The sequence below is a fragment of the Chiloscyllium plagiosum genome, chromosome 17 (genome assembly GCF_004010195.1).
Source record: "Chiloscyllium plagiosum isolate BGI_BamShark_2017 chromosome 17, ASM401019v2, whole genome shotgun sequence".
NCBI lineage: Eukaryota > Metazoa > Chordata > Chondrichthyes > Orectolobiformes > Hemiscylliidae > Chiloscyllium > Chiloscyllium plagiosum.
The window spans coordinates 61,834,335-61,966,175 of record NC_057726.1 but is presented as its reverse complement, the minus strand read 5'-3'; the positions used below and the strand labels follow the sequence as shown (position 1 = coordinate 61,966,175).

Below are 131,841 nucleotides of genomic sequence, written 5' to 3'. Positions count from 1 at the left end.
CCTGGGCACTATGGGTAATTTAGCATGACCAGCTATCCTTAGTAGCCACACACGCAGACAACAAGCAACATGAATTCGACTGGGACAACACTACTATCATAGGGCAAGGCAGACAGAGAACAGCCAGGGAATTCCTAGAGGCATGGCATTCATCCACAAACTCCATCAACAAACACATCGACCTGGACCCAATATACCAACCACTACAGCGGACAGCTGAAACTGACAACCGGAAGCGGCAGGGACAGACCACTATAAACACCGGAGGAAACATCAAAGAAGCGCTTCGCAGGAGGCTCCCAAACACTGATGATGTCGCCTAGCCAGGGGACGAAACGTTTGCAACAAAAACTTCCAGCTCGGCGAACAGAACCACAGCAACGAGCACCCGAGCTACAAATCTTCGCACAAACTTTGAACTACTTAAGTAACATAATCTGGTTTTATGTTTTTTTCTTAGGCCAGTGAAAATTCAAAACAGCCATTCTGTATTCTTCTCTCGAAGCTACATGGCCTTGTCCCACTGCGTGGACAAAATATGTAACTTTTGCTCTGCAAAAATTCATTAATAGCCAGATTTATAAGTTTTTGTTTTAACTTTCAAGCAGTTCAATTAAGTGCTGTAAATATCCTTCCCGGGGGGTTTGATGGGAGAAAATGAAAACATCAGTCTACATAATGCAGTTGCATATTACTTTAACGACTTCATTGGCTAATCATTGGAAGGTTGCTGGTAGATTTTTCATTCTGACTGGGATGTTTTTACGTTGTTAGAATCCAGCCGGTGTTACAAAACCCAATATTGCTTTTCTTTATCGCTCAATGAAGCATGGTACTATGCCTTTAGGAATTCAATTAATAAGTGTGTCCAAAATGTTCATTGCAGAGTTCCAATCTTTGAATAAGATACGAGTCTACTTTCAGTAATGTGCTAACTTTGCGCTAGTACAGAATGATTGTGATCCATTCATTTCAGCACAGTCAGGTCAGGTGAGCTCCGTAGTATCATTATCTATCATGACCTTTAATCTCTTCCCTCACTTGACTTAACCTCTCTGGATTGAGTCTGTGATGGTGTTGCTTGATAGGTAGCACAACACTTATATTAACATAGTGAACAAACAAAAATGTTTCCGGACTTAGTCCCAAAAAATGATTTATTATTTTGTATGAGCTGTCAAAAAATATTTTAATAATTCTTTAGAAGGTAACACATGATGCTATTAACATTTTAAACGCCTGCATATTATTCAACCTGATTCTTGGAAGGTCAATCTTAGAATGTTCGGCATCAGGGGAAGCGATGACCTAGCGGTATTATGGCTGGACTATTGACACAGAGACCTAGGTACTGTTCTGGAGACCCAGGCTTGAATCCCACCATAGCAACTGGTGGTATTCGGATTCAATGAAAATCTGAAATTTAGGTAACCGTTGTCAATTAGCAGGGGAAATCTCAACGAATACATGGATTACATTTGCATTACGTAGTACACCTGCAGGTGCACGGACAGTAAGGGTTTAAAGAGATATGAACCAAACGCAGGTAAACGGGATTAGTTCAGTTTGGGAAGGGTAACTGTCATGGACGAGTTCGACTGGAGGACCCTGTTCTGTGCTCCATGATTCTATGACTCTAATTAAATTATCCTTACCTCAACATTTTTTTCATATTAATTTAATTACTTGTTCTGGTTTAAGTTAATTATGTTAAAATGAAATTTCGTATTACCTATAGACTTGCTGTGGCCAATACTCCTTGTACCACAATTCCGGTTTGTGTGCTTTATTCTCTCGTGTAGTTGATTTCTCTCCTCTGCTGCTCCGTCACTCTTTGATTCAATGTTTCCCATCATTAGTCCTCACTGGTCGACTTGGTTCAGCTCGTGTTACACAAAACGTTGAACTTCAGCAAAGAATATGAACCTTCACAAACCTTGCAAAATGAAGCAGGTTCTGGGAATTGGGGTGGGGGGGTGAGGGCAACGTTGGTGACAAACATTTACTTGTGTAAATGTGGGGGCAGCTCATAGAGTGATTGTTATGAATTAATTAGGAACCTTTTGATAACATCCCAAATGAGAAGGGAGCGTTAACCTCGAAAAGTTATCCATGCCCAACAGAATGGCACAACAGAATATCAACGGCATCAGCATACAAAAGATAAAATGTCAACAGTTAAGTACGTATTTGACTAGAAATAAAGACGAGGGATGTTCTGTTTTCCAGTGAAAGGAACTCTAGATTTTTGGCATCCTCTGTACGAAGAAATTCCTTCTTATGTCACTCCTAAACGACGTGTCTCTTATTCTGAGGGGGTGTTCCTGGTTCCAGCCACATCCTTGCAACAAGTACCCTTTCACGCTCAGAAAGAATTTTGTATACTTCATTTAGATCACTCATAATTATTCAAAGCTCTTGAGAATATATTACGAGTCTCCTCAATCTCTGTCTCACAGGGCAAACTTACCACCTCGGGTACAGTCTGGTGAACTTTCATTGTACTCCTTCTATGACAACTATATCCTTCTTCAGTAGGGAGGCCAAAACTGTACGCAATACTATATGTGCGGTCTGACAAAGGTTCTACGCATTTGCAGCAATACTTCTTTAGTTCCTGTTTGAAGACAGGTATCTCACAAGGTTTAGTGAAGCATTGAGCCTTGAAGCATAAGTGCTTGTGCAGGCAAGGGTAGAAGGTAATTGAAGGCGGATCAAATGTCTTGCCATGAGGTTGTTGATGGTGGTGTAGATCATCATGTAATCATTTATTCCGAGTTGATCTTGAAAAGGTGAACAGGAAACTTCGTTATAAACTCTGCAGTTGAAATGATTAAATGGCTCCCAGAATGCTGTTAAGTCAAGATTTTTGGGGCATTTTAGTTTCGAAAACAAATCAGGAAAAGGACGGGAGCAAAGTCAGGGAGCTTCAGTTGACCAGACAATACTGACACAGTTTGATTTATGGCATCCTGCAAATACAAAAAATAAACTAAGAATTGACTGAATTGTTTTTACAGGAATTTCGTTTAAAGTTTCCACTCATCATTGTTTTGGTAATGACAGCTCAAAGTCGTTGTTTTATTTTTAAACACGACTAATTTCCTATAAAGCGAGTTTCAAGTCCTTCAGGAAAGATCAGCACTCACAGAAAGGACGAAATTGGTAAGTAAATAGATATTGCAAATGAATTAATAAACATTATTTTTGTCACTAACGGAAGTTTAAAGTAACTTGATGAAACACATGGATTTTCTATTAGCATCTGCAAAAGTCTTAATCATGTTTTACATGAAAATTTAATTCATTGAGCTATATCAAAAATAAAATGCTCGGTTTTGAATCCTGCGGAATCCCATTGGAAACAATCTTTCAGACAGAAAAATTCCTGGTCACTGAGCCAATTTGACCTTTAATTGTTATGGCACTTTCTTCATTCCAACTTGACGAGTATTGCAGAAAATATACAAGTGGAAGACTATGTCAGCCCCTCCGAATTAATTGTTCATTCAAGTGGTTTTATAATAAGTTGCTGTCAGAAAGTGCATTTCAAGTTTGTTAAATTGTCTGATCTAAAACATGGAGAAGAAAGCGGGCAAGATGCAATAAAAGGAATAAGAAAACCAATTGAAATAGCGTGATAAAAACGAAATGTGCAAGGTTTAAGGAACTTTGCTGGCCCCCGACTCTTTCCCACATGCATTTCGATATAATATAAACACACTACTCTGAAAATGACGCTTCGCAAAGATATATAAACGCATGCATCTCAACGCCATTCTGACCAAAAAACTTCAAGAAATCACCAAGCTGCTGGAGACTCGTCTGCCGAATTCGTACACGTTCTAGAATGTCATTTTTTAAAAATGCATGATAGCAGGTTTCCTGTCACAATAATAATATCAGATTCCATGTAGTTTTAAACAGCAATCTTGGAAATATATTGACTCGAAGTTTGCGAAAAGATTTGTAGCTCGGGTGCTCGTTGTTGTGGTTCTGTTCGCCGAGCTGGGAATTTGTGTTGGGAATTTGTGTTGCAGACGTTTCGTCCCCTGTCTAGGTGACATCCTCAGTGTTTGGGAGCCTCCACTACAAATGCCGGAGGAAAGATCACAGAAGCGCTTCACAGGAGACTCCCAAGCACTGAGGATGTCACCTAGACAGGGGACGAAACGTCTGCATCACAAATTCCCAGCTCGGCGAACAGAATCACAACAATATATTGACTAATAACAAATGTATTCCACATATCTGTTCCATAGTTTGACTTTAGCTTGCGAGTACTCAATACAAATTCTAATATGAGATTGAAGCTGAGTAGGCTTGTAATTTCCTTGGATCACTATTGGTTAAAATTGTGAAGGACATTCCCTCAAAAGCTCAACTTCAACTTCCACTTGGTTATCTTCGCCTAAAAATTGTTTTTACTGTGGAGCTCCTACCGAGATATTTATTTGAACTTTATTCTCTGATCTGCAGTCTGTAAATACCCAAATCAAATGACTTTGCAGGTTACATAATTCTGATGCAACATGCAGTATATCCGTAACTTATGGCTCCGTTTATTATATTCGCACAGAAACGAAAACATCGCCTTCTCTCCTGGGTTGGAATCCTGACAGTGTAGAAACATGCCATTTGGCCCATCAAATCCACATCAATCCTCCAAAACGCATCCCACCCAGACTCACCCCATGCAACCCTGCTCGTTCCTGAACGATGTGGGCAATTTAACATGGTCAATCTACCTAACCGGCACATCTTCCGACTGTGGGAGGTAACTGGAGCACCTACTGGAAACTCACACGAATATCTGCAAATCCTAAACAGTCAGTCGCCCAAGGCTAGAATCGGACCCAAGTCCCTGGGACTGTGAGGCAGCCGTGCTGACCACCGAGCCACTGTGCCACCCTCAATCCTGCCAGTAAATGCCCCATTGACCTTATGCTTTTTTTTTCATTCTTGTCCTGAAATAATTGCGGTAAGTGATTATTAGCTTTGTGAGCAAATTTGGAGGGATAGAGTGAGAATCTACTTGGTCGTCAGTGTTAGCGACATTCTGAATATAGCACATAAATTTATAACACTCCACACTGCTAATGAGATGCTAAACATTTTACAAAATACTCGAAAATATGAGAGGGGATGTTGAGGAGGGGCACAGTCTGCCAATCCGACAATGGCCTGGTTATGTTTATTGTCTTAATCAGTCGGCTATTTTTATTAGCAATTGGCACATTTACAATCTGGTGTAATTTTGGTTCCCAACCTCTTGTATGGGAGCTTATCGAAGGCTTTCTGAAAATCTTTATACACCTCATCCCCTTTGCCCACTCTGTGATATTGTCTAATAGGTTTGTCAAACCATGTAATCACTCGTATCATTACACTCTAAGTGCCAAATTTCATATCTTCCATGTTAGCTTCTCGAATTTTCCATACTACTGGCATCAGGCTAACAGAGTTGCAGTTTCCCACTTCTTCTTTCCTCCTTTCCTAAACAGTAGAGTTTTATTTGCAACCATCTAATCTGGAAGAGTTATTCCAGAATCAACGGGACCTTAAACATTACAAGTGTGACGATGCTATCACTTTAAAAAGGTTATTCTGTCCTGGGCTTTTTTGAAGAGAGGTTGTAAAGGCAGAGATGCCAACAAGTCTCTTGAGCTAGGAATTTAGAAGTGTTTAACAATGGAAAGTGTTGTCCAGTTTTCCCAGTTCAGTGTTTTCTATTTCTTTTAGCTGTGGCAGTCACAAGATGTTTTGACTACCAAAGGGGTACTCAAAGCTTCAGTAAAGGATTCTTAACTGACTTTCTCTAAAATCTCTCTGATGTTATTCCCTCCAGTCTGTAAGAATCTGGATCTAAATTTAACTTTTTGCCAAGACGCGTGTTTATAGGGTGTTAGAATATAAGAACAGTTAATTAGTAAAGTTGCTGCATCGGGTAGGTTAAGTTTTCCAATAGTTAAGTTATTTTAAATTCCACTTTCTTTTGTTCATGTTTCAACTATAATTTTTTTTAATCCGTTTTGCTTAAAGCAGCGTGGTTTGACCAGTTGCATCACATCTGGAGCATTCATTTCACATCTACCTTCAAAATAAGAAAAAGTCAGGGTCGAGGTTAACTTCTTAAAGTATTTTGAGGAGATCTGGTCTGATGTATAACACAAGGAATGCATCCTCTATCAATAAAACGACCTATTTAAACACTCCAGAAGTACATAATTGGGTCTCTGGGACTTACCAAATTTCAGTCTCATTCTTTTTTCCAATGCCACGTCCTTACCAAGATTAATTTATTTCAGTAACGCATTGCCATCAATCTCTTCGATTTCTATTATACTTGGGACATTTCTTGCATTTTCCTCCATAAAGATAGTCACAAGGTTTCTCCATCTATTCCTAATTTGCTATTACATTTTGTCTGATTTCTGTCTGCAAGCGCACCCAGTTCTCTTTGCGAATCATATATTTGTCCTTTTTAGCTATCTATAGAATATTGTACTATTTGATTTTATGTTCCTTATTAATTTATAATTACTTTACTGAAAACAAATTTGTACACTTTCAACAACATAACTAGACTCCCTGAAGAATTTTTCCCCACAGCACAACAGGTACATGCCCTGCACTGAACGGGGGTGGTGGAGGTGAGGTGGGGTAGGGTTACTTTTAATTTGAATGAAAATTGATCAGGTACTATGCTGCAATTTGATTGTGTCTAGATTGGATTACAATATAAACGACTGCAGCACCCCATCTTTTGTCACTTCTCTTCAAAAAACAATAGGTTCGTGGTCTGCTTCTCTCAGGCTCTGAGCACATGTTCTCTTAATGAGTGCAACATTGCACATCAAACACAATTCACATATTTTCAGTACAGAAAGATGTGATTATAAGCAGCATATTTTGTTTTGTGTTTTGCTGAGGGTTTCAATATTAGCATCTGCACTAATGCAACTGAAGCTTCCTGAACAAAAATAACTTCCGCATCTGTCTGAAGGGACTGTGAAATATCACATCGCCAGCACGTAGTCATTTTATTCACATTGCGAAACATTGGTCATGTCATTGCAAAAAATTAAGACAAATTTAGCATTCTAGTGTGCAAAATTGGTAGTTTATTTAAGAGTATCCACTTTTAAAAAAGGTTGTCCAAAAATGTTAGTCAAACATTATTCTGCTTTGGCAAAGAATTATCATCGATATTATCTTGCGTGTTATTAACACCCTTTGCTCATTTTATTAAAGTAGGTCTTTTTTTTACCACTAGGTGCAAAGTTCAATTTTACAGGAACACACTGACTTTGAAAATGTTAACATGGAGACCAAAACGAAATGAAAACAAGGGTTAGCTCTCAGTCTCGATATCTTAAAACTAGTTCAATGAATAAACATTGAATTTTACGTCAGGTTTCTGGACAGTAATGCCGTTTGACTAAATCCTTGCTTATGCTGTTCATGCAAGCATTTGCTTTCATTTTCAACAATTTATCAATTTGAAGATTTCATTAATAGTTCCAACAACGTGATTCAATACAATCCTTTTCATTGAATGCTGTTGTGCCAGCTAGCATTACTACACCAGAGAAGATTGTATGGATGTAGGCAAGAAATTGAGAAATCAAGTGTCAGCTTAACAGAGCAAAGGGATACAGATGCTTAAGAATTGGGTGATAGGCTTAGACAGTGGATTTGAATCGGCTCAGGCTTAGAGGGCCGAAGGGTCTGTTCCTGGGCTGTAAATTTTCTTTACTCTTTTTCTTTGTAAACCTTAATAAAACAACATTTGCGTGTAGAACTAATGTGCCAATGATCATGTTCTCTGCTTGGTATCTTTATTTAATTGCAACTTAACGGGCATTACACGTGATGCAGGATTATGTGCTCTGCGTGCCACATTCTGGGTTGCTGCAGAATAGAGCCCAAAAAGAAAAGGAGTGGGGATGAATAGGATATTTTGTGCCTATTTTGACAATGATAACACAAATACAGAATTGGGCGATGGAGGTTGGCTAATATCACAGTATTTCAGGTTACTACAAAGGGTGAACCAAATGTGGATCGCTCAACATTTAAACAGCTGCAACAATTGTGGACATATACCTTTCTCATTTGTCTTTTCAGTGATGCCCACATGAAACACGGAATTGCAGGAATACGGGTGAGCTCGGGATGCCAGTAAAGGACTTCCGCCTATGGCGGAAAACCAGAGGGGATCAACACCAGTGCAACCATTCAGGGGAGGAGGCTGTGAATGCTGCATCGCATCTGTCCAGCACACTGTTATGGACCAGAACAAGCCTCCTTAAAAGATATTAAGATGATAGCCTTGATCCCAACCTTTTATTATTTTTGAAGGCAAATGTAAGGCATTGTGTTCTGGACGCATTTTATTTGATCAAATTTGATCAAACACATTTATTCAAACCCTATATTTAAAATATAAACGAAATAAAAAGAATTAGAATCACTTAACTCCATTGAAAAGCTTAACAGAATAATGGATCATTTAATTACTAAACAGCAACTGTTCATCATACTAACATTTCATAGTAACATTTCATAATCACACCCTTTGCAAAGAGAGAGAGAGAGAGACAGAAAGAGAGAGCGAAAGAGAGAGAGAGAGAAAGAGAGAGAGAGAAAGAGAGAGAAAGAGAGAGAAAGAGAGAGAGAGCGAAAGAGAGTGAGATAGAGAGAATCCAATAATTTTGCATGGAGAGACATATGGCATTTTGTTCAACAAATACTGATTTCCATCTGTTTTATATAGGGGTCCTATGCAATTAATTTACTGATGTTGAATTTATCACTCCCTGAGGTTTATCAATTGCTAGATACATATGACATGTTCAGCAAAAGTCAGCCACATCCTTATGCACTTCAGGCTAACAAAAATGTTTTTATATTTTGGTTTAAGTTTTTTTGACCTCTAAATGACCTCCTGCCAGTAATTCATCTGAGACCTGCAACACCTCCTTTCTATCACCCACCAGTAACACAACTTGAAGAACATCTGCCCATTTTTCATCTAGCTCATTAAGACTTCATTTTTTAAAAATAGTAACATTCTGGAATACAATCAGATTCTTCTTCGGTGTATGTTTTTTGATACAACTACTTTAGTTTTCTTTTTTTTCTGTTGTAATTCAGCTAATTTCTCTGAAATAAAAATATCCACTTTGTAATCTCCCCATTCATGTTTATTTCTCAACCATTTGATCAAACAAGGTTTCAGATAATTGAACTTCAACTTCCTTATCTTTATTCTTGTTTTCACCTCCTGTTTCCATCTATAGCTTTGTGACCTTGTTACTATATAGTCAGGAAAACTCCTGGGATTTCCTTCCTGTAATATCTTAGTTTTCTTGATTTTCCACTGGCTTTTCAACCACAGTAGGCAACTTCTCCAATTGTGACGCAGTTATATTATGATATTATGATATAAGCTGTATTTGCAGAACAGAGAATTTCTTACTACCACTTCACCACTTTTCAGCGGACTCTGCAACTTGATTTTACATAATGGAAACCGTTCTGCTCACCATGAATGCCATATATTACCACTTTTTCTGGCAAAACTTATTCTATATTACATATCTCTTCTCTCTCACTATCAAAGATTGCATCACAGTGTATCTCTTAAAATCTTAATTTCTTTACCTGCTCTTCCTGGCGCAAATGAATAAACCTTACCCACGTTAGTAACTTTGTTAAAGAGACCTGCAGCTATCGTTTCAACCAATTCCTGATCCGATTGTACTTTTTGCAGCATTTTAGCTTCCACTATACTTTCATTTACCACTTCAACAAAACTAATTGGCTTGCCTGGTTTTCCTACATCTGTCTTCCCAACACTTTTCCTAAACCACCAGCACTGCAACTTCATGTGGCCTACCTTTTTTTTAAAGTGACCTTCGCTTTTTTACTTCTCTTTTCCTATCATGGGCTTCCTTTTTAACCCAATGATAAACTATCTTCAATGAAATCCACGTCCAACATCGAACACAGAACATTATTGTGCAGTACAGGCCCTTCTGCCCTCGATGTTGTGCAGACCTATGAAACCAATCTGAAGCTTACTATCCTACACTATTCCATTTTCATACATATGTTTATCCAATGACCATTTAAAGGCCCTTAAAGTCGGCGAGTCTTGCGTTCCATGCCTCCACTATTCTCTGAATAAAGAAACTACCTCTGACATCTGTCCTATATCTGTCCACCTCTCAATTTATAGCTGTGTCCCCTCATGCTAGCCATCACCATCCAACGATAAGGGCTCCCACTGTCCACCTATCTAAACTTCTGATGATTGTATATGTCTCAATTATGTCACCTCTCACCCTTCGTCTTGTGAAAGAAAACAGCCTCAAGTTCCTCAGTCTTTCCTCATAAGACCTTCCCTCCATGCAAGGCAACGTCCTATTATATCTCCTCTGAACCTTTTCCAAAGCTTCCACATTCTTCCTACAATGTGGTGACCAGAAATGTATGCAAAACTCCAAGTGTGGCCACATCAGAGTTTCGTACAGATGCAGCATGACCGCGTGGCTCTGAAATGCAGTCCCTCTACCAATAAAGGCTAATACACCATCTGCCTTCTCAACAACCCTATCAACATGGGTGGCAACTTACAAGGATCTATTCACATGGACACCAAGATCTGTCTGTTCTTCAACACTACCAAGAATCTTTCTATTAGCCCAGTACTCTTTATTCCTGTTGCTAATTCCAAAGTGAATCTCCTCACACTTTCCTTCATTAAACTCCATTTGCCACCTCTCAGCCCAGCTTTGCAGCTTAGTTATGTACCTATCTAACCTGCAACATCCTTCAGCAACATGCACAACTCCACCAATCTTAGTGTTATCCGCAAATTTACCAAACTTTATCCATCTGTCAAAGTTATGTTGTTTGAACCTTTCAAACTCTATATACATCTGACGAGGTTCCTTCCTCAGATTCCTAAAACGTTGTGTGTAGGTTGCTGGCGCTAGCTCATATGCACTTAAGATGGCTTTTTTTTCACCTCGTCATACTCCCAGATATGTCCGCCGATATTGTTGCAAACACCTCACTGGCTCTGCCTGCCAACCTTGCTTGGATCAACAATACCCCTCTGGTCACCAGCTATTTTATTTGTTTAGCCACTTTCTCAAATGAAATGGAAAATACTTCTATATCCTCTTGACACACTTCAGCAATACTTGGCTATGTTCGAACATATTTAAACAGACCTTTGCCTACAGTGGGATTGCTGTCCATTACTGTCAGCATAATTGGTCCTCAATTTCACCACTGCCTTCATCATTTTAAGCGGACTTTGAGTTTTCAGTTCCAACCTCCAAAGTTCAAAAACTCTCATTCTCCATTTGTTATAATAGAGTTTTCCTTGCATTTTCTTCTCCCTCTATTAGAGCTATTTTGTCTTTCTGATTTGCTTCTACTCTACATCATAGTTCATTTTTTTCATATCCCTTTCCCTTTCCTTTTCTTTTACCTCTAATTGAAACTGTTTCATTTCCAATTGAATTTTAGCCATTTCCAAAGATTCTCACAGCATTTTCAGCAATCATAAATGTCGAGCTATTGCTGCAATTACCTCCACTTATTGCACAAATGCAACCTCAACTCCAGCTTGTCTGCCAATTCCAAAAGCTTTTACCTTGCTCACTTTCTGTAAACCTCCCAAAGTGATTACTTCCACCCCCACGATACTCATGGTGACTGAAAGAGCAATTTATGTACAAGTCTTGCCCTGCTTAAACCAACTGAATGCAACACCCGAAAAGAAAACACCAACACTCACTGTCTTTGAGTCCAATATACTAAACCCAAACTGGAATTAAAGATTTTGATCCCGTACAAAACTCCCCAATTTGTTAGGTAACAGCCCAAATCACCTCAAAAAATATTAAGAAGATAGTTTAGATCCCATTTTTTTTAATTTTTAAAAGCAAATATAAGGTGTTGTGCATTGGATGCAATTTGATTGGTCCAAAAACCCGGCTGGAAGCAAAACATATTTTATTCTTCTGTTCTGGTTAAAACTAAAACAAAATAAAGAAGAATTATAATAACTGAATGCTAATTGGAAACTCCGCAGAATAATAGATTATTTAATTACCAAACAGCAATGTTTCCAATACAGTAGCATCTCATAAATACGCCCTTGGTAAAGGCAAATTCAGTAAAACAGATTGTATCACATGCAATTCTGAAGTCCATGAGGAAAGAACAAGAGAAACCCCTGAAAGACAGAAAGAATTCAAATGTTTTGCTTTAGCAGGGAGAGATGTTGGTAGTTTCTAAATGCCAACAGCTACTGAAAGTTAAAGTAAAATCCTGGTTCTATTTGAGCTTGACCCCACACCTTCATGTTGCTTCTATTATTTCAACTTAAAAAAATAAGACCTCACAAGTTGTTTACTTTATTGGCTTGGAACAGATCGCTCTTCACCTCTGCTTCAAACGTTTTGCTCCCCACAGAAGCTGAGCTTCAGCAGCCATCAGTGATTAGGTGCTTGGAGAAAGACCATAAAGTATGTCAACATCTTTTGAATTTTCTGAAGGCAATTCACTCCAATGAGGTACCTAACCATGACAGGATTGTCACCACGTCTCCAGCTCATGAACGTATAACCTCCTGTTTTGCTACCGTGGTGACCTTGTACGTGTAGCAGCTCACTGTTTACATGCAGAATGTCCTCATTACAGGTCATCGCATGACACGAACCTTGAGCAGCATTGAATACTAATTTGGCAGAATTGCTCAAAGACGAATAACCTGCTGCAAGGTAGTAATTTATTCCATTTCAACTGGGTGCACAGTTAGCCATGAAGCAACCAAGAATTCAATGTCTGAAGGCACTGGGGCTCTGCTCGTGGCATATCCAGGGTTGGTGGCAACCCTCAGCCTTCTTAATGTGAAACACTCAATGATTCCTGCAATTATTACCAAGACGGCATCATAAACAGATGCAGGTGATACAGCCTATGCCATTTTCCTCACATGTTGTGTAACAAGCTTAATCCATTATGGGAACATAGTGCTCTGGAGCAAAACCAGTGACTTGTATCCACATCACTCCAGTTTCAATGAAGTGCAACGTAGGAGCAGCCAGAAGTGAAGAGCTAAACACAGCCAGTGTCTCACAGTTTGCCTCTATTTCATCTGTGGCATTGCATGTTTTTATTTGTTCACCTCAACATGCTTTCTTTTTGCCATCATGAATGCCTTGAGTGATATTTACTCCCTCAACGCGCTGATCAGGTGTAGCAGCATGAAGATCGAGACCACGTAATGGCATGGTGATATTATTGATCGATTGATTGATGATAAATATGGATGTTCTATTTGTGGGAGTCATAATTTTGTGGACCACTCATCGATGCTTCTATGCATTCTTCTGATTACACAACTTAAAATAATCCTCCAGTACCAGTTCAAATCCTTTTTATAGAGCCAGATTTGTGCCAGGTTAAGCAGAGCAATGAACACTATCATGAAGCATAAGGATACAGGATTTTGAAGCAAGGTTATCTCGTTTCTCTACTCCAAAATGCTCTAACATTCAAAAAGAGCATGGTTGATCTGTTTTTGTCCTTAGCTCCACATCCCTGCATGTCAATCAACCCGTATCCCACACTCTGCCATAGCAATAATTGCTATAACTTTTCGCAGATGACCAGAAGGGTGACATATAATTATGTGTATGGACTGTCCATCAGAATAGTGGCACTGGAAAAAGTACAGTAGGTCAGGCACCGTGCGAGGAGCAAGAGAATCGACTTTTCGAGCCGGACCTCTCAAGAGTTCTGCTGTCTAACCTGTTTTGATCTTTTCAGAGCGACACTTTATTAACTTCGACTCGACAGCATCTGGAGTCCTCATTATCTTGAAGCTCTGCACAAGACACCACACAACGCCCCACACCTGCACACTTTTTTTGAGTATCATTGGATGCATCGCCTTCATTACTGGTGCCTATAAACCGCAGGTATTGGCATCCTATCCAATATCTTCTTCTTTTCGATGTTAAACCATTCACGAATCGAAAACACTTGCTTTCTCGCAATGGACTGCACAGTATCTTACTTCCTTGGTACAGGAGGAAAGAAAGTGTCCATGCAATTACTCAGGCATGCCCCCTTTCTCCATGTATCAATTCACCCTTTCACCCTTAATCAGCCTCACTCCTCTTTTTAGCAGTATTTCACTATCTCATTTATGTTAGCTACAATTTTCTTCTCACACCCATCCTTTTACATCTGGTATTTGATTTTTTACTTCCAATTCTCCTCTAAGGTTTCTATGCTGTGTCTGGGTGTTCTCAGTTAATTCATCCACACCACTTCTTTCATAAATACGGATTTTCTTCGTTTGATCTCTACATATTTTATCACTCAGGGAGCTCTGGAATTGCTTTTCCTACTTTCCCATTGTCTCATAATGTACCATGAATATGCCTGACTTCGTTTCTCTTCAAAAACATCTCAGTGTTCAGTTATAGTTCTGTCTGCCAATCTCTGATTCCAAGTTATCTGGGTCACACGTATTCTATTCCTATTGAATTTGTTGTGCCCAGTTAATTAATCTTACTCCTCAGAGATTTTGTTAATTTCAAACAGAACAAGTTTCAGATAAAGGTTATTTATATTTGGTGTACTCTATCTGATTGTAGTTGCATCTTGTAAGTATCTGACGTAATTTGTGTGCTTAATATCTAATTACCAGTACCATGTGTGCCAGCAAATCACTAAATAAGAGATTTGATGTCAGCATTACATGGTATCATTTGTATTAACTAGTGTTTTTGTAGTTCTAATATAATCATTTGTGAAAAAGGCTAAGCCCTTCACTTTTTCAAGTAGTTTAAACTTAGACAAATGTAAATTTTGGCCCCATCTAAAATCAGCAAACTGTTGCATAAACTTTGATGCGTCACTGACCTGTGTCTAATTATTTCTGATCATGTGAGCCATATCTGAGAATGATAAAGAAACACGACTGCGTTAGGGAACTGGAGCGGGAGCTGGATAAACTTCGGATTATTCGGGAGGCAGAGGCTGTGAGTTACAGGGAATCAATTACTCCTAGGCATGAAGAAAGCTGGGTAACTATTTGAAAGAGGAAAAACAGTCAGTGGAGGGATCCCCTGTGGTCATTCCCCTGAAAAATAAGCATACCATTTTGGATACTGTTGGAGTGGATGACTTACCAAGGGCATGTAGTGGGTGCAGATCTCTGGCACAGAATCTGTCCCTGTTGCACAGAAGGGAATGAGGGAAAAGAGGAGAGCGCTAGTTATTGGGCACTCAATAGTTAGAAAGTCAGATAGAAGGTTTGTTGGGAACAAATGAGACTCGCGGCAGATGTGTTGCCTCCCAGGTGCCAGGCCTGTAATGTCTTAGGTTGTGTCTTTGAGGTCCTGAAGGGAGAGGGTGACCAGCCCGAGTCGTGGTCCACGCATAGGTAGAAAGAGAGATAGGAATGTAAGGCAGGATTTCAGCGAGTTAGGGTGGAAGCTGAGAGCTAGAACAAACAGAGTTGGTATCTTTGATTTGTTTCCCGGGCCACGTGATAACCAGGTAATGAATAGGGAGAGATATCTCCTGCACACGTGGCTGCAGGGATAGTGCAGGAGGGAGGGTTTCAGGTACATTGATAATTGATACATTGATATTCTGGAGAAGGTAGGACCTCTACAAACAGGACAGTCTTCACTTGAACCAGAGGGATACTAATATCCTTGGTTGGAAATTTGTTGCTGCTATTTGGGTTGGTTTAAACTAGCTCAGCAGAGGGTTGGAAACCTGAGGTGTAGTTCCAGTGCACAGGAGCATGAGAGTAGGGAGGACATGAGCAGGATTTCACAGCCACAGGAATGTTCTGGCAGACAGCAAGCTGGTTTGAAGTGTTTCTACTTCAACGCCAGAGGTTTCCAAAATAAGGTAGGTGAGCTTGCAGCATGGATAGGTACCTGATACTTCGATATTGTGGCCATTTTGGAGACATGGATAGAGCAGGGTCAGGAATGAATGTTGCTGCTTCCAGGGTTTAGATCTTTCATTCAGAACAGAGAAGACTGGATAAAAGGGGGAGGTGTGGCCTTGTTGGTCAAGGACAGAATAACGTTTGCTGAAATAACTTTTGATGAGGACTCGTCTACTGAGGTAGTATGGCCTGAGGGTAGAAACGAGAGAGGAGAGGTGGAATTTTGGGAATAGGCCTCCACAGAGTTCCAGGGATGTGGAGGAGAGGATCAGCAAAACGATTCTGAGTTGGAGTGGAAGGAACTGGGTTGTCATTATGGGGGATTTTAACTTCCACAAATTGGCTGGAAATGCTATAACTCTAGTACATCGGATATATCAGTTTTTGTCCAATGTGTGCAGGAGGTTTCCTGACAAAGTATGTCAAAGGGCCAACAAGACAGACGCCACACTGGATCTGGTGCTTGGTAATGAACCAGGTCATGTGTTGATTTAGTGGTAGGTGAGCACTTTGGAGAAAGTGAGCATAATTCAGTTACGTTTGGTTTAGCAATGGAAAGGGATAGGTACTTGCCACAGGGCAAGAGTTATCAGTGGGGGAAGGGCAATTACAATGCGATTAGGCAAGATGTAGGATGCATAGAATAGGGTAGCAAAATGCAGGAGATGGGGACAATCGAAATGTGGAGCTGGTTTAAGGAATAGATATTGCATGTCCTTCATCGGTATGTCCCTGTCAAACAAAGACGAAGTGATCAGTTAAGGGAAACGTGATTTACTACAGAAATTACATCTCTTGTTAAGGGGAAGAATGATGCTTATGTGACAATGAGACGAGATGGTTCAGATGAGGCGATGGAGAGGAAGGATTTAAAGAGAGAGTTAAGAAGACCAGAGAGAGGACATGAGCTGCCTTTAGCAGGTAGAATAAAGGAGAACCAAAAAGCTTTCTATAGGTTTGTGAGGAATAAAAGGATGACTAGGGTAGGAAAAGGGCCAGTCAAATACAGAAGGGAGAAGTTGTGTTGGACCCTGTGGAGATCGGAGAGGTGCTAAACAAGTATTTCTCATTGGTTTTCACTCAGGAAAAGGAGAATATTGTAGAGGAGACGAATGAGATATGACATATTAGACAAGAAAGGATCAAGGTTAGTAAGGAAGTGTTATCAATTCTGGAAGGAGTGAAAGTAGACAAGTCCCTTGGGCCAGATGGGATTTATCCAAGGAGTCTCCGGGAAGATAGGGAGATGTTGGAGCCTTTGGCTTTGATCTTTGAGTCATCATTGTCTACATGTTTAGTACCAGAGGACTGGAGGATTAAAAATGTTGTGCCCTTGTTCAAGAAGGTCAGTGGAAATGACCCAGGTAATTATAGACCAGTGAGCCTTACGTCTGTTGTAGGAAACGTTTTGGAAAGGATTATAAGAGATGGAATTTCTTCATCATATAATCATTGAGCAAGCAAAATTTGATTGCAGATAGTCAACATGGTTTCGTCAATGGCAGGTCATGTCGCACAAACCTCATTGAGTTTTTTGAGAAGGTGACCAAACATGTGAATGAGGGTAGAGCAGTTAACGTGGTGCACATGGACTTCAGTAAGGCCTTTGATAAAATTCCACATGATAGGCTGTTGGAGAAAATGCAGAGGCATGGGATTAAGGGTGATTTAGCAGCTTGGATTAGAAACTTGCTTTTTGTACAAAGGCAGTGAGTGATGGTTGATGGAAAATATTCATCCTGGAGTCCGGTTACTAGTGGTGTGCCACAAGGATCTGTTTTGGGATCACTGTTGCTTGTCATTTTTACAAATGACTTAGACGCAGGCATCGGTGGATGGGTTCATAAGTTTGCAGATGACACTAAAGTCAGTGGAAGAATGTTGCAGGTTGCAAGGGACTTGGATAAACTACAAAATTGGGCTGAGAGGTGGCAAATGGAGTTCAATGCACCTAAATGCGAGGTGATTCGCTTTGGGAAGAATGACAGGAAGGCAGAGTACTGGGTCAATGGAAACATTCTTGGTCATCTGGATTTGCTGAGTGGTCTTGGAATCCATGTACATATATCACTGAAACACCCAGGTTGAGAGTGCTGTTAAGAAGACATATGGTGTGTTAGGTTTTATTGGTAGAGGGATTGAGTTCTGGATATGTAAATTCATGCTGCCATTATACAAAGTGCTAGTGTGGCCACACTTGGAATATTATGTACAGTTCTGGACACCCCATTACCGGAAGGATGTGGAAACATTGGAAAAAGTGCAGAGAATATTTACCAGGATGTTCCTGGTCTGGAGGGAAGGTCTTATGAGGAAAGGCTGAGAGACTTGGGTCTGTTTTCATTGGAATGAAGAAGGCTAAGAGGGGATTTGGTAAAGACATACAAGATGACCAGAGGATAAGATGGGGCAGACAGTGGAAGTCTCTTTCGTAGGATGATGACGTCAGCTTGTACGAGGAGGCATAGCTATAAATTGAGGGGTGATAGATTTAAGATAGCTGTCAGAGGCAGGTTCTTTACTCAGGGACTGGTAAGGGCGTGGAAAGTCCTGCCTTCCAATGTAGTTAACTCAGCCACATTAGGAAGATTTAAACAATCCTTGGTTAAGCACATGGATGATGATGGGTTAGTGTAGGGGAATGGCTTAGGTTAGTTCACTAGTCGGCGCAACAAAAAGGGCTGAAGGGCCTGTTCTGCGCTGTATTGTTCTATGTTCTATCAGAGCTACACCACCTCCCTTATCTTCCTGTCTGTCCTTCCAAATAGTCTGATTCCCCTGGATATTTTACCCCCAGTCGTGGCTGTCCTGTATCCTGTTTTGTTCTATGTTTTATTCTTTAAGACGTTTGATTAAAAAAAATCACTTGCAAAACTAGGTAATAAAGTCTTTCCAGATAAATAACAGGAAATGCAACCACGTAAGTAAAAAGAAACTTGGCTGCTTCCCAATATTGTTCGTTCAAACCATAGTTTTTTTTTAACTTAATAACAACTTAGAGAAACAAAGAATGGTATTCTATGGTAATGCATAGGACAGGTTCAAAGGTTAAATATTACCAAAGATTAAAGAAGTTTGGGTGAAGACCAACAAAAAAAAACAACAAATGGTGCTTGATTTGTGCCTGATACTGTATATACATGAAGTCACATTCCTGACAGCAAAGCTAGTGCTGGGTAAAACTTAAGGAGTTTTGGCTTTATGCTGTTCGACTACAATTAGAATAAACTCAACCTACAGGACACTCAGACTTCATATTTAACTTTCTAATTTCGTAATTGTACTAGAGAAGTTATTGAGCTAACTGTTTGTAGCTGGACAGGAAACAGAATTCTGACATTCAGTTAAGACACCCTTTGCCCACTTGAGCTTGATGTGGAATCAAAAGAATAATTCTTAAGTTCCGCATGACTGATATCCTCAAATGCTTAAAAATATCCAGCTGATTTCCAAAATTTTAATGAGACGTGCACAATTATATCTTCTAAATAAAAACGTTAAAACTTAAAGGAAAAAAGTAACTTTTTTTGCAAATTTAAAACAGAAAATTCCTGGAGAAACTCCATATATTTGTGGCAACATCTGAAGAAGAGTTATAGTAGATTCGAAACGTTAACTGTTTCTCTCAACAAAACTTATATTAAGTCAGATTTCCAGCATTCGCAGTATTTTGCATATGTTTCCCTTTTCTAAACTGTTTAATTCGAACTATCCAGTTAAAACAGCGACTCTTACCTTTACCTCTCCACAATATGAAATCATCAGCCAGGATAAGCAACAATATTATGATTGCCAGAGAACCCACGACAATATCAAAGATTCAGTAACTGCAGGAGGCAATGCTTGTACCTGCAATATAGATGAAATACAACAAAACTCCAATACTAGAATGAGCACCATTCAGACCATCTCAATTTTACTGTAATAGATGTCAATCATAAAAATGAATTGATCTATTTAGGAAACGTCGGAATTATTGGACAAAAAAGATAAAAATTGTAAGATCTATCTAACCAACAGTTGTTGGATGATACAGTGATTCTGATGTTGATTAGTTATGACAGTCGGTCTCTGTAACTCAGTCCATCAGTTCCTGACCCAGTCGAAACTAATCTACTGCTCTCAATCATGTGGCACCTATCACGTCATGTCTCAAATTGCCCATGTACTGTATCTCAAAAAGTTGTTTCCTGAAATGAATTCAGTTTGCATTTGAATGAATGTAAATGATTTACAGCTGAAATACATATATCGTCATTTCACATTGGAAACATGGCTTTCCAGTATGGCTCCGTCGAATGTCTTTGCTTATCATATTGGTTTGAATGTTTTTGTCTCTGTCGTTACTTTGTGACCATGTCATTACATTTAAACCAAATTACAAAATGGATCTGAGAAAATGTGACAAAGGCAATACCAGAGCAACATCTGGTGTGCTTGTATGAATCACGTGGCTATTTTTTATTGCTGAAACAATTTGCAGTTTTCCAAATGGAAACATGAAAAACTAAATAATCATTTCTACATCAGATTGTCTTTAATTGTCATACATCACTTCGTACTTAGTTAAGAATTTCACGGCGAGTTCAGACTCATTAAGCGTAGCAGCATGTTTCCCAATCCGGGTACACTCCTGCTAGGAAGAAAAAGAATATTTTTGCTGCATTGATGTAATTGGTTAAAAATTACACGACACCAGGTTATAGTCTAACAGGTTTAATTGGAAGCACTAGCTTTCGGAGCGCCGCTCCTTCACCGGTGGTTGATGTAATTGAGAAGTCATAGATCACTTCCAATCTTGAAGAGAATGCAGTGCCATCTAGTGGAGAAAGGGAAAGACGCACGTGATATTTTCTAATCAATCGGTTCAGCGATATTATTTCAAATCTCCGGAGCAGGTACACTTGAACACGGGCCTCTTGGCTCAGAGTTAGGAACATTCCTCCTGCCCAAAGCGTAAGGATTATCATTACTTCCGTAACACTACTCATTGATTTCAATAAACTGTCAGTTTTGTCGTCTTAGCAAAGCGGTAAAAGACTATAACATAAAGAATTCGTCAAACTCCCGGGACTTTGCACGAGTCACAAATAATGATGATTGTCAAATTTGCTTTTGCTATATTTCATGTTGCTATTTGTCTCTGACTCTGCTTTTGCTTCACTTTCCAATTTCTTATTTGTTTTTGCACCCCTTTGCTTCCCCGTCTGGAGGATAAACGGCGTGTGAAAAGCTGAGGTGGGCAATTCTTAAAATATATTCAGATGTCAAACGACACCAGGTTATAGGCCAAGAGGTTTATTTGAAATTACAAGCTTTCGGAGCGCTCATCCTTCCCCACTTCACCTGAGGAAGGAGGAGGGCTCCAAAAGCTTTTGATTTCAAATAAACCTGTTGGACTATAACCTGATGTCGCGTGACATCGGACTTTGTCCAACCCGAGCCAACAACAGCACCTCCATATCCTAAAATATATTCGAGAGAGCATTGAAGGCAACATTCGAAAGTCTAATGAAGGAAGTTTGGAATGCCGGGAGGTGGGGTGTAGGGGTTTACGACGCGATGCTGGAACAAACTTCAGAGAAAGAAGCCGGAGAATTAGCACGTGTCAGTTGAGGCGCATTTCGGTGATGGCGGCCATAATTCAGTAGGATTAAACGTAATTATAGATTAGTGCAACGATAGACTTAAAAGGGAAGGCGCTGAATTGGAGGGATGCCAATTTCAACATGACAATACATGATCTGGCCAAAGTTGGCTGGGATCAACTACTCGCAGGAAAATCCACATCAGAGTAGTAGAGGTCATTTAAAAGGACAATAGTGAGAGTACATGTCAAACATGTTCTTGGAAAAGTGAAGGGTGGGATGAACCATTTCAGAGAACCCTGGATGGTGTGGGATATCAGAATAAGGACAATGGAGACAGAAGGAATTGTGGCTCTGCAGAGGCTGCAAAGCAATGAATGCCTTAGAGGAGTGTTTTAAGTTCAGGGGATTACTTAAATAAATAATTTCGGAGATAGGAGAGTGACATGAAACAAAATCATTGGCAGGTAACATTGTGGAATATCTATAAATGTTTGTGAGTAAATCATTTGCATGGGAATATCCAGGGAAAGAGTAGGCCCCATTAAGAATGCCAGCGGCAATGAGGACATAGCTGTGATTTAAAATGTCTTCTTTGCATCTGTATTCGTGATAAGAGATAGACAACATGAGTATAGAAATCACAGGCCACATCTGTGATGTAAATAAAAAGTAGCATTGGGACAGAGTAGGTATTAGCAATTGTAGCAGGCTCATAAGTAGAGAAAGCCACAGGGCCATTTGAGACACATCCAGGCTACTATGGCGGGCAAGGGTTCTGGTGATAACTTTCAAATGTTCTCTCACATAGGAGGAGTGCCAGAGAACTGAAGAACAGCTAATGTGATGTCATTATTCAAGAAGGGTGCCAGGAATAGATTAAAGGCCAGTGAGTATAACACAATGTTAGGGAAATCATTACAAAAGATTCTGATGTTCAGAATTAATTTCCACAAAGAGTAACAATAATTAATCAAATATAGTCACAGCTTTGTCAGTGGGAGATCATGTCTAAAGCATTTGATTGAAGCTTTTGCGATGAAGTCTAAGTGTGTATGTAGGGATAACTTAATAGATGCACACGATATGAATTTCAGTACAGCTTTGGACAAGATCTAACATGACAGATTGACTATGAAGCTAACAGTCAGGTGATCCTAGGCAAATTAGATCCAAATTTGACTTTGTGGCAGGGAGCAGAAAGGGATGGTTCAATTATGTTTTTGTGACTGCCAACGTGTCCAGCGGTGTAATATATAGGCAGTGCTGGTGTTTTGCTGTTTGTAGTGTAAGAAATTTTGAGATGAAAATGTGAGATGCCATAGCATTCCAGGCTGTGGACTGAGTGATGATGAATGTGATTTGAATACATGCTTGATAACCCATGTGGATACGTTGGGGAGATGACTTTTTCCGTGCCGTAAAATCTCTATGATTCTATGACTTCTGTTAACATTACTTCTTTTTGAAGACATCTCTTTGAAGGTGTGAGGTTCTGATGAAATAAACTCCTGATCATTAAATTTAATTGAGAGACTATACAAACAAGGAATAATATCTGTGTACATTCCTACTTCACCCTGTAGAAATTAATCTTTGTGTTTCATATCACGTTTATCTGAAGTTTTGCAGCATATCTAGGTTTCTTTCAAAAACAATAAAGTAGCAAGTCAACTCCTTTATTGAAACAAAAGCTACAGACATTCTTGAGAGCTCAATGTTGTCACTGAAGTGTTAAGAACATAAAACAAAAATGATCCATACATGTCAAAACAATGTGTTACAATTTTCTCCCTTTATGTATTGCCCACTGAGAATCTGAGAATATTCTTTTAGTGCAATTAATTGCATTAAATATTATCTAAATAAAGCTTTTGCTATTTAGCTTCTAGATTTCCTTTTAAATATGTGTGATAAACAATTTAAAAGGAATTTACTCAGGGCTAATTAAATAGGCTCCACCAATATTCTGTTGGTCAACTGAGATACCAAATGCATTTGTAGAACTGAAATTGGTGTTTTGCTGTGATAGTTTGTATATTTGGCTTACAAATTAAAATGCAGAAAATGAAAGCTAATAATTACTCGGTCCTAAGCTATGTGCCAATAGAACTTGAATAAAAAAAAAAGCTTAGAGAATTAAATGTAAGCCTCAAAGAATGTCGGAGGAAATAAAGGCTTCCATTCTGGGGAACTGGAATCAGTGCTGAGGAGTAAGGGAGCTCATCAGTTTGAAGGGCTGCACTTCAACCAAATCAAGATCAGTATCCTAGTGAATTGAATAGATAGGGGTGTTGATAGGCTTTTGATGAATAAAGAATGGGGGTACTGTTGAATGGATATTTAGAAATAAAATGTGACATGTTGAGGCAGAATCAGAGTGCAGAATATTTGCAATCAAATGGATAAAGGAGCGGTACAAATAGAGAAAACATTATTGATTATAACATACAGAGATGGTTACAATCTGATTAAACACATCTGTGATAAACTCGGGATTAGATCAAACTTTTTTGTATGCGGAATTCAGTGAAGCAAGTGAACAATTTGCAATCAAGCTAGCATATAAGCACAATACAGTTTCTGTAATGTAAAGGCCACGGTTACTCATTCACTACTGACAGTCACCTTCCACGCGAGACAACCTATCCATGCTATCCTTATACTTCATCTCACCTCTTTTTCTTGTTTCATTCACATAATCACCAGTCTAACCCTGCATGTCACCATAGCTTGTTGGTTTAACAAATTACCCTGAAAAGTAACCCCACAGCATCTCAAGTCTCTCTGAAAAGATATCTATCTTGACTTTGTTCTAAACCACTTGCATTTATTATCGAAACTTAGATTCTGTCTCATTCGAGGTTGTATTATTACTGAGGGAAATACTTTGGTTATAACTACTCTGTCCCACCATTTCATAATGTTAAATATTTGTGCCCTGATACTCTGTGATTTGGTTACAGTGAAATGAAAAACTGGACCATTTTCCATTTTCTTCTTCATGTTTGTATGCCCTCTTAAATGGATACATCTTTAGAAAATGTGGCAATATGGAAGCATTATCAGGTTTCCTATAGAGTGGACGCCCATGTTCTCCAAATAAATTAACGGGATTTTTCTGCGTCTGTTTTTACCACTTGACTTGTACATTTTAAAAAGCTATTTTCAATATATACCATTACTTTTGTACAGCTAAAAATCAGCAACAATTTTCATGAAAACACTTCAAATCCCAATATATTGCAGGCTCTGAATCACATTAAGTAATTGTGTGATTAAGTAGCAAATAACATTAGGTAAAGTGAAAGATTAATAATATTACAAAGCTGAGAAAATAACACAAACATCTTATTATCCATAAAAATATAACTGTGTTGTCCACCAACATGGTTTGGACATACAAAATGTTTCAGTGTTCATCGGATATAAAGAATGCATGAATGTGAAACAAAATAGTATGCAAGAATGAAACAAATGTCAAAGAAAGGAGAAACCATCTAATCTAACTGTATGCAGCCTCTACCAAATAGAGTTTTGAGTTTCTTTGTAAAGGGTGCAGGTTCTCCAAATAAAACATATAGTTCTAATCATATCATTAAAATTAATGGGTGAATATGGACCGAAGTAGTGTCAAAAATATTCCAAAATAGACAAGAGTGAGAAAAGTGAATCCACTCTTTCGTGATTCCAATTGATCTAAGCTTTTGTTCACTCGCATATAACCCTGCAAACTCTCTAAAGCTTTATCATTGTTGGCTAATTTTTAATTTAAATTTTACCCATTTAATCCAATAGTCCACTGGTTGGAATCAACGCTGAATGTGTCTTATCAATATCACATATTTACCCTTCTCTTCAAATTTACAGCCTAATCTGAATGTTCTAACGTGTCCTTAATACTTGGATTCACCCAGTCCAGCACAAGTGTCTTTATCTTTTGAGAAATGAAGACCATAGTTGTACATTATGGTCTTACCAGATAATTACAAAATGTTGGAAAATCTCTGTCCTTATATAGAAATAATGACCTGGCTGTATGTATACTTGGTCAGGCAGCATCCAAGGAGCAGGGAAATCAATGTTTCGGGCAAAAGCCCTTCATCAGGATTCCTGATGAAGGGCTTTTGCCTGAAACGTCGATTTTCCTGCTCCTCGGGTGCTGTCTGACCTGCTGTGCTTTTCCAGCATCACTCTGATCTAATCTCTGGTTCCCAGCATCTGCAGTCCTCATTTTTGCCCTGTATGTATACTTGGTTTATCAATAATTCCCTCTTGTTGGGAAGAGGTTGCTCTTATGTCAATTCCAAGTCATTATTCCGAGCATTCCACAAAACTTGTATTTAATCCAATGTTTAGTTAATGTAAATATTTTCACTGATTGCACATTTTCAGTATTAAATATCATTTGTCAGTTATCTTCCCAATTACATAAATGTTGCTATATATAGAACATAGAAAATATATTGCTAACATTTCTCTATATTGTGGTTGCATCATTTCCAAGCAATTGGAAATTTGATCCATCAAGAATACAGTTTGCAACTATGAGCTAAAGAATTAAATTAATTTCCCCTATTTTCTCTGGGTAAAATTCAGCTGTGTTATACATGAGCAACAGAGAAGTAGACGAACCATCTCCTGGTGCTGAAGAGATTATCTTTAGTGGAGTTGGGAGTACTGAAGGAGATTTAAAATAATATTATGCCACATATATTCAACTCCTTCCTGTACTCAAGTGTATTTTCAGGAGAGTTTTCAACACAATGTATTGGAAGAATTTTAATTTGCCTTCTTTTTGTTTGATTTTATTAATTTGTTGCTGTCAAGATACTGTCTTGCATACCTTATCCTGATACATGAAAACTTGTCTGTAGCTTAAATGCATGCCTTACATGCTAGGAAGAAATGGGTGGATGCAATGGAAGTGTCCCTCTCAGCAGGTCACAAATCCTCTGCTTTGTCATGAGTAGGAAAACCATCTGCATTTGTGCACCCTACCCACCTACCCTACTCTGCAAACCGTCTTCATTTGGTACAGGTGTATTTTTAATCTGTATGATGTGTAATGGTGTATTTTTTTTTAAAAGAAACATTTCAGGAGCTTTACGCTGTCAGGAACTTTAAAACTGGAAAAGTTAACTGCTAAATACGTCTGTGGAAAAACTTCGTTCTGTCAAATTTTAAAATTTTATAACACAGCAAAAGGGTGTTTTGGCCCTTTAGGTGCTCACTGTCTCTCTGCAAGAGATATTCTTCTACTCTTCAGTTCATTTCCATTTTCATCTGTATTTCTAATTTCTATCGCGAGTAGTTTCTATTTTCAGAAGGCTTTTGATGAAATCTCCTATCAGAAACTTACAACTAAGATCAAAGCAAATTGGATGGAAAACTGTTTGGCTGATAGGACACAAATATTGTAACAAATGGATCTTCCAAATGGCAGCCACTGACTAGTTGAGTGAAGCAAGTATCAATGTTTGGACCCACCGTTTCACTTATAAAGCTGGGTGGGAGGGTGAACTGTGATAATGACGCAGAGGTGATTCAGTGTGTTTTGAGGAAGTTGAATGAGTGAGCAAATGCATGGCAGATGAAGTATAATGTGGATAAATGTGAGGTTACCCACTTTGATAGCAAAAACAGGAAACTAGGTTATTATCTGAGTGGCTATAGATTGGGAAAGTGGGGAGTGCACTGAGACTGGGGTGTCTTAGTACACTAGTCACTGAAAATAAGGTTACAGGTGCAGTAGGCAGTAAAAAAAGCAAATGATATGTTTACCTTCACAGCAAGAGGATATGAACACAGGAACAGGATGCCTTCATATAATTGTACAAGGACTTGGAGAAGCCATAACTAGTGAGTTATGTGCAGTTCTGAGTCTCTTTATCAGAGGAACAATCTTCTCTTTTGTGGGAAGGGTAGGGGAAAGGGGTGTCTGCAGTACAGCTATCCCTAAGATAGCAAGGCTAATGTTTGATGACAGATTTGATTGGTGAGGACTATTTACACCAACATTTAGAAACACGAGGAAGGGGTCTCTCATAGAAATCTATAACATGCTAATAGGACTAGACAGAATATATGCAGGAAGTACATTCCCCATGACTAGGGAGTTCAGAACCAGGATCACAGCTGAAAGATATGGGCAGACTGTATAGGACTGAGATGGAAATTTATTCACCCAAGGAGTGATGAGCTTGTGAAATTCTGTGCCACAGGAAGCAGTTGAGACTAAAACCTTGAATGTTTTCCAAAAAAGAGTTAAATACAGCTCTCAGGTTAAAGGGATGAAAGGCTATGGGGAGAGAGCACAAAATAGTGTTCTGGTGAAGCCAGAACGTTAGCTTGCTCTCTCTTCAAAGATTCTGTCTGACCTGCTGTGGCCTGCAGCATTTGTTGTTTTGAACTTAGACATTGCACCTTAATCTAATCAGTGCAGTACCAGTCATACCACAAAGAGACAGTAGAAGGTTGTAAGTGCTGCATGAATACTGATCTCTTCTCCCCAGATCCATATCATCCACAAAAGAAAACATTGCATATAAGAGCATGTCGCATACTTACAGTTTAAGTTGAGCAGGAAACAGTTCTGTGATATTGTGCAGCTTTCACACTGACCACTCTCCATACACCTCCCCAGCTGACAATCTCCTGCTTCCACTGTACCTGGACTGCAGTGAGAGGAACGTCCTGAGTCCCTGACTGCAAGTGATCTTGACAGACTGTACCAGGACTCTTGACTGACAGCAGCCCTCCGTCACTTAACTGAGGATTACACATCTTTGGCTCAGAGTCATTGCTGAAGCAGCTGAAAATTTCTGGGCCCAGGACACTGAAAAGAATGTGCCTTTTGGTCCAACTCATCCATGCTGACTAGATATCCTAAATTAATCTGTTCCCATTTGCCAGCATTTGCCCCATATCCCTCTAAACCCTTCCTATGTATATACCCATCCAGATGCCTTTTAAATATTGTAATTATACCAGCCTCACCACTTCCTATAGCAGCTCCTTCCATACATGCACCGCCTTCTGCATGAAAAAGTTGCCCCGTAGGTCTCTTCAAAATCTTTCCCCTCTACATTATAATCAGTCCAATTTATAATGGACAGAATCCATTAATAAGCTGATGACACTTCCCCATCACCTCCCCCGAACTCATGACTACATGTACACTCTCAATATGCATGATGAACATCACAATGCTTGCAATATTTTCTCTCGTTGAACAGGAAAACTCAAACCTAATGAAGAAGTAACAATAATTGTCACATATTAGCTGCTCCCTTGGCAAAAATTCAGGTCAAACAAAATCTGCAAAAATTTAATATTTTATTTGATGCAGATACAGCTCCAACTGTGATATTACCAAGAATTTTGACTTCTCCCACAGGAGCTAATATCTCTCCTGCCCCACTACTCCCAGAATCAATTGTATTAAAATCACAACCATCTTTCTCAGCAGCGTCCTCCTTTCATTATGCCATAAACTCTCCATTGTTAAAACTCAGCTACTTTTCCATATTCTACACTAAGCCCTGTTCATCCTTCCCTCCTAACCTCTCTACTCCCCATTCTCATTGGGAAATGAAATAAGAAAGTTGGGGCAAAAGGCACCAACTGTTGTTCTCAAAACACTGATATTAAACCCTTGCCGTAATGTTCAAACTGCTCAATAAAATCATTCTCTGTACATTTCCAAGCTCCTCCAACCTTATATCACTTCCCATACCCAACAGTCTTCTGATCAACTGAGTTTTTTGAAGAAGTGATGAAGAAGATTGATGAAGGCAGAACATTGAGCACAAGGCATGTGACAAGGTTCTACATGGTAGACTTCCACATGGCTCAATCGCATGGAATCCAGGGAGAGCCAATTGGATACAAAATTGGCTTGAAGGTAGGAGAAAGAGAATGGTGGTGGAGAGTTGTCTTTTGGATTAGAGGCTTGTTACCACTGGCATACCACAAAGAACAGTGCTGTGTCAACTGTTTTTTGTCATTCGTGTAAATGATTTGTAGGCGGTATGGTTAATAAGTTTGCAGATGACACAAAAATTAGTGGTTTCTTGGACAGTGAAGAATGTTACCTCAGAATACAGCAGAACTTTGATCAGATGGGCAAATGGGCTGAGGAGTGGCAAATGGTATATAATTTAGATAAACGTGAGGTGCTGCATTTTGGACAGACAAATCAGGACAGGACTTCTATACTTGATGGTAGGATCCAAGGGAGTATTGCTGAACAAAGAGGCCATGGGTGCAGGTTCGTAGCTCCTTGACAATGGAGTCACAGGTAGACAGGATAGTGAAGGAGGAGTTTTGTATATTTGCCTTTATTGGTAAGTTCATTGAGAATAGGATTAGGGAGGTCATTTTGTGGTTGTACAGACATTGGTTAGGCCACTTTTGGAATATTGTATTCAGTTCAGGTCTCTCTGATATGGGAAATAAGTTTTGAAACTTGAAAGGGTTCAGAAAAGATTTACAAGGATGTTGTTAGCATTGGAGGGTTTGAGCTATGGGGAAAGGCTGAATAGGCTGGGACTGTTTTTGCTGGAACATCCAATACTAAGGGATAACCTTATAGAGGTTTATAAAATCATGAGGGGCATGGATAGGGTGAATTGCCAAGGTCTTTTCCCCAGAGTAGGGAAGTCAAAACCTAGGGGCATAGGTTTAAGGTGAGAGGGGAATGTTCTAAAAGGGATCCAAGGAGCAACCTTTTCATGCAAAGGTTGTTCCTTGTATAGAATGAGCTGCCAGAGGAAATGGTGGAGGCTGGTGCAAATATGACCGGTACATGAATAGAAAGGGTTTAGAGGGATCTGGGACAAAAAGCTGGCAAATGGAATTAGATTAGTTGATGATATCTGATCAATATGGATGAGTTGCACGGAAGCATCCATTTCCATACTGTACATCTCTATGACTCTATGACAGACTGGTGTATATGCCTGGCCTCCATGCCAAGACTTGGTGGCAAAGTGGCAGCACTTCAGTTGCTTCAATCCTGCTGTCCAATTATACAGGGATCAGAAGCTGTACTGCAACAGCTATCATGGCTCTGACCACTAGAGCACATCAGAAGCTGAGTTATTTGTAACAATAAGCTCATCTCATAACACCTCCAAGCTCCTGAACAACTGACAAGATATAGACGAGGCGTTTCATAGAAAATGCATTTTATCTCTGAAAAGGAGCAACTGCAACAATTACTTAAAAACCAGGAACTGTCCAAGAGACAACTATTTTCTTGAAATTGAACATATTCATGACATACTTATGTTTCTGCATTGTGTGTTCTAAGGTACATATTGCCTTAGAACTCGTAGCAGCAATGCTCCAAAGATTCTTCAACAAAGTCCAGAAACTGAAACGTCACAGTCTAAAAAGAAATAATGTGACATCCAAGTTTCTATCAAAGTCACATACTATGTCTGAGCTGGACATATAACAAATTGCCTTCATCAACTATGAATCAAAATCCTGGAACTCCTGGCAAAGTGACATTGAAGAGATAGAGTCATGTCCGAGATCTAACCCTTATCAGATACTTGATAAATAACTTTTCCTCCATCATAAGGTTGGAAGTCTGAATGTTCATTGATTGTGCAGTGTTCAGCACCATTCGCATCTCCTCAGATACTGAAGCAGCCCATGACTCAAATGCAGCATGACCTGCAGTTTGTGATGAGATTTGGTAAGTGATGTTGGTGTCACAAATGTGCCAAGCTTAGAGGAGAATCTAAGCATCGTACCTTGATATTCAATGGTATTGCTATCAAAAAATCCCGGTCAACAAAACCCCAACCATCACCATCCTGGTTATCAATGACCAGAAACTGAACTCTACAAGCCATATGAATATCTTGGCTATCAAAGCAGGTTAAAACTGAGGAACCCTGCACTATGTTTCTTGCTTCTTGACTCAAATACTATTCACCAATTACTAGTCCAATGTCAGGAGCAACATTCCCTATAATTTTCCTTAAAGCTGCACAAGCCTCCAAGACGTGTGCACAGCAACAAATTCCAGAACCAGAATTCAATGCCATGATCAACGTGCTGATGACAATAGCCATGGGTGGAACATTGGAGCAGCTGTGCATATGCACAGGAGGGACCACTGGCCAGGAATGTGATGGAATACTCCATTCTTGCCTGGGTGAGTGCAGCTCCAACAGCACTCAAGAAGCTTGATGCCATGTGGACCAAAGTTGTTTCATTGATTGGCATCAAATCCACAAACATTTTTTCCCTCCAGTATGATGTTCAGTCACAGCAGTGTATACCATCTGTAACATTAATTGCAGAAATCCACCAAGGCTCCATAGAAAACACCTTCCAAATCCATGACCACTATCATGTAAAAAAGATAAACATGGCAAATTAATGTGAACACCATCACCTTCCTTCCAAACCACTCACCATCCGGACTTGGAAAGAATCATTGCTCATCGGTCAAGATGCTGGAAATTCTTCCTGAATGCCACTGAGGCCTACCTACATCAAATGGATTGGACACCTCAAGAAAGAAGCTCATTACCACCTTCCAAGGGTGACTAGGGATTAGCAATAAATCTTTGCCCTAGACAGCCATGCCTACATTGCATGAGCGATTATAAAACACACAAATATGATTGTTCTGATGGAACTAGCTCTGCATAATGGATGATTTAGTGATTGTAGCAAGGTCAGCCAGGTAGATGCTAGAAAATATGAATTGCCTGATTGGGTCTGTTAATCTGGTTGGTAATCTGGTCCAATCTAGAACCCCTGACTGACAGATACAAACTTGAGTGTCAGAGATTCTGTTCACTCTGACAGATGGCTCTGAGGGAGCTGGATCAGTGTCAAGACCTGTCCATATGCAAATAAAGGATGACTTCGTGACAGGATACCAGCCTCTGAGGAAATATTTCAGATGCCACTAGCCATGCACTTGCATTCCAGAGCCACAATATTAGGCACAATTTGGGAAGATTATTTTGCACACTTTGGAACTCTGCCTGACATTCCCCTGAAGGTCTGTGATCTCCATCAGTTCTTTTATGGCTGTGTCCAGAGACCTATTAATACACTGAGCTCAGCCAGGACTGAGTCACTATCAATCTTCAAATGTCCTTTGTCTTTGAGTGCGAGTCTGCTTCAGTAGTGTGTTCAATGCAACGTGAACCGGAGCTTACTGTAAATAGACTGTCCACTAAGATTAAAGGTTTTAACCTGTTGGAGGTAGTGGTGGTGGGAGTGGGGTGGGGGGTGGTGTGGTGAGGGCGGCTGAGGATGCGGCATGTGGAGTGGCAGTTGTTTGTGGAAGGCCTTAATGAATCTCACATTCCTTGTCAGGGGTGCTGGTAGAGATCAGCCTGGAGGCTGGACATTTTTTTGTTAAGGTCCTGACTTAGGAATTGGATTTGGAGGCTGCATAGAAAAATATAAATATTTGTTAGCATCAGGATCCACCAACTTCCTCCGAGGTTTCCTTGAGACTTTGTTGCACAACGTGCTGCTGGGAGCAGCTGTTTTGAGCTTTTCTCATTGGATGGCTGTAGATGTCTAATCTCATCATCAATGGTCACATTCCCCTTGTTCTCCTGCCAGTTCTGTGGTCTGCTTTTCCAGAGGGTGAGGGCCCTTATGTGAGGGATTCAGACCACCATCCCAAAAATCTGTGCTTGTTTGCTGTGGCTTATTCATGATCTCCTTCTTTGCAGAAGGAAAAAAGCATCAATAGACTTCAGTATTCGTACATGATCACCATACTTAGCTGCAATGGTAGGGCGATTTATAAAATTTTTCACAGTATTTTTCATGTAAAAGTACATGTGACAATAAATTTCTATTCTATTCTATTCTGTATCTGCACCAATAGATAGATAGAAATGCCAATCACCAGAGCTGTATGTGTCACTCGTAAGGTCAGTAGAGTGAGGGGAAGTTGAGAAATTAAAGACTTCTAACTGAAGGATGATTAAACATAATCAAGGAGCTAGTGGTGTTGCGCATCATAGGATGATAGGATGTGTACGCCTGACATACCTGTGAAATATTCATCTTGAAGCCACATTCTGTGATAGTGTCCTTATCCCATGCATGCCTGTGGTGAAAAGCTATCTGATATACACATGCTCTTATATGTAATGAAAGGTCAGTGAGTTAGTGTGTGTATGTGTAAGCTGCTGAATGTTGTGCTTAGCTCCATTTATGTATGAAGTCTGAACTGACAGGCAAGCAGCACTGCAATGCAAGTAGTATCACATTAGTAGCTGCAATGAAGAGACAGACATTGATTACATGTGAGGCACCAGTGTTATGAATGACAACAATGCTAGCTCACTCGAAAGGGTGAGAAGAATTAGTCTGGAGCAGCAGATCATTCATACTCTTGTGGCAGTGGAGCAATGTTCTCCTAAGCCACACCTGGCTGCCAAGCTCTGCAGCCACCTCTGTTCAGGCTGTCTTTGTCAGTAAGGATGACCTCTCATTGCTATCCCTAAGGAAAAAGACTTCCACTGACTTCTCGACAGCCCTGAGGAAGCAGAGCTGAACTATGGCACTCCTTATTGCAAGGTTTCTGACATTTTCAAGGGTGGGTAAGTGTGATGAGCTGTAACTGAATGATGCACTTGAGCTGAAGAAAGTGTATTGCTGTCTGCATGCCTTTTAAATATAGCACCAACAATTTAATATCTGATAGGTCCCAGTGGTGGACAGAAACACCTGTCTTCCTACCGGCTCATTAAAATTAATTGTTTCACATGCAAACACATATGCATAAAGCTGAGAAAAATATAATCACATAATAAAACACTACTCTCCTCAACGTGGAAATACCTCTTGCTTTTAGGCTCACCTGCACACTTAGTATCAAATCAAAACAAGGTTCCACCTTTTGTGTGTTCAAGTCCTTAGCAATGCTATGACTTCTGTTTCCTGTATTTAAATTATAGGCTACACAAACATGGGAATCCTCATCCACTGGGTTGAAACGTCATGCCATATATTCACTAGTTCAGTGTTTGCTTGACCATTCCTTGCTTATGTCAGACATTAAGAGGAAAATACTGCAAATTTGAGGCAGACTAAAAATGAAAACATGTAGCAAGTCAATCATTGATGAAGAGACACATACAGTCAAATCAAGATTTTAAAACCACATTCTCAAAATGAATGTTGAACTCTTCATGACTGAAAGTTAAGGCACAGAAAAGTTTATAAATGGGAGTCAGGGAAAGGAGAAAATGTATAAATATATGTCAACTAGTCTGAACTGGTACATAAGTATTTGAAGCATAGAACCATATTAGATTATTAGAGAATGTAAGAAACAAGACCATTCGACACTGTTTCGATATTCAACACGAATATAACTGACCATCTCCCTTAACTTCACTTTCCTGAATTTTACCCATAATCCCTCAATCTCCTAATTTCCTTAATAACCAAAAGTCTATCCATCCCTCTTATGAATACTTGCCAATTGAGTGTCCACAGGCCATTGAGGTCAAAAAACGTAAAGATTCTGAATCCTTTAAATAAAAGAAGCCCTGCTTTGCTTTGTCTTTAATTACTAACTTCTTTCTCTATGTCTATGGTGTCATTCTAGCCAGAGAAAGCATTTTCACTACTGTTCCTCTATCAGACCCATTTATGTTTCAATAAGATTACATCCTATTCTTCTAAATTCTTGGGACTATAGGCTAAATCTGCTCAAGCTGTTGTCCTAATAAACAGAGAGATGAAGAATGATTGCACTCAATCTGAATAACATAGCTGAGGGTTTGAGCCCTGGATATTGACATGCAGACAATGTAGATCTGGAATTGGAATTTGGTACATAGGCAAGGTTATTTGGTTAACCTGACATTAGGTTTCTACTTAGACTTAAGATGGCACTGGAAACTGTTGAAGAGATTTTGAATGTGCTAGAATTTTCCCTGGTTCAGTTGCAAGGTATGACCAAAGCCAAAGTTGGCCAGAAAGGTTGACCAATAGATAAAGTTGCCACAGCAAGCTAAGAAGGCAGACAATTTATTTAATCATGAAACTGTTGGGTTTAATGGAAATAGAGGGGCTAATTTGCACAGGCAATATTTCAGATGTATGGGTGAACCTTGACTTACAGTTCAGGCAATTGGAAATGAGAAAATTGGAAATTGAATCTTTTACAATTTCCTCCATTTAATTACTCCCACATATTCCAATTCTTTTTCAAGCTTATTGATCTTCTCAGTCAGCACTGCAATTACTTTAATCAGTTCAGTTGTCTTTGTTTCATAACACCATAGAAGTTAACAGATGGGAACAGATGTAAGTTATTCAGCCCACCAATGAATGGCTCCACCATTCAAAGAGATTATCTGATCATCCTCAATTTCATTTTCCTACCTTTTTGCCATAACACTTGATTCTTTTACTGATTTGAAATCCAGCATCTGCACTCCTCTCCTGTAAACAATTCCATGGATCCACTATCCTCTGAGAGAAAGAAAAAACTCTCCTCATCTCTACCTTAAATGGGCAACCCATTACTCTGAGGTAAGAGTAGATTGTGATCTTACACTCTCTTGTAATTGGAGACAACTTTTCTGCAAATGTCCTGTCAACTTGCAAAGAATCTTATATGTTTCAATAAGATGCCTCTCATTCTATTAAACGCCAATGATTACAACCCAACCTACTCAACCTCTCTTCGTAAGACAATACCTCTATACTCAGGATTCCAACCTACAGAACATTCACTGGTCTGCCTCCAATGCTAGTGTATCATTTTCAGATAAGTTTATTCAGGCAAATCTGTTCACACTATTCTAGGTTTGGTGCAACTGGTGCCATGTATAGTTATAGTGAGCTGTCCCTATTTTTATGCTCCATTCCCATTAGAAGGAAGTCCATCAACCCATTTGCCTTCCCTGTCATCTACTGAATGTGTATGCTAGCTTATTGTGATTTATGCACAATCGTTTGGACATCCTTCAATGCTATACCTTTATGCAATTTTTTTTCATTTAAATAATATTCAGCCCTATAGTTCTTCCTTCCAAAATGCATAAACTCACATTTTCCCACATTATAAACCAGCAGGCCAAAGTCTAGGAATCTTGCAGCGAATAAATCACCTCCTCACTGCCAAGCAGTAGTGGTGCCACTGAGTCAACCTTGGTGGTCAATATTGAAGTCCGAGGAGAAAGTGAGGTCTGCAGATGCTGGAGATCAAAGTTGAAACTTTATTGCTGGAACAGCACAGCAGGTCAGGCAGCATCCAGGGAACAGGAGATTCGACGTTTCGGGCACAGGCCCTTCTTCAGGAAGTCCCCCAAGCTGAGTAAACTCTTGCGTTATTATCACAGTCATTGCTTCCTCCAACTGCTGTTCAACTTTAAGAGGCAGAGATAGCCAAGCAGTAGTGGTGCCACTGAGTCAACCTTGGTGGTCAATGTTGAAGTCCCCCAAGCTGAGTAAACTCTTGCGTTATTATCACAGTCATTGCTTCCTCCAACTGCTGTTCAACTTTAAGAGGCAGAGATATATCAGCCAAAGAAGTGGGAATGAGGATGGGGATATAAGCAGGGGATATGAGTGAAGTGGTTTCTTTGCCCTTGTTTTATCTGAAGGTTTGATTTGATTTTATTCATTACTGAATAATGAATAAGTATTATTCATTACTTATTGAATGAATAAGTGTTGTTTATGCACTTTACAGGCACATCATACTATACAAGAGCATTAGGGTTACAGAACAGAATGCAGGACACAACATTACAGTTGCCAGTAAGGTGAAAAGAGAGAGATAAATGTTAACATTAAAGAAGTCCACTCAAAAGTCTGATAACAGCAGGGAAGAAGCTGTTCGTAAATCTGTTTGTACATGTACACAAAGTTTACATAAACTTTTGTATCTTCTGCTTGATGGAAGAGGGTGGAACAGTGTATAACTAGAATAGGCGGAGTTTTTGATTATGTTGGTTACTTTCCTGGTGCAGCACCAAGTATAGATGAAGTCATTCGATGGGAGGCAGGTTTGCATGATGGACTGGGCTATGTTCACAACTTCTCATAGTTTCTATCGGTCTTGCAAAGAGCAGTTGCCATACCATGCTGTGATCATCCAGATAACAGGTACTATTAGGTACTTTGTATGGTGCACCTAAAAAAAAGTAAGAGTTTTTTGGACATGCCAAATGTTCTTAGCCCCTGGAGGAAGTAGAGGCAATTCTGTGTTTTCTTGACCACAGTGTCACCATGGGTGGACCAGGACAGATTGTTGGTGATCGTCACTCCCAGGAACTTGATGCTGTCGATCATCTCCACCTTAGCACCATTGACACAGACAGGAGTGTAGCCTCCATTCCACTTCCTGAAGTCAATAACCAGGCCCTTTGTTTTGCTGACATTGGTGGGAGATTGTTGTCTTTGCACCATGCCGTTGAGCATTCTATCTCCTTCCTGTACTTTGTCTCTGCTGGGGCAGCCCGTGGTGAGGAGGAGCACAAAATAGCCATTCATTGGCATAAAAATGGCTGCAATAACAGAAATAATTGCCTGGCCCAGCATTAGGGTGAGGTCATAAGTTAAGCAGAATGGTAGCTTTGAGAAAGAGGGAACCCAAGGTAATAGGGTCTATTTTAAATAAAGAATCATCCAAATGAATGTGCAGGAAGTTCTGTACAAACAATAGCTGCAGGTGTGTGTAAGAATCTGTCTGATAAGAGATTTCTGAGAATAGACAGCCCAAAGTTGTAATTCATCAAGAATTAGAAAAAAAGCATAATCACACAATAACAGAGACAAATGATAAATCAAAAGAATGACAAGATTATGTCTTATAAAAACCTATGAGTTTGAACAAGTTAATTAAACTGTGAAAAGTTATTGAGTTTGTCTTAATAATGGAATAGATGTTGTCTTATTATGCAAAACAGTTCGTGTAGAACATACAGAATCAATAAATTGCACCTTAAAAGATTGCATGCGACTAGAATGAGTTACAGTGCATCTGCAAGATAGAAGGGCAGTGTTTACCCAACTTTCCAAGGTCAGGTGGGACAAAAGCTGCTGAAAACTTGTTAGTTAAACAATTCTAAAAATAGATGTGACAATACAACTTTATATATAACTAACTTCATATTAGAACATTAATTCATTGGAATTAGTAGGAATTAATATCCTTTTGTATCTCCTGTGATTAGGACAGTTGGAAATATAAAATGAGTAACAGATTTTCATAGGGATAGCAATGAATCCAACAAATAACAGAATTTCAGCATTCCTTAGAAATAAGCAAGTCTAGGAAATGTCTGAAAAAGAGTATAACCATCAACTTTGGAAGGTGAATTCGTGGGGTATTTTGTAAGATCTGAAGGCCTGGTGATAACAATGTCTGGTAAACATCTTGGATCACAGATAACCTAGAGTTGTCCATTGGGTATTGACCATTGATCAGATATTTCACAGGATTGGATGTATAGATTAAAGGAGAAGGAACAATGAGAATATTGCATGTAATTATTGTAACATGAAATGGATTAAACATGTTGTATCCCACTGGAGAAGTCAGATTATCATTGACCTCTCCTCTGACTTGATCTGGAATTGTGAAAGCCAGATTTGAAGCAGTCTCTGACCCCTCTGGCACATGTGGTAACGAGTTGAAATAATGATCAATTGGACCACTGAACACAGAACTTGAGGCTCCTCTTTGACACTTCTCCTCAACAGTCTTGTCGTTGTTTGAAATCTGACCAACAACAGTGGTATCATTAGTAAACTTGTAAGTGTGGTTGGTGCAGAATTTGGCCACACAGTTGTGTGTGTATAAGGAGCATAGAAGAGTCTGGGTATGCAGCATTTTGAGGTACCAATGTTGAGGACTATCCTATTGACTGATGTCATTTGGTGAGAAAGTCAAGAATCTGGTAACAGAGGGGGTAAGCAAAGACCTAGTTCCCGGATTTTGGAGATGAGTTTGTTTGAAATTGTTGATGGAGGAACTGTAATCAATAAGTAGGAGTCTGACATGGGTATCCTTGTTATCCAGATGTTCCAGGGATGCATGTATTAACAGGGAGATGGTGTGATGCCATGGAACTTTGGTTCTGTCTTCACAAAAAAGAGCACAAATAACACACCAGAATTCTTAAGTCACCAAGGGTTTAGTGAGAGGGCAGAATTGAAGAAATTCAGCATGAGTAAAACAATGTGCTGGGGAAATTAATGGGGTTAAACACTGACAAATTACAAGGGCCGAAAGGTGTGGTGCTGGAAAAGTATAGCAGGTCAGGCAGCATCCAAGGAGCAAGAGAGTCGATGTTTTGAAAGTATGCCATTCATCAGGAAGAGCCTGATGAAGGGTTGATGCCTGATGAAGAGCTTATGCTCGAAACTTCGACTCTCCTGCTCCCTGGCTTTTCCAGTACAACATTTTTCGACTCTGATCACCAGCATCTGCAGTCCTCACTTTCTCCAAATTACCAGGGCCTGATATATTACCAGAGTATGAAAGAAAGTTGCCTTGGAAATATTGGACGCATTGGTAGACATCTTCCAAAATTCTGCGGATGTGGAACAATTCCAAATTGGAAGTTGGAAATGTAACCCCACTATTTAAAAAAGGAAGAAGAGAGAGAAAAAAAGAGATTTACAGACCCATTAGCTTAAAATCAGTAGTGGAAAAAAATCCTCAAATTCATTAGAAAGGATGAGATAACAGAACATTTGGAAATTGTTAAGGATTAGAGAAAGACAGCATGAGTTTACAAAAGGCAAATCTTGCTAAACAAATTTTGAGGATGTAACCAGTAAAATAAATAAAGGACCAATGGCTGAAGCTGATGTTAAAGTTCATAGAAGTGAGGGAAGATTGAATGCTTTGGATCTGATACTTTAAAAAAGATTTTTGTATTGAGATTTCTTTATGAGATTGCGTCTTGTTTGAATTAGGAGTTTGACTTTCTGTGTGGTGGAGGTTCTGATTTCTATGAATGTGATCTTAGAACTTTTGTCTGTGTGGCTTGAATTTTCTGTGTGATCAGGATTTACTTTATTCCATTTGATAGAGACAGTTTGTCTCCAGCTCCAAATGGTTGGACATCCTTATTTCAAGTTCAACACTAAACTGTGTGTTATGAATATATTGAGGGAACATGACACTAAGAAAGGAAAAGGGTGCATATTTTGCTTCCTGTGTTGCAACGAAGTGACCTCAATATTTGACCATTTCCTTAAAGCTAAAAAGCACAAGATAAATATCTCTAAACAATAGGCAAAAACAAGTTAGAAGGCCTCTGAACTATAACTCAAACCGCACAAGTTGAAACTGCAGCTGCTTCCTTTTTTTGGCAAATGACAGCATTTTAAAACAGTAATGGGAAACATATTATGACAGTTAACTCATTTGTCACTATAGAGTCATTGCGATGAACAGCACGGAAACAGACCCTTCGGTCCAACTCGTCCATGCCGACCAGCCCAATCTAGTTCCACCTGCCAGCATCTTGGCCATATCCCTCCAAACCCTTCCTATTCATGTACCAGATGCCTTTTAAATGTTGCAATTATACTAGCCTCCACCAAGAGAAGTTAAAAAAATGCAAGTTTAGTTTATAACCTCTACTTGAAACATATGTTTTACCATAAACCTTTCAAGCATAAGCATTCCTGGAGGTAGACTTCTCAAGTAAAGCAAGAATGTATTCCACATAAATCACTCTGACAATATGATTGTGTGCTTTTTTTTTGAACTATTGGAATTTGTTGTAGCGGATTGATATGACTGAATACTTGCCACATTATTTTGGAGTGCAGTTATGAACTAACCACAATAATATAGAGATTGTGTCATACTTGGCTGAAAATAGATATGAGCATTTGGACAATCCATTAGCTTCACTGTTACTAGCATCAGCTCAGATTCTATTCATTCACCCCTCCATGGTTTAGTTTATAAACAAACATAAAAATTAAATCATGCAGAACAAGAAGTCTCAAGTTCAATGCTTAGTTTTAGCATATCTGAACTTATCACAAGCATAGTAGGTTTTATAGCTGACCTCATGGCTCTTGGACTTAGACATCGCACTATCATCTCACCAAATCTAGGGCAATGATACAAGGGGGAAATGCACAATTTGGTTTTGATGTAATACATGTTTCGAAACATTAATCATAGCAGAAAATGATTCCATCTGTGTCAAGTTAGAACTAGATTAGAGTGATTTTCCATCTGCAATTCAACAGTGCGTTGCTATTCACAGTTTATATTATTTTAAACTGACCATCCAGTAAAGCTAGTTGAAAATGGTCAATGCTGAAAAAAAAAATCCTTTGGTATATTGACTCTTAAAGGAGAGAAAATGGGAAAGGTATTCTAAGAGTGAAATGGAACAATGCACTCTGGTTCCATTTATGATTCAGAATTTGTTATGAAAGGAGAAGGAAGGAGAAGTACTCACTATTTTCTATCCTTAATGTTATACACAGATTATTTTGCTGGCTTTTGAGGGTATGTTGCTTTCACATTTGTCTGATCCAGCATAGCAGCTTCTATACAAAATCTATAGCATGCATTAGCAAGGAAGGTAACAACATGACTCTTCAACAAACTGCATTGAAGAATCCACATGACAAATTTGATAAGAGCAAATAGAGATATAGCAGCAGAAATGGATTTGATTAGACTGCTCTCTAGAGAGCAAGCGCACATTCAAGAATATAAATTGATTCCATCTGTGCCACAAATGAAATCTGGCACAGTTTGTGGAAGGGCTTGCTTCAGCAATTTCTGGATTTCCATTTAGTTGTGCATGTGTAAGGGTCAGAAACTGTTGTTCAATTTCCTCCACAATAGGAACCACTTCTGTTCACTTCATTATTAATCTTCATTTAAAAGTAAGACTAGTATCTGTGGTAAATTTATAATACATTGAAATTGGTTAACTAATATCTTGGAAAATATAGTCCAGTTTGCGACAATGAAAGGAAGACATAAGTGCCAACTGGAATGATTATCAATGACAAATGGTAGTAATACCTCTGACAAATGTGTACTTTGATTTTTCGGGGGCTGAGTTATTCTTCAAACAATTTGTCTGTATTTCAAAGAAACTAAGATATACTTGTAGCTATTAGGCTCTAATATTTAATCAATTCATCCAAGCTTCAGTATTATTACAATGAAATCCAATTCAGTGAAAGTGAAGGCACATTCCACGTAGAGTAACTAATGTTTAATTTTAGACTCGAGAATTGAGTTTTTTTTATTTTAGCTGTAGAAAATTGTCTTAAGGATGGCTGAAAATTTGATATTCAATTGTAGCTTATTTTGTGTCTGTATAAACTTGGATCTAAAAATGAACATAACTACAAAATATCTGATACTATTTTGTCAGTTGTTCAGATGTGTTTTTGAGTTCATCAATGAGATTGGGTGCACACTTTGGGTATCCTGTACTACATATAACACATAGTCTGATTAATCAAGTTAGATTGATAATCTTGAAGCAGATAATATTATTCATATTGTGCTCAAGTTAAGCCAGGACATAACAAATGTCTCCATTAAAATGATAAGCAAAGTATTATTGCACACTCTTCTAGGTTAGAAACATACTTTATTGAGTTTATATCGCTCAATCTTTGGGGCAGAGTGGCAGGAAACAGTAGCTTCATAGCTGACCTACAATTGTTCAATTGCACAACCTCTCTACTGATTAGAATTGCACAATCTGTTATTCTGCCAAATGTAGAAAAAAGCAGTGAAAGAATTCAAGTGGTTTCATTTATTTACAGCACCAAAATGTTTGAACCTATCCAACACAACAAAATATTTTCCATTCAGTTAAAACGTTTAAATGAAAACAAGGTCAGAATTGAACATGATGGCACCCAAGATGAAGATACTATTTGGTGTCAATGCCAACATTGAGTTAAGAACAATGCCCAGCTAGCTAAGTTAATGGTGTAAAATCTTATTCTTACATACTACCTTCCCCTGTCAAGAAGGGAAGAGACATTCAATGAATCTTGATGTTCCTTGTGGGAAAGGAGTTCTTAGCCCAGTTCTTAGCCCAGTTATTGCAAATGGTTTAGTATGCATGTTGAGAAAGGATTTAATTCACGAGCATTATAACATGCATATATATCGAGCTGCATCTAAGATTATGGTATCTTGATCTCCTGATATCCAAATGATAATGTATATATGGCTAAAACATCTTCTTCTCCAAAACCTGTGAGTGCAGGTCATGTGATTCAGGATTGCTCACACCCATTCCCTTGGAGCTTCTCATTACTATGCTTACAGCATGGGATTGAATGATCTTCCCAATACTGTTTGTTGCCTCTGGATTGTACTGATGTTATGCGGTGCAGAAAGCATTTTTGTTTTTAAAGGGCAACTTCATTGAATAACAGTAGATTAAATCAAATGATCGAAAATGGAACAAGACAGGTAGGATTCAAAATTGATGAATGTATTTCTAGTAGTGGAGATAAGCAGGAGGAGAGTACCATGATGTCACAAGATACCAGGCCCTCAACAGTCATCCTAAGAACGGACTGAGAGCAAGTGGCCAGGAAGAGCAATTTCTGATGTCATAAGACCACAATGTCATAAGACTTCACACAAATGCTAAAGGTCAATGAATGCATTTTTACATGATATCTATCCACATACTAACAACAGCAACAGTCATTCAAGGTGCTCAGTCACCACATCCTCATCACTCACCAGCTATACTTCCTGAAATTCACAGTTTTATACCTAATATTCAGAAACACCACTATTATCATACAGCTATTCATGTTGCCAGCATCACACCATGTTTGCATACCCTCAGCCATTTGTTCAGAGCATACACATTACACAGTGTTGTACAATCGCTTTGAACATTATAGAAGACATCATGTAAAATTGGATCTGTCACCTTGTAATGGTGCAGACACAGAAGCAATTCCACAGCTGTTGACCGATCTCATGTAAAATGTTCATTTATTATTCCTCCTCCAACCAACAGCAATCTAAGAACTCACAACACATCCAAAATAATTCTGGATTAGTCCACATACGTTATAATAGCAGAAGGCCTTCGAAAATACCTTAGCCACAATTTAGTTCACTAGTTACTTAAGTAATGCCAATGCAAAGCACATTCCTATATCTTGACATTTGTGAGCTTGCAAAGAAATGCAAGAGTTCATTGCCTGAACCCATGCGATTCACTTGAGCAGTTGGGCCAGCCATCCAGTGTCACCTGAGATCGTCAAAGTGGATATCTTTTTCAAAAGTGTGTATCACATCAAAAGTGGCTTGAAGTGCAGATCACTTCAGCAAACTGGCTTTGGTCTACTTGTTCTCAGCCAACTTCAGCCAATTGTTGTTCGCACAGTTTAGGTCCAAAGTATATTATCAAGTGATCAACTGGTGTTGGACTGGGGTATACAATGTTAAAAAGCACGCAACACCAGGCTGTTATGGTGACCCATCATCTAGAATTCTGAGAATATTAAGGATGATTGTATGTTTCTGCCTTACTCCTGTTACCAATGCGCAGACGTCCATATCCTGCTAACTAATATGATAAGCAAACTACCAATTGAGTGACTATTGCTTCCCACTCTACTACCCTTCCTTCACAACAACTTTCCTTCTCTCAATTATTGCTTTCAGGTACCCAAGGGCTGCCACCTACACACTCACAGAGCCCAAATAGAAAGAGAGGAACAGCACAGCACTAATGAGATTCCCAATCCTTTGAGATGACAGTCAAAGCCACGAGCACAGTTATTAACACTGCACATAACCTGAAGATAAGTATGCATTGAATATCAGCTTATGCTGAATCATCTGACCATGGATGGGGATGAATTGCAGCCAGGTTAGGTGAAGGATGATTTATTTGCCAGCTCACTGGAGATGATTTCTGATATAGAAGACTCCATACCACCTTTAAGGATTGGAGTGCGAATGGAGACATATGCTTTTTGCATTGGCTGGCCTGCCAGTTCCAGGCACTGGAAGGAGCATGGCAAAGTCTGCTCTGAACATGATAGAGGGCATCAAGTAAAACTGGATCTATTGCCTTGTAATGATGCAGACACAGAAGCACTTTCACAGCTGTTGACCGATCTCATGTAAAATGTTCACTTATTATTCCTCCTCTAACCAACGGCGATGAAAGAACACTCACTGGCAATCTAAGAACTCACAACACATCCAAAATAATTCTGGATTAGTCCACACACATTATAAAAGCAGAAGACTTTCGAAAATACCTTATCTACAATTTAGTTCTCTAGTTACTTAAGGAATGCCAATGCAGGGCACAAACCTATATCTTGATGTTTGCTGGCTTGCAAAGCAATGCAAGAGTTCGTTGCCAGAATCCACGCAATCACTTGAGCAGTTGGGCTTCATAATGCCAGTCACCCGGTGTCAATTGAGATTGCCAAAGTGGATATTCTTCTCAAAAGTGTGTATTACATTAAAAGTGGTTGAAGGGCAGATCACTTCAGCGAACTGGTTTGGCCTGCTGGTTCTCAGCCAAGTTCAGCCAATTGTTGTTTGCACAATTTAAGTCCAATGTATATTTTCAAGCATGCATGCCATTACTTTAATGATTTATGCTGCTCAAAAACTTGACAATATCCTGGGATACCTGAGATTGATATTGATTAAAGTTTTCCCAACCTATGATTGGGAAACCTGGCATGGGATTGCAAATAATCAGTGTAAAATAGAAATAACATCAGCAGTTGGCAGGCTGTTGAAGTGAGAAAACTAGCCACCAGAAATACAATAGGGACAATCTTCAACTTTCACTCAAAATAAAAGCAAAGATCTTTAGGCCTAGACCTTTAGTTAGATGACAATGAAGGGATACAAATGGTATTGCTCACCAGTTACACAAGGGTAGAAAATACATTGGTTCCTGTGTTGAGCATTTGCAGCATAGGAAGAGGTGGAACAACTGCTGGGCACCAGCTAATGGTATACACTTAGCCATCCAAGTGACTTTAGACACAGGAAGGGCAGAATCACTCTTCACAGCTTCACAAAAACAAAGGATTCAAAGTTTCTTTCACCACATATTCAGTGACATCCAACAATTGATTAAAAGCTGTTCATGGATATTATTAACATATGGAATGTAGCCAACAATGTTCATTCAATGGCATCTTAAAATTATTATTGGGATTCTCAGATCAACATAGGAATTATTTTGCAAGTTTAAGAAACTTCGAAATGAAAATAGAAAGGATGTTAATCCATTTGCAAACTCCTTATATTCACTCATTTACAAAGAACTTTTACACAAACACAAGTAGCATTAATGTTAGAATTTGGAACATGTGCAAGTAACAACTGAGAACTTTCAAGAAGTCAGTTGAAGAGAAACCATCGGTCCAAGTTTACAGCTCCCCCTCAGTGGGTTTGCGGGCTGGAGTGCACCTAGAATTCCATGGATAGCTCACCACACTCTGTCAATAATATTAGAGATGGGTGAGGCCTACGCTAGTCTACCTGCCCTTTCCACAATTGAGGCCCTTAAGTTGTCAATCGATGACCACTTCAGGCCGTTTCTCCCTAACCTCAATTTTGAGACTGGCAGGTGGCGTTTGAGGGGATGGGAATGCACACCAAGTCATTCTGTTCAGTTCTCAGATGAGACATGTCTCCCTCAACGGCCCCTTTTCCACGGTAGGTGTTCACCTCCGAAACAAGGTACATCCAGTGTGGCTGTTTCTTCCAAATCCCCACATTTCTCCATCAAGACCTGCAACCATCTCTCTCCAACCCTAAGTAAATCTAGGTGACCAACATCCTGGGTTTTAAGGAAGTATCCTTGATTTCACATTCCTCACAAATGGCTTCTTCCCATTTATTTCATGGCAGTCGGTGGGAGTCTGTCTCTGTGATTCTCCTCTTATCTTTGTTTCTTCTATTTACACTCACCATAGAAACCCCACCCACAGTGCTCTCACAGTTACCAGAAATTCCCAATCCCATGCCCATGGTCAAACAGTGCTTTACTTTCTTTCATAAGAGTTGGTTACCATAACACCACTCACATTTATCTGGTCTCACTTGTAGTCCCAGTCCTGGCCACTACTTCTGACGGCGTTGCTGGATCTGTAGTGTTGGCAGTCACAGAATTCTTTGCAAGTGAGGTGTGGAAATTCCTCACCAATGAATTAAAGCTCTTTGGAGCAATAAATGTCTGTAGGGCAGCCCATTTCAGCAAATGCATTCCCTGCAGACACTTCAGGAGGCAAGTCATGAAAATTGCGACCATCCCAAAAATCCTGCCCTATGGTCTTTGCATGTAACAATATATCAACATTTTGAAATCAGACAGTGAGATGGGACCTCGGTAGAAAAGGAAACTTGCAGATTCAAAAACAGATTTCAGCTCTATGATCTATAATCACATCAAATTTGACGGGGCATGTTCTGTCTCCAAATGACAAAAAGGTGGGATTCTGCTGCTAATTGCAGTAGGTTGATCAAATTTGAGAAAGTGCACAGCTATTTACATCTGCCTTGATGCCACTCTTGAAATGATAGGCTCCGAGAGGAAAATTTCACCACTTAGGTAAGAGAGTGATCACTGTAATCCAATGCATACTTTCGTTTGTGTGGAATGAGTTGGAACAAATAGTAATGGATTAAAAACTTGCATTGAAAGTAGGCTTTTATGATGCATGTTTCACAGATGACAGTAGCTTTCTTTTTTTTGCATAAATTATAGGTTGATAAATTGCTCATTGGTCTTTAATCTTGGGTCAACATCCCAAAATCAGAAATAGTGAAAGCTTCTGAGGGACTACTTACTGCAAACAAAAAACTTGGTGTGAATTCTTGTAAGTAAAAGCAAATCATTTCAAATATTGCGAATCCAAAATACAAACAAAGTGCTGGAGAAATTCAGCAGGTTCAGCAGCATGTGTGTGTGGAGAGAAGCAGAGTTAACACTGAGTCCTAAATGACCGTTCTTCTTAACAAAAATTACACTGAGGTTGAAATGTTAACTCTGTTTTGCCTCACAGATGATTACTAGACCTGCTGAGTTTCTCCAACATGTTGTTTTAAAAATGTGTAAGTGATGAAATATGGTATAAGAATTCACAAATAAAAATAAAGTTGATTATATCTTTATTATATTTTAATTCAATTACCATAACAGTATCAAACAAAGAATGTAATTGGAATACAACTGATGATAACAAATGATGTTTGGTACAAGAAAGCAGTATAAATAACTTACTAATGATACAAGTACCAGAAAATGAAAATAATATACATAGCATCATAGAACATTTATGACACAGAAGAACATTTGACCTATCTTGACTGTGCCAATCATGAGAAGCCATTCAGCCTCATCCCATCTTCCTGTACATGTTCCCTAGGCTTACAGGTCACACCTCTTATAGGAGGTGTCCAAATAAGTTCATAAGATCATAAAATATAGGAGAAGAATTAGGCCATTCAGCCCATCAAGTCTGCTCTGTGATTCAATCATAGCTGATATGTTCCTCACCCCCATTTTGCTGCCTTCTCTCCATATCCCTTCAATCGATGGTCACTACTCCCAAGAGGATCCTCAACTGTGATGCCATCAATAATGCCTCCTCATTACACAATACCACATCCAGAGTAGCCTTCTCCCTGATTGGGGCAGCACAGTGGCTCAGTGGTTAACACTGCTGCCTCACAGCTCCAGGGACCCAGGTTCAATTCCCGCCTCGGGCAGCTGTCTGTGTGGTGTTTGCACATTCTCCCTGTGCCTGTGTGGGTTTCCTCTGGGAATCATCCAAAGATGTGCAGGTTTGGTGAATTGACCATGCCAAATTGCCTGTAATGTTAGGTGCAGGGGTAAATGTAAGGGAATGGGAATGGGTCTGGGTGGGTTGCTCTTCGGAGGGTCGGTATGGACTTGTTGGGCTGAAGGGCCTGTTTCCACACTGTAGGAAATCTAAGAAGAACATGCTGTTCCAAGAAACAATCTCTAATACATTCAATGAACTCTGCCCCTAGGCTACTGTTGCCAATTTGATTCTTCCAATCTATGTGCATGTTAAAATCACCCATGATTATTGTCATACCTTTCTTGCAATCCTCTCATATTTCATGGTTTATACTGTGCCCCACTGCAGAACCACTGTTTGGGGACCTTTGGATTACTCCTACCAAATACTTCTTCCCTTTGCTATTTTTTGTTTCTACCCAGACTAAATCTATATTGTGATCTCCCATTCTTATGTCAGCATGAGCATTGATCCATTCCTTCACCAGCAAGGTTACACCTCCTCCTTTCCCTTTGAATCTATCTTTCTGAAGTGCTGAGTACCCCTTGATATTCAATTCCCAGATTTGGTCTCCTTGTAACTATGTCTCGGTAATCATTAACAAATCATCCCCGTTTGTTTGTATTTGTGCAATTAAATCAATAATCTTGTTTTGAATGCTTTGTGCATTTATATATAAAGCTTTAAAATTTGTTCCACAGTTAAATTTCCGTACTTTTATATAATTCCTTGGTGCATATAAATATTCACCTGTTCCATCCCTCACCTTTATTGTCTGATAACATTTGCCACATCACTAACCTGCACTTAAATTGGGTTTCTAATTGCCCTGATAACTGAATTCTCTCCCTCCCCACCTCATTTAGTTTAAAGCCCTGTCTACAGACCTCATTATGCAATTCACTATGACTCTGGTCCCAGCACAATTCAGATGAAGACCGTCCCATCGGAACAGGTCCCTTCTTCCCCAGTACTGGAGCTAATGCACATGAATTCAAACCCATTTCTCCCACACCAATATTTGAGCCATACATTTACCTGCATAATCCTATTGACATTGTGCCAATTACCGGCTCAGATGGTAATCCAGAGATCATTGCCTTTTTGGTTCTGCTTTTTAATTTAGCTCCCAGCTGTTCATAGTACCTTAGCAGAATGTCTGCCCTAGTTTTAACTAGTCTTTGGTATCTATGTGGTACATGAGCCTGAATCTGCAGCCCAGATTAGATATCTCAAACCCAAGCACCAGGTAGGCAACACAAATTTTGAGACTCTCGATCCTGGTCACAGAGAACAGTATCCAATGCCCTAACTATACTATCTCCAATTACAACATTTCTCTTCTATCCCCCCACCTGAATAGCTCCCTGAACCATGATGCTGCTGTCAGTTAGCTCATCCTTCCTCCCGTCTCCAATCCTGTCCATACAGGGAGCAAGATTCTTGAACCTGTCAGACAAGGACAGGGGCTGAGGCTCCTGCAACTCTACCTCCTGGATCCCTCTACCTGCCTCACTCACAGCTACACACTCCTGTCCCTGACCACTGGCCAAATGTGAGTTAGTAAGTTAGTCTAAGTGGTGTAACTGTCTCCTGAAACACAACGTACAGGTAACTCTCTCCCTCCCTGATGTGTCACAATATTTGAAAATAGTTTTCAAATGTATAATTTGCTGTCTCAAATTACAGACAGTGACTTCCAGATTCCTACCATCCTCTGGGTGAAACCGTTTTCTTATTTCCTTTCCAGTTCTTCTACGAGGTTAAATTCGCGCAGTCTGCATGTTGACCCTTTGCTAAGGTGAACAGATTGTAAAAGAGTCTTTTTCATCTGTGCTCTTTATAATTATAAACATTACTTAGTATGTTATCCCTGACAATGATTACAATTTTTAAGTTAGTATAATTGTATAATGTGATTTAACATAAAAATGTAAGGTTTTGAACCACGAGTGTTTAGAACGCAATAAAATGTGTATATTTGGTGACAAATTAATAGTTGAATGGGATAAAAATTGAGCACTAGATCCTGCTCGCTGAAAATAAAAAGTAAAGAATTCTGGACAGTGATGTGAATGGGTATTAGAATTCTGTGCACATGGTACTAATAAGGTAAAATAATTATTCTATTGAATATAAAATGGAAACTGAAACTCTACAAAGTGTACACGGCCATGGCACTGAATACCTAGTATCTAATAACCAGTTGAATTCTGAGCACTGCATGTGAAAGAGCAAATAAAACTCCAAATGGGTGAAACTAAGAACATATATATGCACAAAATTGTAGGAGAAGCCTATTCAGCCCTTCAAAGCTGCTGCACCACTCAATAAGTTAACGGCCAGTTTGTTTGTTTCAAATTCTATACTCCCGTTTATCCTCAACAGTATTGGATTTCTTTGGCTAACAACAATCTACCTAAGAGGTAAAAACAATGACTGCAGATGCTGGAAACCAGATTCTGGATTAGTGGTGCTGGAAGAACACAGCAATTCAGGCAGCACCTGAATTGCTGTGCTCTTCCAGCACCACTAATCCAACAATCTACCTAACTCCACCTTAAAAATACCCAATGGCCCTGCTTTAATTACTTTTTGAGGCCAAGATTATAAAAGTTGCAGAACCAAACCCCCGCCGCCCAAAGAAAAATAAATGATCTTCAATCAAGTGAGCCTCACTCTTCCGAAGTCCTGTGGATACAAGCCCAGCCTGCCCAACATAACCTCAAAAGACAACATGGTCATTGAAGGCATCAATCTAGTGAATCTCCTCTGAACCACTTCAAGTGCATTTATATTTTTACACCCCTACATCCTTATATAAAGAGATCAAAACTACCTATTGTGTTTAAAACGTGGTCTCACAAATGCCCTGTGTAACTGAAGCATAAATTCTTATTTTAGGAGTTATATTTTTAAGGATAGCATTCCATTGGCTTAATTACCTGCTATACCTGTGCACTAACATTTTTGACTGGTATTAGAGCACCGAGATCCCTCCCCACCTTGGAATTCACCAGTCATTCTCCATTTAAATAGTACTCAGCTTTTTTTTTATTCTACCTACCAAAGTGAACAACTTCACATTTTTCCACATTATATTTCTTCTGTCAGATTGTTGGCCACTCAATCAATCCACGAATACCTGATTGAAAGTTCCTTATATCTTCTTCATGACATACTTTTCTGACTATCTTTATGTAACATGCAAACATAACTAGAAGACCTTCCCTTCCCTCATCCAAGTCATTGATATGAACTATAAAAAGAGGAAGTACCAGCATAAACTGCTACAGAACCCCAAACATCACATCCAACTATTCAGAAAAAGATGCATGAAAGCATTCCCTACTTTCCACTTGCCAGCCAGCTAATCTTCTATCCATGTTAGCCATCTATGTGTTATGGCATGGTGGTGAACCCTTTTATTAATTAAACCAAACACCTAGAAAAATCTCACCTCACCTCGTAATCTGTTAAAATACGAGTCAGAAAACTCATTCTTTAACTCTAAAAGTGAACATTAATCAATAACTATTCACAATTCTTCGTCCCCTTTCTCTTAACTGTTTATTATCTACCTCCAACTCTACAACAATATACTGTTCTAATGCAAACATGTTAAAATTACATCGACTTAATTTCAAAACCATACTGCAGCTGTCATCCAAAGTGTCTGTCTTCTTCCGGCTGAATATCTCTCTGGGTCAGCTTCTTTCGTTTTACTGTGAAGATGTTTCATGTGAAATGTAACTTTGGTAAAGAGTGTTTCAGTCTTTTGGGTCTCTCTCTCTCTCTCTCCCTCTCTCTCAATGGCAGTTACTCTGTCTGATTTTCAAACTGCCTGCTTTTGTTATACCTGAAAATGTGTTGCTGGAAAAGCGCAGCAGGTCAGGCAGCATCCAAGAAACAGGAGAATTGACGTTTCGGGCATAAACCCTTCTTCAGTCCTCACATTCTCCTCCTGCTTTTGTTATACCCCTAACATTGGATTGTATCATGGTTTGATGTTAGCAAAACAATAAATTCAAACTCAATTGGTTTTAGTATCATGAGCATAATTTAAGCTGTTTGGTTAAATTCAATTTTTTGTCAAAACAGCAACAAGCTCAAGTATCCATTTCACAGCCAAATGTTACATATATTAAATTTTCCATCATCAGTACTCGTCAGGTCTCAGTTCAGAATTGCATTCACTCACTGTTCAAGGTATAGTACACACCTTCAACTTCATCACAGATGTAATCACTATACAATTTATTCCTACTTTACACAACAATCTTTTTATGTGGCACATTGTCAAACTTCTTCTGGAAATCAAACTACAGAACATCAGTAGGTAGATTTTTTTTATCCACAGTAATGTTGCTTGTTCAAAGAACTACAATAACTTAATTAAACATAATCACATTTTACACAATATCCTGTGTTTTCCTAAATTCCAAGCTATTATATCTTTGATGAAGTACACTTAACACATGCCCCCATGATGGATGTCAAGCTGCCTGGCCTACAGTTTTGAGTTCTCTGCCTCTCTCCCTTCTTGAGGATAGAAGCTTTGTTTGCTACTTTCCAATCTGATGAAATTTTCCAGAATCTTGAGAATTCTAAAAAAATCACACAATCATGCCAATTTCCACATTAGCTGCTGCTTTTCATACGCTAGGGTGAAATTCAAGGCCTTATGAACCAACAGCTCTAACAGTTTTTTTTCTGCACTGCTTCCTCTGTGATTGTAATTTTACCAAGTTCCCCTCTTCTCTTCACCTTCTGATGAAGAGCCATTACTGCAATACTTTCTACATCCTCTATTGTGAAGTTAGAAGTAAGGTATTTGTTAATTTTGATTGCCATTTCTTTATTATCAACTTTTAACTCCCAATTCTCATTCTCTGGAGGACATATGCTTCACTGACTTTCCTTTCCTTTATCAACATCTGTAGGAGCTCTTGCTTGTATTTTCTACAGTCTGGGTAAATACAAATTCAGACGTGCAAAATGGACTGTCAATTTCCTCCCACCCATTTTAGGTTATCACATAATTCCCAAATTACCCAAAGTGGGGGTGAATATGTGGTTGAATTCCACAGAAGGAGAAATGATTAAAGACTGAAATTGCATATACTGTCTATGAATGGTGGATTCAAACTCTGTATCCTAGATATGGATGAGGCATTTATTCTCGAACCTCTTGGTGAACGGACACAGAAAATACACAGAATGAGTCTGGCTGAAGAACAGGCATTAAGTTAGATTTGTGTTCATTGTACTTTCCCATGCATGGGTTTTTGTTTTCAAAAATTAATACACTAACAATCATTACAGAAAAATGTGAACACTCAATCAAGATGTTTGCCTAATTATCAAAACTGATCAGAGATAAGGGTATTATCAATTTGTAGAGATTAATTCATTGAAGAAAAGTAATGTTTAGTGAGTTAACAAATACAGTTAAAAACAGTAATTTTATAACTTTGCAACTCTCTGGATTATCTCATAAACTCACTTGTGAACATATGCTGCCCAAAATAATATAGGTGTTCTCCAAAGAGAACCTACAGTTGTTATAAAATATAGTTCGCATTACTTCTCCAATCATCAAGGACACTTAGGATCCCTCTCCTTCTTACGGTGCTTCTTGCTTTTTGGTGCAATTTCATTAATATTTGGTCCTGCACTTGGGTTCACAGCTGGCATTGGAGTATTACTTTTTCTTAATCCTTGTTCTTTGCCTTTGGGATTCATTGGTATTGGCTCAGAGCATCGAACACATTGCCTTGTTCGCATATTGTCTTTAGGAGCTGTAAGAAAAACAATATTAAATAAATAGAGCTTTATTAGTGGAACACATTTGATGTGCTGAAAACTTTATTACCTGGGATGGTATTGGACAATGTTGGCCAAGATGTGATGTTTGTTTTGTCAAATTAATGAATGGACCCATTTTCTAAAAATAAGTCATCATAGTTATACAGTAACTTTCACAATATTCCAAAATACTCCACATCCTATGAATTACTTTTGGGAATGCTGTCACCATTGGTAGCTTACACACAGTCAATTTGCCAACACATTTGCCTATTGAACCAGCAATAAGATGGTAATTGATTAATCTTCTGCAACATTACTTCATTTTGATATACTGCAGCATTATCTTTCACGGCAAAGGGTAATTCCCGTAATTATGACTTTATAACAAATTTCTTTTTACATGTTGTATCACCGTTAATTAGAAAGATTCTGGGTGCTAATCAAGACTGAAATGTTATTGTGAGCAAGTGCTGCAATGTCTTGTGTACCATCATTGGGTCATGTGTTTAAAAACAAAAGCTCTATCTACTCTGTAATATGCATGTAAAAGATCCCAAAACACAATTTCAAGAGAAGAGATGCTTATACTTGGCATATTACAAAACAGAAAATGTAGCCAATGCATAGCTTCAAACAAAAGCAAAACACTATGGACGCTGGTAAACCTGAAGTGTAAACAAAATGTGCTGAAGAAACTCAAAAGATCTGGTAGCATCTGTGGAGAGAAAAACAGAGTTAATGTTTTAAGTCTGACATGACTGGCATCAGAACTTCTGAAGAGTCATACTGGGATTAAAGCATTTAACTTTTTCTCTCCCCACAGAAGCTGTCAGACCTGCTGAGTTTCAACAGCATTTTGTTTTTATGCATAGTTATGAATGCATACATTAACCTACAAACCATATAGCAATATGTTTAATCTGCCGAAGGAAGGAACATTTCCATTTTAACAGATGTAACATTCAGACTTGGACTAGTAAGTGGCAAGTAATAGTCAGATTACACAAATGCCAATCAATGACTATCTCCAATAATGTAGAGGTGCCAGTGTTGGACTGGAATGGACAAGGTCAGTAATCACAAGACACCAGTTATGATACAACAGGTTTATTTGAAATCACAAGCTTTTGGAGTGCTGCCCCTTCATAAAGTGAAGTCTCCACCTGACAAAGAAGCAGCACTGTGAAAACTTGTAATTTCAAATTAATCTGTTGGACTATAATGTGATGTTGTGTGACTTCTGATCATTTTCAATAAGACAGCATCTAACCATCCCCCTTTGAAATACAAAGGCATTAGCATTAGATAATGTCCTGCTACCAACAATCTAAAAGTTAATATTGACCAGAAATTGAGTTGCACCATTCATGTAAATACTGTAGTTAGAAGAGCAGGTCAGAGGCTTAGAAGTCTGCAGGAAGGAGCTCCTCTCCTAACTCCCCAAAGCCTGTCTCACTGCCTGTGTATCACAATTCAGGAAAGTGATAGAATATTATCTACTTATTTGAATGTGGGTTGCCACATTGTCACTCATGAAACGTACCACAATCCAGGACAAATAAGCCAGTTCATTAGCCCAGTCACCAAACTGAACCTTCACTCCCCGTATCATCAATAATGTGTGCACCATAAACTGGAAACAGCAGTGTGTACAATATGAAGATACGTTCAGCAACTCAACAGCACCATCCAAACCTGCAACTTTTACAATCAATAAGGACAAGGTAAAATATCTTTAAGAACATTACCTGGAAGTATCCCTCCACAACATCCTGTCTTGGAATTATATCATTGTTCCTTCACTGTTACTAGATCAAGATCCTGGAACTCCGTTCTAAAAAGCAGTAGTATGCCTATATATAATAGACTGCAGCAGTTCAAAAATGTAGTATGCTACCAGTTTATCATGAGCAAAAAGGGACGGGCCTCAAATGCTGGCCTTATTAGTCATGTTACATCCATGAAAAAATAAAAAGCTAACATCTACATGAAAAGAACCAATTATTTAAAAACCTCATCTACGCTACTAAAGTATCTTTTAAGCATTAAAATTTCTCCAAACATGAATCAAGGACATGGTGGCCAATATCCTTAAAGTTCCCCATACAGCTGCTATTATTACATAATGGGACAAACCTGTATAGTGATATCTGGCTTGGCTATCCATTCAAGGGTCTCCAGAAATGCCAGATAGTAAACAGAACTTAGTGAGCGGGCTGATGTAATGTGTTCCATGGTTCAGAATGCATGGCCACAACCAACACTTCAGGACATTATTCAAAATGCAGCCATCAATTAGAAGGACTGTCGATGCACAATGCAGATTTGCTCATGCCATATGTGGGAGATGAAGGGTACCTTTGCGTGATCATCTACACATGGTCTCCCTGTGTTTGCAGGTTCTTTTGGAGTTTGCCAGCTAATGTCATCACTCAAACCTTTGATTCCCTCATTGATTTAAAATCTGTCTCTCATTCCCTTGAATATACTTAATGACCAACTCTAAACAGTCCTCTGCACTAGACTAAAACTAAAAATCAGACTAGATTAATTATAATTAATTAATCTATGATTAATTGAGACATTTTGAGCTATGAGCCAATGTTAAATGGAGCAATGGATATTTTTGATTCAACAGATTTTGACTGAAAAATGAATTAACAGCTGAAATAAATCATCTGTAATTTCAAACAAACCTATGGCATACAGTTTCCAATTTTACTCACTCATAGGATTTTTATTTCATAAACTGAAGGAATGCAAAATAGAATTTAAGAATTATATTGTGACCGAAGACAGAACACTTTATAAATTGGTGAAAGAAACTTACACATTAAGACTTGGTGTAGGATACAACTAATGTTGGGGTCAGTAAAAGTGAATCAATCCAGTTTAAGGAAGTAGCAATTAGTCAATGTGAAGCTTGACTGTCAAGTGCTTCTGTTTTTTAAGAGGAAGCAAAGACTAATCAGAGGTAGTGAGTTCCACCAGTTTCAGTTATTAGAATGAATCAGTTAACAACTAAGGAAATGTTTCGAGTGTGTATTTCAACAAAATGATGTTTAACGAAGGGGTTTTAGTGTGAATGTTCACTTATCTGGAAATTAGGTAAAACATAGATGCAAATTCAGTAGGTAAATAACTACTGGAGTACCTTATAAGGACAGTCAAATCAGTAAAGATAGAAAACGGTTGGAGACAAGAGGGAGAAAACAATACCCTAAGAGATAGAACTGTATGCTTAGACTGAAAGGAGCCTATTTTAAAATAGCAACAGGATTGAATCCAAGATAATATTTACAATAAGGAATTGCTCAAGATAGCATACATATTCAGTCTGAAATTGGATGTAACCTTCTTGAATGCAACATTTTGTGCTGAAGTCTTAAAGATTCAGTGAATAATGAAGATGAATACAGTAATTCAGTGCTTGAAGGTTGAATCAACAAACAAGAGGCTAGAGTTGGTTTAATTGCAAGCAACATAAGTAAACCAGTTTTCTGAAGAATGAAGAACCAATTTTTTAAATTGCACTGGAAGTCCTGTCATGAATTCATCTGCATAATTATTTACAAGAAATTGTGGAGTCAAACAGGTGGAAAAGGCTGGTAATGGTGGGAGAGGAAAATATATGTAACTTAGACGGAAAAAAAGAATTAAGGACAATGTCACTATCGGCAACAAATATTTTAAAAAGTTCAAAAGCAGTTTCAAACACTTAGAATTCTTTGGTAAGACTTTGAGCAAAAGGATTAAAAACTGTTTGAAAAATAACTGGAAAGGGAACCCTAGGTGTAGCATGAGGTTGCAGACAGATGGTGGGGATACAAACACCCACCCCTTCATTACAACAATGTTCAGTATCTCAAGCCTGTTGCACCATTCAGAAAAATCAAGGTTAATCTGACTAAGATTTTGAACTACATTTCTTGATTACAAATCATTATCCTCCACACTCCTGACGACCATGGACACTAACCTTTGACTGCCTCATAGATCAAACATCTGTCTCCCTCAATCTTAAAAATCAATGATCCAACTTCCACAACTCCCTAAGCAAAGAATTCCAAAGATTAGACAACCGTCTGACAGATAATCAAAACTTACTTAATCTCCATCTGAAGTGGGAGATCCATTACTCATAAAACTGCATCCCTTGTTCTTGATTCTCCTGTGGGGTAATATCCTTTCAACATCTACTTTGTAAGCTTCCCTCAGAATCGTGCATGATTTATTAACATTTCATTCTTCTAAAATTTCATTCTTCTAAAATCCAGTGACGAAGGTTCAACCTGTTCAACATTCTATCATAAAACAACACTTCAATACCAAGATTAAAGCACAAAAATATTCTCTCTACTTCATCTATTGCAAATATATCCTGTGTTGCGGCTGTTCATAATTAAAGTTAACAAGATGGCAGCCTAGGGCGTTTTAACTAATACAAGATGGCCAAAAGTGGTTGACAGTTGCACACTGCAGATATTTACAGCGAGACTTGTGGCTTCCATACAGGGCCATTGGATAAGATAAGGAAATACCTCAGTGAGAGAAGACAGGGAAATATCATCAGTCTGGCATCCCTGAGAGAGGTACAGATGAAAACCTTTTTAGCAAACTGATATAAAAGTTCCACTTAACATAGAGTAGAAGAGGGTAACTGAACCCAAAGAGTTAAAAGTTGTTCAGGTAGTTGTAAATTACACAAAGTACATTGACACATATATATTCGTACAATAATTGTAGTGGTTTTAGTTTTACTACATCAGACATTGGAGGATTTAATTAGATTTCTGTAAACAGGCAGTTCTAAGCACACAAGCATTTTTGACATGAAAACATCCTTGAAAAATCTAGGTAAGAGATGTCCAGTAACAACCAGCCCGAAGTTTGTAGTTTAGCAAGAATCAAAAACAAAGCATAATCCCAAAATAATCTAGACTGTTTGGATAATTGTCATTACATATTAAACATATGAGTAGTGTGAAATTGGAAGTGTAAACCTGCAAGCATCCATGTAGAGATTTAATTGAATTCTTCTGAGTAGCCAAAGAAAGGCAGTAAAAAGAGGCTCCTTCATTAGCAGGGAAGATGGAGCAACAAATGGTATAAACAAACAAACTCAGATAACAAAAGAGGTTATAAAATGGAAACTGAACAATTGTAGCTTCACAGCTTTGCATGCAGAATTCTGTGAAAGTAAATGAATTTCATCTTATCAGTGGAGTTTGAATATGTGCTAGTTGGTGGTGAAACATTTGTGAAAGGAATTTGAAATAAAGATGGTGAGGGAAGAGGGCTTGGGGACCCACCCAAGAATGAAACTTCTGCCTTGAACCAACTCGCAACTGCAAAATAGAAAAGTTCTGTCGGTTTGATGTCCCCAATTTGTTGGTCTTGTTAAAGAACAACATTAGGTGTAACTAAGTAACTTTATATATAAAACTAACTTTATATTGAAACTGCAATGATAATTTTCATTATAATTGGTAGAAATTAGTATCTTTTATAATGACAGCAGTAAAAAGAATAGATTGCATAGCAGAATCCAAAAGGTCCTTCATGATAAGTTATTGTTAATTAATGTGATAGAGCTGGGAAGTACCTGAGAATGAGTGTGGTTATCAGTATATTGGAATTTAGTTAAATACAGCATCCATTGTAAGGACTACAGATCAAGATGTCTGGTAACATCGGAAATCATGGTAAGACTTAGGGCTGTCTGTAGAGATGTCCATGATTGATTGTGTGTTTACAGAATTTGATGTATAAACAGGGGGGTTGGGGAGAAGTGGGGGGGGGGGGTTGTGGGTAGTGGGGGGCACATGGCTGACAGTGATATTACTCTTACTACCCACAGAACATCCTACTCCAACAACCAGCTGAAGTAATGAAGCCAAATTGTACAAGTGTCTCACTAGTGCTCTGCACTGCTACATCAAGGCTGCCCTATTTTTCTACTCCACACCACTTGTGACAAGATCTAAATTCTATTTGCCTTTCTAATTATCTGTCATATCCATGTATTAACTATTTTTGATTTGTAGACACAAAAACTCAGATCCCTGTGTACCACAAACATTCTGAAGCTTCTCTCCATGGAAATAATATTCTGCTTTACAATGGCTGCCTAACTTGTGGTGATGTTGCATGCATTTTTAGGAGATGACTGCCCTCTACATTACATTATCATCTTTCCATAGACCAGCATTGTAAGCAGGTTGTTAAAGCCATCCAGCCTAGCATTAGGACACAACTGACTGTTACTATCCCTGCACATGTGTTTTAGATAAAATCTATTTGTAAGTAATGGCAGAAATCTGCACCTACCTTTCTGTTGGTCAAAACCTTAAACTGTGTCGCATAGTCTTTATTTAGTATGGGTTGTGAATCTTGGAAACTTTTTTCCCCAAAGAGTTGGGGAAGCTATATCATTAAAAACATGTAAGGCTGCGATAGATAGATTTTTGATCTCTCAGGGAATCAAGCAATAAGGCAAGCTGTCAGAAAGATACAGTTCAAGGCCAAGATCATCCATGGTTCTACTGAACAGCAGAGCAGGCTCAACAAGCCCGATGGCCTATATCTGCCACTAGTTCTTGTGTTATTAACTGAAGGGCTGCAGTTTGCCAGATCCTCCAACCCTGCCCTCACTTTAAAAATTGCAATGCAGTCTAGTCGCAGTGTAACGTTGACCGGTCATTCGTGTATACCATTTTCAAAGCACCATTTTCTCCAGCTGAAGTTGCCCCACAGGCACCTGAAAATCTAACCCTTTGAGTTGTATTATATCCATGTGGCAGAACTTTACTCTGCCTTTAAATGTGGTCATCTAACCTGGATGTCCTTGGTGCTTACAACAATGTTGTGATCACTCAGCCCACTCTCCCATTTGATCAAATCCTTTTGTAAGCTTAGAAAATCTTCTTCGCTGTCGACAACGACACCAATTTTGGTGTTGTCCACAATCATGTCTTCTAAATTCTCATGCAAATCATTTATATGAATGACAAACAAAAGGGAACCCAAAACCGATCCCTATGGAACACTACCGGTGACAGTCCTCCTAAAAACAACTTTCTGCCACTACTGTCTGTCTCCTGCCATTAAGCCAATTATGTATCCAACTGGCAAGCTCACCCCAAATCCTATGTGAGCTAACTTTGCTTGTTAGTCTACCATGTGGGACCTGGTTGAAGGCTTTACTAATGTCTTCGTAATCAACATCTACTACTTTGCCCTCATCAATCTTTTTGGTAACTTTCTCTAAAAGCTTATTCAAAGTTTGTAAGAGACGATTTTCCTCACTTCGAACCATACTGATTGTCCTGAATCAACATTTGCCTCTTTAAATGTCCATAAATCCTATCTTTTAAAATGACCTCTAACAGCTTACCCACAACTCAAATCTATAGTCCCCCAGTTTCTCCTTACAACCCCTCTTAAACTAAGGTACAACATTAGCCACCCTCCAGTCATTAAGCACCTTACCCATAGTTATAGGTGCTGCAAATATTTCTGCAAAGTGTCTCGCAAGTTCCTCCCTTACTTCTCACAATATTTTGGGATACATTAGACGAGGTCTTGGAAATTTATCACCTTTATATCCTCTAAGACCTCCAGACATTTCTCTTCAGTTCTATGAACTGTTTCTCAAAACATTGAAATTTAATGCTCTATATTCTCTAGTTTCCATTTCTTTCTCCACAATAAAACCTTTGAACTTATTGTCATTTGTGTATTTTCATTACTCATTAATATTAAATCTAGAAGTTACAGTTGTAATATAACTAAATGACTGCCTTACCTTTACGTTTACAGCATTTACAACAAATGACGAGTACAATAATAATTAGAAGCAGTGAAAATATTGCTATACAGATGTAGATCCACCAAGGAAAATAATTGCTGAAACTAGAACCTGCAAGAAACACACAAATCTTTTTTAAAAATTAATTTTAGAAGAAAAACAACAGTTTATTACTTAATTCTAAGATGCTAGGTTATTCTGATGGCAATATACAGATGATATTGAGAACTAGCTGCCTGCACAGTAACAGCACAGCCGGCTTCACATCCAAAGTTTCAATGTGGACCATAACAGCACTTCAAACATATAAAGTTACTCCTGAAGTACCTCAGGTGTGGGTTTGAACATTTGAATCCAGGTTGTGGTTGGTGCAGGCCAAGTCTGTCCACAGTTTGGTTCAGAACAGCAATAGATTGATTATATCAATTACGCAATCCATAAGAATAAAAGTGAAAAGTTGTTTTAATAATGGTGCTCTTCTAAAGATGGCGTAAGAATTTTACACACTGTATCTTATCCATGCCATATTTGACTTGGATATATTTGATGCTCAAACAAAGAAAATGTCCTTCTCCAGAGCATTTATCTTTGTTCAGCTACAATAAAATATCCCCAAATATGAAAAATGCAAAAATAATGATCCTGCTGGAAAACTGCATTTACTGCAATGTAGCAAAAAAATTTAGAATTTGTTTGTAAACACTTTTACTCCTACTTCCAAAAAAATTGTAAGGATGTCTGTGCAGAACACAAGTATAACTTCAGTAGAAGTTCTGAACAGAATAGATCTTGAAAATTTGATTTGTCACTTGAAATGTAACTAGAGTGTGCTTCAGTCCAACAATACATTTTCTTAACACAGGCTAGAATAGTCAAATATTGACTCATTAATTATTTAAATGGAAAATGCATGATCAATTTGGATTCTTGATAAACTTTATATCCTTGATATATTCTTGATAATTCTTGATAATCTTTTTTTCCATCTATCTTACTTCATGAAAGAACTTACATTTTTATACAGTATCTGTTGCAACCTTGGGATTTTGACTGTGCTTTACAACCAGTTAAGAACATTTAAACATGCAGCCAGTTTGTGTACAGCAACGAGCATAGTGGACAACTAAGCTCAGGCTAATAATATAGAAATAGGAATTTAAATTCCACCACAGCTCTTGAGAATTTACTTTCAATTAATTAAATGTAAAATCAAAAAAAGCAATGTGTAACTGCTGGATTGTCATGAAACCCCTACTGGTTCACCAATGTCTTTCAGAAAAGGAAATTTTCTGTCCTTTCCCAGTCTGGCCAATACATAGACCTAGATTAATGTAGCTTATTCTTCTCCTTCTCGGTAATTTGAAATAAATATTGTGAGTGATATCCACGTACTGTGAATGAACAGCATAGTGAGACTTTGGTTCATTGTGTTCACCTCTCCATTTGTAATTTGATCACATTTATTATCAGATCTGCCTAGACTGCAGACCTATCAGCTTTACATCAGTAGTCAGGGAAATGTAGAATCATAAATAAAAATTATCTGTTTGATCACAGTCAGCATGGACAAATTTGTTGATTTTTTTTGAGGATCTTAGAAGCAAAATTGGTAAAGGGGAGTCAATATTTGTAGTACATTAGGATTTTCAGAAGACTGTTGGTAAGGTCCCACACAGGCATTAACTTAGAAGAATTAAAGCACATGGTAAAGAAGGTAATGCGTTGTCATGGATTTAAGATTATTTTCTGTGTTAGTCAGTGTAGAAAGAAGTGGGTTATCAAGGTTTGTATAAAGATGTGTAGCTCGGGTGCCCATTGTCATAGTTATGGGTATGTTTGTCGAGCTGGGAATTTAATTTGCAGATATCTTGTCCCCATTCTAGGTGACATCCTCAGTGCTTTCAAGCCTCCTGTGAAGTGCTGCTCTACTGTGTCACAGTAAATAAATCAATAAATCCGCTGTCAATAAATCCACTGAAGGTTAACATGCAAATAAGCTTGTAGGAAGGCAAAAAGAACATTAGTCTTTATTGCAAGAGGATTTGTGCAGTAGGGTAGTCAATCTTTGCTTTAATTATGTAAGAATGTAGTTCAAATTAGGGATGAGTACTAAATGCTGATCCAGCTAGTAACACCCTCATCCCATGAATTAATTAATTATAAACAAACCACATCTGAAGTACCATGTGCAGCTTTGGTCTCCTTTTTTTAAGAATTAGACTTAGAATCCCTACGATGTGGAAACAGGCCCTTCGTCCTCACAACTCCACACCAACACTCTGAAGAGTAACCCACCCAGACCTATTCCCCTACCCTATATTTACCCCTCACTAATGCACTTAACCTACACATCCCTGAACATTCTGGCAATTTAGCATGGCCAATTCACCTAACGCACACATCTTTGTGATGGTGGCAGGAAACCGGAGCACTTAGAGGAAACCCACGCAGACACAGGGAGAATTTGCAAACTCCACACAGACAGTCGCCCAAGGCTGAAATCGAACCTGGGTCCCTGGCACTGTGAGGCAACAGTGCTAACCACTGAGCTACCGTGCCACTCCTTATCTCAGCAAAGATAATATTTCCAAAGTGGGAATACAAACAAGGGTCACCAGACTTGTTCCCAGGATAGCTGAACTGTCTTATGAAGAGAGATTGGGCAAACTGGGCATATATTCCACAGAGTTTCACATAAGGACAGGTGATATAATTGAAACCTACAAAATACTTAAAAAGATAGTCAGGGTAGAGAAGGATAAAATGATTCTCCTGGCTGGGGAGTCTAGAATCAGGAGGCACAATTTAAAAATAAGGGGGAATGCCACTTGGCTGTGAGATGAAGATAAACTTTATTTTACTCAGAAGTTGATTATCCATGGAATTCTCTGTCAAGGAGGGTTGTGGAAGCTTGGTCTTTGAGTACATAGAGAGTGATAAATTTCTGATTACCCATAGAGAGTTATGGAGATGGGGTAGGGAGCTGATTAGGAAAGTTAGTATGCATCTTGTTCAGGTTGGACAAACAAACTTGTTGGTCTTTTTGATGTATTATCTTCACTTTAAATAACCAGAATTACATCAAATGTTGGTAAGATCATAATAAAGGAGTGGATCAAATGTTCTAGACGTCAGAAGGAGGAATATAATAGAATAGAGGCCATGGGTTTAGTTTGTAATGGGGCCGCATATGTATGGTGCTGCATGTATGAATAGCAGTACATTATTACATTGCTTTTTGTCATTTATGTAAATGATTTGGATGCGAGGACAAGAGGTACAGTTAGTAAGTTTGTGAATGACACCAAAATTGGAGGTGTAGTGGACAGCAAAGAGGGTTACCTCAGATTACAACAGGATCTGGACCAGATGGGCCAAAGGGCTGAGAAGTGGAAGATGGAATTTAATTCAGATAAATGCAAGGTGCTGCATTTTGGGAAAGCAAATCTTAGCAGGACTTATACACTTAATGGTAAGGTCCTAGGGAGTGTTGCTGAACAAAGAGACCTTGGAGTGCAGGTTCATAGCTCCTTGAAAGTGGAGTCACAGGTAGATAGGATAGTGAAGAAGGTGTTTGGCATGTTTTCTTTTATTGGTCAGAGTAATGATTACAGGAGTTGGGAGGTCATGTTACGGCTGTACAGGACATTGGTTAGGCCACTGTTGGAATATTGCTTGCAATTCTGGTCTCTTTCCTATCAGAAAGATGTTGTGAAACTTGAAAGGGTTCAGAAAAGATTTACAAGGATGTTGCCAGGGTTGGAAGATTTGAGCTACAGGGAGAGGCTGAACAGGCTGGGGATGTTTTCCCTGGAGCGTCGGAGGCTGAGGGGTGACCTTATAGAGGTTTACAAAATTATGAGGGGCATGGATAGGATAAATAGACAAAATCTTTTCCCTGGGGTTGGGGAGTCCAGAACTAGAGGGCATAGGTTTAGGGTGAGAGGGGAAAGATATAAAAGAGACCTAAGGGGCAACTTTTTCATGCAGAGGGTGGTACGTGTATGGAATGAGCTGCCAGAGGATGTGGTGGAGGCTGGAACAATTGCAACATTTAAGAGGCAGTTGGATGGGTAGATGAATAGGAAGGGTTTGGAGGGATATGGGCCAGGTGCTGGCAGGTGGGACTAGATTGGGCTGGGATATCTGGTCGGCATGGACAGGTTGGACCGAAGGGTCTGTTTCCATTTTGTATATCTCTCTGACTCTATGAAATGTCCCAACAATGTCCCAAGGGAATCTTTGAAATGATGAAGTGCCTTTTGAAATGATCTGAGGGTACTCTCCCCAAAATGCATTTTTGTAATCAATAAACTGCTGTTTAATTTACATTGCAGTTCACTTTTGATGATTCTACAACAGAGATATAGTGAGTAAAATTAAGCTTTAAAATGGGTGGAAAAACATATCAGTGAGGGCAGTAGTTGTAGTTGACACACTAGCTCATCAGGCTCAATCAATTCCACCAAATATTTCAAAATCAGCAGCCCTGCACTCACTGCCTTTCAGACATTTATGGTGAAAATGCTTCCTACCAAATGCAGCAAAACCACAACATACTCAATTTCACAACTAAAGAGGCATTGTTCTTACCTGGAATGCTAACAGTGTAATTGACCCAAGTTGGATTCTTGAGGGTAGAGTGTGATACCTCACAGACATAAACAGTTCCAGAATGAGCCGGCTGTGTTTCTACCAAATAACTGGTAGCTTCAAATAATCCTTCAGCATTCTTTTCTGCAGATGTCTTTGTTCCACGTACAACATTTTGACCATCTTTACGCCAGGCAAGCGTGTAATCGTGGGGATAGAACCCAGACGTTTTACATATACACGTTAGAGTGCCAGTTGCAGAAAACTTCGGAATAATTTTCAGAGGATGCGGAGAAGCTATAGAACAATAAAAAAAAAGGCTTCTTAATTTCCAAGTTAGAGCGTATATAGTGTACATTTCCTTGGGCACTGTTTAACATCAGTGTAGTTGTTCTTTATCTAACAATTGCTTCATAGAATCTGCTGTTTTGGATATGATTGTGAATTACTTTTCAGAGCCTGGGTGTTGCAAAAATTCTGACAGAACATTAAATAGAAACTTGGGGTATTTGCATCACACTGCAGTGTAATACGAATGCGTACAAAAACGTGGATTATACAAGAATGTACTGAGCGAATATTTATTTGCTGGTTCAATCTTTGGTCTGCATTGGATTAATTTGTGCCACTTTGTAGGATTATAATTGGCCAGTGTTCAAGTCCTGCCTTCTCCAGAGTAATGTCATGACATCTCTGAACAGGTTGATTACAAATATCTCTGAGACTAAGTAGGGAAAGTTAAATGAGTCATGTTTCAAATGACTATCCAATGGTGCCTGTGAAAATGTTCACAGAGAATATCCACTCATAATATAATTGAATTTATTTGAAGTGTTTTGTGAAAACCATTGTTCAGGCTAACTGACAGGTTACTTTAGCACAATTATTTCTTAACTGAAAAGGGAGAATGATAATCACAATGTTAGCTGTTTGCATGGAGTATATAATTTAATTTGTTTCAATTTGTAGAAACAAAAGCATTGCAGGCCTGACAGGGGAGGGTAGTGAGAATTTCTATTGCAGAGAGCTGGCACTGACATCAAAGATGAATGGCCATTATTCTGTAACCATTGTATTATTCTATTTTATATTGCTGAATTTTCTGGGATTAAAAAAACGAATAATTCTAGCATTTTCCCCCTGGAATATGTTTCAACAAAAATAATCATTACTAATTTCAAAATCTGGCATATATTACTGTAGAAAAGATCCCAATAGAAAAGCCAACATGGCATGCTACAGTACAGGAACAGCTCATTTAGGCAAACTAGAACATGTGCACATTTGTATTTCTTTTTAGTTGTTTGTTGAATGTAAGCATTGCTGGCTGGCCATCTTTTAGTGGCTGTCCTTAGTTGTCTTTGAGAAGGTGGCGATGAGCTGCCTTCTTGAACCATTGCAGTCCGTGAGGTGTAAGTGGGCCTATAATTTCAGAGAAAGAATTTCAGATTTTGCCCTACTGGCAGAGAAGGAACAGTGATATATTTCCAATCCTGGATGGTGGTTGGCTTAGGTAGAAACTTGCAAGTAGAATTGTTCCATTGCCTTTGCAGATAGTGGTGCAAATGCTACAGAAGGATGTTTGGCAAATTTATGCAGTGCATCTTGAACATATTATAGAGTGAGCATTGTGTGGAATCTCTTGTGGATGTGGTGCCACTCATGCAGGTTGTTTTGCCCTGGATGGTATCAAGTTTCTAGAGTGTGGTTGGAATTGCACTCATTGAGGTAGGTGGGGAGTATTCCATCACAGGTCTGACTTTCAAAAGGCAGGGGATGAATTATTCTTTGCAGAATTCCTAGACTCTGACCTGCTCACTAAACTAGGGATAAATAACCTGAAAGCATGATGAAAGATGGAATTTGAATTTGAAATTTCGAATTTTTTTTAGTGGACACTGATGTGGGACTCTTTGATGTTAGCATTGGGCGCCCAAATTGGAAGATTTCCATCCTGTTCCATTAACCTAAATGAATCAACTGGACAACAGGCTATTCTTAATGCAATATTGTGAAATGAGACAGTTAAATAATAAATTTGCAACAAAGAAACCTTCAGAAAAGAGCGACCATAAAGTGATCAATTTTATCTTGATGAAAGTTAAATCCAAAATGAATCTTAAGCTAAACTACATAGGTTGGAGGATAAGGTGGCTAATGTCAATTTTGGAAGCTACACTAAATGTTATAACACTGGAAATGTAAGATTGATTCAGTACAGCTTCAACACGAGCATTACAGCCCTAGTTCAAGTATAGACAAAAAAGCTGAATTCCAGAGTTGAAGTGAGAATGATTGCTCTTTACAACAAGGCCATATTAGACTCAGTAAAAACTGAAAAAACTGTGGATGCTGTAAATAAGAGACAAAATGGAAATTGCTAGAAAAGATCAGCAAGTCTGGTAGCATCTGTGGAGAGAAATCAAAGTTAACATTTTGCGTCAAGTGACCCTTCCTCAGAACATGAACAGAACAATCTGATGAAGCGTCACTCGACTTGAAACATTAATTGTGATTTCTCTCCACAGATGCTATCAGATCTGCTAAGCTTTTCCAGCAATTTCTGCTTTTGGTCCATGTTAGACTCAGTTTGGCATCACGGAACCCTAACAATATGCAAATCAAAGGGACTTGGTGGAAAAGTTGCCACTAGTTGGAGTTAGACCTAACATAAAAGAAGATGGTTCTGCTTGTTGAAAATTAGTCATCTCAGCTCCAGGTCACACTGCACGAGTTGCTCAGGGGAGCCATATAAATGCAGTGGCTGTGCATACTACACCAAGTAACTCACTTCCTCACTCCTCAAAGTTTGCCCACTATCGACAAGGCACAAGTCAGGAGTGTGGTTAAATACATCTCATAATCCTGAATGACTTCAGCACCAACAACACTCAAGAGTTTTGACACCATTCAAAACCAAGCACTCCTCTTGATTGGCACAACATTCACAAATATTCACTCGCCCATAACAAATGCTCAGTAGAGTAAATGTGTACCATCTACCGGATGCACTGCAACAACTCACCAAAAGTCCTTAGATAGCACCTTCTAAACCTGTGACCACTACCATCTAAAAGGACAATTGCAGCAATACTTGGGAACAAGACTACCTGCAAATGCCACTCCAAACCATTCACCATCCATTGGTGAAATATATTGCACTTCCTACAGTGTTGCTGGATTAAAATCATGAAACCCCCTCCCACTGGCATTTTGGGTATACTCATGCCAATGGACTGCCATGGTCCATGAAGGCAACTCACCACCACCTTCTCAAGGGATGGGCAGTAAATGCTGGCCCAGCATTAAAATGAGCAGCAGACATGAAAGTTGGAAAGATATTATAAGGATATAAAGAGACCCCAGAAATTGATTCGGTCAAAGAATCCCAGCATACTTGCTAGATACATTTAAAAAAAAAGAGATTGAGAATGCTTCCGTAGGAAGTTGTTAGAAAGAGGTGTTACTTCTTGCATTTTCTGCTTGAAGACAGGTCTGATACACAGCAGTATGACTTCCATCATGAATATGACAAGAAGGGTGATTCTGAATCCTGTCTAGACATAATTTCAATTGACACAAAGCTATTGGCATCAGACAGATCAATAGCCAACTGAACCAACCATTCCACAAAGAGGCCAAGTTGCTGTGGCAACATACACAGAACTATGGTGGAGGTTCCAGGTTTCTCTCCTTCACATGGATGTGTGATCTGACAGCTGAACAGGGATCTCTCTTGCTGTTACTGCGTCTCATTGGCATGTGCTGAAAGGATGTACAAGTTGATGCTCATACACTTAGCTATGCACTTTGCTTGCCATCAAGACATGGAGTGCAAATTGAACCAGAAGAATCTGGCCCAGAGGCAAGGAAGCTGCCATTGCACCACAAGACTTCTAGAAAGGAATCAGAAAATGTAAATGTAGACCTACTGGAAGCAGAAACAAATGGAAGTATAATGTGGAATGAGGAAATGACAGAGGCATTAAACAGATACAATGCATATTTCTCCACAGCATCAGCCAAAAATAAAGCTGCAAAAATGGGCAACCAAATGTCTTGTAAAAATTAGGAAATGAAAAGAAATCGATATAAGTACAAAATCTATTGGACTAAGAGATCATTAATCCCCTGTTCCTGAAAATCTGCATCAGACAGTTTTAAAAGAGATAGCAGCACAGATCATAGATGCATTACTTTTTTCTTTCAGAATTCTTAAATTAAATATAATTCACAGGAATCAGTAGGCAGTTGACATAAACTTGATTACTTAAGAAAGAGGCAAGGGATAAAACAAAGGGGCTAAGGGCCAAATAATTGAATATTCATAGGTAAAATGCTAGATGCTATTATTAGAGGCAGGGTAATAGACCTCTTAGAAAATCATATGATTCAGCATAGTTGACATAGAATGACAGGGAATGGCTTCTGTTAAGATCTTTTTGAGGATATAACCAGGAAGATTGTTCTAGTTGTTGGTTGGTTTTTGTTTTGAGATTTCCAAGATGTACTCAATAAAGGTGGTATGCAGGTTATTAAACTAACTTAATACTTATAAGATTTGATGTCATATATGAGCATAGATTGAGAATTGAATGACGGAAAGAAAACATATTAGGAAAAAGGGTAGCAAAGTGGCTCAGTTTTTAGCAGTGCTGCCTCACGGTGCCAGGGACCCAGGTTCAATTCCAAAGTTGGGTGACTGTCTGTGTCTAGTTTGCACATTCGCCGTGTCTGTGTGGGTTTCTGTTGGACACTCTGATTTCCTCCCACAGGCCAATGATGTGCAGCTTGGGTGTTTTGGCCAGGCTAAGTTGCCCATAGTGTTCAGGAATGTGTAGATTAGATACATTAGCCATAGGAAATGCAAGGTTATAGGGTTGAGAGATGCGTCTGTGTGCAATGTTCTTAGGAGGATCGGTGTGGACATGTTGGGCTGAATGATCTGTTTCCACACTGTAGGGATTCTATGATTTTTAGTTTGGCAAGCTGTAGCAAAGAGGGTTCCACAAGGATCAAAACTTGATCCTTAGCTATTAAGGATGTGTATTAGTTATTTAGATGAGGGGATTGAATATAAAGTGTCCAAGTTTGATGATGATAAAAAGGCTAGATGGGGAATTGAGCAGGGAAGAGAACACAATAAAGTTGCAAGAGAAAAGATGGACAAGTTAGGTGAGTGAGCAAGAACATAGAAAGACAATGGGCAGTATAAAGTTATTCCCATGGTAGTTATTCCTCTAGCCTGAAGTTTTGTGTGTAGTTTTGGACTTTTTAATTAAATAAGGACACTAAGGTTTACAACAGAAGAAGGGAATTGTCCTTTGAAGACACTGAGTAGACTCATCCTTTACTGCCCAGAATTGGGAAGACTGAGAGTTGATCGAATTGAAACGTGCAAAATATTTTAAGGTAGAAAGCGTACATCCCCGCTGATGTGTCTGAAAAAAAAAGGTCAGCCACTTTCCTCAGGGCAGTGGATGCCCAGTGGTTGAATGTAGTTAAGATTGAGATCAATAACCCCAGGGTACCAAGGGAATAAATGGTTATTGGGTCAAGGCCTGACAGATAATTGGATTTTGTATGAAGGTGTCTTTGGTGTAGATCAGGCGGGATCTTGTTGAATCGTAGAGTGGGGTGGAAGCATCAAGGGCTTCCAGCCAGCTTCTATTTGGTAGTCCTTATCAACTTTTGAGTCTTTATGTTTAACATCGCCTAAGTGAGCATTTTCACCGCTCTATCTATGGAATCTCTTTTTTATAAACAATTCAGTTTCAGTAACGTAAAACATTATTCACTTCAACACTAACTTGCAGCCATGACATAGAGACTAATAGCAACATTTAAAAGGCATCTGGATGAGTAAATGAATAGAAAGTGTTGAGAGGGATATTGACCAAATGGGACTAGATTAGGTTAGGATATCCTGTCGACATGGACGAGCTGGACCGAAGGGTCTGTTTCCGTGCAGTACATCTCCATGACTGGGTTGAATATTGAGTCCGCCAACTGAAGACTCTACATTTTGAACCTGCCGATAAAACTTAAAAACCGGATCAAACTCATCACATCCCACGTTTATAATGGAGGGTGGATTTGGGGCTGGTTACGTGATCGCATATTAAGCCAAACCAATATTACAGCTCATAATGAAAGCGAACTTCCTTTTTTATATATAAAAAGCTGGTTGTTAGCTTAGATAATAAATGATCGGAAACAGCGTGGATCACAAATTAAATAGCTAGTCTGACCGCTGATTCGAACAACGTTTAAAGCTCCAAGGTCTCAAAATCAAACCTTGAGTTTTCTTACTCTATTATTATCTTCTCATCTGAACACTTCCTCCGGAGTTGGGTCAAGCTTTGAAACGCGAAGGTTAAGCGAGCGGCTGGGGATGAACGCTCTGAATTGTTAACAATTTGGGAGGAACGTACATTTGACACGAAGCTGAATGGCTAAACGTTTATACCACTTAGATACTAAATATTCTATTTTGACAGTCATGATCTCTGGCTTTTCAGGGGTTCGAAGTATTTGTTATCTAGATTTGACACCAATCGGCGTTTCACTTAGACCATATACAGACACGCTCAGACGTGGCGAACAAGCCTTTCAAATAAATAAAACAAAGAACTGCGGATGAAGATCTGAAACAAAAAGGAAATATTGCTGGCGAAACTCAGCAGGACTGACAACATCTGTGGAGAGAAAATACACTTAACGTTTCGAGTCCAGTGACCATTCCCCACAAGCGAAGCAGTTCATAACCTTTTTTCACGGGGCGGTCCACCCACTGTCAATCACTCCCGATTAACAGCCGCACCTTCGTGTTTTGGGGAGGGAATGATCTCATTTATAATCCTAGAGTTTCAGTGTTTCTTAATGTGATAATTTTAATACAGCTATTTGGATAGTCACGATGTCATACAGATTTACAGCATGGAAACAATCCCTTCGGTCCAACTCGTCCATGCCAACCAGATGTCCTAAATTAATCTAGTCCCATTTGCCAGCTTTTGGTCTATATCCCTCTAAGCCCTTCCTATTCATATACCTATTCAGCTGATTTTTAGATGTTCTAATTGTACCCGCCTCCACCACTTCCTCTGGCAGCTCATTCCACACGCCAACAGCCTCTACGTTAAAACGTATCCCCATTACGTCCCTTTTAAATCTTTCCCCTCTCACCTTAACCGAGATTTGTAACTTGGCGCAGGATCCTTCATGGTCCATTTTACACACAGGATAACCGTTCAGTTACTGTACGTACAGCCAAAATACAACAGAGATTCTGTGTGCGCGCTTTGCATCTCTGCCAAGATGTATTATAATTGAGATTATCCGTTTAAGAGAATTGCACCAGTTCAGAATGTCCTCCGGCGGCGCTCAACTGTTACAGCGAATTATTAAAGAAACTGCGCCTACTCGCAACAGGCAAGGACCGCTGCAGGAGATTCTGAAGTGGTGCAAAACAGTTGTGTTAAAAGGATAATCTCAATGATAATACAATCTGGCAGAGATGCAAAGTGGACACACAATCGCTATTACATTTTTTCCTGTATGAACAGTATCTGAATTCTAAGCCTTTGTGTAAAATGGGCCATGCTGGGTTCCTGCGCCAAGTTACAAAGCTCGGTTAAAAAAGAAATGAAATCAAAACAGATGTGCGGCAGATACAATCCATATAGTCGGTGCCTGATGTTCGACAGTCGAGCAATGACTAAGGTCGGAGGAATACCACAATCTGGTTGCAATTACTTTGAAACTCCTTCCGATTCCCGAGCGCGTTTACATTGAGGAGTTCGTGAGAATGATCTCGTTGACCAGTTGCAATAACTCGTTCAAAAAGAAACCAATCATTTCGCTCCACATACCCAACCAGAAAAAAAAAGAAAATCTTAACTGGTTTCGACTGTCACGAGAAGAAAATCTCTCCACCGTACCTTGTAAAGTCGAACATTCTTCACCTTCCCGCGCCATATTATTCAGATATGTTTAACCCCGAACCGGTTTAGATAACGGCCTCACAGTGCCTCTAACAATAGGTTTTGGACAAAAGCTGTGAATTTTTCACCATCTCATGCAGACGAGTTAAGATGCAGCACAGTGTAACTCAACGCGGGCAAATATATCCAAACCCCAATCTGCAGAAAATGTTGCAACTTTCCTTGCACAAATGATTGAAATTGGCCAGCAAAAGTTTTTTTTTTAAATTCCAACCCGCTTTGGTGTTGGCAAGTCCGGGATTTTCATTTCGGAAATCCCCGGCAAGAAATTAGCAGTGAAAAGATTGAACCGTATCCGAAACTCGCAGATTTTATTCCCATGTAGAGGATATTAGAGAATAAATTCGCGATTTCACTGGATGGAAGGTGAATGATAATGTGATACTCAGATAGTGATGCGAAATCTAACAAAGGGGAGACTGTGAAATGTACATTTTGAAAATGCATTTGATTTCATGCAGTAAAAGATTTCGAAACAGCAATTAAAACAGAAGCGTGCGGTCGCTTGTTGAACCCTGCTGACAATTGCCGAAAGTTCAGTTTTTTGGTGGTCGCAGTGGGCTAATGGATAAGGTGCAGGCTTCCTTAACCCGGAATTGTTGGTTCACGCCTCACCTCGATTTGCCCGAGTTCAGCTTTTCGCTGTGAATTTTCAGCACTGCAGCACCGACTTCCCGCGGCCACTGAGTAACGTCGGGGAAAGCTGTGGTCCCATTGTCCGGATACAATAGCCTGCTGCAACACCGGGTGTTCAATCAAACACTGAGTTATAGAATCCCTACAGTATGGAGAGCGGCCACTCGGCCCATGGAGTCTATACCGACCCTCGGAAGAGCATCCCACCCAAACCCAGAGCGCCATCCTATCCCTTTAATCTGCACATCCCTTTAACATGGCTTATCCACCCGACCTTCACATCTTTGCATCTCAATGTACCCTAACAAGGGAGAAATTAATAATCACTCGCATTATCCTTCCCAGCCGTCCACTCATTTCAACCTTCCTGTCCCTCTAACTGCCCTCTATATTGCTGGAGGTGATCACTCACCGTTTACATTCAGCCGTACGCCAGTTCCATTTCCAGTATATTCACCCTGCACCCTGCAATAATAGACGCCAGCGTCTCCAAAACGCACGTTGTTAATGCGCAGAATAGCACTGGCTTTGCTCTCAATCTGGAACACTCTCCTGGAATCCTGTTTCGAGCTCAAGAACGTCCGGTCTCCGGCTTTCCACCAGTGCACCGCGATTTGTCTTTTATCTCGGAATAGCGGGAACGAGCAGTGAAAAGTCACGGTCTCTCCTGCGGTCGCATTGGGCGGACTCAGAAATTGCTTCACTTCAGCGGTAACTGTTGCAAAAACAAAAAAAAAACACAAAACATTTATTTACAGGAGGGCGGCGGCGAGTGGAAAAGTTGTACCAGCAGACAAAGAAACTAAAGCTCGCCGGCGGCGTTTATGATTGGTGAAATATCCCTTCTTCCGTAAGGCTAGAAACTTCATAACATGTGTAACAACTTCAGTCATGAATAGCAAGAGAAGTGAAAAAAAGAGATATACTGATTATTTTGCGTGTATTAATTATAATTTCTTAAATGTAGCGATAGTTGAATTGAAAACACGTACCTGTGCAAGAAAGGACCAGGATGAGTATGGGGAGAAGTTCTGTTCCCCGAGACATACTGGCATTTGGAGCCGAGTTCCAACAGAGCACCACACCCCCGGCTGGTTTGAGCGGGACGGCAGGGAGAGGGTGGTCACTATTCTTTCCACTCTCTCGAGCTCATGTGAAGTGCAATCGTTCGCTGTCACGCTTGCAATCTTGCGGTTTCAATGCTGTGTTGGTAGGCAAGATCTACAGCCCACTGTGTGTATTGGAAGCAGAAATAACGGCGGTTTCGTTTCGTACCTAGCGTTGAACACTTTATCTGAAGCAGAAATCAAAGGTCACGTCCATGTGAGACGGCAAAAGGTGTCTGTGGGGTGGTCTGAGAAAGTTGATGATTTGCAGATGCCGGTGTTGGACTGGGCTGTACAAAGTTAAAAATCACACAACACCAGGTTATAGTCCAACAGGTTTAATTGGAAGCACACTAGCTTTCGGAGCGTCGCTCCTTCATCAGGTGATAGTGGAGGGCTCGATCCTAACAGAATTTATAGCAAAAATTTGCAGTGTGATATAACTGAAATTATACATTGAAAAATTGATGGTCTGTTAAGCCTTTCATCTGTTAGAATACAGTGATAGTTTCACTTCTTTCATGCGTAAATCACAAAACCTTTTTTAAAAGTTGCATTCTCGGGTTAGCTGTTAACAATGGTGATAGCTGGACAATATGTTGAAGCTGTTAGCCCCCTGTGTTCTCTGTCTATGCCATGATGTTTAGATTGATTCTAATCTAAAAAGTGAGATAACAGTTTTACATGAATTCATGCAGTTTTTGAGCAAAGTACAATGTAACTCTGCAAGTAACTCTGAGCTCAAAAACTGCATGAATTTATGTGAAACTCTGTTATCTCACTTTTTAGATTAGAATCAATCTAAACATCAGGTCATAGACAGAGAACACAGGGGGCTAACACCTTCAACATATTGTCTAGCTATCAGTGATAGGTGGAAAGAGGTCAAGGTGAGGGTGATAGGTCAGACTGGGGTGGGGGCGGAGAGGTCGGGAAGAAGATTGCAGGTTAGGAAGGCGGTGTTGAGTTCGATGGATTTGACTGAGACAAGGTGGGGGGAGGGGAGATGAGGAAACTGGTGAAATCCGAGTTCATCCCTTGTGGTTGGAGGGTTCCTAGGCGGAAGATGAGGCGCTCTTCCTCCAACCGTCGTGTTGTTGTGGTCTGACGATGGAGGAGTCCAAAGACCTGCATATCCTTGGTGGAGTAGGAGGGGGAGTTGAAGTGTTGGGCCACAGGGTGGTTGGGTTGTTTGGTCCGGCTGTCCCAGAGGTGTTCTCTGAAACGCTCCGCAAGTAGGCGGCCTGTCTCCCCAATATGGAGGAGGCCACATCGGGTGCAAAGGATGCAATAGATGATGTGTGTGGAGGTGCAGGTGAATCTGTGGCGGATATGGAAGTTTCCTTTGGGGCCTTGGAGGGAGGTGAGGGGAGAGGTGTGGACGCAAGTCTTGCACCTCCTGCGGTTGCAGGGGAAGGTGCTATCACCATTGTTAACAGCTAACCTGAGAATGCAATTTTAAAAAATAGTTTTGTGATTTACACATGAAAGAAGTGAAACTATCACTGTGTTCTAACAGATGAAAGGCTTAACAGACAATCAATTTTTCAATGTATAATTTCAGTTACATCACACTGCAAATTTTTGCTATAAATTCTGTGTTAGGATCGAGCCCTCCACTATCACCTGATGAAGGAGCGACGCTCCGAAAGCTAGTGTGCTTCCAATTAAACCTGTTGGACTATAACTTGGTGTTGTGTATTTTTAACTTTGAGAAAGGTGAGGTCGCGAACTGTGTTGTCCAGCCAGTTTCCTCTGCTCAAGAGTGTGCTGTGCCTACTCCCCCAAATAGCAGACTTTCACAGTTAATGCTGCACAAAAACTACACGCACTAGAGTACTCCCACTCTCACCCAATTTGGCGCTTCCTCAATTCCTCCTAACTTTATCTGCGAACGCCATCTCACCCTGTGCTATTTCGCCTCCAGCTCTCTCGGGCGGAGGGTTAAAAGTGGTCCTCGCAAAATATGCACGCACCCGTTTCCCTCTCTCACCAACCTGCCGCAAGCCAAAAGGAGAGCGGGTTTCATTTGCTGACTGAAAGAGAAATAATTCCCTCAATAGGGTAGTTCAGGAATGTTATTACTCAAACATATTGCTCGCCATCTTTTACATTCCCTGTCCTCACAAACCTTCCAAATCTATTGACGTAAAATTCTCTTAGATTTTCCTTCATACAGTTAAATAGCTTTCTGTTTAAAATGTATCCATTCTTTTCGCCTCGACTACTCTGTGGTCGGGAGTACCATACTCCACTCTTGAGTTACCTGTCGGATTTAGCATTCAGGATCTCATATTTACGCCTTCTAGACCAGCTCGCCCCCACCAGCGGCAATATCTTCCGAAGTAGTCTTAATCTTACTGATTTTAATAGTTAATCAGGTGACGCCTCAGCCTTCACAAAAGTTGTTTGATACAAAGACGGGGGCTGCTTGAAATAGAAGGCGCGCCGGTCAATGAGCACAAGCGTTAGGAAACTGTCACTGAAACTGAACCGGAAGAGAAATCTCTTTCAAAGTGTTAAGTGTGAGAGAACCATAACAAAATGTACCACGGTTAACAATTACAATACAGGATTTCATACGATGAAAGGTCTGACAACAGTTTTCAAACAATCGCAGTAAAACGAAGCGGTGAAATAAGACCACAAACATCAAACTGCCCTTTTCTTCCTAGATCCTCACCCACGTCTCCATTATCTCCTGCAATTTCCATTCATTTCAATTATCCAGCAACTGCATTTTCCTTTTCAATTTTTGTGCTACTGCGAGCGTGATGTTGAGCTTATCAGACCCTGCTGAGTGTATGTTAGGACAGAATGTTGGAATCCTACTCTTGTCTCCGTTTGTTTTTAGAGTCGATAAAATGTGGAACTGGAAGAGCACAGGACGTCAGACAGCATCGGAGGAGCAGCAAAATTGACGTTTCAGGTCTGGACCCTTCATCGGGACTCCCCAGCTGTGCTCTTCCAGCCCCACATTTTATCGATTCTGACTTTCAGCATCTGCAGTCTTTACTATCGCCTTTTACCTTTAGCCTTCCAGCATCCAAGTCTTTCTTAACCAAGGCAGTCCAGTAGTAAAATGGGAATAGCTGAGAGTTTCCAACTCTCCTAGATTGCTCTGAAGTACTTCATTAATTGAAGAAATATTTCCTGAGTACTGCCAAAAGAGACGGCTCGGCAAAAAAAAACCGTTTCTTTCCCAATTTTCGTCATCATATCCTTTAAAATAATTGCAAAAGGGAAAATTAGGCTTTTTTAGTGGTTGAAAATTACATGATGAAGCCTACTGGAATGGATTTAACCAAAGTTAGCAAATCTTACTACTTGAATAATTTATTTTACAAGGTTCACGATGAAACTACTTAAGGATGACAGAGAAGAAAATAGAAAGATTTGACGACAGTGAGATGAAGTAAGGTGAGGAGTTATATGTACAGCATTGATCTTTGGATGAAATGACCTGTTCCAGAGCTATAAATTGCGTGTTACACCAAGATATCCAAGAGAGTTCTAACAGGCTATTAGACATTGCTCAGTCAGCATTTGCCTTCAAAGGTCAATTTGTAGTAGGAAGCAAATGTCTTCAGCGTGGCGAAAAGTGCCCACAGTAGCCTCCATCACAAAAAGCAATATTGATAATTAAATAACACTATATTCAAATCTTCCTCTGCCAACAAAAGACAACTATTCTCCAGAGAAATGAAGGAAACAGATTGAAAGAAAGGCTTAGGACAATTTAAAGGGTGTGAAAACCGTCCAACAGCCACAAAATCAAAACATAGGTCCAGAAGACAACAATGAAAATAAAACACATTGCCCAACATCACTCTTACGTCAGAGTATCTCAACGCAGTCTGAAGTTATAGACGATAGACAATAGACAATCTCAACGCAGTCTGAAGTTAAAGCTATTGTAAGGGAGGTGGGGTTTCCATCAAAATTACATGGAAAGGAGCAACTGTGGTGTGGAATAGGTGCAAAATGGGCTTTAAGTACTGTTTCAAGTTTCATGAGTTAAAAGGGTAAACATAGTATCATGTCATTAACTATAAAAATAATTTGTGAAATTAAATTGTGCAATCGTAATTTAATTCCCAGTATAAAGCACCAAATCAAAATGTGCCTCTCATGGAACTGTTGGTCCCACTAACATGATTGCTGCATTACAGTGTAAAGACGTGGCATAAGGAATGCTGCTCATTGAGTCATAAAGATGTACAGCACAGAAATAGATTCTTCAGTCAAACTCATCCATGCCGACCAGATATCCTAACCTAATCTAGTCCCATGTTCCAGCACTTGGCCCATATCCCTCTAAACCCTTCCCATTCATATACCCATCCAGATGCTTTTTAAATGTTGTAATTGTACCAATCTCCACCAGTTTCTCCGGCAGCTCATTCCATACGTGCAAAACCCTCTCCATAAAAATGTTGCCCCTTAGGTCCCTTGTAAGTCTTTCCCCTCTCACCGTAAACCTATGCCCTCTAGTCCTAGACTCCCCCAGACCAAGGAAAATGCCTTGTTCATTTACCCTATCCATGTCCTGCATGATTTTACAAACCTTTGTGAGGTCACCCCTAAGCCTCCAAGAGTCCAGATAAAATCGCCCCAGCCTATTCAGCCTCTCCATGTAACTCAAACCTTCCAACCCTGGCAATGTCCTTGTAAATTTTTTTCTGAACCCCTTCAAGTTTCACAACATCCTTGCTATAACAGGGAGACCAGAATTGTGCACAATATTCCAAAAGTGGCCTAACCAATGACCTTGAGAGCTGCAACATTACTTCTCAACTCCTTTACTCAATGCACTGACCAATAAAGGAAAGCACACCAAATGCCTTCTTCACTAGCTTATCTACCTTTGACTCCACTTTCAAGGAACTATGAACTTTCACTCAAGGTCTCTTTGTTCAGCAACACTCCCTCGGACCTTACAATTACATTTATAAGTCCTGCCCTGATTTGCCTTTCCAAAATGCAGCACCTCACATTTATCGACATTTAACTTCAGCTGCCACTCCTCAGCCCATTGACCCACTTGATCAAGATTCAAGGTAGATACCAATAAACGAGATTGGTCCATCTTAGCCCATAGATATCCAAAAGGCACAATGTTCCTCCAACCAAATCAACCAATTGATTTTTAAATTAATCTGAAGTTCAACATGTTGTTCATAGCATGTTATGCAAAAACATTAAAAAATGTGCAATGTTTAGCATCTTGAAGTCACTGCAAAGTACTTTAAATACAGCAATGCCCTACTCCATTAATGAAATAGATGACCCAATAACCTGTTTTTGATGGAGTTGGATGGCTGAGGCTTAAATATTGACCAAGATGTGGGGACAACTCCCTTCCCTTGAATATTTGAATATGGTGACAGGATCCCAAAAAGGCAGATGTAGCTCTGGTTTACATTTTATTCAAAGAAAATGGCTACAAAATTCAGCTGTGATTCATTTTTCCCCCCAATGCCATATGTGCCCTTTGGTGAGACACATGTTGTTACACTCAAGCCCATGCCAAACACCATTTTGGTGATGTCATCAGCAAAAGCTTTTATAGATAGATAGATAGATAATTATAGTTATAGATAGTTCAGATTAATTTAAAAATCAATTGGTTGATTTGGTTGGAGGTTCATTGTGCCTTTTTGATATCTAAGGGTTAAGATGGACCAATCACTTTTATTGGTATCTATCTTGAATCTTGATCAAGTGGGTCAATGGGCTGAGGAGTGGCAGCTGAAGTTTAATTTCGATAAATGTGAGGTGCTGCATTTTGGAAAGGCAAATCAGGGCAGGACTTATAAACGTAATTGTAAGGTCCGAGGGAGTGTTGCTGAACAAAGAGACCTTGAGTGAAGGTTCATAGTTCCTTGAAAGTGGAGTCAAAGGTAGATAAGCTAGTGAAGAAGGCATTTGGTGTGCTTTCCTTTATTGGTCAGTGCATTGAGTAAAGGAGTTGAGAAGTAATGTTGCAGCTCGAAAGGACATTGGTTAGGCATCAAACAGCATCAAGCATCATTTTTGATCTCAAGACTTCATTATATTCTTGACCTCACAGAGTCAAACATATATTGAAGAATAGAAAGAATCTACAAACTGCAGTATTCAAAGGAATCAACTATGCTGACATTAATTTCTGACTGAATCCTTGAATTGTTGCTGAGTTAGTAGAACTGGTTGGTAGTTTACACTGTTACTTAAAATTGGTGGAACATGGTGAAGACCTTGGTTCTCACTTCAAGAGTTCTGTTTTGGCAATGTGCTTCTGATATGACAGGAGAATCAGTAGAAATGGCACAGGGGAGGATAAGCTGCTTGAAGAAACAGATGAAGGAGGAGACGGAGAAGTTCACCTCATCTTTAAAGAGCACTTTTCTTAACCCAATGTCACTGAGGAAGAGTGTGTACAATGTCTCCATTTTTTCAAGGAGGAGATGACCGCAATCAGGTGCCTCCCATGAGCAGGCCAGAAACCTCAGAGCAGGCATGGAAGATATTGTGATTGGCCATGACCATGAATGTTATACATCAGGATCCTTCCTGAAAAAAAAAGCAGGTAATATCTTGAATATCTCCTAATTTGTCTTCAATTGCTGTCCAAGAGTAGTGCCTGATACACATAATGCCAGGGGAAGGTGATACATAAAATTCTTTCTTACAAGATAGAAGCAGGTTCAGCACTTAAGCCACCAGAGATCCACATCCAGAGATCAAACCAAAGGATGACTACTGGTGAAAGCAGGCAATCTACGGATCTCCTGTCTCTTGATTCCAGCATGCAATGCAAATAAGTATCAATGGTATTGAACAATACTTTTAGAATAAACATGCTGAGTAAACCACTAGGTACCTCAAGGAATACTTTTACTGCACTGACACGTCTCTGGAGGAGCCCTGCAGTGCTCACCTAAACACAATTTTCCCACTGACATCCGTGACTTTTCTGACACTTTACGCTGGTTTCAAAATTTCCAGTTTGCAGGCTCTAGCTGCCTTCTCTTTACCATGGACATGCAATCCGTTTGTACGTCCATCCCCCACCAGGATGGTCTCTGTTTTTCATGAACAATGACCTGAACTGTCCCCATCCACACTAGCCTGCTCTGCCTGGCTAAACTCATCCTAACAGATTAGATTAGATTAGTATGGAAACAGGCCCTTCGGCCCAACAAGTCCACACCGACCCGCCAAAGCGTAACCCACCCATTCCCCTACATTTACCCCTTACCTAACACTACGAGCAATTTAGCATGGTCAATTCACCTGACCTGCACATCTTTGGACTGTGGGAGGAAACCGGAGCACCCGGAGGAAACCCACGCAGACATGGGGAGAACGTGCAAACTCCACACAGTCAGTCGCCTGAGTCGGGAATTGAACCCGGGTCTCTGGCGCTGTGAGGCAGCAGTGCTAACCACTGTGCCACCGTGCCGCCCACCGTCCTCACCCTGAACAATTTTTCTTTTAACTCCACTCATTTTTTTTCAGGTTAGAGGGGTGCCCATGGGTACCTGCCGATTATGCTGGTCTTTTTTGTGGGATACATGAAACAGTCCTTGTTCCAGTCCTGTCCCAGCCCCAACTCACAATGTTTTTTCCAGTATGTTGATGATGTCATCAGTGCTGCTTTCTCCTCTCATCTGGAATTTGAAAAGCTTCTCGATTTTGATTCCAATTTCCACCCTGCTGTTACCTTCACCTGGCCCACCTTGTACTCCTCCCTTCCTTTCCACAATTTCTCTGCTTCCATCTCTAAGGATAGACTGGCCACAAACATCCACTATAAACCACAGTTACCTTGACTATACTCCACACACCCCACTTCCTACAAACCCTCCATTCCATTCTCCCAGTTCTTTGATCGCTGTTATACCTGTTCCAAAGTGCCAACTTCAGCAAGGGAGCTTCTGAAATGTCTGCTTTCTTCCTCAACCAAGGATTGCTCAGCACTGTCAGGGTCCAACCCATCTCCTGCACTTTGGCCTTTACCCCCTCTCTTTCCCACAATACCAATAGGGTCCCCTTGTCCTCACCTACCATCCCACCAGCACACACATCCAGAGGATTATTAACCACTGTTTCCACCACCTCCAGTGAGATGCCACCACATGTTCCCCTCCCGTCCCTTGCCAGCCTTCTGCAGGGACCATTTCCTTTGTGACACCCTGTTCCACTCTTCCTTCACTCTCAATACACTCCCAAAGCTTCATGGCACCTTGCCTTGCAATCATAGAAGGTGAAACACTTGTCCATTTACTTCTCCCCTCCTCAGTATCCAAGGATCCAAACATACCTTCCAGGTGAAGCACTTTACTTGCACTTCACACAATTTAGTCTACTGCATTCACTGTTCACAATGTGGTCTCTTCTACACTGGGGTAGACTGGGTGAACACTTCATAGAACACCTACGTTCTGTCTGCAAAAAGAAAGACCCTGAGCTTCCAGTTGCCTGCCATTTCAACATAACACCCTGGTCCCTGGCCAACATCTCTGTCTCAGGCTTGCTTCATGCTCCAGCTATGCTCAGCACAAACTGGAAGAACAGTATCTCAATTTCCACTTGGGGAATATGCAGCCTTCTGGACTCCATGTAGCATTCAATACCTTTAGGGCTTGAGCTCTCCTGTGTCCTTAACCCAACTCCCATATACCGGGTCTTGTTATTACATAGTCTGCGATGACACACTCCCCATTAATAGCTATTCACCCACCTAGCCAGAGAGTTATCAAGTCCTTTGTCTATCTAACTGTTCTTTGTCTTTCTTTGGGCTATCCCCCTTATCGTTTACTTCTTAATCCCTCCGCCACCCTATCTTCTGCATAAACCAATTTCTTCCTAGCTACCATCAATTCTGACAAAGCATCACTCAAGCCAAAATGTTAACTCTGATTTCTCTCCACAGATGCAGCCAGAACTGCTATTCTTTACCAGCAATTTGTGTTTGGGTTTATGATTTGCAGTGGTCTGCCATGGCCTACCCAAGTTCTCACCAATGGTAAGAGATGGTATTACACACCTCTGGGGCTTGTAGTGAACTTTGGTCCACTGGTTCAGAGATAGGAATACCATTGCGTCTCAAGACTCCCAGGTGGTACCAATATATCTTCCTTCTGTCCAGGCTGTGAATCACTGTCTCATTTGACTGCAACTCCAATTAAAATAACCTAAATTCAGGATTCAACAATCATCCTATATTTTGCTCTTATCCATACATAGATCCATTACAACATCTTCCTGGCCATAATGGTAAAACAAAAGCTATCACAAAACCATGATACCACACCATTTTCATCCGACAATCCAGCCAATATTTCATACAAAAAAATTACACTGTATATTACTACCCAAGAATGGTCTCACTAACTTGGACTTGGTCTGTAGTTTTAGGGCAAATGTTTCTTCGTTAGAACTGTAAAAATCATCTTGAATCTTGCACTTTTTTGCTTAATTAAATAAATTAGCCTTTTTTTTGCTGACTGAAGGAAGTAGATGACTGAGAGAATCCAAAGCAATAATGGACCATTTTCCTTTCCCCACCTTCTACTCAGAGAATCCCACATGTGAATTTCAGCATTCATCCAGCTTTGCCTTCCTTCCAACATTGAAAATAGGACAAACATTCATCTGACTGTCTTCATCTTACTACTATTAAGGAAGCTGACAAGCCTCAAGACAAAAATAAAGAGCCAAAGCTGACACTAAAACTACTTGTTGAGCAAGGACGTGTACAACAATTAGATTATGTGGCTCCTTGACTGTGACTGACAGTGAGCTTTCATACTAACTCCATATTTCTATTCTATTCCCATATCAATTCATTTTCTTAGAACTCAAACATTTATCATTCTCAGTCTTGAATATATTAAACAACTGAACATCCAGAGGCCTCTGGACAAAAAAATTTTAAAGATAAAAACATTTCTTATTTGAGTTCTCATTCGCTGACCTCTTCTTTCTTTGTGAGTTTAGAAGAGTAAGAGGCAGCTGGAAATGTGTTGCTGGAAAAGCGCAGCAGGTCAGGCAGCATCCAGGGAACAGGAGAATCGACATTTCGGGCATAAGCCCTTCTTCGGCTTATGCCCGAAACGTCGATTCTCCTGTTCCCTGGATGCTGCCTGACCTGCTGCGCTTTTCCAGCAACACATTTCCAGCTCTGATCTCCAGCATCTGCAGACCTCACTTTCTCCTCAAAGAGTAAGAGGCAACATGATTGAATTGCGTAATATCCTGGCGGTCTTGACAGGGTGCATGTGAAAAAGACATTGCCTTTCTGGAACGAGGGGACACTTTCAAATAAGGTCCTAACAGTTTAAAACAGATACAGAAAACATTTTATCGGAGTCGTGAGTCTTCAGAACTCTGGTCTTGAAAAGACAAGTGAAGCAGAGTTGAGGAAAGTGAAGGTAGACAAGAGTTTAGAGTAATCAGACAATTGTGATTTTATTCAATGGAACAACAAGCTAGAGGGGTCAAGTGCCTTACCCTATTCCTAATTTAGGTTGACATGACCAAGAATTTCATAAGTTTCGATGAAAGCATCCGATTTTTAAAAAAATTTGAGAATATAGGACAGCTTACACAATCTCACCTCGTGGAATTAACTCACATTGCAGGAATCAATCCAAAGAACCTTTAAGACTAGTCTTTCCTTCGTTGGGTAACCAAATAGTTCAGGTGTGATCACTCCAATGCCAGGTACAACTGCATCAAACATCCTTACTCTTGCAGTAAATGTTAGTATTCCTCTTGAAATGCTTATGCTGTCTAATTATTATGTATATGCTTCTATTCCTTCAAGAATCATAATTATTTGATCAAAAAGATTTTTAACTAAAGTTGACTGTCACAGTGAAATTAACTTTCTTTCTCTTTAATTGGTGTTTTTGTATTTTAAAGGGTATGTATATATTTACTGTCACATCTCAAACGATTAGTAATTTTTGCATCATTATTGAATAAATCTTGTTTAATAAAGAACAAATACATAAAAGAAAGCTAGGTCTTGTATCTGTATTCTCAAACAAATTGATTAATATGTACAATTAGTTTTATCGATAATTGGGCAAAACATTGTCTGACATGTGCTGTGATTCATGGAGTAGTGTGACTATTGAGAAACAGTGCACTCCTCCAACCTCAGATGTAACACCTTAACAATGTCTTTGTTTCGATCTTTGTCTTGTGCTCATTCTCAGTCTCTACCAATCTCACTCTCTACTCAGAAAACTACTGTCTAAATCATGAGCCACATATCAACCTCAGATTTCACTAAGTATAGTTAGTTAATTTGATAACTCATCACTGCAAAGGATGAAAGCTAGAAAGGAGTAGAACACCTTTACAGTTTTGTGCATCAAGAATTCCTGAAGAGGCAATTACCTTTCTTTTTAGACAGCCTAGTTAGATGCAAATAGATTATTGAATTCCCAACCTCAAAACTGTCACTCCTCTAACACATTGGTGAGATTTTTATAACCCAGGCCAATTATCTTTCCTGCCCCCCTAAATGAAACCATCAATTTAACTTTAATGAATATCTAATATTTGATGTAAAAAAAAAGTAAAATCATCATCGTCCCAAAGCACATACGATTGCTCGCTCATTAGAGAGATGACTGGTGGTGGATTTGACCCGAGGATCACTACATCTCAAGTGAGGGAAGAGGCTGAGAAGCCAGGACCCTCATGGTGAACTCAGCCAATATGAGAATTGAACCCACAATGTTACCATCACTCAGCCATCTCGTCAACTGAGCTAACCAATCTGCATAATATACTAAAGCAAAGAAGCACTTCTTGCCTTGCTACTCCCATATTTTCCAGCAGCCTAGTTCCAAGCAAAATTGGCTGAGAATTAGCAATAAATCACCTATGCTATATCTTAGCTAAGGGCCATGGAAGAAATTCAGAGAAAAGGATATTAACTGAAGGAAACACCAAAGAATGCACCAAAATAACTCTCAGGATCACATAATTATATACGCAAGCACTCACACTAAAATCTACACCTGCCACATGAAATTACCCTACTGCCACAGTCTACAAAATGTTTGAAATTTAGAGAACACCACGAGAAACTTACAGCTGGCTAAATGAAGATGGATGATTATGAAGCATAGCCACTTGCAGAGAGTTACAGGAAATTTAAGGCATAAGTCATGATTACTACAAAATTATTTTTAATTTAGAAAATTACAACTGCTACAATGACAATAATAGCAGACTGATAAAGCAATTGAGACTTGAAGAGCTTCTACCAGGTCAAGTAAGTCTTTCAATGAATGAGCAAACAACTGGCAATGACACTTACAGCCCATGTGAACTGCTGTAGTGATGTAACTGCCACCATTATATACCAGATGTTAGAAGGTACTGGCACTCATACCACAAAAAAGCTCTTTAACAGCAGGAGCATATAATTTATCATTTTGATGTTTTATCCCACACTAGATGCGAAGGATTACATAGAAAACCCAGATGTGCCATCATTCATAATACACAAAGTTAAAGTCCCAGAATCCCTTTGTCTCATGCGTCTTCTTACACTGACTGATGCTTCGCTGGTTAATGTGTTTCACAAACTTTAGCGTTTCTTTATCTCGGTAGATCAAGGCCAGGGAGTTGTCTTCTGGGCAAAGGCTAAGTAACTGAAATACAACACAAACTGTTAACAAGGTTTTTATTGAGTTAACACTTCATTTCTCCTTTTCCTCTTCTCCTCCATTTCCTTCTTATACTTGATCTCTGGTCAATATGAGAGGCATATGACAATGCCCAGCCTTTGATATTTTGCCAAGAGTTAGTACCTTGCTGGTATGTGCACCTGAGACCATGCTGAGTAATCCACATTTTGCACCTTCCCCTTACTGGAGTATTAATGCCTCATTTTTGATCTCCTTCGGTGGCATGATTCCATTCTCAACCATTTAGCTTTAGCTATAACTAGAAAACCGACGATTTGATAATGACATTTGGAATCTTGCAACTCAATTTAGGGACTAATTTACAATACTTACAGACAACCACTCTTCCAACCCAAATTGTTAATGTGCCACGGATGTTTAAAGACCCTTTATGCAAGCCCACATTTTCCACTAGAAAGGATAGGTTTACCATCACTGATTAGTGTCATCTACTCATTAGCTGCCTTACAGTTCCCAACTCAAATGAAAAAACTGATTGTTTTAATTGCCATAAATGCAGAATGACTAGGCTGAACAGAGGTCTGCTTTTTGCTATTACTAACTGTTACTTGGGCAACCTGTCTATTTCATCTTATTAATTTTGTATCAATTACAATCCAACACAAGTACAGAGAAAGTTAAGAAAATAATCCATTGTTCTTACAATTCTGGGACCCCACATTGCCCAGGTTAGCATTTATCTTGGATTACCTTTAGGGATCTTACAATTTCATCAATTTCACCACTCCACCATCATCTCCCACATGATATGTAGAGGCACGCCAGGCAAATTTCTGTGCAATACCGAGGGACTACCGCATATCATAGGAGCTGTTTTCTGGCTACCTTCTCACGTACATATAAAATACTTCATCGCAACATTTTGAAAAATAGTAGGGGAGTTCCGGAAAATAGTTATCCCTCAACCAAAATTTCCAAGTCTGGCTGTTGTCACTACTGTTTTTGGGAGTTGCTGTGCACAAATAGGTTTTTCTACATTACAACTGTGAGTTCCTTTAAAACTCATTGCATTGATTGCAAGGGCCGCAGAGCATCCAGAGATCATGAACTTATGTAATTATAAGCTGTTACTTCCATTCTTCACCGATTTGAAATTGAACAAAAATAGAGCGTACCTCCTCATCTTCTCCTTTAGCAATGTATGAAGTAACACCACCAAATTCCTCATTCCAGCCTGAAACGAAAAAAAAAGATGCATGGTAACTTTCAGCTCCTTTTTTGATGCCTTCTATTTTCCTCCTGGGAACATAAAAAGAAGCAAAAAACCAGTCAAGCCAGCTACATCATTTAATACATTCATGGCTGATCAAATACTTCAGTGCCTTTTACCATTCTGTACAAATGGATAATCAGAAATCAAAGAATCTCTAAGTTAAATAGACACAAAGACTGAGCTTCCACAGTAGAGAATTCCAAAGATTTGCAACACTGTGGGTAAAAAGGTTTCTCCACATCTCCATCCCAGCATTCCTCTGATTTTTAAATTGTACTCATTGGTTCTAAACTCCCCAACCAAGGGAAACATTTCATCTGCATCTACCTTGTCCATCCTTTTAAGTATTTTATAGGCTTCAATGAAATCACTTCTTATCTGCAAAACCCTAGAGAATACAGGCCCATTTTGCCCAATCGTTCTTCATAGGAAAGTAAACAAATCTGTTGACCTTTTGTTGCACTCCCTCTAAGACAATAATAATGTTTCCTGACATACGGAGACCAAAACAGCACACAGTACTCCACGTGGAGTATAAGCAAGTACTTACAGAATTGAAACAACACTGCACTACTCCGATATACAGATTGCCTTTGCAAGATTGGTTGATATTCCATTAGCCTTCCTGCTTGCTGCAGTTCCATGTTCATTCCTAATGAAGGGCTAATGCCCAAAACATCGACTCTCCTGTTCCTCAGATATGCTTGATCTGCTGTGCTTTTCCAGTGCCACACTTTTAGATTCTGCTCTTCAGCATCTGCAGTCCACATTTCTTCACAGTTCCAAGTTAGCCTCCAGTGACTTATGGACATCTACACCTTTCAACCTCTTACCATTTAAATGATATCTGTAAATTTGTTTCTCCAACCAAAGTGGAAAACAGCACATTTTTCCACATTATATTCCATTTGCCATGGTCTTGCCCATTCACTAAAACTGTCCAAGTCCTCTTGAAGCTGGTTTACATCTTCCTCAAAACACACATTCCCACTTAATTTTGTATCCTCCCCAAATTTGGAAATATTACATTTGGTCCTAACCTCCAATCATGAAAATATATTGAGACCAGCTGATTCAAGTACTGATCCATGATATACCCACTAGTCACAGCCTGCTATTGCTAATTGTTTCCTGTCTGTTAGCCAATTTTTAATCCATGCCAGTGCTTTACCTCTTAAGCCAAGAAAATCTAAGTATACTGTGTCCACCAACTCTACTTTATCCATTTTGTTCATAACTTCTTCAGCCATAAAATTCCAACATGACAGCTGGATGGCCACCAGGTTTTCAAACAATGGGATCGTACGGTTATTAAAGGATGGTGGTTTCAAGAAGGCAAGCCAGGCTCTGAGAATTATTCAGCTGTTTTTTCAATAGACTATTCTGCTCCACTAACTGCAGCACAATGAAGCAAGACATTCACAGAAGACAGCGCAAAACAATCTATACCTAATATTGCATTGTTTCCTGGAACAATACATTGTGGAACCAATAAGAAATAAAGTTATATTAGAAAACATATTGTGCAATCAGGCAGTTTACTTCGGAATCTCAAATGAAGTTTGAGTGTGATATTCTCCAGTCCCAAACAAAAATCTTAAATTTAAGCAAAGTCAGTTATTTGAAAATGAGGGAAGTAAAATTGATTGAGTAAATAGATGAAAAGATAGGATAATAAACAAATGGTGGGAAACATTCAAAGAAACAATTCTGAACCTTCAAGAAAAATACATTCCATTTAAGAACAAGAACAAACAAAGAAACAATCATCTGTGAATCACTAGGAAGTTAAGGTCAGTATCAGATTAAAAGATGTTTATAATACCACAAGGCTGAGGACTGGCAATGATTTAGAAACCAGTAAACAATGAACAAAATGTTGATAAAACAGATTGATAGTCAAGGATATAATTGCAGAAAGCAAGACCTTTTGCAAACATCCAAAAAGGTCAGTAAATGCGAATGTTGATCCTTTGGAGGCTGAGACAGGAGATGTTACCATGGGAAATGAGAAAATGACAGTAATGTTGAACAAATATCTACACTGCAAGAATTTTTCTTGGAGTTAGGATCCTGACATTGAAACTATTTCTGGGTCCATACTGCATCCTGGTAAGGAAGCAATCATCAGTCCCAATATTCACTGAAGATGGCTCTAACCGACTGGAGTGGTTTAGTTTAGCAGAGTGTCTGCAGGGTGCCTCCACGTTGCAGGCACTCTGCCTCTATTCCTGATGAATGGCTTTTGCCCGAAACGTCAATTTTCCTGCTCCTCAGATGCTGCCTGAACTGCTGTGCTTTTCCAGCACCACTCTAATCTAGAATCTGGTTTCCAGCATCTGCAGTCCTTGTTTTTACCTAGAGTGATTTAGTGGCCAGTAACTGGCACTGGGCAGAAGATGATGACAAGAGATTAAAATGCAGGGTCAATTTAAAGGCATGACAACAGCCATTACCGTAGCAAGTTAAAGGAAAGTAAAAGTAAATGGGAGGATTAGCAGAGCTGAAAAATGTGTTGCTGGAAAAGCGCAGGTCAGGCAGCATCCAAGGAGCAGGAGAATTGACGTTTTGGGCATAAGCCCTTCTTCAGGATTAGCAGAGGCCAAGCACCCGTACCAGGGTTACAGAAGAGTTTCTCATTACTGTCCTGTGAATGATCAGCAAAAGTCATCAGCAAGACCCCAACGCTGTGTCTCACAAGAGGCTTAATAGGCTTCTTCATTTGGCCAGGTCAATGCACACGACACACAGATGACAGGCCTTGAGGTCTGCAGCTACCAACATACACAGCTGCACAGCAGCCCAGGAACATCCTGCTCCTAAAAATGGGAGAAACATAGGTCAACAATAAGCTCTACCAATTGCACACCTATTTTGTTCCATTTTATTTCGCATGCTTTTGTTTTACTCACACTTTTAGTTTTGTAAAGCAAATGCTCATCAGTCCATCATTAATAGCCATTCCACACATTTATTTTTTATTTGTCCTATTTTTACTTTACTTAACTCAGATTTCCTAATGAGACTACAGCTGCTCACATGTTCCTGCACTTCTAGCCACACCACTTCAATTTGACTGAGTGGCCTTGCACCACCATCTCTTTTTATCATTTTCTCTCTCCTGTTTTTCATGTTAACACAGATCTACACTTTTGGCATTTTCCTCACTCTCTCCACTTTCACGGTTTAAAATCTATTACCTTTCTCGGTTTTCCCTTTTCAGATGAAAGGTCATTGTGATAACGTAACCTTCAGAACTTTATTAACTGTTCATGGATTGAAAGAATCAGCAAAAGCTCTGCCTGGAATAAACTGTTAAGAGACAACGACAATTGGAATTGAAAGCAATTTGACTTGCCTGGGAAAAGGAGCAGTCAAAGTTACATGAATAAACTGCTTGATAATGTTGGACAGGGACTGCTCACACACAAAAACAAAACAAAACTGCAGATGCTGGAATCCAAGGTAGACAAGCAGGAGACTGGATGAACACAGTAAGCCAGGCAGCATCAGGAGATGGAGAACTCAATGTTTCAGACATAACCCTTCTTCAGGACTTTTCTACAACACAGAAAAACAGCAGCTTGTGAACTCAAGTTACCAAAGCCCCACCCACTGTCTTGTGCTGACTGGAAACAGTTCAAACCGGATCAGCTCAGAGGAATGACATGAACTGTAAATCCTTATTTGGTGGAAGAGTAATGAGGTAATCCTAATGATCGCTTTGGGCAAGATTATAATGCAAAGACCCGGGCTCAGCAGGTGAGACAGAACCAATAAAGGTTAAGACACAACAATTGGGGAAGATATGGGGAAACTGTTGTTACAGAATTGAAACAGTAAAGAAAAAAGAAATGAGCATGGGAATCCAGAGTTTAAAGAGTCCAGAATGAGAATAAAGAATATTAAAATACTCAAGTTATAGTCCTTTTTCACCAAGTCCATGCCTGCCAGTTTCAGAACATGGCACCACAGTGCCTCCACATGCTGGCCTCTGTCCAGGACTGGCCTCCCAAACCAGTCTGGGTTCACTCTGCTCCCACCCTGACTCCAACTGCAATTTGGCTCCCAGCTCAGCCCATGCTCACTCTGCTGCCGCTCCGGCTGGGACTCTGCCCGTGCTCATGCTGTTGCCGCTTCAGGCTCCAGCTGTGGCTTGCTTGTGGGACATGGCCTGCACTCGCTTTACTCCCCACTCTGGCTCGGCCCGCAATTGCTCTGGTCCCCGCTTTGGGCTCCAGCCGCACCTCACTTTCGGGATTCGACCCACAATTGCTCTGCTGCCATTCTGGCCAGGACTCAGCTCGCGCTCGCTCTTCAACAGTGACTCGCCTCCTGCTCTAGGCTGATCTCAGACTCTGTTCTCCATTACCCCCAGTAAGGGTACGTTAGGAAGATAAAAGTTGGGGGGGCGGAGGGGTGAGATGCAAGAAAAACTGCAGCAAGAGGTTAATAAAGAAAAAAAGACAAAGGAAAAGGAGCTGGCAAGCAGAGGAGCTCCAGCTGGAGTGTTTTACCGTGTCGCCATCTTAACTGGAAGATTGCACTATAGAAAAATTCAAGGAGTTAATTGAAAGAAATTTGTGTTTTCAAACACAGTCAATGCCAAATTGACAAGAAACAGGGAAGCTACTTCTGTTAGGAAGGCAAGTTGCAGACTTGATGGCTCCAGATGGGTAGTCAATACTGTGGATGAAAGAATCTGAAAGATTATCAATAATGTCACACAGTAAACTTGAAGAACAGAAAGTACTCTAAGTATTCAACTCCAGGATTCTTCAGTAGCAAAACTCCAAAGAACAACACTACATCAGGACTGAACCCTGGATACATCCAGAGATAGACGCTATTGTTTGGAATTTTAGTTGAATTCCACCATTAATCAGGTAATAGCCAAGTTGAGTTGTGAAACTTAATTTGCTTACTCGAGGGGTCTTATTTTGGTCACTGCATGCAATAAAGTTAAATAATTGTTTCATTATCAGATTGTCTGTGAAATTTCTTAATAAGTAGGCAAATTAATTAACTTGTGGTAATTTACCCAGAACATCATCCAGTTGTTAAAGTCTTTCACAGCACAGATCAAACCGACTTGGGATGAGCTGCATTTTACTTGCTTTTCTTTCAAATTTTCGGCATTTTTAATGCAATCTTACAATCAGTTGTTTTTCCACCTTAAGTGATGAAGGTCATTTCATCCATTTTCATTTATCTTTACAGACACACTAAATTACTCATGATTCAGCATTCAAGTGCTTATAAATGATTCTAAAGTGTTCATCTCCAATTCCCTCTGACATATACTGTTTACTATGCATAAAGAAGGTTTTCCTAACAACAATCATAAATTCATGTCGTTTCTCTTTTTATAAAATGTTTGACATGTTTGGCGCTTTCACAATGACACTGTAAAAATGATAGTTACGTAAAATGTACTGCTAGACAGAGAACTATTCATCTTAACCTTGAAGTTTTGAAGACTGACCCACAGTCTCCTATATTCTCCCATCTCCCAAGTCATGGATATTATTTAGCACAGATTCAGCGTGGAGTACGTGGATGAGGGCTTTTGATTCAATACAGGTTCACTAATGTAACTTAGAAATGGAAAGTACACAGATGCATCTGCCATGAATTTTCACACAGTAACAATTAATAAGTCTCAAGAAAAACAAGGTAAATGTACATGTTAGAGCAAAAGAAGATGCAACTCATTAGAATGGGTCCACTGAAGTACTAAATCCACATGGATTAGCCATACCTCAACAAAAGTGGAATTGATGAGAGGTCATTCTGCTCTAATGCAACAGTTGCATTCTTCTGCAACCTCATGTTATAGAAAATCACACTGTAGAAGATCAATAACTGAAAATCACTATACCCCTTCAGTATCCAAACAACATCCACGGTTTGTCAATCACGTTATAGCCGATTTGTGCTGAAGAAATGCGCGTTATAGTAGAATGACCTGTATTGTTTATTCTTTACCCTGTATTTCGATTTATGTCTTTTGCCAATTTAGTTCTGCCTCTCATATTGATGAGATGTTTCTTCAAAATAAAAGCAAGTGGGTTCGCAATGGATTTTGATAAAATGAAACCATCAAGTCCTACCTTCACACCCACAGTACAACAGCAAATCAAGAGCAAACTCCGAATTTTCCACATTGGTATCATGGATAAGTGTGTAGTACCCATTTCTCCAATATCGCAATTCCCCTCGGCAAACAGGAAGAATGGGATCTGAGAAGGACAGACACACAAAGTTCCTTCAAAGTTTTAATTCATGCTTCTCAGATAGTGAAAAACCATACCTTTATTTGACCTGATACTTTTAATTATAGTGAATTATGATATTTTATACATATAGCTTTCTTAAGCACCAAAACTCCTCTCTCTATCCCCACCCCCAACAACCTCCCAAACATCTGGAAACATTGGCACAGTTCCTTGACATGGCCAACGCAAATGACTGCATCTGAGAAATAAATTTCCAAGGTGCTGCTGGGCTATTAGGCCCAATAGACATTCCCAGCAGCTCAACACCAAAACAAACTTCAAAAGGTGTGGTTCTGGAAAGGCACAGCCAGTCAGGCAGCATCTGAGGAGCAAGAGAGTTGATGTTTCCAGCTCTTTATCAGGAATGTCAGCGTTTGCTCAAAACGTCGACTCTCCTGCTCCTCAGATGATGCCTGACCGGCTGTGCTTTTCCAGCAGCACACTTTTTGACTCTGATCTCCAGCATCTGCAGTCCTCCCTTTCTCCCAAAACTAATTTCACTTTGTTAGGTTCTCACTAGCATCTGCACACCTCTGACACCATTATCTTCCCTAATCAGTTCCCTTTTTAATGCCTTTTGTTCTCCTCCTCGGAACATAGGAAGTGGAGTAGGCTATTCAGCCCATAAAGTTAGCCATTCACCCTACCTGCAAATTGAAATCAAACCATGTGGTATGTAATCTCAATGTTTTGCTCATTTTTGCTTCAGACTAAGACCAACTCCAAAGAAGCACCCAGTTATGACTTGAATACACCATGACCTCACCTAATCATAGATTGATGTCTGAAGCACTAGGGTCAATATTAAACTAGCCCATGCAAACTCTTTTAAAAAAAAAATCTTTCATAGGCTATGAGAAACACTTGCAAGGCCAACATTTGCTGGTCTTCTATAATTACTGTTGAGTAACTGGAGATGAGCCATCCTTTTGAACTCGTGTAATTAATCCAGTGTGATTACACCCTCAATGCTGTTAGGAACAGTTCCAGGACAGGTGTTGAATATAAAACAAACAGTGAGTGGTGAGTAATACAGGCACGAATGCAAAAATCGCTGTTGTGCCCAATGCTGTCTGCTTCCCAAAATGTAGATCAGGTGAATATTTTCCTCAATGTCTGCAAAAGCCTCACCAGATCTGTAAATTCCTGCACGTCATGTCGAAGGACTGATCTCTACTATTCAATACTACACCAGGACATGGCATTTACGCCTCTGGAACACCTTATCTAATTCATATTAAGCCATCCAGTGACACATTCAATTTTGAATTCGTGAATGCAGGCATCTAAAATCAGAAATTTAATACGATCATTTTAGTGAAATTATTTACAAATGAATTCATATGTTATTTCTGATCCTCTAATATCAATCATTCATCTACTAGAGTTCAGAACGTTTTTCAGTGAAACTTACTTTTGGAACTCTCCCCTGGATCCTCAATTTTCTTTGGTTTAACATCTTCTCCCTCATTTGTGTCATCTTTACGCTCTGTTGAATTACATTTGTTTCTTTTCTCAATGCTAGAACATACATGTTCATGGCCATCACGTTCCTCTATTTCACTCTCCTGCTCATCTGCATCATTACTGGAGGCTGCGAGGAAATGCAGTTTTAAGCCAGTAAAATTGGACAGAAGCAGGAACATGGCCTCAGAGGAAAACAGCTCCATACATTTGGCAAGAATGTCAGGGAGGCTATCTTCCTCTGCTTGATCATAGCATCTATAAAATAAAGACATAATACCACATTACGAGTCATATACTTGGGAAGTAACAGAACCAGATAGCAGCATTTCAATACAAAGACGGTCACCTATCTTAGTGGTACAGTGGAATCTGTCACTGTTCTGAGGTCTGCAATATACTTCAATATCACTTAGGCTTCACATAACATTGAAGTATTGAAAGTTCTGTTGACATAATTTAACATTAGAAGGACATTTCATGTATACGATGGCAGAGAAGCAAGCTGACGCTAAGCCTTTAGTTGAAATCCAATGAATATGGGCATAAATTACCAGTCAGACCGTAAGCATGTCAGACTATGGCAAAAAAGGAGGCAGAATCAAGAGAGAGAACAAAAGGGGAAGACTATCTCCACAGCCAGGTTCGAGTTGAGGATCCACAGGTTTTGGAGGGATGTTAGGAAAAAGATTTCTACTCAGAGGTTGATGATGATTTGGAACACGCTGCTTAGGAGGGTGGCAAAGGCAAATGGCCTCACATCCTGGATGAGTACTTGGCGCATCAAAACATTCAAGAATATGTGACAAGTGCTGGTAAGTGGGATTCGGTTGAAGATCAATGCTGAAAGGCCTCTTCTGCATTGTATGATTCTATGAACCCAAACAGAACAAGATGCCAGCCTAAGGTCAAAAAGGAAAGTTTAATTTTCATGGCTGTCAATGTCTGTTTGTCAAATAAACCAGAATATCATATTATCATGACAGACCAAATGGTAAGATAAAAAGGTTCCTCAAGCACGATATGAACTACAACACAGTGATATGACTTTTCTTTGAAAAGACAGGTGGAAATATGTAAGTTCCCCACCACAACCCAGCTGTGTATGCAAAAGCTTGAGTTTTCTTCCCATCAGATCTGTTAAAGATTCAAATAATTCAGAGTGAGGTAGTGGGTTACAAAAACACCTCCCATACAAATAGTCCTCACTTGTACAATCATATAGAATTCCTCACTCATACTTTTGCGAGGAATGAAAGGAGAAAGCAAGCCCATTATACAATCTGACAAACCTACTAGCAAGGCCTGTGAATCCCATGTGCTTTACATGGGGAAAAAATGTGTTTGAAATTGAAATTGAAACATTTAATGGTTTTGCATTTTTATGCTGTTCTGCAAACAATGTTTTGTTTCCTAAAACAAGGAAGTAGTGCAACAGTGCTGTCCTTTCCTTTTCCAGGTTTAGACCTCCAGAATTTGTTAGTAAAATGGAAGATTACAGAAATTTACTGTTGCATCTGCTCCACCGATGCTTTTTCTCAACACGAACTGCTGGTTAACTGGGCCTTTAATCAGTTTACAGCTCCAATGTCAATAAGTGCTAATGTTCTCAGAGTTTTGATTCACTCACCTCTTGTTGGCAGGTCCTCTTCTCTTCCATTTAATCTCTGAGCCTTGCAAAGCCTCACAAACCATCTGAAATGTTTCTTTCTACGTAAGTGGAGGAAAATGTAACAGTTACAGGGTGCTAACAGTCATTCTAGTCCATTGCTATGGTGCGTCATTCGAGAAAATAAACCATCTACTCCATTGAAGAGCACATCAATGGGGCAGTGGATTGTGCCCCTGCTTCTGAACCAGACGTTCCAGACTCAAGATCCACATCAGGACTTGGTGGCCACTGAAGCGGTGTTCACAACTGAGCTAACAAATTGAATGTCACCTTGTTAATTCTCATAACAGACACCAATTGCATACAGTAAAACAATAATATTTCTGGTCAGGTATGTGATGCAAAGAAATTGGAGCCTTGGTGGTCATTATCCATTGGTGCAGGATTCAATATGCACATAAAGATATATTTTGCCACAGCAACTCACACTCCTTGAGGGCCAGTTGGGTCAGTTAGTTAGACACCCAGTGTGGATTCCACTAGTGCCAATAGCATGGGGTTCAATCCCCACTCCAGTTAAGATGGATTCAGTACCTGCCTTTTTACCTTCCCATGATGAAGCTGTGGCACACTGGGACAGAACTGCCTTTTGGGCATCAAGCTGAGACAAGAATAGTGCACGGCTCATATCTGTGGTATCAACTGAATACAGTTGATCAGCTGGGAGTACTTTGGGTTATTCTGTGATCAGGAAAGGTGCTGTGTTAATGCAAATTCTTTCTAAGTAAACTGATCTACAGAAGCAGAAATACAGGCAAGATCACAACCAGTGCATTCGACAATTTGCAACTCTTATGACTCCATAATGGTAATTTAAAGAATGGCAACTTTTCTTTGAGCTCCTTATGAATTTGATACTGCAACATTCCTTTTATCAGATTTTACTCCTGCAAGTGATCTGAGCACATTATTTTTCAAGGAGTTGGGCACATACTGTGCAATAACTAGTCCTATGGTGCAGGACTAAGAATTGTAACAATAGAATCCACCTCACATGTGTATTTCTTCACTTTCTCTGAAGATGTACCAAATTAATCTGGCTGAGGCAAAAATTGCTTCAAACACCTTAGCAATCCCATGCAATTCAATAAGTTTGAAAAAAGTTGGTTTACTTTAAAATCATACAATGCAGTTTCAAATAAGAATACCTATAAATGAACCCTAGTCTACTTCAGTGAGTCTCCTTGCTTGATCTGAACAGAAGAATGCTCCTGCATTTCATTTTACAATCCTGGGGCAGTCTTCACCCTTCAGTCTTATGTTTACTACAGCCTTCTTGACTGGACAGTTAGTTTCCAAATGCCAGTCTAGCTTTCAGTGTCTATACTTCTCCAATTCCAGTGCCAACTTTGGTCAAAATCTAGCATCCTCACCTTCCCCACAAGATTAGACTCTTAAAATTAATATATCACAACTATAAGTGACAAACATTGTATAAAAATAAATCAACTCTGAATAAAATTGGACACCTCACACCAATATCTGAACAAACATGGAATTTACCTCATTGCAAACGACACTAAAACATGTCCATTTTACTGTACAGGCCACACATACATTTTTACAAGGGTTCTTGCCTTTCTACCAAATCAATCCCAAAAATTTTCACCTTGAAAAAATTCTTCAGAAGTATCTCTGATTCCTCCTCAAACTCTTCTTGGATGTGGGCTTGAGTTGAAACATCTAGGTAAATTGGATTGATCCAGTCATAAAGAATTTTTTCCTGAAACGTAATGAAAGGAAACAAACAGTTTATCTTATTGGTGAGGGGGAGGTGCCAGTGTTGGACTGGGGAGGACAAGGTTAAAAATCACACAACGCCAGGTTATAGTCCAACAGGTTCATTTGGAAGTACAAGCTTTCGCAGCACTGCTCCATCATCAGGTAGGTAGTGGAGCAGGATCACAGGATACAAAATTTATGGCAAAAGATCGTAATGTCATACAAGCGATGTGATATATTGAACAAACCTAGATTGCTGTTAAGTCTTTCATCTTTTAGAATGGGTTGCCGGTTTTCGGTTCGTAATACGTAAATCCCCGAACTTCTTTCAAGTCACATTCCCAGGATAATTTCCACACACACACACATCTATGGGCTGAGTTTGCATTTGCAGAATTGTATTTGCAGATAAATTCTATTTTGTTGAAGAAGCGCACAATCTGCAGACAGTCAACGCAGGCAGTCAATCCATGTGAGATTTTATAAATTCCCACTTTGGAAGTAGAACCAGTCTGACTCAAGATTGGAATACAAACAGACTTTAACCTTACACCTTTAATGCACTGTCTGAACTGAGATGTCACTTTTATTTGTAAAACCTTAAGTTATCTTGGGAAAGTAACCTTGAAAGGAGTTTTGGGATTTACATATTAATGAATCAAAACCTGCAAGCCTTTCTAAAAGATGAAAAACTTAACAGCAATCTAGGTTTGATCAATATATTACATCAATTGTATGACACTATAATCTTTTTCTATAAATTTTATGGTCTATGATCCTGCTCCACTAGCTACCTGATGAAGGAGCAGTGCTCCGAAAGCTTGTAGTTCCAAATAAACTTTTGGATTATAATCTGGTGCTGTGTGATTTTTAACTCTATCTTATTGGTGGCAGTGCAATGCTGGCACCAATGTGTCAGCATCCTGCTCTGCTCTGTAACAGCATTAATTCTTGATTGTGCTAAATATTTTCCCTAAGCATTGGAAATCTTCAACTTATTATCTGTCCCTCTGAATTTCGAACCTTGCTTAAACCTACTACTTTGATCATTGGTTATTTGTCCTAACTTTGTGATGTCAAGATCCTGAGAAGCATTTGTCCATTTTACTATGTTAAACATAGGGGCAGCACTGTCACTCAGTGGTTATCACTGCTGCCTCACAACGCCAGGGACCTGGGTTCGATTCCACCCTTGGGCAACTGTCTATTTGAAGTTTGTACATACTCTCGGTGTCTGCGTGGGTTTCCATCGGGTGCTCCAGTTTCCTCCCACAGTCCAAAGATATACAGGTTAGGTGGATTGACCATGCTAAATTGTCCACACTACCCAGGGATGTGCAGGTTAGCTGGGTTAGCCATGGGAAATGTAGGGTTATCGGGATGGAGTAGGTGGATGGGTCTAGGTGGGATGTTCTTCAAAGGGGTCAGGGTGGACTCAACAGGCTGAATGGACTAATTCTGCACAGTAGTGATTCTATGATTCTAACATGCTCCATCTGTAGAATCTGTTGCTATTGGTGTTCTTCCTGCACTACAGCTCAGCCTACAACTGAGAAGTTCCAGAACTTTTCACAAATTAATAACAAAATAAAATTCTCATATGTGAACATAGTGAAACTGTCTTAATTATCGAATAATTAGATAATTTCCAATATTAACATAAAGATGCAAAGGTTTCTTGTAAAAAAAGGTTGGGCATTGCACTAGATTTTACCCACTTGCTGGTTCCAGCACATTTTGGCAGAGGTCCAAATAGGATAATAGTGAGAATGTAGCAGTTAAAGGACTGAAATATGGAATGATCACTAGCACATGGATTCCACTTTGCTGGTTAGCAAAGACGACTAAAGTATAGTGTTTGCTGAAAAATTATCATGACACCTCCATGGAAACTGTGAGAACATTATGTTGTTTGGGGATGAGGTGCAAGATCTGTAAGAATAGTAGTGGTAGACCTAGAAGAGCAGTGGGGGAGAAGAGCTGAAAGAGATGATGAGTCACAGGGTACCTGTAAAAGATGGGGTGAGGATAGGAGGAGCACCAACTATGGATTAGAGTGGGGTATGAGGAGAATTCATGCAATTAAAAGATAAGTAACACTGACCATTTTTACTGCTGCAGGAGCCTTGAGTAATTGAGAACATGGAAACAGTTTGAAAAAAATGCATGGATTTGAAGTTTCTTCACAGCTGCTCACTATGCCAGAGCTCCATGGCAGTCACTGCTTCCTGGAAGCTTACAGACCCAAAATCTCAGTTTACAATCGTATTTGGGTGCACAGACCCCTCTTTGGAAAGTATGGAAGTGGAGATTGTTCAGTGAATCTTCAAATTCTAAACTAAAATGGAAAATCCAACGATCAACAAATCTAGGACATTTCTACTGTCTCAGGATACTTCTCAAATTCAAAACTGGAATATGTGCTGTAATTTACCATGAGATCACTGGGTTTGTAGGATTACATTTTGAGGACAGGTTATATAAAGATGACTTGTATTCCGTGGAGCATAAAAGACGAAAGGATGATCTGGTCGAGAAGCTTGAAAGGTTAAATGAGATTGTGTAGAAAAACTATTTCCTTTGGTGAAGGAAATCAAGAATACGGAATTATAATCTTAAAAATGAAGCGAGTCTATTTAGAAGGGAAAGCAGAAAATAGTTTTTCACAAAAAGGATATTAGAATTCTAGAACTCTCTCCACCATAGGTGAATGGGAATTTTAAACATGAGGGGGACATGGGTCTTGCATCTTGTCTCCTCTGCCTAGTAGAATTGAAACTGAGTCTTAAGAGTTGAAATAGTAATATATTTCATAGCTGCATTCAGCTCCTATTCCCCAAATGCATGCCAATTTAATCAGATTGAAACTTTAGTATACTGGTTGTGACCAAGAATGTGCACTTACATCACTTGCAATATATGGATATCGCTGAGAAAGAGGTTCGATGTAACGAGCTGGCCTCTCCAATGACGGCCCATGGAACCAGCCACTAACAGAGAGGCGACACTTCTCCTCCGACAGAACTTCAGACACCTGATTAGGTAAAGTACGCAGCACAGCATTGAGCATCAAATTGTAAAACTTGGTGAAATATTCTGCACACTGCACTAAGAAAAAAAAATGCTGCCTAATTAATTCTCATGATAACAATGAGTGTTATTGCAAATGGCAAACCCTCCTGCATAAGAAATAAAATACTGACAATTCCTATTATACCTTGCTATGTGACAAAGAAACCAAACCAGTGCAAAAGCTACAAATCACGCTTGTAATGTCAAATGGTAGTACACATTGCCATTCAAACCCCAACAAGGTCATAGTCAGATGTTGAATTGGAAGCAAGCATTATACCATTTCTGAAATTTCTATTTAAGTTTGAGTTTGTTGTTTTGAGGAAGCATAAACAGAGACATGCCACAGTGCTGCATTGTCTGCACTGCATGTTGCTTTTGTTGTGCAGAGAGTAAAATAGAAATACAGTGAGTTAAATTCGACTTCAGTGAAGGGAGGAAATATTCTTCCTTATTCTACTGTTTCCACCCTCTGTAAATGACACTTACTTTGGCGTGGGAGATGAAAATGATTGGTGAGTGACGGTAAGTTTTCTACTACATCCATCATAATAGCCATGATGAGGTGCCGGTGTTGGACTGGGGTGAACAAAGTTAAAAATCACAATGCCAGGTTATTGTGCAACAGGTTTGTTTGGAAGCAATAAATCTATCGGATTACAAGCTGATGTTGTGTGATTTTTAAACTTTGTCCATCATAATAAATGTTTTTTAAAAATTTGACAGATGGCAAATCATTTTAGTCGGCCGACTATACATCCAGCAATATAATGCAAAGTCATAGACACATCATGTGTTTCAGATGAACACATTTGCAGGCTGCACAAGCTTCAGCACCAAGTTTTGGAACTTGCGTGAAAGGCAAGAATCTCCCACAGGCGCGCACACACACACAAGTATAGGAGACTAGATATGAAGTAGTTGACTGAGAATGCTTAAGCAAGGTTTATTCAGATAGAACAATGTAGTCTACTGACTATGTTGAAATGGCCAACAGCTCCGTGATATTTCAGTTAGACAATGTGTCCTACCATTAGGTAGCTGGCTGACATGAATAGACAGGACAATAGGACAGAAGTAGCTGACAAAATAAACAGCTGATTATTTGATAAAATTCTGATGAAACCAAACTAAAATAAGAACACATGATGTGCCCTTAGGCGTGACCACACTAGAAAGGGAGGTGGAGACAAACTGCTGACGATTGCTAGACAAGTTGTTTATTTCTGTATATAAAAGTCTGTAACTCGTGCTCATGAATTAGTGTGGATCCAGTATTCCTGCATGTCCATCTGGAACTCCTCTCCCTGCATTTACTGGTAACTGCTCGCAATAAACCGTTCAATTTGCTTGAACAAACAGCGTCAGCTCCATGCTGTTACTGCCACCGTGAAGGTCGCTCTTACATGAGCGATAGTTCAAGTCTTTACTGCACATCCACAGGCAGATGCCGGTATGGATAGCATGTTTAGGAGGTGGTAACACCACAGTTTAGAAGTGTCAAACAGCAGGGAATGGGTGACCAGGATGTGATTTCAGAGATCCATGCAGACAGTCAAGGATTCCTCCAAGTCCATTTTTCTGTATATCATTTTGGACACTGGTGAGGGTATTGGTACCTCAGGAGCATGCAGCCACAGCTGACCACAAGTGGCTCAGATGTACCAAGCAAGAGGGGACATGTTGAGGGAAAAAAAAGTGGGAGTGAATAGAGAGAGGGGATTGCATATTCTGCAGAGCAGACAGATGTTTCTGTGGCATTTGACATGACTTGAGGACTTGAGGACAGTACATTGTCTTTTTATGGCCAAGGTAAAGTATGATACAAAGTGGTTGCAGGACATTCTTCTGGGATAGGGTAATCCACATTGGTACCAATAACTTGGGTAGGAATAGGGATGAAGTTCTGAAAGAAGATTCCAGGGAGCTCGATAGGAGTTTGAAAAACATGACCTCCAAAGCAGTAATTTCATGTCCCATCGGGCATAGACATCGGACAGGGGGGCAAACTCAAAGCAAGGAATGGGAGGTAGGCATGGGAGTGACTCTGAAATGCAAGGAAACAGGTTAAAACGTGCCGCACATAAAAATGACAGTATTATTACCACATCGAAAGAGTGTATGGTCACTTTAAGACAAAGTGCTTTTTTGAGTTTAAGGTACAGGAAACACTGCCAATATACAGAACAGCTGGGAGAAATAATAGATAACAATTGGCTGTTAAATGGATAGCTAAGTTGTGGTTTTGACAAAAATTCAAATCTGACCAACTGATTTAAACCAAACACTCAGTCCTTCAAAGCCAATCGAATTTAAAATCTGATGATGTTGACAGCCTGAACCCAATCAGACTATAAGAATTTCAGGTGTAATCAGGGGCATAAAAACTAGGGCAGTTGAAAAATTGGCCAGAGGAACTGCCATCGAACATGAGAGCACATGTCATCTGAAAGGGCTCTCAAAAAAGAAATGCCTCAGAAGGCACTGTCTCTCAAAGATACGTTTTCCAGTAAAAGCAGTAAAAAGTAAGAGGACAACCGAGGAAGAAGACAGCAAAAATGGAAGAATGGAAGGAAGCACCAGATTGGGAAGACTGGAAGGAAGACAGCTTTAGAGATTATAATAACTTTGAGAGATTAAGTTGATTTAATCTTTAATAATTGTGGTATTGGAGCAGCATTTTCACAGAGCAGGGTAAGATAGTGATTAGTGAAGAAAAAGGGGCTTGGATTTGTCAATAGTCTTTGCTTAGTATTCACCGTTAGAGTTAGGAAAATAAATTGTTATTTTTTTCTGGAAACTGTGGAAAGAGGTTTTTTCTTTCACTCACACTTTTAACAGATTACAAAGCGAGGCAAACTTCTCTAGGTGTTTTAGTTTTAATTAGTAGACGGGTGTGACCTCTGCGTTATAACAATATCTAAATAGAAGAGTGTATTAAATCAAACCAATAATCTGAGGGCATATATCGCTGATGTAACAAACTTTTTGCTTAAAGAGGGCAGAAGTGGCAGCTCAACATCCCTACATAGCGAGTATTCAGCAAGGACAATAAAAGGGATTTAAAAAGCCGAAGGTGGGGCATTATCAGTTAAAGAATAAATCCCTCAGTTATGATGAAGGATAATATACTAATTGAAGCTTGAAATGAGGCCAAATGGTTTGAGCTCAGAAACAAAATAAGGGCAGCCAAACTACTTGGTATGCACCTAGATAGGACCCTCAAATCATGGGAGAGAGTTAGAGAAGCAATTTTTTCAGCAAGTTGCTGAGTGCAAAAACAATATGGTAATATAGTTGGGGATTTCAATGATCCAACCAACAATTGGGATTCAAACAATGTAATGGGCACAGGGTACACAAATCTCGAACTACATTCAAGATAACTTTCTTAACCACCAAAAAAATATCCCAATGAATATGTTCTAATTCTAGAATAAGTCTTAGGAAATAAAGTCAGGCAGGTGAATGAAATTGTCGTGGCTGACAATTATGGAGGTTGTAATCATAATACACTTAGATTTAACATCATTACAAAAAGGGGCAAATTAGATGAGGAATAAAATTTCGAAATTGGAGGTAGGCAAACTTCACAGAGCTGAGAGATGATCTCAAAACGTGGACAGGTTACAACTACTTAAAAGAAAGTTGGTGGCAAATCAGTGGGCAGTATTCAAAAGTCAGAACCTCCAGCCACAATGTAAACATGTGCCCACAAAACAAAAGTGGCACCAACAAATCTAAATGCCCCTGGTTATCCAGAAGCATGCAGGGTAAAATAATGCAGAAAAGTAGAGCATATGTCAATCTCAAACAAAAAGTAATACTTTAGGAAAGTTAGATGATAACGAAAAGAATGGGATAAAGTGAAAAAAGAAATTAGAAAGGAAAGAAAGGATACAGAAAAAATATTAGCCTGTAAAATTAAGGAAGATCCAAAGGTGCTTTATTGGCACATTTAGAGGAGAGGATGGCAAAGGAAAAAGTTGTGCTGATCAGAAATGCACGTGGTAACTTTTGTGTGTAGACAGAAGATGTGGGCATGGTTTTTAGTGAGTATTTTGATCCTGTCTTCACAAAAGAGAAGGATTGTGCAGAAATTCCAGCAAGGTAGTGTTGGATTCAGCAAAAAATCTCCATATTCTGAAATACTATTCCAAAATCCTGGACTTTCCAAATAACTTTTAAAAGTAAAAGAACAAGGTTGGCAGCTGGGCTGGGCTCGGGAAAATGCACAAGGTACAGAGAGAAGTCTGGAACCATTGTTAAACCCGAAAATCCAATTCACACACACTCTCTCTAAAAGAACAATCAACCAGACCTAAACCTCGTCCAGGAGAAAGTGAGGACTGCAGATGCTGGAGATCTGAGTCAAAAAGTGTGGCGCTGGAAAAGCACAGCCAGACAGCATCGTATCAGTGACCCCATGAGGGAACAAAGTCGTGGGTGCTCCAGAATTACTCATACCTGGGAGTCACAGAGACAGTGACCCTGTGAGGGAGCAAAGTGGAGTGGGAGCTGCCTGACCGGCTGTGCTTTTCCAGCGCCACACTTTTTGACTTAACTTCATCCAACCCAGACTGAATGGGGCTTTAGCAGATCACCTTCAACCAACACTCATGCACAGTGATACCAGATATTCCACTTAATCAAAATACATTCACACCTACTCTTCATAATCAGGAAGCCAATTGACCCCAAAAGGGAACATCATAAACATAATGGCAACACAGATTTGAGGGGAAATAAGGGGGCACGCAGTCTGTATAAACTGCTAGCCCTGATGTGGGAGAGAGAGCTTTTTCCAACATCAAGCTCCTACAGAAACAGTTTCCCCAAAGCTTCCAGCCCCAACAAGTAGCTTCGGAACCAAGAACCACCAAGAAGCTAAGTCAGGAGGCCAAACCAAGAGCACCATCGCAACAAAGGGCATCTGAGAGGGCCAACCAAGCACTATCCAGCCAACCAAGCACTAACCAAACAAGAGCTGCCAGACACAGGCCTGTTCCAAGCCAAGAGAACCAATGGCAAGAACCTCAGCAACTGGACGTACTTCAACACTGTGTTTTCCCCAATGGTGAGGTAAAACTCTCAAGACACAAGGTTTCTAATCTAGCCAGCAGGGAGGGGAAGGCAGGCAGTGAATGGACCCCAAGTATAGGAAACCTGAAGAAAGTGTCTGTGATTAAAACTGAAGAGTGTTTTAACCTCTGTTTAACTTGATGGTGAATGTAATTACTGTACTCTGTATAACTGTGTCAATTTCACTGTTTTATCGCATTTGACTTTTTATTTCTCATATTATACTTATCTGTTTGGAGCTAAATAGGGATTCTTTTGCCCTGAAACACCTGTCTACTGCCTTCTTCATTTCACATTCCCTAAATAAGTCCAAAGTCAGAACCTAGGACCTGGGGGTGATTCGAACCACCTAAAAATCAGGAAATTACTGATCACAAACCAGAAACCCAATAGTACAAATTACTAGGATGAAAAGTAGCTTTGCCTGTTAAAAGAAACAGGGAAGAAATACCAGATGCTTGGAAGTTCATTTACTAAACTTCATTAGATACAGGCAAGATAACAGAGGATTGGACGTCTGTGAATATAATTCTGTTATTATTCAGGGATAAGCAAATAATTATAAGTGAGTTACTGACCTGGATACGAGCAAATTACTAGAGTGCACGTGAGATAGGACTGACTGTTACTTGGAAAGGCACATATTATTCAGAAGTGGTCAGCACAGTTATGTTAGGGCAAGTCAAGCCTTATTAATTTAATTGAATTTTTTGATGACATAAGGAGGAAGGATGAGGGTAGTGCAGCAAATGTCATCAATATGAACCTTAGTATGATATTTGACAAGGTCCTAAATGGCAGACTGTTCAGAAAAATTCAATTTCATGGGATACAGGGGAATGTGGTGAAATGGATCTGAAATTGACTCAGTGGTAGAAAACAACGATTAACAGATGGATTAGGAATGGCAAAGGATTTCCAATGGTGTTCCATAGAGTTCAGTATTGCTGTTTGTGGCATTTGTTAATGATGGATTTAAAGATGGGAACCACGACTGAGAAAATTGCACTCAACATAATAATTTGCCAGGCAGTGAAGAGGATGACTGTCCGCTACAGGATGATATCAACAGTTTGGTCGAGTGGTTGGAAATACGGCAAATTATCTGAAGAGCTATGAGTTTATGCATTTGGTGGGGGAAAACAAAGCAAGGAAATATATGGGATGGCATCAAGAGGGGTAGAGGAAGGGAAAGATCTTGGAGTGGTTGTTAACAGATCCCCTGAAGTGGCAGGACAGGTAGATAAGGTGGTAAAGAAAGCATAAGGAGTGGTTTCCTTTATTGCAGGAGGTACTGAATACAAAAGCAGGGATATAATGCTGGAACTATTTAAGACACCGGTTAAGCCACAGCTGGAGATTTCTGGACAGTGCTTACAGTAAGAATATAATTGCTCTGTTGACAGCATAGTGGAAATTTACAAAAATGTTGCCAGGATTTGTATTTATAAAAAGAAGATTGGATTAGCAAGCATTATTTCCTTTAAAACAGAGGAAGCTGAGGGCTATTTAAAATGAGGTGTACAAAATAATAAGGGGTTTTGATAACAAAGACAAGAAAGATCTGTTTATCCATCAGAGAGCACAGATCTAAAGTGACTGTTAGAAGGATGAGCATGCACATTAGGAAAAATATTTTGATAACAAGTATTGGAATTTGCTATCCAGTTCCAATAGTTGGGTGGAAAACCTCATTTAAAAGGAAATTCAATCTGCACATGAAGCACTGTAACCTACAAGGCTATGGACCATGTGCTGGAAAAAGGGATTAAAATGGATGGCCAGTTCATTCAGCTGGTAAATATACTATGGGCTGAACAGGCCTTTTGGTGCTGCAATGTTTATCTAGTTCTATCCATAAGGGCACAGATCAAACCAAATCTTAAACTTTTATTTACTGAGTGAACAAGTTCCACTGAGCCCGATTTTGGACATTCAACTCTATTTAATGGGCAGTGAAGTATAAGTCCGACAAAAAGGGGGTAGCAGTGAGAAGGGCACACTTCTGCAGATGAGAATTGCAACTTGTCTTGAATGAGTAATAGCATCCAAGGGGACAATTAACCACAGGCAGTTTGACACATTTAACTGGTGCAGCATCGAGTATAACTCTATTCTGGCTGTCTATGGACCTAGAATTTACATAGTCAGCTCTACACAATCACTGCATGCAAAGCATGTGCCTCTTCCTATGCACTGACTGCTTCATGAATTCCCTAGCATTCTTTTATCCCCATTCTTCTCGCAAAGGGATTCATATTGGGAAACCCACTTTCATAATGTTACAGGCATTCAAGAAGCATAATAAATCCAAAACACTTTGCAGAACCATCCCGTCAATGTAACTGGAAGAAAGAACCAAATAATTTCCATATTATTATGCACAGTTTGATCACAAATGGTCATCACTTGGATGATCTGAAACATCGTTGGATCTGTACCTGATGGTGAGACACAGGGGAAACCTCAAAGAAAACTAATGTGTTCCATGAAGGAGTTAGAGATTTGACAATCTGCTGAGGCTGATAGTGATCTGTAAAAGACAATAAATTCAGTTGGATGATTGTAAGGCTAAAATTCTGAGTCATAAATGCAGGCTAATTTTATTCATTTGCTATTTATAAACTGTGCTGCAATTGTGTGTTCAGCTCTTATTAGAGTCATGAAACGCAAACTTCTGCCCCACACTACCTCCAATTCTGTCCTAATGTTGAATTTGAGACTGCAAGCGAAATAAAGACAAATCAATCTATGCATCATCCATATCTGTATCTGATGCGAGAAATTTTCAACCTCAGAACTGAGTTGGATTTCAGATGATTGGACGTAATTCTAATTTAGATTTTCAATCATTCCACATTCAAACGATTAAAACTTAGTCTTTGAAATCTCCCCTCGGTTAGTGGTAGAAGGCCAGAACGACATACAAAAAAAAAAGAGGTTTCTGACATAACACCTTGAATACAGGCAGTGACATTCTGGACACATTGTATGTGATTCACCAGTTTACATAAAACAAAATTTTGCATTTTCTCCATTTAATTCTGGTCATATTGATGCAGATATTCCACCCAGAGTCCAAAACACTTCCATGCCTGATTGGATTTGACTTCAATATGTTTAGATGGTTTCTGAGCTGGAAATTTCTGGGCAGACGCCTCCCATCTGGCCAGAATTCCATTAATCTATGAGCAAAGTGTACCCTTGTAAAAGCCATGCTCCAACTGCAACTGTTCGTGCACCGTATTCTGCATTTAATGTCCAGCCACTTAGACAACTGCTGTGAAGAGTGAGTCTATAGGGCAGGCATGACAGTAAGACGGCAGTCGGTAAACAGGTAGGGTACCAAGCAAGTGATGGAATGCTTAGGTTGGTTTGGTGTTAGTGGTGGTGGTGCCAGGATTAAGGGGTGGATGAAGAAAAGAGGGGAGTGACAGGAGGATAGGTCAGACCAGAGGTGAGAGGGCTTGGTCCAATGGTGGGGGAGGAGAGGGTGACATCTGAAGCAGATAGGAGGTTCAGATCCCAGCAGTCATCACAGGCAGATGCTGGGGGTCAGGTCCTGTGATACTGACAGGACAGGGAGGGGCTGTTGATTCCAGGGTTATCAGGCTAGCAGTTAGAAGTCGGTGCAAGGTCCAAGGGCTTCCAATCAGGTCCTGGAGGTGCAACCCAGCCAAAAGGTATTGGGTAAGTCAGGTTGGTGGCAGAGGATGTCAGGTTCGAGACTTCAGGCCGGTTGGGGCTCAGGTTCTAAGCTTTCAGGTCAGGGGTGCTTGCCCTGATGTTGGCTGGGGTTGGGGCTGGAGGGGAGGCTGTTGAGTAATGAGTCAGGGAATCAATTATCAGGGGAGTTAGAATAAGTCTTAATTCTCTAACTTTTCTCAGGCAATTATTTTAATTGATTTAGAACCCAACAAATTCTCTAATGTTAAAACGTTTTCAGGGATTTTCAGCAGGGTAATTGCCAATCAGATTCAAAGTTTGTGAGAAGATTTGTAGCTCGGGTGCTCGTTGTTGTGGTTCTGTTTGCCGAGCTGGGAATTTGTGTTGCAGACGTTTTGTCCCCTGTCTAGGTGACATCCTGAGTGCTTAGGAGCCTCCTGTGAAGCACTTCTGTGATTTTTCCTCCGGCATTTATAGTGGTTTGAATCTGCCGCTTCCGGTTGTCAGTTCCAGCTGTCCGTTGCAGTGGTCGGTATATTGGGTCCAGGTCGATGTGCTTATTGATTAAATCTGTGGATGAGAGCCATGCCTCTAGGAATTCCCTGGCTGTTCTTGTTTGGCTTGTCCTATAATAGTAGTGTTGTCCCAGTCGAATTCATGTTGCTTGTCATCTGCGTGTGTGGCTACTAAGGATAGCTGGTCATGTCGTTTCGTGGCTAGTTGCCAATCAGATTCTTTGATTTCCTCGACAATTCTCAAGGTGTCTGCTGCATCTGGGATTCTGTATGGTTCAAATGCGCATCTCAATCTACGCTGTTTCCTGTAACTCTCTGGTCACGAGAACACCTGAGCCTTTAATTCTGAATTGCATTAGAAGCTCAACCAAGTCCTGTCAGGTCCATTTACCCTGCTATAACCTCAGTGTCCATAAAGACTCCGAATACTACCAATAGTATTAACGCATAGTACTAACATTTGCATGGCTGCATTGTGATAACACAATGGTAATACCAAGCATCCAGGCCAGGGATATCCATGAACTTACAAATCTCAACAATTGCTGTTAAGTTCAACACAAAACTGAAACCCAGAATTATGATGGCAGTCAGTTAAATATTTCTGGGATGGAGACATTACTGGGTCAGTGTTAAACTTGGAACATTCAGTTATGTTTATTTAATACTACTCACCATCTGCACCATAAAGGTCCAAATTTCCACCATCGCATTTTCCCCATTCAGGAACAAGATACAGGATGAATGCTATTCTCCGCCCTTCTAATTCATCATCGTGACACAGCAACACATCTGTAAATGCATCAGTTTTAAATTTCAGCACGGTTTAAGCATTTCATTTTCAGATTAATAGTGACACAATCAGCATGGATTCAAATTCCCACACCAGTTGAGCTTACCACGAAGAATCCTCTTTGTTAACTCTCCCATCACCTGAGGCAGAGAGTCATAAAGTCCTACAACATGGAGACAGGCCATTTGGCATAAACTTGGTCCATGCCGACCAAAATGTCTGTCCCACGTTAACCCCATTTCCCTGCACTTGGCCTATATCCTTCTAATCATATTCTATCCATGTATTTGTCCACATGCCTATTAATGTACCCCCCTCCTCCACTTCCGCTGGCAACTCATTCCATATGTGTACCAGCCTGTGTGTAAAAACGTTGCCCCTCAGGTTCCCTTTTATTCTTTCCCCTCAAACATTAAACTATTGCCCTTGATTCCCCAACCCTGGGAAAAAGACTGAGTGTATTCACCCTATCCAAGCCTCTCATGATCTTATACCCCTCAATAAGGACACCACCCCGCTAAACCCGCCGATTCTCCTACACTCTAAAGAAATATGTCCTAGCTTGTCCAACCGCTCCCTGTAACTCCACCACTGAGATCAAGTAACAGCGTTGTAAATTTCTTCTGCAATCTTTCCAGTTTAATAACATCCTTCCTATAACAAGTTAACCAAAACTGAATATAATACTCCAAGTGCGGCCTCATCAACATTCTATATAACTGCAACATAACTTCCCCACTTCTATACTCAATGCCCTGACTGACGAAGGCCAGTGTGCCAAAACCCTTCTTCACTGCCCTGTCTACCTGTGACTCCACTTTCAGAGAGTACGGGAACTCTCAGGATAAATCACTGTCAGTTACCGCCCTTTAATGAGGGAGCAGCCTATGATCAGGTGGGGCAATGATGACTTAACCTTAATTTCACATCCTGTTTCATATGAGAAAGAGCATTTTGTGCAAAACACTAATAACATGGGTTAGCACTCACAGCTGGTGTGTGCAAAATGCTTCCAAGTCAGCCTTCACAGGAAATCAGAGTGTTCCTACTCCAACAAAAATAAACATCAGCTCAGCTTATTTGGCAGCATTCATTTCTTGGTACTTAGGTTATAAGAATTGGTTTCGCTCCAATATATTCCTTCCCATATTCCAGTGTGTAATTAAACAGTGTTGCATGATCGAAAAAGTCCATCCTCTAACACAAAATCAAATACATCCATGTTCTGAGTTTAGTGGACAACAAAACAGAGAACACTCACACTGTCCTGATCAGCTATTTTCACTCAAGCAACAACAAAAGTACCCAACAGAAAATGGGGCGCTGTCCTTCTAACTTGAATAGGGCTTTGCTATAGCATTGCATCAAGCCAAGATTGGAAATGTTAGCATACTAGCAAGATGGTACATTGAAATGGCAAGTGGCTAAAATATGGTGGTCATTCTTACAGACACAGCAGAGGTATTCCACAAAGTGGTAGCATAATCTATGTTTAGTATTGTCAATTTGCAAGGACCACATTGTGAGCAATGAATACAGTAGATAAATTAAAGAATTACAAGTCTTTATGACCTAAATAACACATAACCTAGATGATGTGTTTGGACAGTGAGTTGTAAAGGACTTATACCTTCTCCAAATGCATCAGGATGGTGACAGGGAGTGTTCGGAACAAAGGAAGGTTGGATCAGGTGTCATGGAGGATGTGGTCCCTGTAAAATCCTGACAGGGAAGGGGATGGTAAGAGGTGTTTGTTTAGAGCATCCTGTTGGAAGAAGATGATCAGTTGAACGTAAAAGCTGGTGGGTTGGAAAGTGAAGACAAAAAAATTATCATTGTTCAAGAAGGGAGGCCAAGGGATGAGGGTAGAAGTGTGTGGAATGGGAAAAGGCTGATGGCCACAACAACCAAAGTGGCAGGAAATCCTGAGTTGAAGAAAAAAGCATTTTGTCAGAGGCATCCCTGTGGAATATATCAGCCGTACAAATTCAACAAAATTGGAGAAACTGGGAGAATGAAATATGATCCTTAGCAGAAGCAGTGTGAGAGGAAGTGTAGTCAAGTTAACTGTGGGAATCAGTAGGCTTGTACTGGCTATTGGTGACCAGCCTATCCTGAGAAATGGAATTAGAGAAATCAAGGAAGGGAAGGAAAGAGTCACAGATGGACAAAGTGAAGATCAGAAAAGGATGGATATTGGAAGCAAAATTTGATTAAATTTTCCCAGTTCCAAATGACAGAAGCAGGCAGCACTTTTGATGTAATTGATGTACTGGAAAAAGACAAGAGTGGGACTGGAGCAAGGAGTGTTCCGTATATGCCAAAGAGATAGGCATAACTGGGACTTATGCAGGTACCAACAGCCACATCTTTAACTTGGAGAAATGAGACAAGTTAAAGGAAAAATTGTTCACAGTGACAATGACCTCAGTAAGGTAAAGGACATTGGTGCTGGATGGAATTGTTCACACCTCCTTTGAATGAAGAAGCAAAGAATCTTCCAATAATCTGGATGGGGATTGGACACAGAGAGAAATTGCATGTATCTTCAACCTTATACCATTTATGTAATGTTCCTGTTTCAATAAAATGCAAATTAAACGTCACACACGATATAGCAGAGTGTAATGAAACCGTGCCTTTGTGATACCATATGCATAATAATCTTGCATACATACTGTTAGAACTCTTCTGAGATTTTAATTACCTAATGTTTATTCTTTTAGCAATTTTGGCTTGGAGCTGAGAACTGTGAGCTGAAGATGACTTTAGACTGTGGGATCACAGCTTGCATTAAAATTAAAACAGACAAATCAAGCTTTTGTTCATTTGTGAGGCTAAACCTGGAAGCTAATTGCAGGTTGGTTCCTGATCAGAAGGTTCTGCAGATGCATCTTTACCAGGGAACACTATTATGCTTAAACAGAAAGCAGAAGTTGGTTTTAACAAGGTCAATACCTGGCGATTGGTTCCACCAAGTCTGGAAAAGACCTTACGTTCAAGCAGATGGCAAATATTGAAGGTATCTGGGACCTCGTGGAAGATTCAGTCAGTCAGGGAGTGGTCAGAGTTTGGACTGGGTTCTGGACTTTTGGTTTTCCTGTGAAAAGGAATCTGATTGTTGATGGTACTGCCTGAGGATTTTAAAGCTCGCTGTCTCACCTCCCTTGAGCAGTTGCTGGAAGCTCAGAGGATAGAAAACTAAGTTTAAAGAATTACTGCCTTTATCTGAGTGAACTGAAAAGCTAACCATGACTGGCATCTTCAGAAAATGAACCAAGAAAACAACATCTATGCTCATGGAACAATGCATCAAAGAAACAACTTATGGAATCTGGTCAGTTTCCTTATTTGATTTTATTTGCCCCTTAACTATGTTTGTTTGTCCTTTGTGTGAATGGGACTAAAACCTAAGGCTTTTCAGCTTATAGCATAGACAAATTGGATTATTTCAATCTTTAATTTTCCCCTACTTAAAGTTACAATGTTAACAAATCATGAAGTCTTTTGTTGAAGGTACAAGCTGGTGTGTGAAATTGATTATTTGCAAAGATGGGATTGGTTATTCAAAAATTATAAAACCAGGAAAAGCACGGACAGGGTGAACAGTTGAGGTCTTTTTCCTTGGGAAGGGGAGTGCAAAACCTGATGGCATATGTTTAAAATGAGATGAAAAGGTTTAAAAGGAACTGTTGGGCAACTTGTTCATGCAGAGGCTGGGTGTGTATGGAACGGGAAGCTCGAGGAAGTGGTGGAGACTGGTACGATAACAACATTTCAAAGGCATCTGGATCAATCAATGAATCGGAAGGGTTTGGAAGGATATGGCCAAATGCTAGCAAATGGAACTATTTAGGATATTTGGTTAGCATGGCCGAATTCGTCTGATGGGTCTGGTTCTATGCTGTACAACTCTATGACTCTAAGACAGGTTAGGAAGTATTGGACTCAATTTTGAAGATCTTTGAAGATTTTAATTTTACTGTGCTGCAAATACAGAGATGGAAAGGCCGATTTGGATTGGCTGCCTGTCTCCATTTTGTAACAATGCAATACACCCAGTAAAATAATATGTATTAACGATACTCAGTGCAAAACACTATTTACTGAATGTCATATACCTGTATATTCGTATTTAGCACAGGATAAATCCACTGTGCTTTCTAGTTTTATACCAATGATATCTGATAACCATGTCCGAAAATCTTCAAACAGCACCTTCCTAGAAAGAGAAAAAAAACAGATACTTTTTAAAGCTCTTGCAATGTGTAAAGCAATGGTAATGAAATACAAACTCGAGAGTCATTCAGAATATTCATGGACTAACTGCAAAAGAAATTATCACATATTATGAACAGTTTAATCACTGGAATTGTTGGAGGGAACATAATGCAATCAGGCATTGAGGGGATTAGTGAATGTCTCAGAAAGGAAACATAATTGAGGGTCTGGGAGAAAACATTTTGTAGAGATCAGAATGGTGTATGGGACGAAAACAGCTGCTAACAATATGGGGGTAAGGCTTGTCCAAACAAATATAAAAATTAAGGATTACATTAATCAGTCTGAGCCAGAGAAAGGCCCAGTACAAAAGGCCAAAGGAGAAAATATTTTTTGGAAAAGGCAGAAAAAATATATTTAGAAGTGATTCCAAGAGTTTGCACCTAAGAAACATTCACGTGCAGACATCACAAATCAAATGAAAGCAACAATAACTGGGCTTTTGTGCAATAACATGGCTGAGATCAATTTACTTCTTAAAGCATTATAAATAAATAGCGTACTTTCTGTGATTAATTCTTCTAACTAGTTTGTTCCTTACTTCAATTCACCCAATTGTGCAGCAGCAGCTTGCTCTCAGAGGTGCCAGGTTCACATCTACAACATGTACAAAGCATACTCATGACTACTCAATTGAAAATCAGTGGTGCAACAAGGAAAACCTACTTGAAAACACACTGCATTCCAGTCCAATAAACCAGTTCAAATTGTGCTCTTAGCAAGCTCAGAAAAGATATGTTCCCAGTGACTCACCTTAATGCTGAAATGTGATATTCTTTCTTCTTCCGGAGGTCATCAGACTGTCAAAGGAATGGAATATATTATTTTTTCGAAAATTTCAACATTGTCATTCCACCTGAAAATTTATATCTCGCACATCTCCCTTATTATCTACACCTGGAACTCAATTAGCTCTGATTGGTCACATCTACAATCTCATTGTCAATTTTGTCAATTGTGTGAAAATTTATACTTATAATCACATCTCACCGATGTTTACAGACAGCCATTTCAGACAGCACAATATGGAGGTTCAGATGTACCTAGTAAGATTTTTCTACTCAGGCTCCACTAATATATCAGTGCATATGCAAATATTTTAAAAAATCTGTCCTAAGAGATGAGATATGACAACTGTAGTTGTAGATGGATAGATTGAACAAGTAATTTGTTTGTTGTACATCATTCTGGATCCAATTACCTCATTTTATGTTATTCCAGTATATCTACTCATGTGTTACATTTAGATTCACACATGTATTGGGACATAATTTTTAACCGTTTCACCACACTACTGAACAAGAATCACCACACCTAACGTTATTCCAGGGTTTGCACTTTACTGGCATCCCCTCATCTACATCATTTGAAGAATATTGCTGCATGAAGACCTTCCTATATTACAATAGTGACTGCATGTCAAAAGTTTTACCGCCTACAAAAGGTTTCAAGATCTTCTGACGTTGTGAAAAAACATTATAAAACTGCAAATTAATCAGTTATCTCGTTCATCGCACTTTATCACTTCAATGTGTCCACTCCACTCTTCTGCATTGTGATTCTGAAGTCCTTCATCACACCACAGTAAGTGATCCTTCTGCCATACAGAAAATCTCTTAGCTGTCATTACTCCTAAATGGTCATAGCACCATGAAGTCATTTCACTCAATACAGTCTGCAAATAATGGAACTATTAATTCCATGGCTCAGTTTGATTGTTATTCAGATTATCAAAATTTCCTGCCCATTTGCTATCTCTCTCCTTCCAAAGATCTGTTTCTTACCTGTTTGAATTTATAGAGATCGTTCGATTTGTCATAGAAGTTCAGCTGCAGAAGTTCATTCTGAAGGCCCACCAGGAATCTTTGACTCTGGACAAAATTTGGTATCACACAATGTGCAAATGGCTGTGTGTCCAGTATGAGACCCTTTTCTGCAAAGGGAGAAGCAAAGATTCCAGTAAGTACCTTGGCAAGGAACAGATTTGTTTTCATAAATTACAGAAAAGTAACATTTTGTTAACATTAAGCATCTGCAAGAATAAAAACATATGTTCGCTTAGCAGACCCTTCAAGGCTATGAAATCTCTGTACACCGTTACACTAGTGTTCTCTCATTTATAACTCCCTGGCTTGATATGCAGAGTTCTCTTTCTGGCCATTAGCATTTGAACTCTCAGGTTGGGTCACTAAGTTCATTTACACTCTCTTTGCCTTTAAATCAAATACACTCAAATTAAAAAACACATTCAATGAGTCCATTAGACTCCCTGTGCACTTTATGACAGAGGTTTGACACCAAAGTTGCACTCAATTATCTGACCCCTCCTGAAGAGGGTGCAACCTTTGGAAAACCTCATAGCACTTCCCTCCAAGAGAAACTGAGCACCAGATGTCAGATTCATACTGTAGCCTCGGTGACAAGAGAATAGTAGAGCTTGCTTGTCAGCAATTCTACTGTCAATATAGAAATTCATCATAAATGAAACATAAGTGCATCCCTAGATTGCATGCCTTGAATTTATGTTTCCAGCCCTTGAACTGTGAAAACACCACTAACATGCCAAAATACATATTGAAAGGAAACATCTATTTTCTCTAACTTCTGGTTTCCTGTCAGTCCACCAACCTTTTCTATGCGTGTTGCGATTTTGAAGCTCATTGTATTTCCTCACCAAACACTTATTGTTTTCTCACAAGCGATTTGGTAAGACAACTTATTAATACACAGATCTACACACAGATCTTAATGCATTCCTTTTTCCATCCAGCTATCTCGGCAAACTAAAATCCTATTAAATTTGCAAAACATGACATTCTTTTAACAAATCCATCTCAATTGCCCTTGATTAACCCACACATTTCTGAATGTTCACCAGTTATACCATGAATTGTTCTGCATTCAAAACTTTGTTCTTATTATTCAAAATACTTTCACAATATAATTACTACTGTTATACAGATACAGACAGTGTTTCCCACAGCACTCTCTCAAACAAAGTGCAGACATAAATTGCCAGTTTATTCACTTTTAATGGAGTGGTTGAGGGGTAAATGTTGTTTGGAACAGTAGGAGACCTCCCTGATCTACCACAAGAGTTGCAATCAGATCTTACTTTCACTGATCATAAGCTCTGGATTTCATGGTTGTCAGTGAAGCAACAGCACTCACTACTGACCTCATAGAAGCTGCCCATGAAGATATTGTTAAAAATCACATAATACCAGGTTATGGTCCAACAGGTTTATTTGGAAGTACTAGATTTCAGAACACTGCTCCTTCGTCAGGTAGCTAGCTGGTGTTACATTGGTAGCTGGACTATAACCTGGCATTGTGTCTTTGTCCACCACAATCCAACATTGGTACCTCCACATGGCTTTCCACTTTCTCAATATTATCTGAATCTGGTGCCAAATGCAAAATCCAGCAGTGGTATCATTGAGAATGGCAATCAGACTGTAACATTCCCATCTGCAGCAAATTGAATTGAACTGAATCGAATTTATTGTCACATACCGAGGCACAATGAATAGCCATGCTAAGAAATTAGCAGGCAAAATGCAGTCAAATTTTCACTTTTGATCATAAGTATTTGTTTTTCACTGACACTGAAGCTGCTCAGTAATTTGAGCTTGGAAGATCAGATACATCTTAATCAACAAGGTATAACCTTGTCAAAGGATTTTACAGCGAGACTAAGTACAAAATTGTCAGTTCGCTAACTTCTAATTGTTTTCAATCCAGAGAACTTCAACAGCGCACCCTGTAGGGAAATGAAATCACGAACAGCAACTTGTGCATTTCTTCATTTAACTGCACACACGCGAACTTCAGACATTGTTATTAATATCACAAGCACAGTGATGGCTAACGCTGTTAGCTTAGTCATAATTACAATCACAGAAAAAAAAGTGCCAGTTAAAGCCATCACACCGTCAATAAACCACCCCATCAACGCTGCATTGTACTGTCATACTGCATTATGTGATTTAAACATTGAAACAAATAAGAATCACTTGACTCAGTGTTAATTCTACTTTCTCTCCACAGATGCTACCAGAGTTTTTCCAGCGATTTCTGTATTTGTTTATTGCATTATGTGCTTCATCGTCTTCTGCCCATCACGAGAGCACCCAGTGAACACATAAGACTTTGGAATTGTTTCGCCAGCATTGATTACTCTAATTACTCCCTTTTTCCAATTTATTGCCTTCCCAAGGCTGTCCCTCTCGCTTCCCCTCACCATGTGAGTACTCGAGTCCCCGGCTCCAGGCCTCCCTCACTTGCTCCTTCGCTTCCGACAGCAGAGGATTCAGTTCCGCAAGCTCCCGCTCTTTTAGCTGCCGCTTCCCTCCGATCCAGCTGCCAGGATCACTCCGTGCCCTCTTAGAGCTCATTCCAAGTCCGGACGAGATGTTCCAAGCCCAGGCTGTCACCTCCAGCCGCTGCCTCGCCTCGGACTACATTTCCCGGCAACACCCGGTTCGCCAGCCCAAACTGTTACCTCCTCCAACAGCGCCACCTTGCAGATTACAGTGGAGTTGTAGCCCACTGAGAACAGCGCCGTTTCAGTCAGATGGTGGAGTGGTGAGATAAAGCAGCCCCTTTGGGAGCAGACAGGACTGCAGTCACTCTGGTTCATCGTTTGCTGCTGATATTTTTAGTCGTTCTGTGTAGAGATGTTATTGCACACATCTGGAGCAAGTGAGATTTGAACCAAAACTCCGAAGTGAGAGGGTCACTATCACTACAGCAATTGCTTTTCTGCTGTTGAAGGAGCCTTGTTGAATTGCTGCAGTGCATCTTCGATGATAAACACAACAGCCACTGTTTGTGGTTGAATAGGAACTGAATGTTGAAGGTGGTAGGTGGGTGCTATTCAAGCAGACTAACGTTTCTTGAACGATGTCCAGGCAGGTGGAAGGTCGTCCATCACACATCAGATTTGTGCCTTGTAAATGTGGGATTGGCTTTGGGGAGACGAGAGATGAGCAAATTGGCACAGAATTCCAATCCTCTGACCCTCTCTTTGTAGCATTTATATGGCTATTCCAGTTCAGTTGCTGGTCATCAGTAGTCTCCAAGATATTGGCCAGCACGGTGGCTCAATGGTTAGCACTGCTGCCTCACAGTACCTGGAACCCGGGTTAAATTACCACCTCGGGCAACTGTGTGGAGTTTGCACATTCTCCATGTCTGTGTGGGTTTCCTCCGGGTGCTCTGGTTTCCTCCCATAGTCCAAAGATGTGCAGGTTAGGTGAATTAGCCATGTTAAGTTACCTGTAGTGTTAGGTGCATTAGTCAGGCATGAATGTAGGGGAATGAGTCTAGGTGGGTTGCTCTTTGGAGAGTTGGTGTGGGCTTGCTGGGCTGAAGGGCCTGTTTCCACGCTGTAAAACAAAAATGTACATTTCAGGTTCTAAATTTAGCTCAAATCCAAATACATACATAAACACAACACGCGTGCACACACACATTTACATCCAAGTATATAAATTTAAATGAATGAGCAAAGAGGAGAAGAAATGTAATTATCTTGTCTTGCTCCAACATCTGTGCAGTGTTACTTTTTGGTAGAACAGCAGGATCTACTAAATTCTGAGGAAGGGTCACTGGACCCAAAATGTTAACTCTGATTTCTCTCCACAGATGCTGCCAGACCTGCTGAGTTTTTCCAGCTTCTTCCATTTTAGGCTGCACTAACCTCAGTTTCAAATTTGCTTTGCACTCTAATCACCCTTGAGTATTCCTGTTTATTAACACTTTCTATGCCACAGTCCATTGCATTATCAGTAAGACTCAATGTTAATTTTCCCAAAAAGTGTGGGATCAATCTGTGGTTGACTCTTCAGGGGAATGGACACTGACTGAGGCTAACTTTCCCTATCTTCTAACTGATATCTTCAGCTGTCATTTATTGATGGGTCAAGCCTGTCATTCTGGTCTGATTTCCTTACTTATATGATTGCTCTCCAAGATAAGAGAATATTTTACAAAATCCTCTTTGCTTATTTGTTCTGAAAAGTGGATTGTATGCTGCCATGTCCATATTACTAAAATCCTGAGCTCATTTTCATAATGTTTGCTTAATCAGTAAAGGTCCCTCAGTAAATCAAGCACATATCACCGACTATTTGCACTCCGAGGCCACTTGTCAGTTACTTACATTTTCTCTTTGTGTTTGTGGATGCCTGGAATCAGTCTCCTAACTTTCACAATGGAGGATATAGTAAAAACGTAAAATTATATTGTCTTAATACAGAAGATCACAAGACACAAATACAAATTGCAAAATAGCTGTTTAAAAATACATACAATGTGTGTTCAGTCTAAATTTATAATAAATAGTATATGAAAGGTGGGATATTGAGATATTCTTATAGATTCAGTTAATACATGGTGTTAACTAAACAAATCAAGAATGAACAATTGCCTGCTAGTCTAAAATAATGCAGGAATACAAGGCCTTTGAATATCAACGGAAGATGGTCAGATTCTCTATTGATGGAGATGGTCACTTTTGGCACTTGTGTGGTACAAACCTTTCTCACGTCTGCCAAAAAGTTGAATGTTGTTCAAATCATCTGCAAATGGCCACAGAATACTTCACTATCTGAAAAGTCATGATTGGTGCTGAATGTTGTGCTAAAATCTCCATTTCTGACCTAATGATGGAGGGAAGGTCATTGATGAAGCAAGTGAAGGTAGTTGGCCCGAGGACACTATCTTGAGGAACTCCTGCAGTGGTGTCCGAGAGCTGGAATTATGGGTCTCCAAAAACCACAAGTATCCTCATTTGTGCGAGGTATGACTCCAACCAATGGAGTGTTAAGATTCACAGTTTTGTTAAGGTTGTTTATCTTTAATTAACATATTCTGCAGTGCAAGCTGACATATCAGAATTAGCAAAATCATTAAGAAATTATTTTAATCTTGTAACCATAATAGAATATAATTCTATATGAAGCTTGAGACTCATGGGTTTAAGTCCAAAGCATGGATTTAAATATAAGCATAGGCAATTAATAAAGTATAAGTTGTCCAAGACAGAATATTAAAAGGTATGAAACTTGATGAGCAATGTTAAACATTTAAAGTGATTCATTATTTTCAACAAAGGTAAATTTGTTGGAAAAATAAACTGTCCACTGGATCCGTGGACAAACTATGGGTAAATCAGAGAGGTAAATCATAGAATTTGATGAAATAGACGCCTTACACTGTTACTAACAAGTGCATTGAGATTCACAAATCGGAACATGACAAGCAGTTCATAAAGATGGACAAACGTAGATATGATAGTAAACAGTTGTGAATTTAATACAAGGTAACGGTGGTAAGGCAAGAGTCTAGATTAGAGTGATGCTGGAAAAGCATAGCAGGTCAGGCAGCATATGAGTAGCAGGAAAATTGACTTTTCAGGCAAAAGCCCTTCATCAGGAATGAAGGCAGGGAGCCTCCAGAGTGGAAAGATAAATGGGAGGGTGTGGAGCTGGGGAGAAGGTAGCAAAGAGTACAATAAGTGGATGAGGGTGGGGATGAAGGTGATAGGTCAGAGAGGAGGGTGGAGCAGATAGGTGGGAAGGACGATTGGCAGGTAGGAAAGGTCATGAGGATGGTGCTGAGCTGGAAGGTTGGAACTGGGGTAAAGTGCGGGGAGGGGAAATGAGCAAACTGGTGAAGTCCACATTGATTCCCTGGGTTTTAGATGATTACATTAGATTACATTACAGTGTGGAAACAGGCCCTTCGGCCCAACAAGTCCACACCGACCCGCCGAAGCGCAACCCACCCATACCCCTACATTTACTCCTTACCTAACACTACAGGCAATTTAGCATGGCCAATTCACAGGGTTGAAGTGTTCCAAGACGGAAATTGAGGTGTTCTTCCTCCAGGCATCGTGTGATGATGGAGTGGCGGTGGAGGAGGCCCAGGTCCTGCATGTCCTCAGCAGAGTGGGAGGCGGAGTTGAAATGTTGGGCTACGGGGCAGTGGGGTGGACTGGTGCAGGTATCCTGGAGATGTTCCCTAAAGCACTCTGCAAGAAGGCGTCCAGTCTCCCCAATGTGGAGGAGACCACATTGGGAGCAATGGATACAATAAATGACAGTGGTGGATGTGCAGGTGAAACTATAATGGATGTAGAAGGCTCCTTTTGGGCCTTGGATGGAGGTGAGGGAGGAGGTATGGGCGCAGGTTTTGCAATTCCTGCGGTGGCAGGTGAAGGTGCCAGGACAGGAGGGTGGGTTGTTGGGGTGGGGGGGGGGGGTGTGAACCTGACCAGGTAGTCACGGAGGGAACGGTCTTCTCGGAAAGGGATGGGGAAGGAAATATATCCCTACATCAAGTACTGTGGTACACCATTGGTTGCAGGTGTCCAATCACAAAAACACCCATTGTTTACCAACCTCTGTTCCATATCACTGATCTAATTTTGATTCCAATTTGCCACACTGCCTTGTATCCCCTGGGCTCTTGACATTAAAACCTTACCGAAGTTGATGTAGATTACATGAATTGGTCTCCTGTGATCTAAACACAGACTCACCTCCTCAAAAATTAAAATCAACTTTATTAGACATGAGTTCCCAATTACAGTGCCATCCCGAGCATGCTTGATTAATCCTTGCCTCTCCAATTGGAGAGTAATTCTAGTCCCTTAGATATTTTTGTCCAAGTGATTACCAACCACTAAGGTTAAGCTCAAAAACTTGTTTCCAAGTTTATCTCTGCCAATGTTCTTGATAAATGGTATCACGTTAGCTGTCCTCCAATCCTCTGGCATCTCCCTTGTGGCCAGAATGAATTAAAACATGAATGTCGCTGACCCTGCACTCTCCTCCTTTGTTTCCCACATAAAACTTTAATACTTCTCACAACAACCTGAGGATTTATCTACTTCTAGACCTGTTAAAACTATTAATACCTCCACCATCTCAGTGCTAATATGTTGAAGTATATTACAGTACCCTTCCCTGACCTATGTCATCCTTATCTTTTGTGATTACAGGTGCAAAATACTCATTTAAAACTTCAGCTGTGCCCTCAGCCTCCACACACAGATCTCCACTCTTTTTGTTACTTTTGCCCCTATTTGTTCTGTATTTCATGTTGAAAATGAATAAATTAGTCTGGCATATGGGTGTTTAACTTTTAGTTCTGGGTCACTGGCTGTGTTCTGAACTCAAAATCAATGATCAATGAGCTTCATCTCTCCTTCCTTCCTCATTTTAACAGCTTTACCAGTTTCCAAAGATATTTTTATGAAATACCTCGATGTGGAACAGTAACTCAACTTCCTCATGCGTACACAACAACCCATTCCAGATTGCAACCTCCACACTGAAGACATTGACAGAATCACTTTGGAAATGGGCTGTGCTCAATGCACTACTCTTATCAAAATGAATGTACCAGATTCCACCAACTGTCTGACAAACTTGCCTTAAACACTTTGCACTTCAATTAATTAAAGCTATTTGGCATTATAAATACACTGTCTCAACTGGACATGAAGTCTGGTATGTTGTCGACACTATATTTGTTACAAGCCTGCTGAGTAACAGTGTTGCAGGAGTTTGCATTATAGTTTATATAATACGATCAATGCTGCCATTGAGGACTGATCAAGTAAATGCACTTGATTGCACTTCGGTGCAACATTCATCCAATTTCCTTCAATTACTGTGGCAAATAATTGGTGAATATACAGGAGAACCAGGACAATTGGCTACTTAAAGTATTTCTCCATGGTTCCACAGTTTTTTTTTACCTTTGTAAATTAGTGTTAATGCAGTAGTATGTGTCTACAACTGTTTCTTCAACTGAGTTATATGTTCAGGAACACAGTATACCATCAGCCGCTGCATTCTGATTTATCATTTAGTTAGATGATGGCTGACCTGCACCTCAAAACCATTCACCTGTCTGACTCCTAATCCCTGAATATTATTAACAAATGCAAATCTACTTTCACAATTTTAAAAGTTTATATCTTCAGCTGTTTGGAGAGCAAATCCCAGATTCCTATGAATGTTTGTTTGAAAAAAAAGTTTCCTCTTTTCACTTACGAATGTTCAGGTTAAATTTTGAAGATTTAGATTTTAACTAGTCTAAATTCAACAACAGAGCTCTGTTCCAATGGGGAACATATATGCTTGAGTAGTAAAACCTAAATGGGCTGAAAAAGGGATTGGTATTGTACGCATTGTTGCAAGTTAAGTCATGCATGATCATTAATAGTGCAAAGAATAAAACTTATAAGCCAAAAAAATGTTTAACTTGTTTCAGACTTGACTAGTAACACTTGGATTTCTGTGCACAAAATCCACGAGGGGACAGTACATCAGTGCAACTTATCCGAACATGTTGGGCCAATATTTTCTAGAAATCTGAGGGCTGAGGGCTGACCTGATCAATATATGTCTAGTCATGAAACAAACTCAGCACATGCGTCTGCATGTGTGGACAGAGACAAAGTGTTAATGTTAGGAGTCCAGTGGGACTCTTCTTTGGTATTGGAGGGGGCTGCAAAACTGTTTTTATGCTGATAATTTAGGGGTGCATGTTGGCAGGGGTGGGGAGGCACATACGGAAAGAAACATGTACACATTGTGAGGGTGCCTAGATATAAAAACCACAAACTATAAGACAATAACACATTGGAGCAGAAGTAGTCCATACAAGTTCATCAAGTCTGCTCCACCTGCAATGAGGTTATGGCTGATCTTAATAATCCTCATCTCCACTTTCATGCCTTTTCACCATAACCCTTGATTCCATTATCTATTTCAAAATCTATCTCTCTCAGGCTTCAATATCATTAAACTTGCACAGCTCTCCATGGGAAGGAATTCACAGATTAACTACTGTCTGAGAGAAATTCATTTGCATCTCTATGTTAAGTGTGCAATCTCTGATTCTGAGATTATGCCCTCTTTCCTAAACATTGCCATGAGGGGATACAATCTTTCAGCATCTAACCTATATGTCCAAAAAAACCTTCTTTCTTTCAGTAAGACTGCTTCTCATTCTAAATGATTAAAGTCTTATCTACTCAACCTGTCTTCATAAGACACTCTTTCCAGACCTGGTATGAGCATAGTGAACATTTTCTGGACTCCCTCTAATGACATTATATCTTTCCTTATATAATGGGAATAAAGCTTTTCACAGTTTCCAGATGTGGTCTGATTAGTGCTTTGTCTAGTTTTGGCAAGACCTCCCTACTTGTCTACTCCATTCCCTTTGAAGTAAAGAGTAACATTCTAGTTGCCTTCCATATTAATTACAGAGCTCAGATTGTAGCTTGTTTTCCTTTGTTTTTGTTTAATTAAGTAATGTTCAGCTCTTCTATTCTTCATGGCAATGTATATAATCTCACATTTTTCATATTATTGTCCACTCATGTAACTTGTTTATATTCCCGGCAAACTCTGTGTCATCCTCAACACTTTACTTTCCAGCTGGTTTTGCACCATTTGCAATCCTGGCTCTCGAAGGTTCCATTCTTCATCCAAACCATTAATATAAATTGTGAATAATTGTGGCTAAAACACTGAATCCCATCATGCTCCATTAGAGTAATTGAGTCATAGAGATGTATGAGGAGAAACTCTGCGGTCGCCGCAGCCACTTCCGCCCCACTGACGTCACTAACCTACACGCCCACAACGCCGCATGTGTCTCCGCCCCCACGCCGATCTCCACGCCTAACCCCGCCCCCCCGGCGAGTTCCGTCACCTCGCCTAACCCCGCCCCTTCGCCGATCTCCGACTGCATGCCTAACCCCGCCTCCACGCCTAGTTCCGTCACCACGTCTCACCCCGCCCCTTCGCCTATCGCCGTCACCACGCCCAACCCCGCTTCCACGCCGATCTCCGTCCCCCCCCCCACGCCTAACCCCCCCCCCACATCCAGCTCCAGTCCCACACCAGGTCCTAGCTCCCCGCCCTGCCGTGTGTTCACCATCCCTCCAGACTTGCCC

At 39.7% G+C, this 131,841-nt stretch overlaps 2 protein-coding genes across 5 annotated transcripts; both read right to left on the bottom strand.

Annotated features, from left to right (window-relative positions):
• Nucleotides 1-53,307: 53,307 nt before the first annotated feature.
• On the bottom strand, nucleotides 53,308-83,770 carry LOC122558567 (immunoglobulin lambda-1 light chain-like). Of its 4 annotated transcripts, none has more exons than XM_043707307.1 (7): nucleotides 83,741-83,767; nucleotides 80,402-80,594; nucleotides 77,259-77,662; nucleotides 76,679-76,981; nucleotides 67,625-67,921; nucleotides 63,029-63,142; nucleotides 53,308-55,211 (listed from the first exon to the last, which is right to left on the bottom strand). In XM_043707307.1, exons 3-7 carry the CDS (start codon nucleotides 77,311-77,313, stop codon nucleotides 55,009-55,011), a joined length of 972 nt encoding a protein of 323 aa, XP_043563242.1. In that variant the 5' UTR covers nucleotides 77,314-77,662; nucleotides 80,402-80,594; nucleotides 83,741-83,767; the 3' UTR covers nucleotides 53,308-55,008. The 4 variants fall into 4 exon arrangements, with proteins under 4 accessions (XP_043563242.1, XP_043563243.1, XP_043563246.1 ...); XM_043707308.1 differs by having other exon boundaries at nucleotides 77,259-77,560; XM_043707311.1 differs by lacking the exon at nucleotides 63,029-63,142 and having other exon boundaries at nucleotides 83,741-83,770.
• Nucleotides 83,771-89,552: 5,782 nt separating this feature from the next.
• ogfod1 (2-oxoglutarate and iron-dependent oxygenase domain containing 1) lies at nucleotides 89,553-124,343 on the bottom strand. The gene is made up of 13 exons (XM_043707306.1): nucleotides 124,096-124,343; nucleotides 121,637-121,785; nucleotides 120,606-120,652; nucleotides 119,693-119,793; nucleotides 115,454-115,570; nucleotides 113,039-113,130; nucleotides 105,349-105,477; nucleotides 102,331-102,444; nucleotides 100,680-100,759; nucleotides 99,000-99,307; nucleotides 97,421-97,549; nucleotides 91,210-91,268; nucleotides 89,553-90,037 (listed from the first exon to the last, which is right to left on the bottom strand). The coding sequence occupies exons 1-13, from the start codon at nucleotides 124,247-124,249 to the stop codon at nucleotides 89,876-89,878; spliced, it is 1,641 nt and encodes a 546-aa protein (XP_043563241.1). The 5' UTR covers nucleotides 124,250-124,343; the 3' UTR covers nucleotides 89,553-89,875.
• Between the last annotated feature and the right edge of the window lie 7,498 nt (nucleotides 124,344-131,841).

Excerpts from the sequence above, each read along its gene's own strand:
- LOC122558567 (XM_043707307.1), bottom strand. The coding sequence starts at position 77,313 with ATGTCTCGGGGAACAGAACTTCTCCCCATACTCATCCTGGTCCTTTCT. Across the intron at positions 76,982-77,258 it reads CCTGGTCCTTTCTTGCACAG|TTACCGCTGAAGTGAAGCAA; the intron begins GTACGTGTTTTC and ends TTTTTGCAACAG. Across the intron at positions 55,212-63,028 it reads TAAATGCTGTAAACGTAAAG|CTCCTAAAGACAATATGCGA; the intron begins GTAAGGCAGTCA and ends TTTTTCTTACAG.
- ogfod1 (XM_043707306.1), bottom strand. The coding sequence starts at position 124,249 with ATGAGCTCTAAGAGGGCACGGAGTGATCCTGGCAGCTGGATCGGAGGG. Across the intron at positions 105,478-113,038 it reads CCCCTGTGTCTCACCATCAG|GTGTCTGAAGTTCTGTCGGA; the intron begins GTACAGATCCAA and ends TTACCTAATCAG. Across the intron at positions 102,445-105,348 it reads ATCCATATATTGCAAGTGAT|GAAAAAATTCTTTATGACTG; the intron begins GTAAGTGCACAT and ends ATTACGTTTCAG.